The 130,036-nt window shown below is 39.0% G+C and overlaps 5 protein-coding genes and 1 long non-coding RNA gene across 13 annotated transcripts in view; 4 read left to right on the forward strand and 2 right to left on the reverse strand.

The window, feature by feature from the left end:
• Positions 1-13,709, reverse strand: part of LOC121505017 (putative uncharacterized protein DDB_G0282133) — a 16,951-nt gene extending 3,242 nt beyond the window's left edge. Inside the window, exons 1-3 of the mRNA XM_041780136.1 lie at positions 13,676-13,709; positions 7,002-7,625; positions 833-906 (exon numbers count right to left, since the gene is read on the reverse strand). Coding sequence (XP_041636070.1) covers positions 833-906; positions 7,002-7,625; positions 13,676-13,709 — 732 coding nt within the window. The remainder of the gene's footprint in view (positions 1-832; positions 907-7,001; positions 7,626-13,675) is intronic.
• A 14,920-nt stretch (positions 13,710-28,629) lies between these two features.
• LOC121504606 (E3 ubiquitin-protein ligase ZFP91-like) lies at positions 28,630-49,073 on the forward strand. Of its 6 annotated transcripts, none has more exons than XM_041779530.1 (13): positions 28,630-28,699; positions 28,893-29,256; positions 29,537-29,568; positions 30,003-30,134; positions 32,126-32,173; positions 32,629-32,665; positions 32,770-32,856; positions 32,964-33,113; positions 34,264-34,314; positions 34,392-34,470; positions 37,765-37,879; positions 38,066-38,165; positions 43,245-47,203. In XM_041779530.1, the coding sequence occupies exons 2-13, from the start codon at positions 29,003-29,005 to the stop codon at positions 44,023-44,025; spliced, it is 1,866 nt and encodes a 621-aa protein (XP_041635464.1). In that variant the 5' UTR covers positions 28,630-28,699; positions 28,893-29,002; the 3' UTR covers positions 44,026-47,203. The 6 variants fall into 6 exon arrangements, with proteins under 6 accessions (XP_041635464.1, XP_041635469.1, XP_041635467.1 ...); XM_041779535.1 differs by adding an exon at positions 48,976-49,073 and having other exon boundaries at positions 28,640-29,256; positions 43,245-43,603; XM_041779533.1 differs by having other exon boundaries at positions 28,640-29,060; positions 29,152-29,256.
• Positions 49,074-60,220: 11,147 nt separating this feature from the next.
• On the forward strand, positions 60,221-75,180 carry LOC121504881. Its single transcript, XM_041779964.1, has 8 exons — positions 60,221-60,335; positions 63,124-63,233; positions 63,576-63,660; positions 66,024-66,219; positions 66,550-67,616; positions 70,224-71,014; positions 73,311-73,514; positions 73,616-75,180. The coding sequence occupies exons 1-8, from the start codon at positions 60,244-60,246 to the stop codon at positions 73,858-73,860; spliced, it is 2,790 nt and encodes a 929-aa protein (XP_041635898.1). The 5' UTR covers positions 60,221-60,243; the 3' UTR covers positions 73,861-75,180.
• Positions 75,181-80,921: 5,741 nt separating this feature from the next.
• LOC121505027 (butyrophilin-like protein 3) lies at positions 80,922-89,303 on the reverse strand. The gene is made up of 9 exons (XM_041780147.1): positions 89,086-89,303; positions 88,851-88,916; positions 87,102-87,464; positions 86,710-87,006; positions 86,538-86,630; positions 86,193-86,228; positions 85,729-85,752; positions 85,559-85,603; positions 80,922-85,457 (listed from the first exon to the last, which is right to left on the reverse strand). The coding sequence occupies exons 1-9, from the start codon at positions 89,087-89,089 to the stop codon at positions 84,835-84,837; spliced, it is 1,551 nt and encodes a 516-aa protein (XP_041636081.1). The 5' UTR covers positions 89,090-89,303; the 3' UTR covers positions 80,922-84,834.
• A 1,178-nt stretch (positions 89,304-90,481) lies between these two features.
• LOC121504199 lies at positions 90,482-94,269 on the forward strand. 2 transcript variants are annotated; one of them, XR_005991442.1, is made up of 5 exons: positions 90,482-90,613; positions 91,111-92,426; positions 92,791-92,920; positions 92,991-93,091; positions 93,182-94,269. It is a non-coding gene; the product is annotated as an uncharacterized LOC121504199 (long non-coding RNA). The 2 variants fall into 2 exon arrangements; XR_005991443.1 differs by having other exon boundaries at positions 90,485-90,553.
• A 1,090-nt stretch (positions 94,270-95,359) lies between these two features.
• Positions 95,360-121,548, forward strand: ccdc149a (coiled-coil domain containing 149a). 2 transcript variants are annotated; one of them, XM_041780165.1, is made up of 13 exons: positions 95,360-95,507; positions 98,525-98,686; positions 98,874-98,912; positions 101,327-101,434; positions 101,533-101,649; positions 101,753-101,925; positions 106,254-106,326; positions 106,458-106,542; positions 109,569-109,713; positions 109,868-109,944; positions 110,801-110,833; positions 114,663-114,755; positions 120,421-121,548. In XM_041780165.1, the coding sequence occupies exons 1-13, from the start codon at positions 95,385-95,387 to the stop codon at positions 120,924-120,926; spliced, it is 1,734 nt and encodes a 577-aa protein (XP_041636099.1). In that variant the 5' UTR covers positions 95,360-95,384; the 3' UTR covers positions 120,927-121,548. The 2 variants fall into 2 exon arrangements, with proteins under 2 accessions (XP_041636099.1, XP_041636100.1); XM_041780166.1 differs by lacking the exon at positions 110,801-110,833.
• Positions 121,549-130,036: the final 8,488 nt, after the last annotated feature.

Raw genomic sequence — 130,036 nt, forward strand, 5'->3', positions numbered from 1 at the left:
TGTGTATTTGTATGTCAATATAGAAGATTTTCCACTTCACAGGTAGAGTTCATTGTCTTATGAAGCCAAGGAAAGACATTGGATACAGTCTAAAGAAAACACACATGTCATTGACATCACGTACACGTTAATATCTTGCTTTAGAATGATAACTAGCAAAGGTTGGAACCAGACTTATATGTTTTAAACAAGTGGATATTATAGGTGTTTAAAGATTAAAACTGGGGGGGTAGCAGCCTATTGGTTAGTTTGTATGCCCCATGTACAGAAGTACTGGTCATCAAAGCAGGTGGTCCAAGTCCAAATTCAAACTCCTTTTTCATTTGACATTCCCATGCTCTCTACTCAATTTCTGGATCCATCTGCTGTCCTGTCTCTCTAAGGGCATAAAAGCCTCCCAAAAATAGTCTTTAAAATATAAATATTCTTAAAAATTCTAGAAAATGAAGGCAATTTCTAAGTGCAATAAGTTCCAGTTCCTTGTTTGTCCATTTGAGGCTGGCTCCAGAATCCCAAGAAGTCACATAGACACCCATTCATAAATTGCTATTTTAAAAGCAAAAAAATAAACAGGTTTACAGCCTGGTTGAAAGGCCAATTTGGATGTGAGATGTATCCAGTGCAGTGGATATGTGAAACAGCTAATCAGGCATATTCTTCATTTGAAAGTAGGTTTAGATGATCATTGATGAATTCCATTACTTCTGTCTGGTTCACTCCTCTTGTGTCAATGTTGGCATCTGTGAAAATTTAAGAAAAAAATGATCTTTGTCCTACTGAATGACAGCATATCCAGTTATATCAAGCTAATCCTTTACATCATTGTATTTACCTTGCTTGTGTTGTCCTGATCTGGTTGCTCCACGCTGGAAGCGTCAGAAACATCAAATGATGTCTGGACCACAACTGGGTAATCAAAGACAAGAGGCTTCACAACAGCAACTTTTGGGCAATACTGGAAAAAAACAATTTTTTGTCCATGTGTGGGAACAGAAGTTGGATCAGATTTTTGCTGTGTTGTATTGGCCTCTGCAGGATTTGTGGTTGACACATCCATTACTTGTGTTTGCTCAAATGTAGATGTACCATCTGATGGATTGTTGGGGAGAATGGATGATTCCCCACCAGTTTTTCCTTCAAGGGATGTAGTCAGTGTTGACAAGGCTGTTGATGCAGGCCCTGTTGCTCTGTTTTTTTCTTTAGTTGGTGAGACAAATCCTGTCATGTGAGTAGTAACATTTTTTACTTCCTTGACAGAACTTGTACTATTAATTGGAGACACATGAATGGTTCTTGACACACTGGTCATTTGGGATGCTGTTGTTTGATCTCGAATCATTGCTGGTGAGACTGTAGATGGCACTGATCCTTTTTGTGACTCAAGTGTTGGTGAAAATGGCGTCACTGGTGCTGTTGTGGAACTTGAGCCACGGGATCCTCTAGTTTGTGTGGTAAATGATGAGTCATTTCTTGTTTTCAAGCTCTGTTCTGTGATGAGTTGTGGCTTTGAGGCTGTGAGTTGTACCCTTGTTGGAGTTGCTGACATAAGTGTGGGTGAATCTGTCGTAGCAAGCGTTGTGCTTTTTGTTGGAGCTGATGTATGTGTGTTTTCAGTTTGTGAATTCTCCTTTACTGTTGGTTGCACATCTGCTGTACGTTCTGGCTGTGACGTTTCTTCTATTGTGGTAGAATCTGTAGTGGGTTGAATGGATTGTGTTGACATCATAAGTCCTACTGTTGTTTGCACATCTGTAGTTTGTTGCAATACCGAGGTGGACAGGATAGTTTGTGCTGATGTTGGGACTGGTTCTGTTGCTGTTTGGGTAGATGGGGTTGGCAGTGTTGGTCTTATTGTTGTTTGCACATCTGTAGTTTGTAGCAGTTGTGGGACGGATTTGCTAGTTTGAATGGATGTTGGTGCTTCTTCTATTGTGGTTAGTTGAGATTGTGTTGGAACCACTGGTCCTATTGTTGTTGGAGCATCTGTAGTTTTTAGTAAGTCTTGGGCAAACAGAGTAGTTTGTGTTGGTGTTGGGGCCTCTGCTGTCCTAGGTGGAGTTGATTGTGTTGGAACCACTGGTCCTATTGTTGATTTAAGTGGAATATTTTGTGTTGGTGCCATTGCTACTTTCAGTGAGGTTTGCTGTGTTGTTTGTAGCATCATTGGAATAGATAGGGTAGTTTGAGTTGTTGTTGGGGCCTCTTCTGTTGTGGATTTAGTCACTTGTGTTGAAACCATTGGTCTTATTGTTGTTTGCACATCTGTATTTTTTGGTTGTGTTGGGACTGATTGGGTGGTTTGTGTTGATTTTGGGGCATCTTCTTGTGTCGTGGATGGAGTCAATTGTGTTGGAACCACTGGTCCCTATCGTTGTTTGTACATCTGTATTTTGTTGCAATATTGAGATGGATGGGAAGTTATTGTCGATGTTGTAGTTGCTTCTTTTCTAGGTGGAGTATTTGGTGTTGGGGCTATTGGTACTTTCAATGAGGTTTGCTGTGTTTTTTGGATGTGTTGGGACTAATTGGGTGGTTTGTGTTGATTTTGAGGCATGTTCTGTTGTGGGTGTAGTTAATTGTGTTGGAACCACTCGACCTATCATCGTTGTTTGCACATCTTTAGTTTGCAATTGGGCTGTGAAAGATGAAGTTGATTGTGTTGATGTTGGGGCCTCTTGTGTTGTGGATAGAGTCAAATGTGTTGGAACAACTGTTCCTTTTGTTGTTGTTTGCAGATCAGTAGTTTGTAGTTGGGCTGGGAAAGATGAAGTTGGTTGTGTTGATATTGGGGCCTCTTGTGTTGTGGATGGGGTCAATTGTGTTGGAACCACTCGTCCTTTTGTTGTTGTTTGAACTGCTGTATTTTTTGTTTGTGTTGGGACAGGTGGGGTTGTTTGTGTTGATGTCAGGGGCCCGTCTGTTGTAGGTGGAGTAGAGTGTGTCACCACTGGCCCTATCGTTGTTTGTACATCTGTATTTTGTTGCAATATTGAGATGGATGGGGAAGTTATTGTCGATGTTGTAGTTGCTTCTTTTCTAGGTGGAGTATTTTGCATTGGTGCTATTGGTACTTTCAATGAGGTTGCCTGTGTTGTTTGTAGCATCATTGGCATGGATAGGGTAGTTTGAGTTGTTGTTGGGGCCTCTTCTGTCGTGGATGTAGTCAATTGTGTTGGAACCATTGGTCCTATTATTGTTGTTTGCAAATCTGTATTTTTTGGTTGTGTTGGGATTGACTGACTAGTTTGTGTTGATTTTGGGGCATCTTCTGTTGTGGGTGTAGTTGATTGTGTTGGAACCACTCGACCTATCATTGTTGTTTGCACATCTGTAGTTTGTAGTTGGACTGGGAAAGATGAAGTTGGTTGAGTTGATGTTGGGGCCTCTTGTGTTGTGGATGGAGTCAATTGTGTTGGAACCACTGGTCTTTTTGTTGTTTTTTGCACAGTTGTAGTTTTTGTTTGTGTTGGGACAGGTGGGGTTGTTTGTGTTGATATTTGGGGCCCGTCTGTTGTAGGTGGACTAGAGTGTGTCACCACTGGCCCTATCGTTGTTTGCAAATCTGTAGTTTCTTGCAATATTGAGATGGATGGGGAAGTTATTGTCGATGTTGTAGTTGCTTCTTTTATAGGTGGAGTATTTTGTGTTGGTGCCATTGCTACTTTCAGTGAGGTTTGCTGTGTTGTTTGTAGCATCATTGGAATAGATAGGGTAGTTTGAGTTGTTGTTGGGGCCTCTTCTGTTGTGGATTTAGTCACTTGTGTTGAAACCTTTGGTCCTATCATTGTTGTTTGCACATCTGTATTTTTTGGCTGTGTTGGGACTGATTGGGTGTTTTTTGTTGATTTTGGGGCATCTTCTGTTGTGGGTGTAGTTAATTGTGTTGGAACCACTCGACCTACCATCGTTGTTTGCACATCTGTTGTTCGCAATTGGGCTGGGAAAGATGAAGTTGGTTGTGTTGATGTTGGGGTCTCTTGTGTTGTGAATAGAGTCAATTGTGTTGGAACAACTGTTCCTTTTGTTGTTTGCTGATCTGTAGTTTGTAGTTGGGCTGGGAAAGATAGAGTTGGTTGTGTTGTTGTTGGGGCCTCTTGTGTTGTGGATGGGGTCAGTTCTGTTGGAACCACTGGTCCTTTTGTTGTTGGTTGCACAGCTGTATTTTTTGTTTGTGTTGGAACAGGTGGGGTTGTTTGTGTTGATGTTGGGGGCCTGTCTGTTGTAGGTGGACTAGAGTGTGTCACCACTGGCCCTATCGTTGTTTGCACACCTGTTGTTTGTTGCAATATTGAGATGGATGGGGAAGTTATTGTCGATGTTGTAGTTGCTTCTTTTCCAGGTGGAGTATTTTGTGTTGGTGCTATTGGTAATTTCATTGAGGTTGCCCGTGTTGTTTGTAGCATCACTGGCATGGATAGGGTAGTATGAGTTGTTGTTGTGGCCTCTTCTGTCGTGGATGTCGTCAATTGTGTTGGAACCATTGGTCCTATTATTGTTGTTTGCACATCTGTGTTTTTTGGTTGTGTTGGGATTGACTTACTAGTTTGTGTCGATTTTGGGGCATCTTCTGTTGTGGGTGTAGTTGATTGTGTTGGAACCACTCGACCTATCATTGTTGTTTGCACATCTGTAGTTTGTAGTTGTGCTGGGAAAGATGAAGTTGGTTGTGTTGATGTTGGGGCCTCTTGTGTTGTGGATGGAGTCAATTGTGTTGGATCCCCTTGTCCTTTTGTTGTTGTTTGCAGATCAGTAGTTTGTAGTTGGGCTGGGACAGTTGGGGTTGTTTGTGTTGATGTCAGGGGCCCGTCTGTTGTAGGTGGAGTAGAGTGTGTCACCACTGGCCCTATCGTTGTTTGTACACCTGTAGTTTGTTGCAATATTGAGATGGATGGGGAAGTTATTGTCGATATTGTAGTTGCTTCTTTTCTAGGTGGAGTATTTTGTGTTGGTGTCATTGGTACTTTCAGTGAGGTTTGCTGTGTTGTTTGTAGCATCACTGGCATGGATAGGGTAGTTTGAGTTGTGGTTGGGGCCTCTTCTGTCGTGGATGTAGTCACTTGTGTTGAAACCAATGGTCTTATTGTTGTTGTTTGCTCATCTGTATTTTTTGGTTGTGTTGGGACTGATTGGGTGGTTTGTGTTGATTTTGGGGCATCTTCTGTTGTGGGTGTAGTTAATTGTGTTGGAACCACTCGACCTACCATCGTTGTTTGCACATCTGTTGTTCGCAATTGGGCTGGGAAAGATGAAGTTGGTTGTGTTGATGTTGGGGTCTCTTGTGTTGTGAATAGAGTCAATTGTGTTGGAACAACTGTTCCTTTTGTTGTTTGCTGATCTGTAGTTTGTAGTTGGGCTGGGAAAGATAGAGTTGGTTGTGTTGATGTTGGGGCATCTTGTGTTGTGGATGGAGTCAATTGTGTTGGAACCACTGGTCTTTTCGTTGTTGGTTGCACAGCTGTATTTTTTGTTTGTTTTGGAACAGGTGGGGTTGTTTGTGTTGATGTTTGGGGCCCGTCTGTTGTAGGTGGACTAGAGTGTGTCACCACTGGCCCTATCGTTGTTTGAACATCTGTAGTTTGTTGCAATATTGAGATGGATGGGGAAGTTATTGTCGATATTGTAGTTGCTTCTTTTCTAGGTGGAGTATTTTGCGTTGGTGCTATTGGTAATTTCATTGAGGTTGCCCGTGTTGTTTGTAGCATCACTGGCATGGATAGGGTAGTATGAGTTGTTGTTGGGGCCTCTTCTGTCGTGGATGTAGTCAATTGTGTTGGAACCATTGGTCCTATTATTGTTGTTTGCACATCTGTGTTTTTTGGTTGTGTTGGGATTGACTGACTAGTTTGTGTTGATTTTGGGGCATCTTCTGTTGTGGGTGTAGTTAATTGTGTTGGAACCACTCGACCTACCATCGTTGTTTGCACATCTGTAGTTTGTAGTTGGGCTGGGAAAGATGAAGTTGGTTGTGTTGATGTTGGGGCCTCTTGTGTTGTGGATGGAGTCAATTGTGTTGGATCCCCTTGTCCTTTTGTTGTTGTTTGCAGATCAGTAGTTTGTAGTTGGGCTGGGACAGTTGGGGTTGTTTGTGTTGATGTTGGGGGCCCGTCTGTTGTAGGTTGACTAGAGTGTGTCACCACTGGCCCTATCGTTGTTTGCACATCTGTAGTTTGTTGCAATATTGAGATGGATGGGGAAATTATTGTCGATGTTGTAGTTGCTTCTTTTCTAGGTGGAGTATTTTGTGTTGGTGCCATTGGTACTTTCAGTGAGGTTTGCTGTGTTGTTTGTAGTATCATTGGAATAGATAGGGTAGTTTGAGTTGTTGTTGGGGCCTCTTCTGTCGTGGATGTAGTCACTTGTGTTGGAACCAATGATCCAATCGTTCTTGTTTGCAAATCTGTACTTTTTGGTTGTCTTGGGACAGATAGGGTATTTTGTGTCGATTTTGGGGCATCTTCTGTTGTGGGTGTAGTTATTTGTTTTGGAACCACTCGTCCTATCATTGTTGTTTGCACATCTGTAGTTTGTAATTGGGGTTGGAAAGATGAAGTTGGTTGTGTTGATGTTGGAGCCTCTTCTTGTATTGTGGATGGAGTCAATTGTGCTGGATCCCCTGGTCCTTTTGTTGTTGTTTGCAGATCAGTAGTTTGTAGTTGGGCTGGGAAAGACAGAGTAGGTTGTGTTGATGTTGTAGCAACCTCTGTCATATGTGGAGTCAATTGTGTTGAAACCATTGGTCCTATCATTGTAGTTTGCACATCTGTATTTTGAAGCAGTGTATGGACCGATGGGGTCATTTTGTTTGATGTAGGGGCCTCTTGTGTTGTGGATGTAGTCATTTGTGTTGAAACCATTGGTCTTTTTGTTGTTGTTTGCACATCTGTAGTTTGTGGTTGTGTGGGGAGAGTTGGAGTAGGTTGCGTTGATGTTGAGCCCGTCTGTTGTGTTGTGGCTGGTGTCAACTGTGTTGGAACCATTGGTCCTTTAGTTGTAGTTTGCACATCTGTAGTTTGTAGTTTTGCTGAGAAAGATGGAGTAGGTGTCTTTGATGTTGGGGCCTCTTGTGTTGTGGTTGTAGTTAATTGTGTTTGAACCACTCGTGCTATCATTGTAGTTTGCACAGAAGTAGTTTGTAGTACTGTTGGGACAGATGGAGTAGTTTGGGTTGATTTTGGGCCCTCTTGTGTTGTGGATCGAGTCAATTGTGTTGGTACGATTGGTCCTAGTGTTGTAGTTTGCACAGTCGTAGTTTGTAGTGTTGGGACAGATGGGGTTGTTTGGTTTGATGTTGATGCCTCTTCTGTTGTGGGTTGAGTCAACTGTGTTGGGACAGATGGGGTTGTTTGGTTTGATGTTGATGCCTCTTCTGTTGTGGGTTGAGTCAACTGTGTTGGAACCCTTGGTCCTGTTGTTGTATTTTGCATATCTGTAGTTTGTGGTTGTGTTTGGACTGATGTGGTAGGTTTTGTCAATGTAGAGGCCTCTTCTTTTGTGGTTGGAGTCATGTATGTTGGAATCATTGGTCCTATTGTTGTAGTTTTCACATCTGTAGGTTGTAGTTGTGCTGAGAAAGATGGAGTAGGTTGTTTTGATGTTGGCACCTCTTCTGTTGTTCCTTGAGTCAACTGCGTTAGAAAAATTGGTCCTATTGTTGTATTTTTCACATCAGTAGTTTGTAGTTGTGTTTGGACTGATGGGGTAGGTTGTGTTGATGTAGGGGCCTCTTCTGTTGTGTTTAGAGTCATGTGTGGTAAAACATTAGTTGTAGCCATTTGTGCTGATGTTGCTGCTGCCTCTGTTGATAGTGGGAACGATTTTGTTGGTTTTGTTCCAGACACATCTTGTGTTGTGGATTCTGTCGTGGTAGGCTGTGTTGGTTTGGTTCCTGATCCTGTCAGGGAAGGTGTTACGCTGTGAATTTTTGTCAATTCTACACTTTGATTTGTAGATGACTCTGTTGATGATCCTGATTCTGTCATTTGGACTTGTGTAGATATAACTGTAATGTATGATAATGTGTTTTCTGTTGTTTGTGGCAGTGTTGTAGTAGGTGAACTAATTTGTGTTGATGTTATTTGTTTAGTAGTTGTAGACATGGCAAGGTCAAACGTATTGGTCTTCAGTGCTGATTGGGTAAGATCTGTTGCTTCCGACATGGTTCCTTCAGTTTGTCTTGTTGGAAAATACGATGTAGCTACATTGATTTGGGTTGGTGCAACATTTTGGCCGTTCTCTAAGGCAGAACGGACAGTTTGAGGTGGCTTTGTTGATTGGGTTTGACTTGTTGATGCTTTATTCTGAGATGATTTCATTGGTGGTGATGAAGTTGTGGGTTCTGGTGGTTGAATTAGCATGGTTGTGGATGACATGCTGTCTTTTGGCATTGTATTGCTACTTGCCCGCACATTCACTGTTGATAGTGGTGTCTTTCTGCTACTAGTTGCTACAACTGGAGTTGTACCTAATGTAGTGTTTAATGGTGTTTGAATGTGGGTCTTCGTGGACACTGTTGTATTTCCCATTTTGGGTCCAGCAGTTGTGCCCTGTTCAGTTGTTGATAACTGGGATGTGACTAGTTCTGCTGAAGCAGATGCAGTACTTTGTGAGGATTGCATTTCTGTATTTTGTATAGATAGTGTTGATACAATGTGTTGTGGTGTTGCAGTTGATTCTGTTGCTCCAGTCATCCCAGTGTCTGCTATGGTGGACGTTAGTTGTGTTGTGATTGCTGTGGATTGAGTTGATGTCATTGTCGATGCTGCAGATGTTCCCACATTTAGTATTGACATAGGATTTTTGGTTGTTTTTCCTATAATTTGTGAACTTTCTTTTGGTGAAGAGGACATAGTTGATGATAGGGTTGATTGTGGTAGATCTGTTGTGGATTTTGAAAGTGCTGTGGCTTGGGTTTGAAGAGTTGTTGACTCTCTTGTTACTGGCACACTATGTGTTGATGTGCTCTGAAGTGTGGTGGCATCTGCTAGTTTTAATTTGGTCAGTTGTGTTGTTGGAACAGTGGAAAAGGTTGTGGTTTTGCTTGCTGTAGTTTGTGGCGGTGGCGTACTTTCTGAGATTTTTGATGTCACAGTGGGTGTTTTGAATTGTGTTGACTTTATAATAGATGTGTCAAGTCCTGGTGATGTTGAGTGACTTGCTGTCTGCTCTGTTTTGGATGACTGAGTTGCAGCTGAGTCATGTTGAGTTGATGGATATACTGTGAAAGTTGTGGATGGTTCATCTGGTTTGGCTTGTTTCACTGTTGTGGTAGATGTAAGTGATGCTGATTCCCTGCTTTTTGAATAAACCGTGGATCCTGTTGGTGTAGCGCTGTCTGAAGACACGGATGCTTTCCCAATATGTGGTGTTAAGGTTGCTTTTACAGTGGATTTATCTGGTGGTGTGTGTGAATATACTGTAGATCCTGTAATATCTGTTGATGTTTGCAGGGTAGACATTATAAGATCTGTTGGGTTTTTTTCTGCAACAGATGTTAACTTTTGTTCTTTAGCTGGAGCTGTAGTTGCAATACTGCTTGTTTGAGTTGCTTCTGTTGTTTCTGCCTCTACTGTTTCAATGGATTGCATAGTTTTTGACGATGTCACTGATTCTGGTGTCCCCCGCATTGTTGGAATCAACAGTTGTGTTGGCGCTTCTTCTGTTCTGGTTTCTGTCAATGCTGTGGTTGGCATTAATGTTTCTGTGCTAGCTTTCATGGATGCAGATCTAAGACTTGTAGTTGTGGATGCTGTTATTACAGATGTAGAACTATGAGAGGGTGATTGGGTTGGTACTAATGTGGCTGACACCGTAGTTTTTGGAGTTGACTGAGCCACCATGGAGTCTAGAGCCTTGGCTATTTCTATGAGTGCTTTTGTTTGGTTGGTTGTTATGGTTTCAGTAATCGTAGATGAGATCTTTTGAGCTGAGGTTGTGGCTGATGTTTTTAAAAGTGTTGAACTCTTGCTTGTGATTGTTTCTTTTAAGGAAGATTGTTTCTGTTGTGTTGTTGAAATGGACACTTTAGGGGTTTGGGTTGTTGTAGAGTTGGGGTTGAGAGTCCCATTATTTGATTGTGTTGATGTGCTTGACACAGACGATTCAGATTCAGTGATTTGTTCTGATTTGTGTGATGTTTTTGCTGATGATGTTGAAGTATACATTGGGGTTGACTGTACCATGTTTTGAATCTGTGATGTAAGGGATTTTGTCCCTACTTTTGTTGTTCTCTGTGATGTTTCAGAATGTTCAGGGTGTGTCACAGTACTGGTGAATGCTATCTCTACAGACGTAGTTCCAGATATTGTTGATAATATTGTTGATATAGTTGTTTGCAAAGGAGTGTTTTGTTGTAGAGCTGAGAGCCCATCAATTTTCAGTGGAACACTTTTATTTGCTTCTGAAGATACTTCTGAAATTGTTGATGCAGATTGTTTTGTTGTAATGGGTCTTGTGGTTTGTTTCTCAGTGGTTTGAATGTCTTGATTGGCATTATTTTCCACTCTAGGGGAAGGCATATGTTGTGAAGCTGTTGTGCTATTTGTAGCTAAGAAAGACAATGTTTGTTGTTGTGGTAAACTTGTTTCAAGTGTTGCTTTGTGGTTTATCGTGGATGGTGTTTGCACCTTGGCTGTACTTGTTTCCTCTGGGGAAATGGTCGTCTCATTTGCTTTTTCATTTGCTGTACTCTTTAGATTCATCTCAGTTGATGAAGTGAGGTTTAAAGCTGCAGTGTCGGATTCATTTGTGGTAAAACTTGGCTTTTTTGTTGTGTCTTGGGATTCAAATGCAGGTGTGTTTACTGAAAAGGCATCAGCAGTATGTGAGGTAGATGGAATGTTGGACTGTGTGAGTTGATCTGTGATGTCCGAGGCCTTAGGTGTGGTTGGCACAGCAGTTGCATAAATATTTGTGGGTGAGTCATGAACATGGGTGTTTTCAAGGGTTGAAGATGTGGCAGTTTCATCCACCGATGGGGAAATTACATCAATGGGTACTTTCATATCTTCCATGGTGGAATTTGGTGAATCTGAGCTAAATTCTTGCATTGGCAGTCTTTGGCTTGAAGGAGCTGTAGTTGAGGTTGTAAGACTTTGTGTTGAGTCAAAAAAAATTTGTGGTACTGTTGCTATGTCTACTGAAGAAGTCCTTTGCTTTGAAACACTGTGCACCATTGTTGAAGTGCTGGTGCCAAGGAATGAATGTTTATTGCTAACCATGGGAGAAGTGCCATTACCAGATGGTTCTGACGTTGGCTTAATTGTATCCTTGAAAGGTGACAGACTGGTTTGAGCAGAAACGTGAGCACCCATCACAGAAGTACTGTGTGAAAATTTTCCCATAGCAGTGGCTATAATTGGACTCTTCTCTGTTGATGTTGCAGTCATAGGCAATGATGTTTCTCCATTGACCACAGCGTCATTCTGTACTGATGCAGCCATGCTTTCCTGTGTGCTCTTGGAGGTTGATGTTAACACCTCAGCTGAAGTCAACATGTTTGACTCTGTAGGGGTTACTGATGCTGTTGTCCATGTTGTTGACGTATGTTGACTGTTGATTGTCTGACTTGTTGAAATTTCACTGATCTCTTGTACGGTAGTGGTCAATGCATTTCCTGTACTCACTTCAGGAACCATGCTGGAAACTGTGAACCTGAGGTGAGGTAGCCAGATAGCTGCAATAGAAGGAAAGCAAAAGTTTTCATAACTACTTATGCATAACAGGCTTTACATCATGAGAAATGGTATTGCACCATTTTAATTCATTCATTTTACTGATAGAATTTCCTGAAATATTCATTGTCATGGAATGTCATGTAAATATTTACCCCTTTGAAGTGACTGACCTAATTCAACAGCGGTCCAGCCAAATAGGGCTAGCAGTCTCACAATTAGTGAAATGGAGATCACTTGAATGCAATGAATGTGTCCCAAGTAAATGTAGTATATAGAAACCTGTGTCTGGAATGTCCAGGCACTGGTTAATCAGTACCCTTGGCTACCATTACACCATGAAGACAAAAGAACACTCCAAGTAACTCCGAGAAAGGGTTATTGAAAATTATAAGTCAGGGGATGGATACAAAATATTCCCAAGACACTGAACATCCCCCTGAGTTCAGTTAAATCCATCATCAAGAATTGAAGGAATATGGCACATGTGTAAATCTGCCTACATCAGGCCATCCTCATAAACTGAGTGACCACCAAGACACCTATGACTACTCAAGGAGTTACATGCTTCAGCAGCGGAGAAGGGAGAGACTCTGCATACAACAACTACTCCCCGGGTTCTTCACCAGTCAAAGACCTATGGGAGACTGGCAAAGAGAAAGCAACTGTTGAAGAGAACTCATCTTAAAGTTAACGAGAGTTCGCCGAAAGGCCTGTGGGAGACTCCATGGTCAAGTGGAATAAAGTTCGAAATGGTGCTTTGTAGTCATCAGACAAGACTCTATGTTTGGCAGACACCAAACACTGCACATCACCACAAACACACAATTCTTACCACGAAGCACAGTGGTGGCAGCATCATGCTAGGGGGATGCCCTGGCAGCCGGCCTTTGAAGGCTTGTAAAGGTAGAGGGTTAAATTAATGCGGGAAAATAGGAAAATCTTGGTGGAAAATCTTGTACCGTCTGCAAGAGAGTTATGGTGCATCTACTAAATATTGACTTGAAGTGGGTGAATATTTATGCATATACTTTTTACACTTTAATTTCACTAATAAAATGTCAGTTCCAAAATGTGACGAAAGTGTGTCGACATCCTGTTTCGGATCCATTGCTAGAGAATAAAGTATGTTTTCAGCCATTTTTAAAGCAGTCTAGAAAATCAGCTGCAATCTTCATCTCTTAATTAGAGATGTCAGTATCATGGAAATGAGATTATATCATCATATGATCATGATATAAGTATTATATTTAATCCTATAATCATATTCATCATATATTATAATCAGATTCTATGGTGCAACTTTTGCTGCCAGCTTTATTTTGATGCTGTAAAACTATACCATATTTATAGTGGAAGCGGGACAGTACTTACATTCAAAAGTATATTGGGCAGTGGAGGACTTGGCTTCCTCTTGATAATGTGCTATTTTTAAATTTTTCTGTCTTTTTACTTTTTTAAGAGAGGGAAAATTGTGTGTATTCGATTGTAGGTAATTAGTTGTACAAAGAACTTAGTCATTTGAAGAATTTGAGGCTCTTCAGCAGTGGAACAGTCTTCCAGTTCTGCTCTGTCATCCCTGTTTCTGACTCACTCTACTGTCCTATCTCTCCAAAAGATTCAAAAAGCCCAAAAAAAAATCAATGTAAAAGAAAAGAAAACCCTATCCAAATGTATGGAACTGTTTCCAAAAATAGCTCCATAATGTGTTTCTTCTTCAATTTTAATTTATTTAACCTTTATTTAACCAGATGAAAAAACCCATTGAGATAGAGATCTCTTTTTCAATGACTGCAACGTTTTTTGTTTTTTGTTTTTTTCCTGATACAAATAGTCCGAAGCATTCGAGTTTTCAAGGTTAAACTTTATAGAGGCTATTCATACCCTGAGTTATCATTCTTCTGATATTATCTGGTATTTGCAGATGATGTTGGCATATCTGACAACAGTTGGTCAAAGGCACAAAGTTTCATCATAGACCAATGATAATATGCAACATTACTTACCTATCAGCAAGCTCAGGTAAACTTCACAGTCCATAATGGCGCTGGCAAGGGATTGCTATTCACAAACAGGAAGCATATCTGTTGACAAAGCAAGGACAACAAGTAACAAATTCAAGGAATTTTATTGACCTCTTAAACATTTTACCAATTTATCCAGGAAAACTTCATGCTCTGGTCAAGAAAGGCAGCAACACTTTTAGAAATATTACTAAACATTAAAAAATTTAAAAAATGTCCTCTTTGGTGCCCTGTATATGGAAAAAATTTACATATAGGTCGTTTCCACCCAGGGGTTCATTTTAGTTTGACACAGCATGCCAGGCTTTTATTTTTTGCATTTCCATATATCAAACAATGGAAAGGGTTCCAAAAAACCAGCCTATACAGCCCCACTTTTTTGGCATCCCCCCGTAGGGGTACCAGTCTAACCTATCCGTTCCAAAAAGATGGGGCTACACATACACAATAGAGCTTTGCATGGATGTCATTTTCAGCGTGCGACATGACTGCTCAGGCAGACTGCAAAACAAAGCACGGAAGTCTGCTCTTTGTGGAGTGGGAGAAAACGGGAGAAAAATAGACCAATATCTGCTTAAATTAGGGATATTTGGACTGGACAGAGATCCACACTGTTTCCTAGTCCATGGATATTGATGTGTTGCCACCAATCAAGTCTCCTGACGTTTAACTAGACCTGATTTTAAGTACACGAAGCGGAGCCTGGAGGCACACATCAGCCTCGTGATGGATGCGAAACAGAATTAATGTTTAGTTTGGATGACGTGAAGATTTTCAGTTGATTCTGTGTATTGTAGGTGTGAAAAGATCACTCTGTGGTTGTTGAGCATGTTTGTAAAACTTCAGGCAGCAGCCTGTTTTTAAACAAGGTCTACACACCCAAGATGTCCTACTTAGTTTGATTTTAACACCAGTTAAACCTTAAGGTAAATTCTCATGGTACAGCTTGCAACTTATATATTATGTCATATAAACTGTTATGGACTTGATATATCAACATATTAACATACCATTGCAACTCAAAACTTTTCTGTACACGTATTCTGTGCACTGAGGATCTGTACTGACCATGGTTAGCATAGTTAAGATGAAGTTATTTAAAAAACAGTTAATTTCAACTGAAAAAAGCTGTTTCCTGCTTATTCACTTCTGATTTCTGTCCCTCATCCTTTCTACAACTCCACGACTGGAAAAGCGGACATGCTGCATGTGATGTCACACGAATATCCCTGACAGTCCACCTACCAAGTGAGGGTACGGGTGTCTATGGAACCGCAAACTATTTTAGGATTTAACATACCGAACCATACCAAACCATACTCAATCAAAAAGGACCACCTGATGGAAACCCAGCCATAGTATCCTCTTTTGGGGCCTCTTAATGGACACATTTGACAAAATGTCCTCTTTGGTGTCCTATAAATAGACAAATTATGACAAATCTTCTTTTGTGCTCTCTAAATGGACTAGATTTGACAATGTGTTCTTCTGTGCCTTCATAATGCACAAATTTAACAAAGGGTTCCTCCTCTAAATGGGCAAATTTTGACAAAGCGTTTTCACCGGGCCCCTCTTAAAGGACAGAATTTGATAAAGCGTCCTCTTTGGTATTGTCTGAATGGAAAAAATTTGACATCTGCTCTCTGCGGTGCCCTCTTAATGGACAAAATTGACAAAGTGTTTTCTTTGGTTCCCTCTAAATGGACAGAATTTGACAGTGTTCTTTGGTTTCCTTTAAGTGTCAAAATGTGCTAGAGTGTTCTAGTTGGTATATGTCCAATAGTGGAAAAAATGCAATTAAGTGCCTTCAGTTCCTCAGTAATAGTTATTTTTATTACCACTTTGCGCTCTGGTACCCCACCAACACATAAAGCAGGTGGCCTTTTTATAATGTTAGCCCCTCCCCTCTATATTCCACCACTGCAGCAGATCAGTAGTGAACCTCAATGCTCCATGATATATATTATTCTACCATTTACAACATCTGGAAGATGCATGCATTTAAAAACATCCTCAAAGTCGATTAGAGGTATAAAAGGAGCAGCACCAAGTCTTTTTTACGGCAAAATAACAAGTGTGATTTCTGAAATAAAAACTCAGTTGCTATGTAGCCTCTTGAATCCTGAGGTCCCCCTATTGGGGGACTTTTGGAGGCACTGGCAAACACAGTGTGAAATAATGCACTAGTCACGAAAGAAGTGTAGTGATGTTGCACATCAAATTAAACAGCAGAACCTGGGCTACAAGACTATATAAACCTTTTTTACATGCCCCAAACACAACTTAAATAACAACTAAATGAATAACGACATAACAAACTCCATACATCTCCACTGTGTCAACCCATTCGCCATATTTCCGGCTCTACCGCTATGACACTTCATGCAGAACACACGATATACACCTCAAATGAATTTTTTTTTTACATTTTTGCTGTGTGCCATCTTCATTTACTCTTCACCAGTATCACATATGCTCATATTAACACATCTTAATAATTCTCACAAGTGTTCCCTTTACTATGACACTAAAATTATTCAAATAGACCTTGTGGTTGCAGAGATATACCCATTTTATTATGGGTATGCAATTTTAGAGCAGAAACCTAAAAAATAGAAAAATAGGCTCAGGGTTCTTTACAAGTTTCTCATAGAATGAAAGTATTGTGTCTTGAACACTGTCTTTGAGGGCAGTTCATCTGAGCTTACTACATTTGCATACAGTTTGAAAAACGTAGGAGATGATGTGTTGGTGACAAAATTCCTCTACCCGCTGGTATGTGCTCCTCAGCCTGGCAGATGTTATCTATGAATGTAGACATATCTCTTGTTATTTTTACCATTATCTCCGTACTAATCTCTAGGTACAGATTAGAAGATCTAGAATCTGTACTACGGACTGTGTTTGTCAACATGTTGCATGCATCGTATGATTTATGTATCTCTGTGAACAAATATCTACATCAAGTCCAAGACGAGTCCCTAGTACCTAAAACCTAGAGCCAATTAAATTGAATTATCAATTATTTTTAAGCCATTCCAGCTTTCTAGGTGGGCTACACTGATGTGTTTCATTAATGTATGAATTTCTTCAACTTTTTATTCTAAGAGCTGTTACACTCTTCATCGATAATATTAACAGGATTATTTGTGTATTTAGGGTGGAAAAATGAGATAACATGTTTTTAACTGCACTCATACTTTACATCTATCTTATACTAAATATTCCTCCTTTAAAATGACTGGTTTTATTCAGATTTCTCACTGAAAACTAAAATTCCAATTTTTTCCAGGGGACATTTGAACACATCATAAAAAGGTCTTAACTTCGTTCCCCCTGTGATAGTCTAAAGTCTGAGTTGTCATTGAACATATCATATTTTTACCTGTACCTCCTTGTTTAACTCACTAATCAGCGTTATCTCGCTATTAATGCACATTTCAACGTTGGATTGAAATTTTTAACTGACAGGACTCACTACAAGGTTTAAGAGTTTTTATCACTCTGTCCAAGACTGAGGAGGATTACTGTACAGCAGCAACAGCAGCTAATATGACCAGTCTGAGCAGCTGATGGAGATTTTCAGCGATTCAAAGGTAGGCTGCTGCGTTTTAGTTTAATTTCCTGTAAAGATTACTGTGGGAATACAGAGAAGAGCCACAGGTTTAAGCAACCTATCAACCTATCAGTTCCTCTCTCTCTGTCACCAAGGCTAGCCTGCTGCTCCTGCTCTCTCACCTCTTGTTTTTTTCACAGACAGCAGGTTAGACACATGTGAACATGCATGCAGGTGAACGCACACCAGGCTCTGCATTAACACTGATCAGTTATGAGGGGTTTTCTCACACAAAAGCAATAATTATTACTACAGAATGGAATAGTCTTTAGAAAAAAGGTTCAAGTCTTCCTCTTCATTCTCAAGTCCTGACGCAGTTAAAGCTCAAGTCCAAGTCCGAGTCACGAGTCCTCCAAATCGGGACTCGAGTCGGACTCAAGTCCGAGTCCTGGACTCGAGTACTACGACACCGCCTTAGCTACAAATCTAGTTTAGACTGTATATAAAGCTAATAAGTGGTTAGATTGACTCGCTGCCCGAAACGCATCAGAAAGGCTCCATTCTGTGATGTTATTGGTTGACCGCTGACATCAGCCCTGCACATGGGTCTGTATGTGTCTGACTGACTGAGTGAGTGACTGTACTTTGAGAGCCATACATACAGAGATGCGCTATGGGCGGTGTGGCCTCGCTCTGATTGGCCTGTCATGGATGTGACAGAATGTTCCTCCAATCACCTGAGGATTTTCTGAAAAGTCCTGCCCTTCCTGAACATTTTTATGGGAGCTTACCCAGATGAGTGTCATATATATTCACGCAATGGATATGAGTTTATCTGGTGTTTCAGGTTAGCTGTTTTTCTGCTGACAGGGCTATATGTTTTAAACTTTTAGGGTCCTCTCAATTGTCTTTGTGGTCAGATTTTCATATGAGGTGAGGCTTTTACCGCAGTGAGCTTTCAACCAGTATTTGAGCCACAGTAAAGCAGAAAGAGAGTGCATGGTCGGTGGGATAAAAAGCATCTCTGTGTTGTCATGGTGGGTGATGAGAGCTGGCATGGAGGTGAGTGGCTCTAGGATGCTAGAGTTCACTGTTAATCCCATTAAAGGAGTTGTGGGACCGACTTAACGAAACAACAGCGATGAGGGGTTCCAGCTTGACAACCCTGGCTAAGTGCTGACTTCCTGCTGCCTATCAGTCTGCAGGACTGACTTGTAGGGGCCAGTTTTAATGGTCACAGATTTCTTCAATGATTGCTTATCCAAATGTTTACTTTAAATATAAAGCAGATTCATGCCTCAAGTTCAATTTTTTGTTCATAGAGACAAATATATCGCTGTAAGCACAGACAACAATCCTGCTGATACGTGATTGGTCAATACAGCTCAGAATGAAATGAAATATAGATTTGGCATATTGTAACCAAATATGAAGGATTTGGGCATTAAAGTGTTTCAATTAAGGTGTTTATCATCATTATTGTGATAAAATATGTGAAATTAGAATTACAAAGAAGTGTTTAGATGTTCAAAATGTCATTCCTATTTAAAAACAGGCCACTAGGGTTAAGGCTTGTCTGTTTCCTTGTTCAAGATTATCTTACAAAATCTAAATTGGACATTCTTCACATTTCTGTCCGTCTGTCTGTCTCTCCCACGCAGCGTTATTCTTCACATCTAAAGATTTAGCACCGAATACTGAAAAACTGTTCATTGTAAATGAGGCGAGTCTGCTCTGACTCCCATGACCACTAATCCAACCTGTTTGAGCACAAGCCTTCAAAAACATAAAGAATGTTAAGAGTGTGAGGCATAAAATCTTTAGTCACACTCACCTCTGAAAACAACTGGCCTGATGTCTTGTAAGAATCTTCATTTCACTGATAAGCGTTGAGAAAACTTAAAAAGAAGAGCAATTTTGTGTCGTGTGGGGAAACCAGTTCTACCTGCTACAGCAACACCTGTCAGTCCACCTGACAGCAGTGACGAACAATGTGAAGTCAGTCTTTGAACCTCATTGGCTGCTGTGATTATGTTATTGTAAATGAAACTGAATAAGTTTTTTTTGTTTCCTAAAATAGCTCTCTTTTAGACTCTCATTAATAAAAATGCCAGATGCTGTCACTGTTCCTCCAGAAGAAAAGTAAACAAACCAAAAGCCAACAGACTTAAACATTTCCTTTAGTTTGACATATGAGCTTAAGGTAGAGACAAAACCTCACTGTTCAGCAATGATCTGTTCTCACTTTATTTTGATAGACTGTCAATGTGAGTCAGAATATAAAATGTCTTCTAAGCCTAACAAATGCCGGTCTGCGCCCAGAGTTAGTTTTGTTATCTAAAACTCGTCACATTGTAAAGCTAATGTGACGAGTTTTAGGCTGATTTGAAACAAACTGCAATTAATACTGATGGCTATGAACAGGAATACAGAGGCACCGGGGCACAAAATCTTGAAGCCTGTCGACTTACTTATGCAGGGGTTGGACTACACAATTTTCTGTTCAAAGTGAAGGCTAGCGCTAACAAGGCTACATCACCCACATAAGCTATGTAGGTATGACAGATTTGCAAATCTGCCATATTTTATTCATGTAGAATAGCTTTATAATGCTAATGTTAATGCTAAAGTTCTAGCTACAGAGCTGTGTTACCTACGTAGCTACAGTTGCATTAGCTACAGTTGCAAAATCCCACATGGCTAAAGCTAACATAGCTACATTGGGTTACGCAGCAATTAGGGCTGTCTCAAAATTCCTGTTAAATGTTTTTTATTTTAGTTTTTTTTTTTTCTGTAATTTTGGATTTTTCTATTGTCTAAAATTTAAAGGCAAAAGACTTCCTGTTTGGATACCGACCTGCTTTTATTGGTAGTTTGACCAATCCAAGATTATGATATGACCTTAACCTTGGAAAAAGGAACTTGTCATGGATTGAAAAGAATGTAAAGGGGAGAGTTAAGAGGTTGACAAGACAAGGCACTATGTTTGACAGACAGCAAACACTGCACATCACTACAAACACACCATCCCCACTGTGAAGCACGGTGGTGGCAGCATCATACTGTGGGGATGCTTCTTGGCAGCCTGCTTTGGATGGTTTGTAAAGTAAGACGGTAAAATTAACACGGCAAAACCTTGGAAAATCCTGGGATTACAATCTTATTCAGTCTGCAAGAGAACTACAGCTTGGGAGAAGACTTCTTTTCCAGTAAGACAATGAACTGAAGTATTCAGCAAAAGCTACCCAGAAATGGTTTAAAAACAAGGTGAATATTCTGGAGTGGTGGAATCGAAGCCCAGACCTCAGTCCAAAAAGAGTTTGGGGCTGAACTCGAAAAGGGCTGTACGCCTGATCCCCATGCAACCTGACAGAGCTTGAGCAGTTTTGCAAAGAAGAATGGAGTAAAATTTCAGTGTGCATGCCTGACTGAGACCTATCCATACAGACTCAGAGCTGGGATTGCAGCCAAAGGTGCACCTACAAATTACTGGCTTGAAGGGGGTGAGTATTTGTGCAGTCACTTATTTTACATTACATATTTTCATTTAATTGGCATTACTTTGTAGAAATCTTTTTCCACTTTGATATTAAAGAGGGGATCCAGCAAAATTGGGGGGCCCATGTAGGTCAGGAATATCATGGTCTATTCAAAAGCTTAGCTGTGATAACCATATTTTATGTTTTTACCTGAATAGTAACCAATCTCATCAAAGCAACAAATATATTTTTATTTATTTATGCTGTAATATATTTATAAAATATAAGTGGCAAAAATAGGATAATCTAAAAAACCCTGAATAAAACATATTGAGCATATTGTAGATTTCCTTGGACGACTGCTAATAATCCCAGAGGTACAGGGAGGAGTCAGTTCATCCCAGGCTGACCTGCCAGGTAAAGCACACCATCTTTTGACAGTGAACACAAATAGTTATCATACTAACCTGAAATGAACCAGAGTACTCAATAGAAACACAGCTAAAGGCACATTTGTCCGACAATCTGGTTTGATTAGGGGTCATTAAAAACTACTTGTACAGACTAGCAAGTCTGGTGGTGACTGGCAAAGGCAATTACATTTAATTATGCAGTAATTTCTTTCATTCATTCAACCTTTATTTAATCCTGATATATCATGGAGGGCATACCCTCATTCTAAGAGTGAAATAAAACAACAAGAGGGAAGGAGAGGATAAAAGTATAAAGCAAAATAAATTAGTAAATTATGAGCATTAAGAAATAAGCTGACTGCTGTCACATGACAGTAGTTTATAATCGTGTTTTTGAAATCTCCCATGCTAAAAAGCATCTTTAGTTTCAGTGTGCGTTGTAAGGTGTTCCAGCTACGTGCAGCACAGAAGGTGAAGGAGGATTTTCCAATTTTAGTTTTGACTCTTGGCACCCTAAGTGAGTCTGGTAATGACTCTGCCAAGTTTAATATGTATGCTGTGTCAGCAATATAATACTAGACCATGTTATCAGCACAACAATGGGTGTTACAATTAGATCATACAGACAACAGTGTTATTGACATATAATGTTAAAGTATAAGGCCCAACATAGAGTCTTGTGGAACCCCTTTTGATAATGTAAGCAAAGGTGGAAGAAGTACACAAATCAAGTACATTCAAGTAAAGGTACAGTTACTCTGGTTAAAATTTACTCAAGTACAAATAAAAGTACTGATCTATAAATCTTCACAAGTGAAGGTTAAAAGTACTTCATTTGAAGTTGACCTGAAGTTCTAGCCACAGAGGAGTTGTACAGTAAAATATGATCTTTCCTTATTGGCAAAACAACTAGAGAATAGGTCTCCAATTAGGTGGTTCAGGTAGAGCCACACCTATATGAAAAAGTAAAATACACAGCAAAATTGAGTTGACAGTGTTAATTAAACTCCTAAAGATTTAAAGTGAACATTTAAAAAGGGATATGTCAGCATTTTTGATGGTGAATCGTATGAGGTACATAGCTGTAGTTGTGATATTAGCCTCTAGAGATTTCAGTGAGCATTGCTCCTTTTAAAAGGACTCTCTGGTTGTACCAGCTAGGAAGCTAGACTATATAGCAAAACATCCACAACAATGACTTAATTATCTTGCAGGAAACATGGAGGCTAACATCCCTTCAGATTGTCCAAACAGCTACATTGAACTGAGTCTACCCTCTTTAAAAGATCCTCATATCAGAAATGGGAGACAATCTGGTGGAATACTTATTTGGTACAAATGGGAATGTGAAAATTAAATTTCACCAATCAAGAAAGGGAAAATTCATACTTGGCTAAAAATAAACAAAGGGCTTCTTGAAAACTGTAAAGATGTTTATTTATGTGCAATGTATTTACCACCATCAAGCTTCCTGTATTATCAGAGGAATATCTCACTGAAATCCTGAAAGAAACACTTCACTTCCAGTCTCTTGGTTCCGTGTTGCTTTTTGGAGACTTTAATGCCAGAACAGGCAAAGAGAAAGACTTTATTGACATAAATGGTCATTTCCATTTAAATATAACTCCTGTATATTAACCCATCTTTTCTCAGCAAAGGCACAGCTATGATAGTACAGTTAATAAGAGTGGAAAAGAAGTTTTACAAATGTGCAAAGCCTTGGAATTATTCCTTGTTAACCCTCTATTGCATGACTTTTTATTTTTTTGAGAAAAAATATTTCCCCCTATGTTTTGGTAGATCACGGGTCATTATTGAGGTATTAATATAAAAAAAAATGCCCTTGCACCACCCACACTCCAGATTTTGGTCCGTTGCCTCAAGACAACAACATGCAATAAGGGTACCAAAATGCCATGGTTTACAATATATACAAAATAAAACAAACAAGCAGTTCAATCAAAATTACCTTTTATTTTAACAACCTGCACATTACAAAACAACTTTATATTCATATATTCTATAATCAAACATTGATCCATTTTAATTTACTATTCTTTATAGTGATGCACTACTGTATACATAAAACAGTAGTAGTATAATGGTTACATATTACAGTATACTACTACTATGCTAGGAAACAAATATTTATTGCATAACTAATCTTCTACATATGTGATGGCAAAAGCTCCAGGACAAACTGTCTAATCTTAAAAATGGAAAAGCCTGTGGTACTGATGGCATCATATCTGAAATGTTAAAACACAGCAGCAGTAAACTTAAAGCTGCGATGCTTAAATGATTTAATTTAGCGTTTAAAAGTGGTGTCTATCCTGAAATCTGGAACAAAGGTCTGATTACTCAAAAATGGAGATAAACTTAAACCCAATAATTACAGAGGAGTCTGTGTCAATTCTAATCTGGGGAAACTATTTTATAGTATTTTAAATTTTAGAATCCTGTCCTACTTAACTGAACATAACCTACTGAGTAAATTCCAAATCAGCTTTATCCCCAAACACAGAACCACACTAAATTCACTGATCCAAAAACACGTTCACCGAAAACATAAGGGAAAATCTTTGCCTGCTTTGTTGTTTTCAGGAAAGCTTTTGATTCTGTTTGGCACAACGGTCTTCCCTACCAACTCCTCCAAAATGGAATTGGAGGACAGGTTTATGATTTAATCAGATACAAATACTCTGAAAGCAAAGTGCAGTTAAAATTGGACGACATTGAACTGAATTTTTTAAACAGTGTCGTGGTGTCCATCAGGGCTGCAGTCTATCACCAACCCTTTTTAACAGTTACATTGACTATCTGTCCAAACTTCTGGAAAATTCCTCAGCCCAAGGACTTGACCTAGAAGGAAAAGAAATCAAGTGTCTTTTCTATGCTGATGACTTACTACTGCTGTCACAAACAAAACAAGGACTACAAGACTTTTTAAAAGTCCTTCAGAGTTATTGTGTGAAAACTGGAATATCAGTGTGAATCTGGTCAATCATGATATTTCAAAAGAAAGCCAGATCACAAAGTCAAAAGCATAAATTCTGTTTGGGAGACACAGTTCTAAATCACTAATTTTTCTAAGGCTGTGAGCTCATTTGCTGATAAAGCTCGTAGAGCTTATTACAGCATCGGGAAAACTCTTTTCAGGTTAAACCTTCCGGTAAGGATTTGGCTTGAGAAGTACAGACTCAGTTATTATAAACTCGCCATTAAAACAGGACAGCATAGGAAAAACTGGACCTAAAGATCTCAAGAGAGTCTGCAGACAGTATCAGACAGGAGAGCTGGAAACAGACATCCATTTTCTAATAAACTGTCCAAGACATGAAAGAGTTTGAGATTTTTTTTTCCCCTAAATGTAATGATATAATCCCTGGCTTTACTGCCTTCCCCAGTAAATTCAAATCCTACTTGGAGAGGAAATTTCAATGGTAAAACTGTCAGCTTAATGTATGTTACAGCATGTCACACAGCTAAACAGCTTTCTAAGCAAGATGTTATAATTTAACATGTTTACAAGCAATATATATATATTTAATGCTCAATGTATGAATCTGAATCATACAAGATGTAATAACATACATGTACATTCAATTGCTATTATTTTGTTCATATCTGTAATATAGTCCTAATTATTCTAATATTGCTGTTATTGTATCAGTATCATTTTTTTTCTCTGTAATGCTTTGGCCATAACATGACACATTTGTTTATGCCAATAAAGCATGTTAGAGTTTGAGTATTTCCTGCTTTAAACAAGGTCATATAAATACTTAAAGGTTTAATTGCCAAATATAGATTTTGTTTTTTCCTGTCAGTTTCATGCCAGTGGCAAAAGTGTCAACAAAAGTTATAAAAAATATATCCTTATATTTGGTTGGTGCAATGTTAAATGCCCTTTAAAAAAGCAACCAACAAACTGACTTAATATGTAGAACAAGGAGTTTTTTGGTTTTTTTTTGCAAAACATCATACAAAAGGTGAGATTATATTAATTTGGAGTGTTAAGTTGCACTTTTAATTTGTATGTTAGCATACAGACTGATCTGAAAACTAAAGGGTGTCAAGCCTTACACTTCTGATAAACTTTTTGCACATGACAGGCTTGAAAAACATGCATATGCTTAGTGTTGGGGCTCTGCTACTTACTGTATGTTAAGGATCAGGGAGAGCAGGGCAGGCTGTGTCCAGCATGTATGCATGCCAGTGATGGTTTTAATGCTGCACATCAATTTGGTTGCACATACTCACAAAACTGCAAATGCAAAAGTGATTTTCGATGGTCAATGACATCTGCATAAAAAAAAGGTTTCCAGGTTTCTCTTTATCAACTTTTCTCAACAACTGTCTGAACTTGAAAAACCAGAGTAATGTTGACTGGTTGGTATGTAGAGTATGTTCAACGAGTCTTACAAAAATAAATGTGGCTGGAAAAATGATCTGATACACCATTCAGGAATGGGGAACTACCATCAATCTCCCAATAATAAAACTACAACATCTTACCTGTTACCACACCCAGCATGGTTTTACATGGTACAGTTGGTGCATTGTTAAACAGTGTTTATTAGTCATTCCTTTGCTACCTTTCACAGCAGCAGACATGTGTTATGTATGGCAAATTATAAAAGGACTTGATCTCGTTAAGCTTTTTTTCAGCTGTCCAATCACTCAAAACACTTTTGACACTGCAGGTCACAGTTACCGATTAACACACTGACGGCAAGGCTGCTGTGTAAAGTGGCCGTCAGTTGGTCAGTGATGTTACGTGCATATTCACGTGTCCAAATCTATTATTTCAATGAATCATTGTGATGTACAAAGCCTAAATTTTTGTCATGTTGCACAACTTGTCCTAGCAAATGAACAGATTACCGACACTATTAATTACTTTTTACCTGGGCGAAAAATTATGACAGCATCAGGTTGGATGGAGGACTGACACTACTCTGGTCATGCTCTATATGTCCTTACATATTACCAGGAGCATGGGAAAATAACCTAAGGAAAAAATAACAAAGACCTAACCTTTAGGGCGGAGTATGTGGTGAGTAAGCACAGCCTGGAGTACTATCTGGGTGCACTGAAAAAACAGATTTTGACCCTTAGTATTTGTAACTTATAATTATTAAGTTTGTTTCACTGATTTAAATGTGTAATTCAATCCTTCTTATGTTTTTTGACTAATTTCAGAATGTGCTGTCTCCATTTCAAATGAGTTGATTTTAAGTAACACAATTTATTAAGTAACATAATAAAACTGTGTTCAAATAAGTTGGTTTGAAATGTGTTAAAATAACGTAAAAAAGTCGTGTTAACTAAAGTGATTTTAATTATGTAAAAGTAATCTCAAAAATGTGTTCAGGCTAGTTGATTTTAATTGTGTACCAGTAACATAAAAAACTGTGTTCAAATGAGGACCACATACTGCCCTGTCTGAGAATGCACTGAAAAAAATGTTTTGTTGATCCTACTTAATTTTATGAATTTTAGCAGTTGGACGGAATATGTTTATCAAGATCTAGATATAATTTTTTTGTTGACTGAACTTTATGGTTTTAAGTAATCTCAGATGAATAACACAGGTCATTTTAACTTAAAAATTTTGTGTAGTAGGTGCTAAAAATTTTTAAGAAAAGTCAACTTAACCTAGGTTAAACAGACTTGAATAAATGGAGTTTAATTAACTAAATTTTATCAATTTTAGTAGTTGCACAAAATAAATTTGCCAAGATTCCACATGTGTTTTTTTTTAAGTCGACTCAACTTATTATTAAGTAATTACAAATTAATTTAGTTATAGCATGTTTCTACTTCTCACAAGAATGAAAGGAACAACATGTGTCTGAGTTGTTGTTATAGGCATAATATTCTGATTTTGGACAAATGGGAAAAACAGACCTGCACAAGTAAAGCTGACAGCTGACAGCTTACTCACGCAGCTGTGATTAAATAACAGAGGAATACAGAAATATAAAAGAACAATGTAGATGTATACATACAGTATCCAAGCATTTCTTATTCTCATATCTTATAAAAATGTCATCAAGCTACTAAATCTCTCATTTTAACCCCATACATAGAACAGATTATCTGTCAGAAACTTCTCTTTCATAAGCATTAATGCATATAATTTGTCTAAATACCCCCAAAGCTTAACGCAGTAAATTTTAAAGGACTGTAATGATCAAATTAAAGCCTTCATTAAGGGTTATCAGATTTAACTGGAACTGAAATCTTACAAAGGTTTATACCACTATGTAACCTGTTACTGTGATTGTTTTTTTAATTACTCTTATTTCACTGGGTGTGCTCCTTCCTTCTTAAGTCTGCATTACTTCGCCTACTCCTATAGAGGGAGAGGGAACCTAGTTAAAATAATTTTTTTTCACAATTGTTAAGTTCCAGTTTTATTTAATGTTGATGACTATAAACCGTTGATTGTATTGGAGCACTGCATTGGACTCTATGGATCACCCTGTTCTATTAGATTGCCTTTGTGGTGTTCCCCAAGAGTCAGGGTCCACGTTGGTTCTCAGTCATCCAGGTCTTGGCTATTTCAAAGCTTGATCCAAATGGGGCAAATGGACTTGGTTAAAGTTCTTGAAGCCTCAATTTAGGACCTTAACCAAGTCGAGATGCCCCATTTGGATAAAGCTTTGGACATGCTTGTCCCATTGTTGTTCTTTATGCTATTATAAAATTACTGCATGCTACCACACAGAACTACAAAAAAAAATCCATGTTTTGCATTGAGATGTTCCAAAAGGCTAAAGTAAATTTGGACTGCAGTCTTAGTGGTCTTGCCTCCTTTGCAAGAAAGAAAATAAATAAACAAATATAAGAAAGAAAGCGCACAAAGTCAAAGAACTTTTTTCTGGAAATAGACTGTCTAGGATCCTCAAATTTCAATAAACATGTCTATATAATACCAGTTATTTTCCCTGCAGCCTGGCCATGAGAAGTCATCCATGCTTGTAGTGTATCATTTCAGTTAGATTACTGTAGTTGATTGTGCTGTGAAGCAATAATTAAAGGATGTGCCTAACGTGAATTATTGTTCACTTTGATCAAATTGTAAAATGTATGCTCCTCCTTAAGGTAGGGTGTAGCCTCGGCATGGGATTAAAAAGGGTCATAAATATTTCGAATTTGTAAATAAATTTTTAATCTGTAAGAACATTTTCGCACAAAATACCTTAGATCTTAACCTCTGAAGCTCAAGATTGGTGACAAGGTATTTTCATACTTAGCCCCCTGATGAAAAATACCGAGCTGTCTGAAGACGCTTGCAAACACACTTGTAGCATTTAAAGGTTTTAGTATCGGTTCAAGAGGGTAAACACTTCTCTAACTTTGTCTTATAAACTGCTTACATTTTTGTTTTTTTCGTAAATCTATTTTTCACATTTTAACTACATTCCCCAGCCCAGTAAGGTATGGAAACCCGCGAGTCCAAACTTAAGCCATTCGCCTAACCTGCTGCCCTCGCTCTTAAAGGAGACGTATTCCAATCAGTCGATGGTCCCAGTCGAAGAAACAAAAGGTTTGCTGTAGCTTTAAGAAGAATTTAGTGGCTAATATTTGCAAAATATGAAATTTAATATCTTTCGTAATCTTTTTGCGCCTTTAATTATGTAACAATGCTTACATGGTGACTTTAATTTAAAGAGTCAACAGGTCTTTGTGCTACCGGGGCCTTCGATGTTTTGCTAACCTTAATTTTTCTCCGCTTACAGTTAACTTTTAAAAGTATTTTAGGCCCGCAGCAATTAAAAAAAGCCTCAATGAGCTCCTAGCAGGACGAGGTTTCAGTCTCTCCCTCCAGAAAGGGGAAAGTGGGCACTCGATGCAGGCCGCTAAACCATCCCCGGACTCGACTGAGCCGTCCAGCGGGAGAGGAGGAGGTAAAAGGCGGGGTAAAACCACAGCGGCCTCCGCTGACTCTCCGCCTGGCACTGTGCGTGTTTTACGAAACAGAGGAGCTGTGTTTTGCAGGTCTAATAAGTCGGTGAAAGTCCATTGCAAGGAAGAGTCACAGAGTCTGCACCGTGGACGGGGGATACCTGCTGGAGCAACCGGCAAAAATGCACCTGTCCTGAAGTAAGTGTTGTTATCAGAGGCTCTGCTGTGAGAGGATGTCAACATCACTTAAAGCAGGCCTGTTTGATGCCAACAGTCTGAAGTGCATTATATCATTGCGGGTTCTTAAAGCCATATGCAGGTTGCCAGCTTATCGAAACAAAAATAAATTATTTTAACGGCATTTGTTAAAACCTGCTATCCTCAGAGGGGAATAAACTGTTTAATGTTATGTCATAATGTTTATATAATACATATAACGCACCTGGCTGTCATTTACTGTATAATGTCTCCCCCACAGACCCACAAAAAAGCAGTTGCCATCTAAGAAAGGTATCAAGACACAATTTTGTTCGGTAACACTTTACTTTAAGTTTTGTTTATAAGACTGACATTATGCTGTCATAATCATGACATGACACTTTTATTAATATGAATAGGGCTTCATGAATGTTGCCATTAAGTGTCATTCGCTAAATTTACCGCAAATGTCAAGTAATGATGACAGTGCCTTCCGGAAAAAATGACAATTCTGTGGTACAGGTGTCATAATTTAGCGAATGACACTTAATTACACTTAATGGCAACATTCATGAAGCCCTAGTCATGTTAATGATGGGTGTCATGTCATGATTATGACAGTATAATGTCAGTCTTATGAACAGAACTTCAAATAAATTGTTACCTTTTGTTCTCATGACTTTTTAGCATGGTTTTTGTCTACTTTATTTAATCAGTCTCTAAAACATTTACATTATGACTTTCAGCATCCCAAATCATTCCTGAAGCAAAGATGTCCAAGTCCAAAAAGGGCAAAGGGAGACCTTCAAGCAGAGCCAGTTGCACCTCACCTGCAGCAATATGCAAGCTAGAAGCAGAGAAAGAGACTTCAGCATGTGGTAAAAGAAAAGACCAGCCCCATTCTTCTTTCATGTTCTCTGCCATTGTCTAGACATTTTGAAAATAAGACATTAAAGGGATGTTTTGGTATTTTTGAAGGTGGGTTGCATACGATTCTTGGCAATTGTAGTAGTAGTAATAATAATAATAACTTAATTTGTGTTGCACATTTAAACAGAGGTTTACAATGACAAAAAGCAGAATCACAAATTAAAAAAACATCCTGATACAAGTATAAGAGCACAGCAGATAAGACAGAACCTAACAATGCAAGAACCCAGTTCCCGAAACAATGAACCCCAACATCATTATAACCCAGCAGATGCATTATAAAACCAGAGGACATATCAAATTTGAAAGACACTATAAAAACCCAGAAATTTAAAAATCCAGAGTAAAAATAAAGATGCAGAATAAAAACCTAGAATAACCTAGACGAATCCAGGCAACTCAGAAACCCATCAACATAAAAAGAGACCTAAGGACCAGAGATTTAAGAGCTTGTAAAATATTAGGAAAAGACAGAATAGAAAATAAATCAGTATGGATGAAAAGGATACAAACAATTAAAATATGTAGAGATGAATAAATCAGAATACAATTAGAAAGCTGTAAACTGTGTAAAAATGAAATAACAATAATCATCATCAACATGTAAAAACAGATATAAAAGCAAAAAGAGGTTAAAAAAAATGTACAGAAGGAGTAAAAAGCTCTCAAATTTAAAAGGAGCCGTGAAGATAGAGCAGCAATAACAATCAAACTAAGCATAAAATAGAGTGGAGAAGAACAGACATAAAAGCTCTAAGATAATTTTTGGGGAAGAAGAAGAACATTTAAGAGAGAAAATGCACTGATAGAGGGAGGAGATGGTAAAAGACATAGAAATGAGTTTTAAGAAGAGATTTATTTAAAAGACATCACTGATTCTGCATGCCTTACCTCCTTAGGCAGGTCATTCCCAGGACAAGGGGCCCTGATGGGTACCTTAGTTTTGAGTCTTAACTTTTGAATAACCAAGAGGTCCCAGCCTGCAGACCGAAGGCTGTGGCTTGGCTCATATGGAGTTAAAAGTTTAATTAAGTAGCTTGAAGCCAGACCCTTAAGTGCTTAAAAAAAATGAACAACATCTTAAAATCTGTCCTAAAACTAACAGGGGGGCAATGTAGTGAAGCAAAAACTTGGGTGATGTGATGCCGTCTATTAAAACCAGTAAGCAGTGGCATCAGACTCCAGAGATTTCAGTGAGCATTGCCACTCTAAGCATGACACTCATGAGGAAGCTAGGCTGTACAGATGGGTACGTTTATCCACATAATTTAGTGAGTTTTAGGTAAAGATGCGCCAAAAAACAATGTTGGTTCAACTGTACGCTGTATCAAAAATTTTTTAAGCATTTTATTTTTTACCCAGAAAGCCTGTGTTTAGCACTGTTTTGTAATACAAGCTTCAGCCACCAGCTACATGCTCTTCTGCCTCTGCGTATCTGATCAGCTGTTTTGGCTTGGTCAGAGACAGCAACAAACACAACTAAAACTAGTTATTTCACCTCAGTTTTCCACTTCAACACAATGTTTTCATAAAGTAAACGCATCATACGGACAGTAGCTTGTCTAATTATCAGCCATTAGAAGACTAAAGCAACAGCTGTAACCTTTCTTGTATGACACATTTCTAATCATCTTTCATGGTTTGGGTCGGCTTCTCCAATTTGTCTTGAAAAAGTTGAAAAGGTCCATTAAACACCAGTAAGGCAGGGAACTCTGGATGGGGAGTGATGCAGGCTGCAGGTATCTGTGAGCTGCTTTTTTTCTGATCAGAAATGTCCTGGAGAGGTGTTGGAGGAACTAAGTACCACTCCTGACAGCAGTTGCTTTCAGGGTTCATGGGCAAGGGCTCACAGTTTCCACACCTGCTCCACCAGGTAATCTGGGATCTCTCCTGCTGACCAGTTTCCATTAAAGTTTGTCCCCTCTCTTTCTTTCTACAGAGTCTCCATCTGCAGAAGTTGTTCCTCTGTGTACTACAGGTCATATAAGTATGCTCTTGTATCTACAGTTAACGGCATGTCATCAGCACTTGAGTCAAAACGGTCATTTAAGCTTTGTTTTAGCTTAGGTTGTTGCTGTTGTTTCCTTGGACGAAATCCAAACAGCTGACCAGACTTGCTGAGGCAAAAGAGACCCTAGCCTCTAGCCAAATTTTGCATTGAATAAAAGTGCCAAACACAGAGGTGAAAAATAAACAGGCTTCAAAAATGTCTGATATACAGTTAAGCCAACATCGCTTTTGGGCTCACTAGGTGTCGCGCCTAGCTTCCCCAAGCATGTCATGCTTAACGAGACAACACTCACTGAAATCTCTGGAGGCTAATGCCACTAATTGCCAAGTGCTTCATGCAACCCAATTTCAAAAATAACAAAATATCCTTTTAAATTAAACAAAAGCGTACACTTGAACCGAAATGACACTGTCATCATGTTTGCATTTCAGAAGACGAAAAAGGTGCCTTGACAGAAAGCAATAACAAGTGAGTTTTATTTAACTTATGACATGATCAATGCCGATTTATTCGTGTATTCATGAAAAAAGTTGGGTTTGAAAATGTAGATTTTACTGTGATGTCCATGGCAGTTTCTCAGATCCAGATGCCACAGCTGATGAGGATCCTCCATTCAGGGATGACCAAAATGACCTCAACGATAAACCTGAGACAAACATGTAAAATGCTCCTATAACAATCAGAATACGCTGTTCTTGATTTCAAAACCTCAGCATGATAAGTGTTAAAATATTAGCTTTAATGTGCTTTTTGCTCAAATTCTTAGGAAAAAAATAGAACAACATGCAATTTTGCAGACAGAATTCAAGTTGGAGGAATCAGACAAGGAGGCAGAAGATCTTACAGAGGATGAACCAACCAGGACTGATGTGCAGAGTGAAGCTGAAGGGGATGATAAGAAGAAATCACCAAAGAAGTAAGCATGATTTGGGTATCTGGAATGCACAACAGGGCTGAATGATGTTATGAACAATGGGTGGTTTTCATTTTTCACAGGTGCTTGAAGCTAGATGGACACACCTGTTGTTTTTATAGCACAAGGAGCAGAGCAAAATGTTTTCTCATGCTGCATTCCTTTTGCAGTTGTAACTCATATTACAACTATTTTTTCTGACTTCCAACATGGAAGTGGCACATTGAAGGTCTCCCTTAGGAAGTCGTTCTTTCACAGAGCACCCCAACCTTGACAACGCAACGTGGCTGCAAAGAGCATTAAGAGTGGTTAGGGTTAGGCTTTGATTTTGACCCATTTTCAGAATCATGTGCTGTTCATCACTGCATTTTTTAGCATTGTGTTGTTTTAAAGGATCATCGACTAGCAACTGGTTAGTTTTGCTATGCAAGATCGGCATCTATTGTTTTTCCAACCTGTTGTGGTTGTAAAAAAAAAAGGAGAGCAAACAACTGGGAAAACCAGGTTTTCAGATGGATTTGACATCATCGCAGTTATGACCCACGACTTTATGACTATAAAAGGAACGCATGGTCAGTTCCCCATGAGAGAAATTAAGAACACAGATATCAGCTTTCTTTTCTCCAAATTAAACCCCAGCCATCATTCATAGTGAAAATTTTGTTTCCTTAGATTTTACATTCAATCATTTAAACACATTTTAAAGTGTATTAGTACAGACATACCAGAACCTTGATTAGTATATTGTCTGTCTTGTCATGCAAAACATTTGTTCAGTATCACTAATGCCAGAATTACTGTACATGGCTCCGCCTTGGGGCTGAGGCAGTCAAGCTTTTGTGGTTGGTGCCAAAGTTAACGCACAAGCAAACTTTGCAAGATACGTGACGCACACTAATAAAGAACAGCAGTCTTACCTGATGAGTCATTAGACACACATTTTCTGTCATGGTGACAATGATCATCTTAATTATTTGTATCGTTGTGAAACAAGTCATTCAGTTTATAATTAAACAACAACACCAACCTTGTTGTAATCAAGCAGTGCACAAAGAGATGAGTCCTGCTGGTAAATGGCAAATGAGCTTTTGGTAAAAGGATGAAAGTTTATATCAGTTGTGTTTCAAACTTTAGCAATCTGTTTTCATCTTAGGAAGGGAAGACCTCAAAAAGATGGCACAGCTTCCCAGCCACCAAAACGAAGGTAACAGTCATAGATGTGTCCTCCCAAAACATGAAAATCACTACTAGGATGACTAACACTAAAAGTCTCTTTTACAGAAAAAAGCCTCCTGTGCAGTATGTCCGCTGTGACATCGAGGGCTGTGGTACGGTCTTGGCCCACCCACGCTACTTACAGGTATGCCATCATGCTAGAAATATTGCCATAGTAAGGTGCTGCACCAACTGAGAGCGCTCCAGTGAAGGCTAAAGTTAAAACTAGGCATGTGACAGTAATTGTATTTCCCACAGTGCCGAGTTCTTTGGGGTTAAACTGCAGGTTTGCCTGAACTTGAAAGGCTGGTGGCAAGAGAGGATGCAGGAAAACTCGATTGTTTTCTTGAAATATCTCTTCTTTTAATTTAATTGAAAGTCTTCATCAAACAGAAAAGGTTGAAAACCTGAACAAAGAATGACAATTGGCAAGAATTTCACATTACTAAATGGGAAAAAAAATACCACTCAATCTGTGTAATAAGATAAAAATCTGTTCTACTATTTAGCTCTTGGCTGAATCACAATTTTCTCTCTAAATAAATTACAACTACGTCAATAGACCAAGTTAAATCCAAACAAATATAGGTATTTAACTTTGAGTTAATTTTAGATTTTTAAAAAAGAAATATTGCTTAAATTTATTATGTAAGAGACGTGGAATTCAAATTTAAATTTAGGCTGTTACATCAGAAATGCATTGGTACTTTATTCATAATTCATTTTTTTCTAATCACTTGTTCAGTTATTTTAATTAGTATTGGTAATATTTTAAAGCTATTGAAGCAACAAATTCTAAATCAAAGCCTTGAAAAAATAGCATTTATACGCAATTATTTTAGCATTTAATTCTAATATTTCTTTATTTCTCTAGATAGAAGTCTTGTCATTGCATAAATACAACAAAACTGCACATACCCCTCCCAGCAAAAAGACACAAACAGACAAACTCAATCATCATATAAAGTCAAGGTACAGCAAAGTTCATCAGTATAAAGTGCATGAGTAAAGAAAATAACAACATTTAAAAACAGTATTGCTCAGATCTTGAATTGTTCATGGTATGTGTTGATGGTTTAGAAAGTGGATGGCTCTATTGTTAGATCATGTTTTGAATTAACTTTACATTTAGAAGGGGGAAAATGTATCAATAAATCTAAAGGTAACTTTAATAATTAGCTAAATTAGTTTTTAAAAGTATAGATCAGGGGTAGTCAATTAAAATTCAAAGAGGTCCAGTCAGAAACCAAAGGTTATTAAACCAAAGGTCCGGAACATCATAATGTTTAACTTGAGTTAGTGTGATATGTGGATCTGGGTGCGATTTCAGGGACTTGTTGCGCTGATAAAATATGAAAATTTCTCTACAGCTCACCCATTTCTCTAGAGCTGGATATTGTTAAGAACCTCATGATTCAATTCGATTTCGATTCTTTAGGTTGTGATTCGATTCGATATCAATTTAATTTGATATTGATTTAAATGCTTCAATGTCAATTCAGTAAGAAGTAGAAATACACAAATAACCTGCTGACAATTTTTTAATAATTATTTTCATGCCCATGTGAACATATTTGGTAAGTCACCTCACATTTTTGAGCAATAAAACATCTGAAAATAAAAATTTGCACAATAATAACTTATTTGTGCAGATGGAGTACAAAAGTAAAAAACATGACAGTTGGTTATGGTTGGTTGTTGTTTGGTTGAGTGCGGCCTCCATCCATACAACGCGAACCAAACGCAAAGCGACCCCCACTGGCCAGGAGGTGAATCGATTCAGAGGATTTGCTGAATCAATATTGAATTGGGGAGGAAATATTGCGATGCATCAATTAATCGATATTTTTACCCACCCCTACATTTCTCCATCTGTGAATCTCTCCTTTAGGGCCCTATGAGATCTGTTTTATTTTTTTCCAAATTCCATTTTAATATTTTGGAATTCCGTTTTTTTACCTTTTCACTAATTTTATCATAAAAAAGAGTGCCCTGTTTATGTAAATGAATAAAATGTTCACTAATTAAATAGAAAAAACTTAACTTAAAACTTAATAAGACGTTAACATTAAAGTTAAATGGTTAAAAATAAACCTGTTACCAAAACTTTTCTTTATTCTCACAGTCCGTAATACCCCTTTCCCACCAACCGAAAAACCGGTTTAAACAGGCTAACAATCAGCTCTTGACGGCAGTGGGAAAGGCTCTAATAGGCATTCAGACCCTGCAGTGGACACGGGTTTTTATCGGCTCGCCTCCAATCGGCTCCAGTGGGAGCATCACACCCGGGTGAACGCAGGACATGCCTACATCATAATATCACGCCCGTAACTTGGGGCAACGAAAAGACGCCGGCAGCTGAGGGACGAGCATTGTTGTTTTTTGGACTCATCGTGTGAGATTTATGTGTACGAGACGGCACAGCACCGGCAAGACAGCGAGATCAGAGAGCTTCTATTGATCCGTGGAGAAGAGGAGATTCGGCGCCAGGTCACAGGGACTGTGCGAGACACAACTATATACAACAACATAGCTAAAATGTTGAATGAGTGTGGCAACGACTCTCAGGGAGAGTCTGCCATTTGGTGATCCTTGGTATAGATTATTGAATATTGACAGTATTTTAAACATTACATTTAATCTACAATTAAATGTAATTAATTTTAAATAATCAGGCAGAATAATCAACCTAAATTATACACCAACACAAAGTACATTAAGAGAGATCAAATAAGAAGGTCTACATGTAAACTAACAATATACATATAAAAAGAAGAATAAATAAATAAACAACACTAAATGTCTATTTGTTCTGTTTGGCTTGATGCATTACGCTGTTGGGGTCAGGGTTTGGTGCACATTGTCCTGTAGCGAATATGTCTGAATGGAGAAAACAGGCAATCACACGCATGACTGTAGTCTAGGCGGCAATAGTGCTTTCAACTGTTTGCTGACAACTTTTTAAAAAGCAAATGAAGAGGAAAATGTAGGCGCAACGAAATACAAGGAGAAGAAAAGTTAGCTTTAATAGCAAGAGCAGCGGAGTTACAAAACTTGCCAGCTTCTCATCCTGCTCTTTAGCTTCTCTGCGGGTTTTTAAAGCCACTGGATGTGAAAGCAGGGGGTCAAAGATATTACTGATACTAATATATTCTAAAGGCTTTATGCAGATATTTAGAAGTAGAGATCACTGTAGTATACACTCTATCAGTGTAGTATACTGAAGTTTTTAATATGGATGCCAGTATTCATCTGTTTAACTTTGTTTTGACTTATATCTGCCTTGTTTGCAAACATCTGCCATCAGCTAAATCATATATAAACAGATGTGAGTTAACAGTATTTATCTGTGGCATGCAGTCAGTTTTATGCTGGCATTTGATATATCTATGCCTTTGCCAACAGCTTACAAATCTTTCTCTCATTTTTTTTATTCCAGCACCATATAAAGTACCAGCACCTGCTAAAAAAGAAGTACATGTGTGATTTTCCCTCATGCGGACGCTTGTTTCGACTGCAGAAGCAGCTGTTACGCCACGCCAAACATCACACAGGTGAAATAACAAGAGTTTTAATGTTTATGAAGAGTATTTAGATTGGAACCAGGCCAAGGCCATATGTTCAAGGAAAAAAAATAAAGCAACATTTCTGTGCAGCTTTAAATGCCTTTAAGCAGATCAACAAACTTGTTTTTTCTGTGTCTTCATGTGTGGTTTGTTATTTTTTTGTTTTCCTTTCAGATCAGAGGGATTTCATCTGCGAGTTCTGTGCTCGAGCCTTCAAGAGCTCCCATAACCTGACTGTGCACAGGATGATTCACACAGGAGAGAAGCCGATACAGTGAGTAGGATGAAGATTGTGCACTGCCATGCTCCAGAGGGCGCTGTGAATGAGGAAGAAGTTAAAAAAAAAAATATTCAAGCTGCTGATTTTGCTTAGTTGGCAGAGCAGGCATCCCACATGCAAGGCTACAGGCTATGTGCAGATCTGTCTTGAGTTATAGCGTAAAGTCCACACCAGACCCTACATTGAAACCAGTCATAGTGTCATTGTTTGGGTGCACCACGGAGATGTAAGGCTCAGCTTCCAAACTAACCAAAATAATGTGTCAGAGAGGAAGTTTTCACTTAATTTTACCAATCAATCAAAAGCCTTTTTCTAATCCAGTGTTGTTACATTGCTGCTTCTTGTGTCTAATTTTCTCTAAGCAGGCTAATAGCTCAAAATAATATATGCCATTAATCCTTAAACAGCACCGAAAGTGTATGGAAAATGTGACCAAGCATTTTGCTCAGGATGATTACTAAAGCCTACAGTCAAAATCTAGAGCTTTTTTAAAATAACAACTCTGAACTAGAGTGGTAAAAATCGTCAATAGCAGGAGATAATATAACAATGGGCAGCAAAAACTATCCATTCATGGAAAACAACAGAACGCTCTGCTGACACCAAACATCTGATAAAATCCTTTGTCATCCTACAAGCTATCCAACCTTTTAAAGTTATCATACATACTTCTGTAGTTTACAAAATATTTTACACCTTGTACAGGGGGTCTTAGAAGTATTAAAAGATGATAAATTAATGCAGCCAAAATTAAGGCTTTCCTTAATTACTTAATTACCTAGTAATTACATAACTATTACATTACATTACAATTACATTACAATTTTAAAATAAAAACATAGTAATGTTAAAGTAACAAGTATAATTATCTAATGATTATTAAGAATAAGGTAGTAATAACCTAGTAATAACTTGGAATTTTACCAAAAGTATTTACCTGGTAATAATATATTAATAATCAAGCTATTCCTCTTAATATTGTGGCATTAGGTGGTATTTTACTAATCAATTTATTAGAAATAAGATGATAATTTAAAACTGTTGCTTAATAATTCCTAGATAATATCTTTATTTTGGCCCATTAATTAATGTGAGTTGTTCCTGAATAATTTCAAGTATTTTTTAGGTACCATATTTTCAGGACTATAAGTCGCTCCGGAGTATAAGTGGCATCAGTCAAAAAATTAGTCATGAAGAGGAAAAAAACATACATAAGTCACACTGTACTATAAGTCGCATTTATTTAGAAACTGACACACCGTTGTCCGTGCTCTGATAGAGAGGCAGTTGCGTTGCTTGAAGCGGTAACACCAAGAAGGCCCGCCGGCAAAGTCATTTATTTTCCTCTCCTTGGCAACTACCAGGGCGTAACTGCACCGTTTACAAGCCTCTCCCGGCAGCACGTTGTTCAAGCACCCATCTGTGTACTTGTTCTTCCAGTTCTGACCATCTTCCTTACAGCCCGCGAGTAGCTTTCTTTGTTTTCTTCATTGCAATAAGAGTAACCTCTGCTTTTTGCCAGTCCCTCACAAGTTTCTCACTCTCTCTAAACTTTCTTTCTGCTGCTTGATTACCGTTTTCGTTCAATTTTGTCAGTGGTACAAGAGCATGTAGCATATAGCATATAGTTGTCACCGTGGTTGTCAGAAGCCTAGAGCGCCCTCTCGCAGCTGTAGACGGCAATGTTTACTCCTTGTGCATGTCAGTCAGTATGAATTAACATTAAAAAACATGTTAAATTATATATATTTTGATATGTAAGTCGCACCTGACTATAAGTCGCAGGACCAGCCAAACTATGAAAAAAGTGCGACTTGTAGTCCGTAAAATACGGTAATTTCTGAATGCTTTCATTCATCATTTCTTAAAAACTTGCTTCATAATACATTTGTCACTTTTAGGATATTTCTGCATATTCACCCAGTGAGTGAGCCCTTTCTCCTAAATTCCTGCGTAATTTTGATGTATTTAAAAAATCCAACTTTTGTCGAGTTACATTAAAGTCATAATACAAGGCCATTTTGTAGATTACATAGAAATTTCTTGGGAATTATGGAGAAGGCGCTCACTTTAATTTAGTGGGCCAAAATAAAGAAATTACCTAGAAATTTCCTTCCTGATACGATTATGATACCTAGATGTTTGGTATCGGCTGATACCAGCATGAACTTTCTGGACTGACTGTGCAGACTAGCAAATTATTGTAGACTTATATTTGACTCAGAACATGGCTCAACAAATAGAATCCTAAGTACAGCATCTCTGTGACCCTAAAGTAGTTTTCCTGTTGATTATTGAGTTTTACTGCTAAATATTAATATAAGAATACAGGGGGCTCCATCACAGGCTCTCTCTATCTCATGCCATTATGCTCTATTTGGGTAACATGATGTGATTACAGAACAGCCTGTAATTGGCTGACAGACCTTCACAAAGGGTGACCAATATGGCAGTTAGCATTCGAACTAGTGGTAATAGATGATCTTAATTCTATTAAAATGGATTACAAGGCTTTCAATACCAGGTTTACTGGTGTTGATTCAATCTTTAAAGTCCCCAAAGTCACACGAGTTCACTGAAAATGCTGTCGGAAGGGATTCAGGCACCAAGAGCAGCAATGGTAGGGCACAACGACTAGCTTCAACAGGAAAAACAAGTAAGAGGCAATGATTTATGGTTCAAAAGTTATTTAACTTTTGATAAACTATGTCACATCTTGTTGTGTACGACAGCGGCGGTCTGGAAGGCATTTTAACAATCACATTCAGAGAAAAACTGTCACGCAGCCACCATTCTTTGCTACTGCAGTGGGTCCTTTTTTTGCTGCTTCTTCTCTGCTCCAAAAACGGTAGCCCCATAGACTGTTGCCCCATAGACTGTAGCCAGTGCATGCGGTGCTTTCCGGAAGCGAAGAATTGATTTCCAGTTTATAGCACTAACATTTTGCATGGCTAAACAAAGCAAAATATAAAGCTAAACCAAACCGTATCCTGCATTTACCTGCATTTTAAGCAGTATTTGATGTATTTCCGATACTGGTATCGGATTCAGAACAACCCTATTGGGAATTATCACGAAACTTGATAGAAAATGATTGTCTTAATTCTAAAACAATTACCAGATAAAATACCACCTAAATACAGTCACTCTGCTTGGGCACAGAGCCGTTCAGCTGCATCTGATCAGAGGCATTTTTTTGGAGATGCAGAAGTTGGAGATGATTGTATTTCTTGTTAGTGGGTGTGGCTTCAGCTCATTGAACGCCACGCCCACACCATCCTAGAGCAGATTTTACTGCCTCATTTTTCATGATTTTGAAGTTTGATTTTAAAAGCTTAGAGATATTATTCATGACTGAAATTTCGCCTGGTGGTTCATGACACAGTGGCCTGTCATACAACAAACCTAAAATACAGATTTGTTTATCACTGTACAGGGACTTTAAGCCTGCGTTAAAACTATCTAAGCTGGTGCAACACCTTAAATGTTAGTAGAGCGTAAACTCTGCCCAAAGTAAAAACTTGCTTTTAAGCGAGGCTGTGTTTGAACTTCGATATAGCTGGACACTTCAGCTGCAGGTTCAACTCCCAAAATGAGCCATTTGTGCCGCGTTTTGTTTCTCTTCATCTGTTTGATCAATTAAAGCAGCAAAAAGCAGGTCAAGGCGTGTTCACGGGTGTCCAGTTAATCACATGGGAAAAAGTATTTCAGATCACACGTAATTATTCATGTTCTTAAATAATCCAAAGATCCTTTTCTTTATGCCATTCTTAATCAATATTGGTGTTGCTGGCAAGCACAATCTCAGATTTTTGTACATAAAGGATTGTTGCAAAGAACTACAAATGAGAGTTAATCCATCTTTGCACTTACTCTTAGCTATTTAAGCCTTTCCTGTCATCACTCTATTTACCTAAGCTTATTTTCTTCAATCCTTGCTGTTCACAGAAATAAAAGCACAACACATACAGTGTTAAGCAGAGCTAATCCAAGTCTGAATGGTTACAACGATTATAAATGGAACTTATCAACAATCTTCCTTTGTTCCCAGTGATAGATTTCCTTTTTCTCTTTTGTTGCATTACTGTGTTTGCAGTTTATGTGAACCAGTCATTCAGTGCCGTAGGATTGTTGATTATCAGGGCAGTGTACCGAGCACCAGGTGTCCACAGTCTCTGGAGACTTCTGGTAAAACTGGTTTGCCTTCACCCTTCAAAGCCTGATACCTCAAACAATAGCCAGAAAATTCTAGCTTTTGGAAATGTGGAAATGAGATGTTTATTTAACTGAAATCCAGAAAAAGAAATAAGGCCATACAATTTCACATATACATTTTTTGTATCACATTTGATACATTAGGAATTGTTTGAAACTGATAATCCACTGGAGGGCATTTTTATCATTTATATGATTGCATACAAAAGTTTTTTTTAGGAAATTGTTAATCATTTTGATTAGATAGAGGTATCAAAAAAGTGTGTATCAAATACGATAAAATTGGCTTCAAAGGGTTAATTATAGTATACTTACCTAACCAATTATTTATGACAGTGTTTGCAGTTTATGGGAATCAGTCATTCAGTGCCGAAGGATTGTTGTTTATCAGGCCAGCGTACCGAGCACCAGGTGTCGACAGTTTCTGGAGACTTTTGGTGAAACTGGTTTGCCTTAATTATAGTATTACTTGCCTAACCTATGATTTTATGGCTAACAAACTGTTGTCAGGTATGCTCTTTGTTTTTTTCCACTTCTCAGTGGGATGGGAGGCAACCAAGTAAATAAACTCGATAGTTGTTTTAATTTAGTTCTGATTTACAACTTTTGCTACAATTAGACACCTTGTTACCTTGCCTTTACACTAAGCCAGTAATACATTTTGTGCCCCTATTTTGGTAAAATTTTAAATGCAGGTCTAGTTTTAATGGTGTAGGTTTGAATCACCTTTCACTGAATTCAATTTCTGAATCTGTCTTTTTATGAATTGTTGTGAAACAGATGTTTAAGTGACCAAAAAAGCCTGAAATTTGAATCAGTTTGGATTTTCCTTTGTGCTTTGTCTCCCCCTTGTTGCAGGTGTGAGATCTGCGGCTTCACCTGCCGACAGAAGGCCTCCTTAAACTGGCACATGAAGAAGCATGATTCAGAAGCCTCCTACCAGTTCTCTTGCTCTGTTTGCAGCAAGAAGTTTGAGAAAAAGGACTCAGTTATTGCCCACAAAGCCAAGAGTCACCCTCAGGTGCTCATAGCTGAAGCTATGGCAGCCAACGGGGGCTCGGTTATAAGGAACCCCACCCCTGTTCAGGAGACAGCCATGGTGCTAACCCAGCCTGGCACTCCAGAGGAAAGCCAGGAGGTGGAGGATAGGACCCTAACTCCCCTGAAGCAGGTAGCTCCTCCACTCCCTCCACAGACTCAAGTGGATGTTCCTCAGGGTCAGTATCTTCAGCTGCCCACACATCATGTGATCCCACAACCCCCCACCTTACTACACCTCACCACTGCACCTCTAGCTCCCAGCACCCAGCTCATTCAGCTCTCCACACTCCCCGTCAGCACCATCACAGCTATTCCCACCCCAGAACAGCACAGTACCCTCGTCACACTGAGCTCCGTCACGACGCTCGCCTTCCCGGCTCCTCAGCAGGAGGTTCAGTGGGGAAGGGAGGCCGAGCAGGAGGCACAGTTGCCCGGGGAGGGCGAGCTGTGGGACAGGGTGGTGGTGGGTGGCGGGGAAATGATGTGGGAAGGAAACACAGAGAAGAAGCAGGAGGATGAAGGGATTGTTTGGGAAAGAGAAGGAGAGAGACAAATTTTGGTGCAGTGTGCCGAGGATAATCAAGGAGACTTAATTTAAACTGAAAGACTAAAATGTTTTAAAAATAAAGAGAAGACTGAAAGAGGAAATTTGATAAGCTGGCATCTACTAAAGATAAATATTTCCATTTCGTGTGTAACAGGAGTCATAAGCTTTTTATCACACAGACACTCCAGAAATATTTACTGTAAGTGTGGGGTAGAGGATTCAGGAGGCATGATAAAAAAGATGCCATTTAAGATGGTGGACTTGCCAAACCTTAAATTTCAGGAGAATTTAGGGCAGTAATGCATTCTATATTTTAACCAACATAATATTAGATTAAACTAGGACTGAACAAATTTTAAAAAAAGATGTAATTGTGATTATTTTTACTTACTACATATTCATTATAAATTTCCTTCTAAAAGGGACTGACTACTTTTAATGTAATTCTCATGTAGATAAAGAAAACATACAGAAATAAGGAAAGTAGATTTTTTTTAAATTATACTAAGAAAAAGGCACTTGAATGTTTGCATTCTGTGTAAAGCAGTGGTTCTCAACTGGTGGGTCAGGACCCAAAAGTGGGTTGCGAAGCTCTTTTCAGTGGGGATGTGTGTCTGGGGGAAAAATTGTCAATGAAACTCTATAAAACATACATTTTTTGTCCTGTTTCGTTGTTTTGTTACACCTTTTTTACTGTCATAGGCCCAAGCTCTACTATTTTTTAGTAAATACATCTGACTGACCAAAAAAAATCTCCAAAATTTGGGCCACAATTCTCTTTGAGGAGTTGATGGTGAGCCCCGTGACTCAGCCAGTTGAGAACCACTGGTATAAAGCATAACATTTCTGCTGCAAAAAAGTACTACACTGTTGTTATGACACACATTCCAGGTTTACATTACATTTCTGTGATTTTAAAATTGCAGCAGGCCATATTGCGTTTTAATCCAGCCCTAGCCCATGCGCTGAATTCATCTGTTGATGTGCAGACTTCCCCATTAAAATGTACTCCTGTCGCTGCTTCAAAATCTTGTTAAAGTGTTGATGTCGCTCAAAAACATGTTCTACCGTCACATTTATTTCCTGACGTCATTACCAAGAAGCTGCCTTTACACTGGCATGTAAAAACTGATTCAAGGGAATCTCAGCATAACTTTTGAGACAAAGAAAGCAGAGGCAGAAGAGGGGTGAGGCAAGGAGCAGAGGTACAGTCAGTGTTTTGGGGAGATAAAGAGTAGCAACTTACATACAAGTATGCTGAGAATTCAGTCTAAATAATGTGAAGAGCAGAGTGAAATCTAGATCTGTGGCTCCCAACCTGGGGTCTGGGCCCCCCCTGGTGGGCGTGAAAGATTTCAGGGGTTGCGAGACCCTGTTCTGCTCTGATCTTATCAAAATTAGATTTACAGGTATAATTTTTCTAATATAATTTTTCTAATGAATCATGGTTAGAAATATAGTGTACACAGGTGTATTAGAGCCACCCTAAAAGAAAAAAATGAGGATCTGTTAATTTTTTTAAGCAAAAAGTGAAACAGTTTGGAAAACAACCAAACATTTTTGTGTATGTAGGCTTATCATATCTATGTGAACTTTTTCCTGGTGGATCCTGGGGGGGATTCGCTTTTCTTAGATAGAAGTAGGGGGTCTGTGAGGACAAAAGGTTGTGAACAATTGATCTAGATAATGTATAAACTAGCACTGTCAAACGATTACTATTTTTAATTGCGATCAACCTTTAGGCTTTCTGTAGTTAACTATTTATCTCCCTTTTCTTTGCTGCATTTTTAAATTCCACTATTTTGCAGTCAAAACTGTTTTTGTTTGATTTTGTATTTCTGTAACTTCTTAAACTCAGGGTAACTGACTTCCTGTTTGGATAAAGACCTGCTTTTATTTTAAAAGAAAATAAGGATCTTTAGGTAGATAGAAGATTATGGCATGAATTCACTCACAGAAACTTGTTACAGATTGAAAATACTAAACATTAAGAAGGTAAATGTTTGACATCGGGGGTTGCAGACATCTTGTGGCTTCTCCTCTGAGGTTTTAAAGTGAAATGAGACATTAAGGAGCACTGGTGGACTTATTTTACATCACAGTGGCTGTAGTCGTTAAACCAAAGTGGGCTGAGGGTGCATAAAGCATGCGATTAATTGTAATTAAAAAGATTAGTTCACTAAATAGGGGCATTAATTATGATTAATACACTGCTGACAGCCCTAATATAGACATAAATATAAATACATTTTTATATATAATCAGTTACAAACAGGATTTTATAATCTGTAATTACCTAGTAGTCATACATCTGGTATATGGAATTCATTGCAATTAATTAATCACAAAGTCTGTAATTAATTAGATTATTTTGGTAATCGTTTGGCAGCTCTAGTGTAAACTTTAAAGAGGTAGTGAACACTTTAACATTTTTTTCATCTGTACACTGAGGTATCTGACTGAACTATGATAAAACACATCAGTGTTGTTTTTATAGCTGAAATTTGCACCAAACTGATAAAAATCTGGATTTTACGGCTTTTAATTAGCTTAAATGGACATCTACCTTGAAAAATCTCTTCTGAAAAGGTGGGGCTTATGTGACGTAGAAACCGACCATCAGTCGGTTTCTACGTCACAAACTCTATATAAAAGGTAGAGCGTTAACACCTCTAACTGACGTTACCATTCAGAGACCACTCCCATCCTCTCCTGCCTGCACTGTCTCGGCTCTGAGAGCTCCGGCTATGGTAACGCCGCTGCTGGAGCCAATGGACTGAACAGGTAGTGCTCAGAACCACCACGGTCCACCACGACACTATAGCCTGCATCAGGGCGACTCTAGAGGCGAAAACTCCTCCACTTTCAAAGATCGCCATGAGGCAGCAGTGCTGTGGGACTCTGTCTGTCTCTCTCTGACAAGGGGACATCACTGTCACTCCCGCCTCAACTGGAAAGCCCCGTCCTTTTCCCCTCCTTCCTCTCAGAACCAGACTGCTCACTTTCAGTGCATTTTTTGAATTACAGAGGTGGGCAGAGTTAGCTCTGAGCCGGGGGTCCACTTACACTTTAATAGAAAGTTATAGAGTTAACACTCAGCGTCAGGGATTTTTACACTATAGAAACAATAAAGTAGAACCCAAACACTTATTTCAATTCTGGATGAATATTTTGTAACTTATGGGTTTTGCTGTGTTTGTATAAATTAAAGTTCATTTTCTTTTTTTGAGTTGACAAAGACTTGCAGGGTTGTTCATGTACCAAAAGATGTTATGTAATCTGTTTTTGGAAGTTGAATGGATTTAGGGCATTAAGACTGTTCATTTTCCTGTCAGGTGGGAAATTAATTATTCATCATTGTTTTGCTTTTACTGAAGGTTTCATTAGAATAAATTTGAAATGCTCAAACTAGAGGCATTTTAGAATAGCAAAGATGTGATAGATGACAAACTCTGCGGGAGCTGAGAAGTGTCAACTCCTTTATTTTTTGTTCTCAGTGCATTTTGTTTTTATCTTTTATAACTGTTTGTTTTTTTAACTATGCACACAGCAGCAACCTTGAATAATAAAATATACCTCTGTGTACTTCCACTACTACTGAGCGCCTAGAATTATTCATTGTACTATCTCAGTTTATTAGAAAATGTGTCGCATTACTACAATAAACAAAGATCTTAAGATCATTATTTTTTAACTTATTTTTTGCATCATTGCAACAAAAAATGTATAAACAAGGAAAAATAATACAAACCTGTGTTCTTAGTCATTGGGCAATAAAGATGAAGTCAAAGGAGAAACACCTCTCCTCCCTCCTATACGGGTCATTCTTAATTACGGTCCTTTTAGAAAATCCTAACACATTCTGAGAAATATTTTAATACGTTTAACTTCTCCATTGTGTGTAGCAAACTTTATGATAGCAGCTGTGATGAAATTATTTAAATCATCTCATGTTTTTATTGTTTCAGTCTAACAGAGGAAAGCATCATTTACATCACACCACAAAAAATGGTGTTTTTCAAACAAAATTAGGAATATAACCTGTGTTTTTAAACATTTAATGACTTACACACAGATGTACTTTTTATTTTCAGGATTTTAAAGATAATATTTTCCTGTTTTGTAGATGACAAACACCTTTTAGCTGTTTTCCTGAAGACTTTCAATCATTTTTTTCTCCATAGTACAGTCATCAGTTTTCTATTCCCAGACATTAGTTGTAACCACGACTGCCAATTTTCAAAACTACAAATTGTATAAGTATGACAGTGTTATTTTTATGAATTTTATGTACAAACATGTCTTGTGATGGAGTTGACATTTCGTGGTGAAAAAAAAGACTGCACATGTTGGAAATGACGTGACAAACAGCATTGCAGAACAATGTTCATTCATACTATCCCTCATCAATTTTGAAACATTACTTTGTTATTTAAATTTAAAACATTAATGCACATTAAATCAGATGGCAGAAAATAGCTATTTCTGTGCTCTCTATGTGCTGAAAAAGTTGGACTTGCTGTTTGAAGCAAAATAAAGAGAGATTAAGGTAAGAATGGCATTAAAAACAGATTTTTCCATCATAAAATTATGTAATACATTGAAAAGGTAACAAATTGGAATTGTAACATTAACATTAATTAAATATGACTATCTGAAATGAGAGCTGTAAGTTAAGATTTAAGTTAACATACAGTATTTTCAGTGATATAAGCTAAATAAAATGCATTTGGCATTGCCATTCTTATCACACTGTCTTTCCCATCATGATAGACAAAGTAATGGAAATGACTGCTGTGGAAATGACAATTTATCATTTTTTAAAATTTTAAACTCATGCTAATCTGTTTTGGAGTTACCATGAAATATACTAAAAACAGACAGTAAGAAATGTTATTTTTCTCATTATTTTTACAAAAAAATATGAGCTATTTTGAAATGGCAACCAATAAACATACTCTGTTTTACCTCTAATTAACCTTGTTTTTTTTCTTATTTCAGTTCCTTCCATGGAGCTATCTCTGCTCTCCAGGCATGTGCTCCCCTGACACGTGACCATTGCTTTGGTTGCAAGAACACGAACCCTACAAACACTCCCTGGAGTTACATTTTGTGGTGGAAATGACAGTGACCCTGAGGTATAGGTGTTCTTTTTATGAAAAAAGACATAAAGCACTAATATATCTTACAACACATGATACATGCATTTATAGTTCAAATCAAGGTGGAGAAACATCTCAGCAAAGATCCAGAGAAATGAGAGGAACCTGATCTAGTTTCAAGTGTTTGGGCAAAGAGTCTGAATACTCACATCAATGTGATATTTCACTTTTCTATTTTAAATTTATTTGCTAAATTAAACAAACAGTGAAAGAATAAATTAATACATGTGCAAAATATATTCAAGCTACAGTGATGTAAAGTAAGTCCACCACTGCTCCTTAATGTCTCATTTCACTTTAAAAAATTAACAAACAGCTCAGTGAAAAAGTCAAAAGTCAACTGCATCTTTTTAACGATCACTTATTTCATTTCAACCCAAACAAATTCTTTTCGTCTGTGGCTAAGTTCATGTTAAAATCCTCTAGCTACCTCTAAAAGCAGGTCTGCATGCAAACAGGTCAATTCAGGTCAGGTCAAGTCAATTACCCTGAGTTTAAGAAAGTAGAAAATCCAAAATTACACAAAAACAGTATGAAATGCAAAAGTGGAATTTTAAAATTCAGTAAAAAGGGGGCAATTAATCACGATTAATCTACAGTTAGAGGCCACCATATCGGTAGTTTATTCTAGTTACTAACCCTCTTCTCATTGGTTGTAAAGTGTGCTGCAAATAGCTTACACACCATCAAATGTAGGGAAAAGTTTTAATGTAGCTATAAATGTTTTGTCAAAAAGGTATGAAAATGTTGTTATCAAGTTATGAAGCACTCACCCTCTCATCCACATGACATAGAAACAGCAGCAGTAATCACATCAGGATGATGATGATGTTTGTCCTCATAAAAGCTGCCGGCTTTGCGCTCGTTACAGCAAGCGTGAGCTCCTCAGTGATGGGCACGCGATTCTTGGGATGCTTTTCTGAGCATAACACCTACACTGCAAATGATTAATTAAATCAAACTGCTCGTGGCCGTTTTTAATTATTTCTTTCTTTAGTCATAACATACATATAAAAAAGAGACTTGTTTCTTGTTTATTATTTATTTTGTTTTAGAAAAGAAAAAACACTTGTTTTTTATTTATTTGTTTTTTTTTAAGTATCAGTCAAATACCAAGTGAATGAAAGGTGATTATTTTTTTATTTTTATTTTTTGCAAATATTTTTAAACAGATTGAGATGATTAAAGCCAGAAACTATTTTATACTCACTATTTCTTTGGTCAAATTAGAGTTTCACAATGGTAAGCATCCTGTTAGGGTCCCACAGTGACAGGAAAAGCCTCCCATTAAAGAGACTTTTATTATGTGGATTGATGGGTGGGCCACATGTGTGACGTTTTTAGGGAGATACAAAAAGCCCTCTTGTGCGTCCCCCTAAAAACGCCCCTGTGGCTTGCGGAACCAATTAAATCCTCGGCTTTGCGTTCCTGCCAACATGAGCACCGACATGAACATGCCTCACTGTCCCTCTCTGTGAGGATCTTTGGTGGGTTTTTAAACCGAGCAAGTATCCCGAAAGTCTCTGCGTGTCAATAGCGTTTCTCTTTCCGCTGCTAACATTTACGACGTCGGGGGGAGGGGGGACTCATTTCAGTGCTCGGTGTCCATCCAGCTCGCTGCTAACACACCTATTCAAACGGGGCTGGAGTGCAAATGGCAGAGCAGGAGGAGCAGAAGCAGATAACCGAGCTGGACGCGCCGGTGCCTGGCGTGTCTCGGACGGGGAACGCGGTTGCTCTCGCGCGGCTTCTGCACCACGAATGTACCCAGCTGCTCCAGCTTTACGTGAGTTATCAGTTTACACGGTTGTTATGCTGCTTACCTCATGCTCGTCAGGCGGTGGGACCCACTCCCCATTCCCGTTACTTGTGGCTGGCTTCAGTGTCAGCATGTTTTTGTACTGAGGCAGCTAGCAACCTGTCGCGTTTGAATTACATGTTGACTTATGCTGTTCACAAGCTAACATTCATCATTTGTGTGTTTTATTAAGGGATGCTGTGGTGCAGAGTAATCACACTAAAAGACCCCCCACCCCTTCCCTCCTCCATTTTCCCTGGGGGTTCCTAATGGATAAAGTGTATTGGATTTTTCTTCTTTTGCTGTCCTGTCTTTTCTTCCTTGTAGAGCACCTTTTAATTAATCAATAAAATCAGTAGGCTGTCACTTCATTTAAAATCAGTCTTAAACAGAATTAGAAGCACAAGTACAAGTCCAGTAGCACCTTTTATGTGTGCATGTGTCTAACTCTTCTTTCCCTTTTAGAAAGAGAGAGAGACCTTCCTGGCGGACCACACCCCAGATGGCGGGCGCATCGTCACACTGTCCTCTGACTCGCAGGGGGGTAGCACCCAGCAGCAGGTGCAGTTGCTGCACTCGGCTCTGCGGCAATGCTTGGGTTTGCTCCACTGTGTCATCCTGAAGGAAGAGGAGGAATGGGGCGAGCTCGAGGGCGACTACGAGACCTTGAGGAAAAATGTCCGGGCCCGGCTGGAGCACCTGCTCCACACCACCAAAGGTCTGGCTGAGACCGAAAACACAACCCTGGAGGTCACTCCAGACCACCAGTGCACTGAGGTACAGTACTGATAAAAATAGCCTTTACGTCTGCATGGGTCAGCCATGCATGCACATGGTAACACGGGACATTAATGCGTATCATCTATCATCTGGGGAGACCTATTCAAAACCATGGTGCATACTTTCCTGAAATAACAAAAATAAAAGCTTTTTTTTAATAGTGGAGGCACCTTTTCTTGTTTTCTTTTTTATCTCTTTAAATGCTGGTTATTTAAAAATGCTGTAATGAAAATAACCTATGGCAAAATTTGGAGTAAATTTATTTCCCAGTAAGAAAAGACAATCATGAAACCTTGTGATACCACTTAATAAGGAAACACCATTGTCCAATAGTAACGAGACGTTAATCCTGTCAATTAGAACGACTCAGAGATTAATATATGTGGATGACACCCTTTACACCTCAAACAGGATGATGTGATCATTCCTCTACCTTTGACTATCAAGAGATGGGAAGAAATGCCCTTTAAGTAACATACAAACAGGAACCACGGGTTTGTTAAAAATGTCTGTTTTGCTCTGTTGGTAGAGCTAGAGGCTACAGTCCTCAACACAACTGTTGCAGAATTGGATCCCAGTCCTTGCACTTTTAGGTACCTACCTTCCCCCACTCTGTCCAATCAACTAAAGGCAAAAAATCACAAAATAATCTGAAAACACCATTGTAAAGCCACAAATTTAGCTTTGTCTGGTGGTTAGGTCAACTCTAAACTATACAAACGGTACCAGGACTTTGCTTGGACACTTTAGAAAATGCAACCTAAATGGTGCTGTGTTTGCTTTACTGAGGGTGAATAATTTTTAAAACAAGCAGAAACGTTGAAGGTTTGGTAGCCATTGGAAAAGATGTATTTTGCCTACTCCCAGTGTATAAGTTCTTTGTAGATGCAGCGGAGAACTCACCTTGGGGGCAAGTGGTGATTTTTACATAGAGAAACACTACCAAAAAAAGCCATGTAAACAGCTGTTGACGACTATGCTAAGTGCTCAAAGTGCAAAAATATTAACATTCTTAATTCTTAAGCTACTTTTGTGTCCTTAAAGTATTGGAATATTCAGCCAAAACATTAAAAAAAACTAATGGAGGGACGGCAGCAGGCAGGAATGAAAAAAGCCTCCATCTAAAGCCTGGATTAGTGGTGTCACACAACACTCATGTGTGGTCTGTTTCCACAAAGTGGTCCAGTATGGTTCAGCGCAGTTTTGTCATGGTTTTAGATATCAAACTCTGATCATACCCTCCAAGCACTTATTGGGGCAATGATGCCATAGATCCTCAGGTATACACAGTAACAATCAAACACAATCAAAAACAAGCAGCTTAGGTGGATACAATTATGCAGAAAGACACAGGCAATTATCCATTTTATACTTTCAACAGGTTATAATCCAAGCTCAGGAAACTCTTTTTAAAATAATGGCAGAGAGATCAGGTCCAATATAATTCAAATAGAGCTGCCAGACTTTAAACTGATCTTTCTTTGCATGTAAAATGCTTGTGAGATATTGTAAGGAAACCAGTTCTAACACATCTTTACTCCATCCTTTAACAGAAGGGCTCATATCACTAATCCATTGTAACAACATATTTTATATGTTACACAGCATTTTATTAGCGACAGTGCTTTTATTCTGACTTGGAAGTAAATCTGTCTCTTTTAAGAGATCCATATCATTTGGCTCGGTTTGTTTTTTTTTAAATGTGGATTAAATAACAGCAAACAACAGAGGAAAGGAAACTGGCACTCAAGCAGGATCTAGCTACAGTAGCTCACACTAAAGAGTTGTTTTGTAGCACAGGCTTGTTCCTGAAAGGCACGTCATCACTTGGTCACTTATTCCACAAGTTTATTTGGTTGATGGTGCATCACAGTTTCAATTAAAAGCATGTTTGCGATGTAAAAAGGAATTTTCAATGTTAATGTGGCTCAGCTAGACTCATAGCACAGAGCAAGACTCCTTAAGACTCTTGTCTCCCTTCTTCTGGCTAAACACTGTTAGAGGGTCTGCAGTACTGAGTATTTGTGATATTTTATTGCCTCCACACTTGGTAAATCTTTTAAACTGAAAAAACAACACTTTTTTTGTGAAGTACAGGGATCATATTTGATGTATGTACAATTTTTCTGATAATAATTGCAGTGTAGAGATCCACTTAGAGCTCTAAACTAATAATTTTCCTCTGTTCCCATTCATTCCTGATGGCTGTCCCCCACTTCCTGGACCCGACGGACATCCGGAAGTTCCACCCACAATCATATTAACAGTAGAGACCCATGAATAAGGTGGATAGAATAGGAAAAGTTACTCTTACTGATGGCTCTGATATTCATTGGTCCCATGATGCCAGAATGAAAAGACTCCACCCTTGAAAAGGTCTTAATAATGTATGCAATGGTGGCACTTAAAGCTTCAGTGAGGGTGTAACTAAACCATGTATTACAATACCTTTGTGTGAACGTGAGTCATGACAAAAGACTCAAAACATAATGATCACCCTGATATTTAGGACAGCCTCTTTACTGTGGTGAAACTTAATAATAGATCAAACAAGTAGGCTTAAGGAGCTTTTAAGTTCCTGTAATTTCATTGTTAGGTGATCCTACCAGCAATTTCATTGTTTTGGTTCATTCTCAAAGTTTTGCTTATGCCAAAGCTGGCTGCAGCTTTCAATGAATAACCCACTGTGCAGTAATTGCTCAGCACCAAACTGAAGCCAGTGTTTGCAACTAGCTTGGGAAAAAGGGTGAGCATCCAAAGAAATGCATCTCCTTAAGTTGGTGGTGGAGCCCCAAAGCGGAGCCTAAAGGAGTTTGCACATGCATGTGGTTGCTCTGTTTCTGCTCGATGCTTATGCTATAAAAACAACCTGTTTCAACAAAGTGGTGTGTCTTCCTTTAGTGAGGGCAAAATGCAAGAAACACTAATGAAACTTTCTTCTTCCTGTTTTCATCATTTGTATTTTATGCAGGAAACTGACGGTGCCGGGGGGGCTTTCAGCCTTAAAATGTGGACCTATCGAGTGCTGCAGGAGCTAATTCACTGGGCTGACCATGCTGCGCAGACCCTCCATGTCTTTCACACAGAGATGGGAGGAACAGAGGACATCTAAATTCCTTTATATTAATCAAAAGGGAGGGAACTCACCCAACACTAACAGCCAGCTTTCTTTTATGTATAACTGAATATGAAGAAGTGGGCAGTATACTGTGAGTGCACTAGAGGGTAAAGTATGCACTGCTTAACTAAAATCACAACTAAGCTCCTCTTAACAAAAGGTCTGCAGACAGCTTTTCCCAGACGGTGGTATTTCCACTGCAAGTGCTAGAATGACCTCTAGTTTGCCACAGTTGCATTTCCCTTTGACTGAGAAGTGAGTGCAAACTTTAAAGGGTGGTTTGCTTTGTGAAGTGGCACCATTAGACTGTTTGGAAGTGTCTTTTTTTTGTACAAACTGTGTATATTTATTTTATTTAAGTATCTTTTATAACTAATACCTGCTGTTTCTAACACTCCAAACTTGCTAGAATGTAGCCAAAAATACGATACTGATAAACTGTGATTGATGTGCAGCTGAATCTATAGCCATTAGCTTTTTAATAGAACACTTAGTAATAAATATAACATGTTATTATTAACATATATATTCCAATCCACATTCTTATTAAGACCGAATGCTTATATTGTTTTTGGCAGAGTCTGTGATGATTCAAGTGTCATGTTTGCTGCTCTGGTCACTAAGTTCTCTCCTGATGTTATACTTGAATGTGCTGCTACACTGTTCACAAGTTTGAACCCTAACATCCAGCAGTTCTCTGATCTTTTCTGTTCTCTCCTATTTTGGGGAAATGGTCACAGGATGGCTGCATTAGACTGATAGTCTGCACAATGATTATAGTGTCTTTAGCCAAAGTATCAAACACTCTCAACGTGAAGAATTTAGTTGTAGTGTTAAATGCCTGAAGAAACATAGTGAATGAGCTGCGACTATCAGAATTTCTGATACAGTGAATTTTTAATTCCATAGTTTTATTTTATCTTTGTGATGAATAACTGGATGTGCATCTAAGATTAAAACTCAGTCCTGACCTTTTTCTGCTCTTGTTGTGTCTCTGTGCTGGTGATAGCCAGTATCATGTTTTCAGGTAGTCTAGCGTTTTTCTGGGCCTTAGCTGGGAATGCGATTTTTCAAGAAATGCTTTTGGGAATTTTGTTTAAATTTTTCTCAAATGTCCATTCTTACTTGAATTGATACGGTGATTGATATGGTTAAAGGCCAAGCTCATTGGGTCCTATTTCCATAATTTGCTTGTGAACACAATATCCCAAAAATGTTTTGAGGGATTTCTAGATAGGCTCAGCTCTATTTCTTAGTTTTACCCCTTATTTTCAAGTGCCCCTTGTTCCTTGAAACAGAGTTCAGGATCATTTATCTCCCAACGCTTGAACCACATACGGATAGGACCTTTCTGTCTGTACTATGCAGCCATTTTGTTCGTTTTTGTCCATTCCTTGAAGCTTAGGGATACTGATCAAACAGTGCAATGCCGCCGCCAGTCATAGGACAGTGCTGAGCAATGCTGCCAACAGTTCAACCCAGAGTGACAAACACAGTGAAGAAGACCCATTTAAAATCACTTAATCATGTTTTCTGAGGAGATATAAACAAATAATGACTAAGTTATTAGAAAATGTGAACAAATCAATAATGTTAGCACCTGGGCAAGTTAAGAGCACAGCTGAGCAGAGGATGGACTGGTCTTCAGTCTAGTGATGTGTTGACTGCAAACGAACAGGCTCTATGTGCTGGCTCTTTATTGATGGGAGCCAGCACACTGATGAGAGCCTTTCAACCCTCCCCCACTCTGCCAAAAAGAGCACAGAATGAAATGAGGACAGTTCCTCCTCAACGTTCAGCCACAGCCAACACTTTAAAGGCACTTCCTATTGACATGGTTGATGTGTAGGTGAAGGTGCATGTGTTTCTGTGTACCACTTTTAACCAATCAGATGTGATAACAGAAAAGCAGGAGGGGAAGGGGGATGATGTTGCTCAGTGCTCCTCCACTCACAGAGAGAGAGGGGGAGTGAGAGAAAGGAGAAAATGTAGATAAATTCCTTATAAATAAGGATTGGTACTAGGTTGTGTATCACAGTTTTTAATCATACATTGTGTAAAATTAAGTCATTTTTTGAGTTTTATGGTTTTTTTTTATCCATTTAGAGTTTGATTTATTTGGGAAATATTTTGACAAAGCAGTGTTATTATTAATGGTAATCGCAGAAGACTATTCTCACTGTGTTTTGTGTTTAATGTAGAAAGAAATTACAGAGTTAGCATATTAAAAACTTACAGAACTGGTGCTTGATTGATTGTTTACAAAATTAAAAAGGTTTTATATCAAGCATTATGTAAAATTTGTGCTATTCCGAGAATAAAAGGATTTAGTCCAACAATTTAAAGAAAAATACATGCAGTTATATCAATCATAGGTCAAAAAATGCTTAATTTGTCTGGTTTATTGAAAGACAAAGTGGTACCAAATGAAGAGCCGTTTGAGAATCAGCTCATTGCTGAACTCATCCGAATGATCCAGATCTCTGAAAAGAGCCTGAATTCCCATCACTACTTCAGTCTATGGGACGGATGGCGGAGCATCAAAGTAGCTCGGTGAGAGACGACGCCCTCTAGTGGATTATTTCTCAGCGTCCACTCACATGCTGTTGGATAATAGAAACACATCAGTATGATGGTATTGATGGTTGTTAAGTTCAAAATGCATAGACCTATTTTCATTCGTGCGTAGAGCATAAATAAGCCTTTATAAGATGTTGTGGTGAAATATTCCCTTACAATTTTTAAAAATTTTTTTCCCTCTCATTTAAAGGTTCATAATATCATCAATAGTTGTCATGAGCGTAAACAGATGTGACAACAATACTGGACATTTTCACTGAGTGATTTTTGTTTTGTTATTTCTTCTTTGCAACCCCAATTTTTAAAAAGTCGCCATGTTATGTAAAATGTAAATAAAAACAGAATGCAATGATTTGCAATTCTCGTAAATCCACATTTTATTCACATAAACAGCATATCAGGTTTTGAAACAGACATTTTACCATTTCATTAAAAATATACGGCCCATTTTGATTTTATAGCAGCACACATCTCAAAAAAGTATGAACAGGTGAGGTTCATGTTTGCAATTGTGCTCTCCTCTTTTAACAACAGTCTGTTAACATCTGGGAAGTGAAGAGACCAGTTGCTGGAGTTTTGGGAGAGGATGGTTGTCCCATTCTTGTCTGGTGTAGGATTCTAGCTGCTCAACAGTCCTGGGCCTTCTTTGCCAAATTTTTCATTTTATGATGAACCAAATGTTTTCCGCTGGTGAAAGGTCTGGACTGCAGGCAGGCCAGTTCAGCACCTGGACTCTTCTGCTGTGAAGACAAGCTCTTTTGATGGATGCTGTATGTGGTTTAGCATTGTCTTGCTGAAATATACAAGGCCTTTCCTTAAAGATCTATCTGGATGGGAGCTCTAAACTCTCTTTTTACTGTACTTTTCAGCACTGATAGATTATTTTATGTGTAAGTTGCCCATGCCATAGGCACTAATGCAACCCATGCCATCAGGGATGCAGGCTTTTGAACTGTGCACTTCAGTCTGCAGGACACTGTGGTTTCCAAAAAGTTTATATTTTGACTCATCTGACCACAGAACAGTTTTACCTCAGACCACTTTAAATGAGCTTTGGCCCAGAGAAGACAGTGATGTCTCTTGATCATGTTCACAAATGGCTTTTTCTTTGCATGACACAACTTTAACTTGTATTTGTGGATGGCACAGGGAACTGTGTTGACTGGCAGTGATTTCTGGAAGTGTTCCTGAGCCCATGCCGTGAATTCCAGTACAGGATCCTACCTGTTTTTAATGCAGTGCTGCCTGAAAGCCCAAAGTTCACAAACATCCAACATTAACCTTAGGCCTTGTCACTTGCACACAGAGATTTCTTCAAGTTCTCTGAATATTTTGATTATCTGTAGATGGTAGAGATTCAAAGGCTTTGCTATTTTATGTTCAACATTCTTTGAAATCTTTCCACAATTTGCAGATGTAGTGTTTTGCAGATTAATGAATCTTTGCCCATCTTTACTTCTGGGAGAATCTGTCTTTCTAATACGTTTCTTTTATATTTCTTACCTGCTGACAGTTAACCCAATAGTTGCAAAATGCCCCTCCCACTTACTTTTCCAGCCTTTTGTTGCCCCATCCCTACTTTCTTGAGTTGTGTTCCTGGCCATCAACAGCAGAATGAACAATAATTTTTGCAATAAAATGGAAAATGTCTCAGTTTAACATCTGATGTGTTGTTTGTGTTCTACTGTGAATAAAATACGGGTTTATGAGATTTGCAAATCATTGCATTCTGCTTTTATTTACATTTTACATAGCCTGCAAGTTTTTTGTTGTTGTTGTTTATTTATTTATTTTTTTTAAGAATTGGGGTTCTACATTGTTGTTGTAATTTTCAAATCTTGCCATTATTCGCAAGGCAAGGACATTTCTCATAAAACTCAGTTTGGAATGGACTGGAATGGACACCCATCCCCTTGATGTGAACACACAAAATGTAGTGGAAAGCTCGAGTAAGGATGAGGGGTGAATTGGGATTGGGCCAAACGTTGCACAAATATCCACTCTGACTCAAGAATGAGTTGTTTAGATTTTGGAGGTCAAAGGTCACTGGACCTCATGTTCATCCCTTGCTTGTAAAAAGTATGTTTATAATGGTTTGGGAGATTTTCTGTGTCAAGAATAAATTAATTGCATTGCAATAGCTCACTGCCCAGAAATGGTATACCTCACAGAGGCATAAATGCGAGGGGGTAGCTGTAGTTGTTGGTAGAATTTTCTCATTGTATTCTCATTTGAAGGGTGTTAAGAAACTATATTTTAACTATTTTAACTAAAGCAAAGATTTCTTTAATGTACAGAACCTTAAATATGTACATTGTTATCTTTTTTGGAATGAGTTTGCATGTTTCTTTTTGGACCCTCCCATCATTGCTCAGTCTGTTTTATGTTTGAAAAATAATGAAAGCCCTCTCTTGCATTGACACCTGTTAAAAGACTTGTTCTGGCCATACTTAGGTGTTTTGGAAAAATGACATCTCTACAGTTCTCTTCAGTCACAACTCCTTAAATATTCTAGTGGGGATAAACTAGCTGTAGATGAAGTAAACACAACGACATGGGAGGCCCCATTATACATTGCTTTCACAATCAGGAAAATCTTCTCTCTTGTCGAAGTGGTTGAAGAAGTTGTAACACTGGATATCAAAAAAAGGATAACGTTCAAAATATGTAGGACTGTCTTATTCAGTGCATCCAGTCTGAATCCTGGGGTTGTGGGTCTTTCCTCCTCGGAGGTGAGCGCACCCCATTTTACCATAAGAACCCCAAAGGATGTTGTGCACATGCGCGTTGTGCAATCTACCGGAGCGCGAGAGGTAGGGAAGGGAGTCCTAATGGCGGAGACTGTACGGTCGCCTTTTGACTACCGGGAACCACCGACCCTCGACAGCGACGGGGATGGGAGCAAACCGCCGCCTCCACGGGGGTGAGTGAGCATAGCTAGCCCCGGTTCCGTCGTCCCGCGCGGGCTTTTATTAGCCAGAGATTTCTGAATAAAAATGAGGAGCTCGAGACGCACGCGCAGCGGGCGTGCACGTCCATTTAGTTAACGTTAGGAGCCTTTATTCGCGTGCATGATTTCAGCGTTATTTTGCAGAAAACGGAGCAAAAAAACATTATTTATGTTTGGTTTTTGATTGCAGTTGACGTGCCATGTGATGCAGCGTCTTCCTCGATTGGGTTTTCATCGTCTAACGTTAAAATTTGATGTTTTGACGGCAGAGAAGTCTCAGCGTTAGCTGCTGGGAGCTAACAGGCTAGCCATATGTTTAGCATTCATGTTAGCATAAACCCAGCAGGAATAGACAGCCATGGGTTTAGAAGGCTAATTATCTGTTCTTTTGTCGATAACCACCAACGCATTAAAACCCTCGTATTTAATCTAGCGTCCGGAATTTAAACACTGTTCAAATCCAGTGGAGTGTTTTTATTCTGCTCTTAAATATGCTTCAGTGTCTGGCTGTTGCAGATCATGACTTGTGTTTTGTTTGGCTTTGAGTAAACAAAGTTGCTGAGCTTTGACAAAGTGGATCCAACAACCTTTGACTGTCACCAGGATTAACGAATACAGGAAACATGGCATTGATTATCCCCTCCTGTAAATGCATATTTAATTCTGACGTGATTGAATAATGAGGTGGACTATGAAAAATATTTAGATAAAACAGATTTAATCACAGTTTCCTAATTAGTGCAAGTTTTCAGTAACCATTTTCCAATGTCCTGGTCTGAGTTCATCACATGACAGCAAGGAGTCATGACAGGTTTCTCAGGCAAAGCTGCTAAAATGAAATACCAGCAGTAATGAGGTGCTATAATATACTGTTTACTTTGAAAAAGTAACAAATGTTGGTATCTGGTGGTATTCATCAGGATGACAAACTTTGCCATTTAAATGGAAAACATTTTAATGAACTGGAACCTGTGTGCAGCCCTTTTGTTTTTTAAGTTAATTTGAATAAAAATGTAAGTAACGTAGCAAAAGAAAACCTGCACAGTTTATTCTCCAACCCAGGATAAAGATTTTATACTTTCTCTGCATTACAACACTGGCAATGGCATATCTCTTTATTGCCAATACATGCAAATTAGAACTGTTATCCTTGGCTTTTGTTTATTGTAATGGGATAAATCTCTAACATTACTAGTGGTAATTATTACTAGATTATAGGTACAGATAAATTATGAAGGATGCATGATATCGGTATCAGCAGATATGACATTTTCTGCCAGTGATTACATCCTGTATATCAGCAGTATATATGTGCAAAAAGTTTGTGAAATTCTAGGCTTATCCAGCATTACATGGCCTGTTCATCCTCATTTCTTACAGTGTGTTTCAAGGACTGAAGTTTTGGGTCTGAACTACAGTTATACATTGGTATTGATATAAATATCTGTATCAACAGAAGCAAATTTGTGAATATCAGCTCATCAGACATCTGCAAAAATCTAATATTGTGCATCCCTATCAGTAATGTCACTGCATCTGGTTTTCTGATATGTTTAAAAACATTTTTAACACAAATTGAGCTTAAATAAAAAATGCAGATAATTTTGAATAGTGTCATTATTTAGTATTTCCTGCCATAATTCTGATCGTTCAAAGCATCACAGACAAGCAGGCTAGTGGTAGACCTGTTATTGGCCTGGACTATAATTAATGCTTATATTTGGCACTCAGATGACTATCAGTGTTGGCATTTACAGATAATCTGCCTAAATGAATTCATTTAGAGTTGCGCTACTTTCGCTCAACTGCAAGATGTGCCTTCCCCTTTGGTTTTGTTTTCCCTCTAGTCTGAACTAACATCCTGCCCATAACTTCTCTGGCTTACTTGATGTCATACAACTACCAGCCAATCAACACTGAGGCTTGGGTGTCACTGACTACTGTGTTATTCTGGTCTGTTTCTCATTTTGACAGAGCTAGAGCATTTTTTTTTTTTTTTACATTTCATTAATTTTAAAAAATAAGATTTACTTTTGCCGCATTAAGTGCATTTTGTTTGCTATGACAAATGCATATCGTTATCGGACACATGCACTACTAATCATTAGTATCCATATTAAGCAGACAGATGTCCATACAAGAATTTATTGACAGTTTATAATTAGGTTATTATTTATGGAAGTATTTTATTCGCAAAGCAGTTAGGGGTGTATAGGTTTTTAACCTGTGTGCATAAGGTTGGATTTTTAAGAATACATTATGAATTTTCCCCTCCGATTTTGGAAGTATTAAGCGTTCCAAAAATCATGTATTAGTGTGCCTCTAATGAGAACTTGGAAGTTTAGATGTAGTGAATATGAATGTCTCTTTTATATGTGATTTATTCATGATGTTGCCTTCTCTGTATATCCAAATCAGCCTTTCTACTGTTGTGCAGAAATAGAAATTTAGATGTCTGTTTTGATCACTTGTTGAATCCAAGACACTTGAAAGTGATATCAAGATGTTGTCAAAACTCTGTAATTACATCACTGTCGTCTTACAGACTTGTTAAATAAGAATTTGGAAAATTTTAGGGTTTTGTTTTTGTGTGTGTGTGTGAATGAGTCACTCACCTTTAAATGTTACGTGAACAAATTCATAAAAGGTTTTGGCAAATGTAGATCATGCCCTACTTAATCTACTTGCCCTCCAGCTGAATATTTACAAGAGTGAAAGTCTGCAGCGCTGCCTTGTCTAAATGTATCATAATCTTTTACAGCCGGGTGTGTGGGAGGAAAAGGAAAGGGACACCTGTGAAGGTGTGCGACCGAGCGTACGTAACAGAAGATGAGGAGGAGGAGAGCATGTCAGAACACAGCTACAGCCCTGGTATTTATAGATTCACACACAAAAACAATAACACGCACACCCATGTTGCCACCTGCTGCCTGTGTTTTTTATGCACTTTGATTAATATGCAAGAGTTTTATTGCAAAATTAGCAAGGTGAGGTCTTAAGAAGAGATCTGATGTCTAATAAAACAGGTAAGTTTCATTCAAACTTGCACAAGAATCCTGAAAGTTTCCTTTTCCCCTCCATGGTATGTCCACTGACTGGCAGGAAAATTAAATGCTAGAAAAGATAATTGTGAACAAACAAGTCAGGAATTATTCATGATAGATTACAGGAAATTTAGGATGTACTCTATTTAAACTCAGTGTTCTTCTCCAGGGGACAGCCAGTATCCAGAGGGGGCTGAAGACCGCCTCCCCCCACCTGGCAGTCCCTACTACCTGCCTGATCCCACTCAGCTCTGGTAAGGAGGACCATCAACATGATGAATGTGTTTTGTTTTTCTTACACCTGGCACAAACCCAAAGATTTTTAAAATCTTAATCAATTTTTATTTTTTAATGTGAGAGAGCACACATGGCGACATATAATAACAGATTTAACAGAGTCATACACCAACAACCAGAGTCTTCACTCTCTCACTCTCTGCACGGTCAGACTCAACTTTAGAGGGGACAAGCTAAATGTGTGCAACATCAATTGTAGTTGCAGTTTTGGTCCAGCTCTCTCCCTTGCCAATTTGACTGTGGTATGCTCTACAGGACATGTTGTTGCCAGAAATCAACAGGTTGCTCCTCCATTTCTGACATTGATCTTAGTTTATGTTTTATGTTTACTATTTTTGCCATCACTGTGTTTGTTGTGCTTCCTCCCTTGGACAGCTTACTCCCTCTGTTTAACATAATCCAGCTTATTCCTGCTCCGCTGTCTTCTGTGTTCCCCCCACGCAACAGGATTTCTGATAAGCATGTTTAATATTTACCATCTCAAGGTAAAGGAGCTTCAGTTGTCTTCTGAGCACATTGGAGAGGAAAAGATCACTTTGACCTGGGGTTGCAGCTAACGGCATTCGTCATTGTCAATACTTGCTGGTGACTGAAGCGATTAGTCACCTTGTGATGTGGCTTTTTCCCGTAACTACTTGATAATTGTTATTGAGGTTATATGCCATGATGAATCCAAATTCAAGCTATATTTTTGTCCTGGACTTGAGAATAGCCAGTGATAATATAGGTTCGATTATTTTTTTATGTGTTGTCTGGTAATGTCAATAATATCTTTTTATGAATAACTGAAAAATGCAAATAAATACACATAATTTAACCCTTAGGGGAGGTTACACACTTTTCATTCTTCATTTTTTTTTTGATAATTTTGTGTGATGTGTTCATGTATATGGTATGAATTTTGGTAAGACTGTGCATTTTCATCTGATTTTGTTATTTCCTATCTGGGTGTCATTCTGGGCTTTTGATTGGAATTGATCATTTTTACTACTCTCCACTAGATGGAATCATTTCGTCCTTATTTGGCATAAGGAGAAAAAACATGCTAAACATGCAAAAAATGATTATGCATTCCTCCACTTAAACTATTCCTCTCCATATATACAACATACATCTATAAATACTGCATTTTTTACAGTGTCTCTCTTCCTGCCTTTAATGTATTTATACAACTTAATCCCGACTGAAATTGCAAATGCACCCCCCCCCTTCCATTATGTTCCCCCAAATAAATAAATGCACCTTACACATACACCTATATATATATATAGTATACACATATATATATATAGTATACACATATATATATATATATATATACACACACAACACACACCCAAAAACACAGCCTTTCAGCACCCTCAAACTCAAAATATCAATGCTATGAGTTTCTGCCTGTCTCTGTCTAGTTTTGTTTACACTGTACTTTGTTTACACTTACAGTGTTAACACTTGTTTGAACGCAGTATTGTCGCATCTTTCTGCAGGTATTGCAAGTATGTTGTCCTTCACCTGTCCTGTTCTGTCTTGCACCACTTAATAAAAAAAGAAAAAGAATAATAATTATGCATAACAATCAATGTTGCTGCTAATCATTGACATATCCTAGGCTGTAATAATTCAATGTAAAAATTTACTGTGCATGTAGCATACTATATATCTATATATATATCTATATCTATATCTATATATATATATATATATATATATAGATATAGATATATCTATATCTATATATATATATATATATATATATATATATATATATATATACACACATACATAGTGGTATCATGACAAAACAAACTGGCATTCGAAGGGTTAAAATCTTTAAAATCAATCAATATTTGATATCAATAGGTAGGTCAGTTTAAGATAAAAAATTTAGGTCAATGACAGTAGAATAAAATTTTAATATATTTTTTTTTTTATAGCTACTGGATGAAAAGCAATTTTTTGTGCTTAGTAGCTTGAGAGTCAGTATTTGACATTGCACAAAAAATGATAACGCATAAAATAAATGTTGCTGCTAATCACTGAAATAAAAGAAAATGATGGCATCATGACAAAAACTGGCAACCAAAGGGTTAAAACTTTAAAATTAATGAATATTTGATATTAATGATTAGGTCAGTCTTAGTTGAAGAAAATTAGCTCAATGTAAGTAGAACAAAATATGAACCTTTAATATTTTTTTTATAGCTACCACATAAAAAGCACCTTTTTTTGTGCTTGAGTGTCACAAATATTAAAGCAATCTCTCAGGGTTAAATGTTCATAGAGATTCATTAATCTGATTTGTTTTGTGTTTTATTTCCAGCGTGCCAGAGCTTGGGGAGGAAGGGGCAAGTGGAGTTAGGGGACCAGTGCTCTTTCATCCGCCGCCAAACTGCAGGATTCGAGAAGTCCACTGTGGGACACAAGTGCGACTGGTTGTCATCGCAATCAGAGACATCGCCAAAGGGGAGGAGATTACAGTGGACTACAGCCTGACGGATTGGGGCGAGAATGCTATGGTGGGTTGAAAACTTTATAGTAACCTAAATGTAAACCAAAAGGAATACCTTAAGGATGAGTGTGACAGGAGTTTGTTTTTTCTATGTAACAAAATTCTGTTAAAGACTAATGGAGCTGATTCATCAGTTAGCTACAGCTCTGTTTCATCTTCATAAGGCCATTAATACCCAGCTGAAGTCTTCTGTCTACTGCCAGTTAAAATTTTAAACAAATTTTGACAAAAGCAGAAAAAAAAATCATATGTTCAACTTCAATGTGAAAAGACGTGCTTTTAAAGCTACATGATGAGCTAACAAAGCCTGTTTTAATTTGAAAATCTGACTAATCAGGAAGAAGAGGCTGGCCCCCACCCGCTGTCCCTGTCTGTGTCTGATTACCTCACCCCCTCCTGGTCACTATCACCCTCATCCTCCCCTCTCACACACTCTGAGCCCAGCGACTCTGACCGTGAGGAGGATGAAGAGGAGGAAGATGACGATGATGACGACGACGATGAAGAGGAGGAGATTGAGGAACTAAGGGGTCGTATGCTTCGGCGCCGCAAGAAGCGCAAGATGCCCACAGTGGTCAATTCAAAGAAGAAAAATACCCCGACACCGTCAAGGGGACCTGGGCGCCCCTGCTCCTCATTTTCCCGCCCAGCACCTGTTGGACCCCCGTCTAGATCACAGTCCCAGCCCCCGGTCAGCTCCCTGGCGTCCCCAACCACCAACATCAACAACAACATCAGTATAAACATCAGCAGCTCCAGCAATTCAACACTGAGCCGGAGGCAGCACTGCCCGTACTGCGGGCGCCATTACCGCTCCCTTGCACGCCACCTAGAGAAGCATCACGCCAACCAGCCAGAGGTCCGAACTGCTATGGAGCTCGCACACCTGCACAACTCTTCAAACGGCAACTCATCACACCCTCGCCCATCGTCATCCTCCACCTCTGCTACCCACAGTCATTCCTTTGCGGTCCCGCAGCCCTCGGCCTCCAACCCTGCTCCTCCCTCGCTCTTCTCCAGGGAGAGGGAGTCGCCAGCCACACGCTCAAGCACAGGTGGTGTCTCTTTCTCCCTTTCGCTTTCACCGCCTTCGACTCAGCCCACAGCCTCCAAAAAGGCCCCCAGCTTACCAGTGCCCACGGCAAAACGCCCTCCACTGCCCCAGATGGTGTCACGGGTAACGAGTCCATCACCCCCTCCTCAGTCTGCTCCCAAGAGAGGACGGAAGATGAAGAAGGAGAACCAGGAGGAGCAGCAAAAAGTGGAGGTGGAAAGCTTGAGGAGTCAAGAGGAGCTGGCTCCACCCCCGACTCCTGAGCCAGACGTAGATCCAGAGGAAGATCTGGAACTGAGTGGAGAGGGGGAAGAAGATGCACCGGAGGAGAAGAACGGAGAGATTGTAAGGTGTGGCTTCTTTTTCTTGCACAGTCCTTACTCAAAAATACCCCCAAAAAATCAAAAGGTGATAATCCAAGTGTTGAAAAAAATGGTATGGTAAAGTGTAGGAGTGTGACGAGATCTTGCTGGACTATAGTGTCACAAGATTTGCCGTCTAGGTGATAATAAAGCAGTCACTTCAGCTCACACCTGCCCAAATGAGCGTGAGAGGAGAGTGAGAGAAAGCATGCCAGTGCTCTAATGATCCAGACTTACATCGCTCATCTCCTGTGACCTTTTGTCATTTCCTTAACTATGCAAATGTTTGCAATATGACAAAATGATTGTCAAATAATTTTATATGGGATTTTCCCGCATTATGAGAGTGAGATTTGGAGGATTGTAACATTTTGTGCGCAATTCCTTCAGCGAAATTCAAATCCTGAAGCAAGTTGTAAAATAAAAGCACTGCAGAAAAAAATCCCTCAATTAAAGATGCCAGTGTTTATTAGTGTGCAAAGACCCCATAGAGGGCAGCTGTTTAAACTGGAAGAAGATAAAGTCATCTTAGATGTTTTTCCAGAGAATTTTTTTGTATTCTAAGAAAGTTTTTGTATTTTTTTCCTCAAAGAAGGGGATGATAAGATTTTGATATTTGTAGGGCTGACATCCCTAACATGATTGAGTGTGGTAGTTACAAACAAAGCAGTGATGCTAATTGTTTCACAGCAGTTATTGTGAAATTCGGTGTATAAGCCTTTTTCGGTGTTTAACTTTTAATATTCTTCATTGCTGGGATACATAACAACACAGGCCAGACTGGCGGGGATTTGGTGCCACTTTTTAACCGCTTTTCTTGCTCATTAGGTAATAATCGTGCATTTTAAGACAACAGGAAGTGTACTTTTTTGTTGACATCACTGTTAAGTGCTGGTTAGACTAAAAACACTCCTCAGTAAGAACAGCAAGTGACCGGCAAAGGAGGGTAGAGTAGCGCAGTTACTGAGGCAGAGCTCAACTACCGCACTGTAGCTCATAGATTCCCAAACACTACAGTGAAAACAGATGCTACATGAAGAGCAACACAGCTGCACTACATAATGTGAACTTAACAGAATCAAAAACATGTCATAGGAAGAAGGTTTAATTTCTTCCTCCCTTGGAAGATTCCAAAACAATAGACTGTGGCTTTTAGACCAGTGCTACTTAATATCTGAATTTTATGGTACATTCACGAGAACCTAGAAACTCATCACCACAAACGTGCAGGAAGAGCAGGATGTTTTTGGACTGCCGCCTTTCGTCACATTGTGTCTCTGCGCTGCCCTCTGTCTCAGTTTCTATCCCCAGTGGCTATTTATTTCAGCAGTCAGCAAATACTTTATTAAGTTCCTCTAGAATCTTATTACCAGGCCCATGTTTGGGTTAGTGTCTGCTGTGGATAGAAAGGAGAACAATGTTCAGGAGTTACGATCTGGGCTGAAAAAGCTGGTTGTTTCCATCGCTGTCATTTGAAAATGACAGAAACAGAAGAGTTATCCCAGGTTATTTTGTATTTAATTGGCAGCTGTTGTGCTGCGATCGCCATTTCTTATAGTTATAGACAGTTATTTCAGTATTTGTATGAGTATAGGCAGAAGTATGCTGATTTGCTTTGACCTTAGGGTTATTTCAGTACATGTATTCAGTATTTGTTATTTCAGTATTCGTAAATTCATTAAGACTGCCAGCCAGGGTGCAGTGACTACACTGTTGCTGAATATGTTGGTCCAGAAATAATGTGTTTTTTTCCAACAACCACATGGTTGGTTGATGATTGTAATTTGAGTGGACCAGGTTTTACTTTGGCTGACTGCAGTCCTAGTCATTTCATCGTGTGTGATTACTTTGAATCAAATTTTCTACATTTCATCTTATGGTGTCTGCAGTTATCATGCTTATATCAGCTGGTGGATGAGTCAGACATCATTGAGAAACGTTTTTTGTAGAGGAAGTTTTTTCTGATCTGAAAACATCTGATCTGTGACCAAATCCACTATCTAGTCTAAACCAGAAGATTACACAGGCCTCTGTTTGCTTGTGACTGTTTTGATGCAGTCAGATAAAGCTTATGTTAGCTATCATTCACCCTCAAATTAACAGGAATTGTGGGTTTATTTTGGATTCTAAATACCTTTTTTTGGTTGCAAAGGTATGGTGCTGAACACAAAAAGAAGATGGATATAGACACTGAGTTACCTTATTAAAAACTGTTAGTTTATGACTCTTCCTATCTTATCCTATTGTTGAACAATGTTGTTGCATATTTAACTTGTATCATTCAGGTCTAATATCAGCAATCATTTAGCAAGAGTAAGAGGTAGCAGGCGCATGACAAATGAATCCACAGAAACAAATGCAAACAAAGAGCAAGATAAAAACACATAACAGGATCTGTCACAGTAATCGGTTGGAAGAAAGAAGCTTGTTCTAAAAATGTGTGCCTTAAAATACTCTAGTAAAGTTCTGGTTCCTGAATATTTTACTTTAGCACAGTAAAGAAGTAATTCTTGTGTATTTAACTTGATTAACTGATTAATTACGTGTTTTTCTGCTTTTTTTTAATTCCTTTCTGCTCTCTGTTTTGTTTCCCAGGCATCACATCTCTCCACTTCTCTCCTCCCTCTCTTGTTTGGTTCTCTACCTCCGCCGTCAGCAGCACTCCTCCTTCCTGTCTCTAACCCGCTCCCCTCACTCTGCCGAGGCCTGGCGCCTGCTCTGCCACTCCAGCCTCTCCCTGCTCATCCTCTACAACCGCCACCGGGAATGTGAAGTGGCCAAGCTCACCATCCAGGACTACCGTAACCGTGTCACCCCCCAGCCCTGCTCCAGCAACAGCCCCCCCTCTGGTATGGAAGCCCTCCTGTCCCCATTTGAGCGCCAAGTCCTCTACCATCTCCCGCGGGCTGGTGTTTTAGGCAAACGTGGTCGCATACAGCCTCTAATTCTCCCGCCACACTGTGAGTCCTGCCTTGACCTCCTCCTTCAAACCAGCCCCAACGTTGGTGTGGATCCAGAGAGTCCTTATGTCTTTTCCCGGCCCTATCACTCCCCTGCCACACCGCTCCGTGGCACGGACCTTCTCAGAAACCTGGCGCGTAGCAGTGGCGCTAAAAACCCCGGGCCGCTGACAGCAACACGTGTGCGACGGCAGGTAGCAATACTTACTCAGCTGCTCCTACTAGAGGAGGGTGAGGGTCAGGGTGGAGCTACAAAACGGCTGGAGGACTTCCTGGAACGAGAGTACCGTGTTACCCAGAACTGCTCTTCCATCAGTCAGGATCCAGCACTGATGGGTCGTGTGGGCCGGGTTGTTATCTACGGGGAGAGGCAGGGTGTGGTTTTCAGAGGGCTGAGTCTGCAGGCCATCTGCCTTGAGTTGGACGGTAAGGAGTTGAACAACAGAAGGTATTTCAGGCTGGCTGGGTTCAATTCAGTGTGCATTCTCTTCTTCTCATAACCTTTTTAGGTCAATTCCTGCACAGCTGTTTAACGTTACATGAAATGTAAACATACATGCTCATTTGAAAGGATAAACAACAGCTCTAAAGCTTCTGTGAGGAGTTTTGAGCTGGTCATACATCAGGCCTGTTGCATCTGCTGAAGATCCAGTGTATAACCTGCACCTTAATACCAAAAACATATCAACACAAACGTAGAGGAAGCAGGATTTAGTTATTGCCCCTGAAGTTATTCACACTCCTTTCTGCACACTACACGTGTCTGTGGACTTTTCCAAACCAAATTTAAATTGCTGGAAATCAGAAGAATGGTTTAAACCTTTTACCCTTTTGGGAAAAACAGACTGCAGCTTATATACTGGGGCAACTTACAGAGATTTTATAATATATGAACTACAGTAGTGAACCAGATCAACAAAAAAAGAGATAGATTGATTTTATTTTAATGCCTGAAGCCACAGCCGGGGGTTAGGTGTCAGAGGAAGATGAGAGAATACTCCAGAAACATGACAAGGATTTATTTTGCACCTTAGACATGTTCTTTGATGCCACATTCCCTCCACCTATGAACAGGTCTACTTTCTTTGAATATCTCTTCTAGTGCATGTGTAAAAAGTGTGTTATGACAGAAGAAAAACATGTTTTTTCTTCTAAATGTCTTGGTGCACAGTAAATCTTTGGCATGTTTCTGCAGCATTTTCTCTATTTCCTCTGTTCACTAGGGATGGGGATCGTTAATTTTTGTTGATATTGATACCCTTTTGATACTCCTTATTGATCCGAGTTCTTATTGTTTCCACTATCAATACTTTTCTATAGTTTGGTGGAAAAACAAAATGGAGACAAATATTTACACTTGAGTTGTCTTAGCTGAGTAGTGATTGAGATAAAAAGCTGTGATTCAGTTTGTCACATCTATGTAATATCCCTCAAATATAAACAAATTCCTTATATTCACAACTGTATTTATTAAGTTTTCTAGTCCAAAACTAAATTTTCCCATTTTTATGTGACATTTGAACACATCATAACATATAGAATATAGTCGTCTAATTTACTGAGGTTACCTGAATGCATCATATTTTACATTTTTCAGCTTGTTAAGTTTGCTAATTAACTTTAATTCTGCCGATTCCACCGTGGATTTGCAACACTGGATCAATACTTTTGACAAACAGGACTTGCTCAAAGTTTTTCAACACTTTTTAGCATTATCTGAGCAGCTGAAGAAGAAAAATGTTCTGAAGCAGCTTAAGTGAGGGATATGAGAGCTTGTTACTCCCAGCGCAGGCGGATATATTTGCATGCGACTCAGAGGCAGCGTCTTTTTTCCTCAAGCCGACAGATGAAGGTATCACACTCTGGTCAAATGTGATGCACAATATTGATGTGTTTTTAGTTTGTGCTCCCCTTGTAAGAACCGATGTACTTTTTACACCAGTTGTATCTTAAAATGACGTTACGTCACAGAGCCTGTGAGACTTGATAACAGTATTTATAAGCCAAAATGTTATTGATTTTTGGGTATTTCAAAAACACAGAACTGGCTTGGGTTTCGATCCCCATCCCTACTGCTCACTCAGGTCCACTTTGTCAAGAAACACACATGAGTTGCAACTATAAATAACATCTTCCTCCTCTTCCTGTGCTGATAAGGAAAACATAAGATAGAGAAGCAGCAAAAACTCCAGAGCAGAGCAAGCATCAATGGCTACTGAACGACACTGATTAAGCCAGAGGCAGAATGAATGTTTGTTTACAGAAGTAGCATGGTAGCCCCACCTAGTGCTTAAATTATGAAGTACAACACAGCCAAACACAGGCTTCATGCTGAAATGTGGGCCATATCTCATTTTATTTCTAGAATTTGCTGCTGCCAATCAAAATTGGATTATGAGCCATAGTTTGGACACCCCTGGTCTAAACTGTGGTACACTATATGGACAAAAGTATTTGGCCGCCTTACCATTACACCAGCAGATATACTGACATATTGATCACAAGCTACAACTAGCTAACTTTCTGTCACCAGTTGGACTACAAGCACTAAGGAGGTCATTGTTGTTTATAATCATAAAATGGTCCACAGGTTTGTATTGAAATAATAGATGTTAAAGCTGGTCCATTTAGTTTTTTTAACTTTAGTTTTGAATGTGGGATTTCCCTGTAGATTCCAAATTACAAAGAAAACTTAAGTACATGCTATTCTGTTTCTCCTCAGTCATGTCCGGCCACTCTGCAGACTCCTTTTCAGAAGATTCAGAGGCAGAGGAGGAAAAGGAAGAAGTGAAAGAGAAAACTGAAGTTACTGTGAAGAAGAAAGGACCAGGGCGACCGCCACGGAAGAAGCGAGCGCCTGTTCCTCCTCCAGTTAGCCCGGTGATAGCCAACGCTCAAAAGAGGAGAGCTGTTCCTCAAAAATCAGGTGATCCGTCAATATCGCTCAGACCTCCTGACTAAAAGTGGAAATGCTTATAAATTCCACCCTAATGGTTCTTTTTTCCATGAATAAACCTTTTATCACAGGAAAGCGCGGCGTGCTGAAGCGCCCCTGGTCAGAGGCCGAGCGTGTAGCAGTGGAGACTCACCTCAAGAGAAACCTCATGGAGCTGCGTGTCCCAGCGAAGGCGGACTGCGAGCGCTGCCTCGAACTCTGCCCGATGCTGGCGAGCAACCAGCGAGACTGGAGAGCGATCAAGTTTTACGTCCACAACCGCATCCAGCTGCTAAAGAAGCAGGGCAGGAGGGAGAGCGCCGCTGGGAACTGCTAGAGCATAAAACCAGACGTAGCAGAGGACACGTACCATAATGTATAAACCACCAGCAATCATACGGAAGAAGAAAAGTCGGAGTGGAGTCTCTTTTTTTTCAATGAGAGCTGAAATAAGCTAAGAAAACAAGCAGGTTGCTCCTGTTAAAGATCGTTCATATTCAGTGTTGATGCCCAGTGTCTGTTTTCCAGATGTATTTTTAAGCGGTTTGACAAGATGTACCTAAGTGTGAGTATGAATTCATACACAGTGAATGCTTTTTAAATTACTTTATAGCCGTTATCACATGCACAGTATGAGCAGAAGAACTGAGAGGAGCATGACGAGTTAGAAACATAGTGAAGCAGTTTTATTATGAACAGTAGCAGGATAAAAATGCCGTTACCCCCTCCCACTCACTCATGGGGATATTTCCAGCTGCGTTCATACATCGCCACCTAATGCAATAAACATTTTGGTGGATAACATCTAGATAAAGTTGGGGTGTGGCTTAAGTATAAGTATTTCTGATACTATATCAGTGTTATCAGCCTCAGATACAGCCTAAAAATGCAGTATCAGATACTGTGACATACACCAGCCAGTGCACATAGAGCATACTGTAATTTATCATCCTCCCCTAAAAATTAAAATGGTTTTAGGTCTTTATGCAAAAGAAAGAGTTGACAGCAGAAAGCATTTAGAAATACAGGAGAGATATGGGATTTTTGGAGCTAAACAGGTCCAGGAAGTTGCAGTAAATGTTTTAAACCACCAGGACACTAACCAATCGTCTTTGGTTTCCTTCGTTCTCTCCCACTGAAAGCTAACGACCAAACATGAATGTGTAAAGCTTTGGAGGAAGAAACAGACATTTCTTATCCTTACAAGTAGACTCTAAGTCTACAGGGATGAGACTTGGATAGTCTGTTTGATTTAGTCCGACAATGTGCTCCAAAACTGACGAGTGTGTGAAGAAGTATCCTCGGGTCTTGGACCATGATGCACCTGTGAAGCGGTTCTTTCATAACCATTGTACCATGATCATTGTCAGACTATTATGTATCAAGGCACGCTTCTACTTGAATTTATTGCGTATCAGAATTTAAAAAGACAAAAAAATATGACATATGGTCTTATTCACAGTGTAAATATTTCCTAATCTATGAAAGTATACAGTAGTGATGACAAAGTTAGTATTGTGTTATTGTGTACATACTGTAAATACTACCTGTACTTATTAAAGTGTATGACATTTTGCTGTGTTTTTCTTAAAATGGATTGTATATGAAGTTTTACATCGTGGACACAGTGAGACAAAGAAATAAACACAAGATCCCATTTTTGATTCACTTTTTTCAAAGAGCACTAATTTTAAAATTGTTGTAAATGAAGTTAAAAAGATAAATGACACCGGCGCGCCGGTAGTTGAGTGGTTAAGGCGCACGCCATATACACAGGCGACCCAGGTTCAAGTCCAGCCCGTGGCACCATTTCCTGCATGTCTCTCCCCACTCTCCTCCCTGTTTCCAACTCTATCCACTGTCCTATCTAAAAAAGGCCAAAAATAAATCTTTAAAAAAAAAAAAAGATAAATGACACCATAAAGAAGTGGCTCCCAATCTTGATAGCCATTTAATAGGAGATTACTTTTAGGTTCCTCATCTTATGTATTTTTCAACAAGTAAAAACAATAAATCATTTAATATAGAATAAACCAAGGCTGAACAATTATGAAAAATAGATCAAATTGTGATTATTTTGGCTATGATGATTTACATGTCATTCTCGTTTTGATTAAGAAAACATACATTGAAGAGGAGAGCAATATTTTTGTAAACTAATTTAAAAAAAGACTTGAATGTCTGCATAATTTTCCTAAAATCTCTGCTGCAAACAAATGTATTAAACTGTTTTTGTACACATTTCAGGCTAAAGAAAAAAAATGCAACTTCAGCAATTTGTAAATTGTTGCAGGTAATATTTTGATTTAATCTAATTTGATTTGGAATAGGGCTGGGCAATCAGTCAAAAATTTGATAAAATCGCAATATGGCCTGCTGCAATATTTCCTTAACATGAAAAACCATGGTTTAATACAATTTTTTTGCCATGCACAAGTGTCTTTTTTAAGATAAGATTCCTTTATTAGTCCCACAAGGGGAAATTCCAATTTACAGCAGCAAAAAGTATCTTAGACAAAGCTGGCCATTGGCGACAGAAACACAATAGAAATAGAGTACAAATAAGAGTAGTGTACTAATAAATACAAAAATATGGAATATAAGGACATCAACTTACAAATTATAGTATAGTACATAGTATTTACAAACAGTTATGTACAGGTTGGGTATATTACAGATTGGGTGTGGTGGAGATATTAATATGTACACCTATATATACACACACACACACACACACACACATATATATATATATATATATATATATATATATATATATATATATATACAAACATGTACAGATTATACATACAAATTAGTTGTTGCACAATTACTTGGAGCAGTTTCTGTCGTGGAGTCTAACAGCTGCAGGAAGGAAAGACCTGCGGTACCTCTCCTTCACACACTTGGGGTGTAGCATCCTATCACCAATGGAGCTCCTTAGTGCAGTGAGTGTGTGTTGGAGGGGGTGGGAGTTGTTGTCCATCATGGAGGACAGCTTGGCTGTCATCCTCCTCTCCCCCACCTCCTCCGCAGGTTCCAGAGGGCATCCAAGGACAGAGATGGCCTTCTTTATCAGTTTGTCCAGCTTCTTCCTGTCAGCTGCTGTGATGCTGCTCCCCCAGCAGACCACGCCGTAGAAGATAGCCAAGGCCACAACAGAGTCATAGAAGGTCTTCAGGAGTGCCCCGTGCACCCCAAGAGACCTCAGCCTCCTGAGCAGATAGAGTCTGCTCTGACCTTTTTTGTAAAGTGCGATGGTGTTATCAGTCCAGTCCAGTTTATGGTTCAGATGAACACCCAGGTACTTTTAAGATGTCACCATCTCAACGTCCCTTCCCTGGATGTTCACTGGTGATGGGGGGAGTGGGGACGCTGACGAAAGTCCACAACCAGCTCCTTGGTCTTACCAGCATTAATCTGGAGGTGGTTTCGCTGGCACCAGTCCACAAAGTCCTGTATGAGTCCTCTGTACGACCGGTCGTCCCCATCTGTGATGAGGCCAACGATGGCAGAGTCGTCAGAGAACTTCTGCAGGTGGCAGGTGGGTGACAGGTGGGAAAAGTCAGCAGTGTAGAGGGTGAAGAGAAACGGCGCCAGCACCGTTCCCTGGGGGGGCCCCTACACTGCAGAGGACGGTCTCTGACACACAGTCCCAGGTCCTCACATACTGTGGGCGGTTGGTGAGGTAGTCCACAATCCAGCATGTGAGGTGTAGGTCCACTCCAGACAGCTCCAGCTTGTCCCTCAGGATGGTCGGCCTGATGGTGTTGAAAGCACTGCTGAGGTCCAGGAAGAGGACCCGAACAGAGCTCCCAGGCGACTCCAGGTGAGAAAGGGCTCGATGGAGGAGGAAGATGATGGTGTCGTCCATCCGATGCCAGGCTGGTACGCGAACTGCAGCGGGTCCATGGATGAGCTCACCAGGGGGCGCACGTGGTCAAGGACCAGCCGCTCCAGGGCCTTCATGAGGTGGGACGTTAAGGCCACCGGCCTGTAGCAGCTAGGGTCCTTAGGGTGCGGGGTCTTTGGCACGGGTACCACACAGGACGGCACGGCACCCTTCCCAGTTTGAGGCTCAGATTGAACAGATATCCAAGGATCCTGCTCAGCTGGTCAGAGCAGGACCTGAGGAGCCTGGAACTGAGGCTGTCCGGGCCTGCAGCCTTCCTGGTCTTTGTCCTCCTCAGCTGGTTCCTCACCTGGGGAGATGTAAGGGACAGGTTGGAGCAGGGGGGCTGTGTGTCTTGGGGTGTCAATGGGGGGCTGGAAGGAGCACTGGGGCGTGGAGGTGGTGGTGAGTTGAATACTGTAGGGGGAGAGGTGGGGGGGGGGACTTGGGCAGAGTGCTGGAAGATCAGAGGAGGGGGGCTGCTGCAGGGCTGACACAGCTACAGAAATAGGTGTTTAGTTCATCTGCCCACTTTTGATCCCCAGCTGCCTGGGAGTTTGGCTCCTGGTGGCCTGAGAGGGTTTTCAGGCCTCTCCAAACTTCCCTGGTGTTGTTCTCTTGCAGCTGTTTCTCCATCTTCTTCCTGTATCTGTCCTTCCCCTCCCTGATCTTTCTCCTCAGCTACTTCTGAACAGACTTCAGCTCCTCTTTGTGTCCTGACCTAAAGGCCCTCTTCGTCTCCTTTAAAAGAACCTTGATGTCAGGATTAATCCAGGGTTTGTTGTTTTTGAGAAACACCTTACAGTCCTGTTGGGTACGGTGTTCTCCACACAGAAGTTTATGTAGTCTGTGATGCTGTCTGTTAAACTGTCAATGTCCTCCTCATGAGAGTCGCTGAATATTTCCCACACTGTAGTTTCAAAGCAGTCCCTCAGAGCCTCTTCAGCTTCACCAGACCACTTCTTCAAGGTGCGGGACACAGCTGGTCGCCTGTTAACAAGTGGCTTGTATACAGGCAGGAGATAAACCAGATTATGATCAGCTCTTCCCAGAGGAGGGAGGGAGGATGAGTTGTATGCCTCTTTGGTGTTGGCATAGAATAAGTCCAGTGTTTTATTGTCTTTGGTGGCTTATGTGACATACTGGATGAATGTGGGCAGAGTGGAGGACAGAAAGGCATGATTAAAGTCCCAGTAAGAGGGTCTGAGGGTTTTGAGTCTGCAGCCTGTTTAAATGAATAGTTTACAAAAATCCTACTTTTCCTGTTCATGTACACACTTTTTTTTCTAAATCAAAATGAGAATAATTTTAAAAAAAAACTCACCTTCAGTATTGATATCAAATTTGCTATATGAACCAGATTCACAATTAGAAGAAATATATGTATATGTATTTCAAATCCTTTATCCCTAGTTTAATTTATCTAATATTGTGCTGGTTAAACTATAGAATGATTTATTGCTTGTGTTTGTTGAACAATACATAAAATGAGGAACATAAAAATAATTTCAGTATTGGGGGGAAAAACACACAATAAGATAATTTTCACACATTGTTCAGCCTTTATTAGAAATACTGATGGTGTATTAGGACCACCATTGCAGATTAATAAATAGGACTCAATAAAGAGGAGCCACTAATTTTGAGGAAAAAAAGGCAACATTTTTTTTGGAAACAACAATATTTGAGATTGTAAATTCATATATTCTCAAGTAAGCAAACTCAAAATTTCACATTTCAAGTAAGACTACAGGTACACTCGAAATTTCTGAGTTTAAAAAGTCCTAATTTTTGGCATTAGAAACTCAGAAATTGCAAATTTTTCACATCAAAAATTTAGAATAGTTTAAATCAAAAATTCATAAGAAACCAAAATGAAAACAGTGATTATACTTTCAGCTTTATAATATCAAAATGTTCAGGTGCATGAAATACATTTCATAGTGTTGGTCCATGTAAAGTTACATTTAAAGTAAATTTTTAAAAAGGATTTTTCTCTAGAAAACAAATTCAAACTAGATTTTGTTTTACATTTTATTCTTGAAAATCCCTGGATTCTTTACTGTTTCCTTTTTAAGTGTCCTTTATATGGCGTAATGAAAATGGTTATTTATCTTTTGTCAAGAACAAGTGCATGTAGGCCTTTAATGTTGGGGTATTCACAATAAAAACTATTGAAACTGATGTTTAATTTTTCCAAGTTGGTCCTGGGGGGTTAGCTTGCCTTAGATAGGAGTAGGAGGGGTCCATAAGAAAAAAGGTTTGGATCCACTGCTCTATAGTGAACTCAGATTTCTTCATATAAAACATATAAAAACCCTCCTATATAATGTATTAGTGTTTTGTATCCACCTATAACCTGATCTTTAACCAAAGCTAGTCTGACTCTTTCTCTTTAAAGTCAGTTTCTAAAACAAAGGATACATAAAGCTTTGAACTGTTAATGCACTAAGCTTGATGACACACACTTGAAAATAATACCGCCCAGCTGTTTCCAGTTTCTCCACTTACATAGTGCTACTTTGTTAGCTAGAGAGTACACTGTTTTTGACTGTTTATCTTGGAAAAATGAGTGCGAGGAAGAAAATATTTGAAAGCACTATGTATTAAGAGGAGAGAGGACAATTAAAGCTTGGACATATCAGGAAAAAGATATGCTTGAGAAGGAAAAACAAGTTAAGTTTTTGTTCCTGACCCCCATCATACTTGAAGTGAATTCCTGGTGTGAGTTTAAGCGGCTTCTTTAAAAGCAGTGCTCAAACCTTAATCTTAATTAAAACTCTTTACAAGTTTTCATCAAATAAAACTTGACTAACATTGTAGGGGTTAAGAATAAAAAGTCATTTTAAATTGAAAACCAAGATAGACAAATATAACCTGTCAAAATTCAGTGTTTGGAAGAGTAACTGGTTTTACATACCACATTTCAAAATGTCACAGTTGAAAACATAAAATTTTAGCGACAAACTAAAAGGACTATGGAAAGGGGGGAAAATGTAAACATGTGTTATGCACAGTAACTGAATCAAGCTTACAGGTTTATTAGTAGTATTACTATATTGCTAAATGTAAACAAGACATAATAGACATACAAGTATAATGAAACTGTTATACTGTTTTAAAGCGGACTAAAATCACGTATATTTCACCATTAATACCAATTATTTTTCTTTATATTTCCATCAGATGACATAAAAGATTTCCTAAATATTAAATGCCTAAATTACTTTAATCACAAATAAAGCTAACAGAAAAAAAAATCCAATAACCCACATAATTATAATAAAGTATTACAAGTATATTAAACTGAACAAAAATCTCATGTATTTTACTATTCATAACTTGAAAATTTCTATAAATTTGTTAAACTTGTAGGAATATTATGGAGATGCTTGGTGCACTGTGTTGATGTGTGTTGGCTACGGCACACTTCGTAAAAATAAGTAATACCTTAAAAAAGAACTAAGTAAATAAGGCAGCACAGTGAGTCTGTTTAACACCCATCCTTTACTTTTTCATACACCAGACAGTTAAAAAACATCTACATAGTGCAAAATTGACATGGCACAATCTAAGCAAAGAGCAAAAGTAGTAACAAGATATACATTTTGATTGCTATGACTCAAAAAGTAAGTTGCACTTCAGCACAATAATGATACAGGAAGTACATTGTGATTAATATTAAATATGTCAGTTTACACGTAATACATTTTAAATGTTTGGTAGAATAACTTGTTTCATAATTATTTTAAAAAAATTACACTGGATGAAAAAAAGTCTTTCCTATTGAAAAGAAACACAAAAAATGACTGAAAAGAAAGAAACCTGAAAATGTACTGGCCAAAGAAGAATGCAATAAAAGTTACAACAATCATAAATGGATACAAAACAGAAATTTTTAGCTAATGCTGCGTTCGATTGTACTCAGAACTTGGAAAGACCCGGGTTGGAAATTCCCGCTTCCGAGGTAAATGCGTTTCATTGCATAAGCTCGGAAAACATGGCTGGGCGCAGTAAGCTGATGCTTGTTTTGATGTTTTTCGAGGATCAGAAATTGCTGTTGGGGAAATATATTAGCTACTTGAGGGAGAGAGAGAAAGAGAAACGTACGTATGACTTGAACGCACCAGCGAGGGTAATCCTGCGTGCATCATTGAACTTATGATGGCATCAAAGCGAGCTGTGCAGAGACCTGTACTGTAGTTCCACAAGCGCTAAATTAGACGACACATAAAAGTAAAAGTTGAGGAGAAAATGACTGTCATGGTGTGTGACGCCATATTGCTACGTCATTCCAACCGACTCGGGCTGCTTGGATCCTACCCAAATTCCCGAGTCGGAGTCCCGAGTTCAAGGGTCGTTCCATTGCACTTTTCTGATTCAGAGCTCGGATTTATCCGAGTTCCGAGTAAAATCGAACACAGCATAACACTGCTAATTTTTTCTGCTTATTTTCTAAACCTTTGAAGACTTTTCTGCAAAGATTCCCCCTCATTTCTCAACAATAAACAACTAATCTAAAGAAACAAGTATGACAGCCAAAAACTGCTAGCTTGTCCTGCTCAAATGCTAACTAACAACCAAGCTCAGAAATTTCTCATTTTATAAATTCAAAATAAACTTTTGTGCACATTGATGTACTTCTGTACACACATAGATGTAAGGTGTTAAAAATTAAGGTCACTGAGAGGATTTTTCTACATTTTGAATTACGCACATGAGCTGAGTCAAGCTAACAATTTTCCATTTTTCCATCTTACTTAGCTAAAACTGGCTTCCTGCTTTAGCTTCATTGCTAAACAGAACATGCAGTATTAATAGAAGTAATGATAAACAGCTAAATATATACACAAGAGTGTCAAACTATTTGCAAGTTTTACACTGAGCAAGCATCGAATCTGAAGCCTGTTTAAAAAAAAAAAAAATTAACTGATAAATCAGGAATTAACTGTTTTGGAGAAAACTCTAGTTCTGTGTTTTACATGCAAGGCAATGGGATGATTTTCCTCTGTTTTGGGCTTTGTACCGATAAGTTAAGTAATCCTAGCAGTTATTTTTCTCATAGTCAGAGTTCGAAAACTTGCTGTTGGTTTGAGTTAGCCTGCATCACAGAACAGAAGTGAGTGGTATCAGTCATAGTATTACTACTTTTACAAAAAGGTTTCCAAAAGCAGTCAGTTAAAGGAGCTTGAGTCAATCTGATGAGTTAGGTGTTAAGTGTAAAAGCTGTCAGTTGAACAACTGCACCATGACTGCTTGAAAAGGTGGAGCTTGGTCTGATTTTATTCAGACTCTAGTGCAGTTCTTTTGTAATGAGAACATGAGCCAACCTTGATCTGACCTGTTTGAGCCAGAAGATGGTGTTAAAAAAACACAGGCAGACCAAAAGAATCTACAGAAAAAATTTTGCAATTGTTTCCTTGACACATTTTGCCTGGGAACTGCACCTAACCCATCAATTTGATGGAAGAAATAATGCAATCTGAGGTAAATGAATATGCACACTCTCTGCTCGCTGTGCAGAGGAGCACGCTAGCTGTTTCTGGATCTCCTGATAAATGTCATCTTCCCATTTCAAGCAACATTACCTATTTATTTGACTTATTTAAGATTTATTTGTAAGTCAAACATTTGTTTCATATGTATTTGTCCAATGGCAGTATCAAAGTTGCACACCCCTATATTTTGTACATGTATTCATAAACAGGAAGAAACTGTTAGAGAGCATTTCTAATGCACGTCACGCATTTTGCTCCATATGTAAATGTCCTTGTGTGAACAAACACCAAACTGGAGGTACATATGCAACAAACTGGTCCATGATTCAGATTGCCTTTTGGACACATCTGCTGCAGACCTCTACAATGGGGCGACCTTGATTGTGGGGCGGGAAGTGACTCATTAACCCTTGTTAGGGTTTTTCTTTAGTTTGTGGTGTGCTAAATTTAAAAATCTGCTGTTGTGATAAATAGCCACTTACCGTAACCTCTTACCGCAAGTGGGAAAAAAAATGTCATTCTGGTTCTGGCCTAGGTAATGTATGCCACTTCCCACCCCACGATCTAGGTTGCCCCATTGTTAGAGGTCTGTAGCCAGACCTGTTCCTCTTGAAAACCTGGCTGATTTAGGCCTAACTTTTTCATATTCTTTTAAAATAGACCTTATCCCCACTACTGGACGGCCATGGTCCTTTGACATCACACTCAGGATGAGCAGCTCAGATATTGTGTTATAATCCATCTTGTATGTCACTGAAATGCTGGGATTCTGAAAGTGTTTTTTTTTTAATTGCTACCTGATTAAAAGGCCACTAAAATGAATGTGTAAATATTGGCATATCAGATGTCAGCAAAAAAACAATATTGTACATCCCTAATGGTAATGTGCTGGTAATCAACAAGCTAAATGGTTCAAAGATCCAGATATTTAATGGTACAGAAAAGATCCAGATCTGTTCAGTTTTTTTTTAATTAGACTGACAGAATAGGGGGATTTTTAAAATGTTTTAAAATACTGCATACCACACATTAAAGACTCAATCTTGATGGTGTAATGTTAATGTTTTAAACCACTGGGAAAAAACAATCTGGCACGTAAGACACTTGGGGAAGAAGGGGCATTTCGGAAAATAATAACATTTTCAATTATAAAAAAAAAAAACAAAAAACATCCCAGTTTGAGTTAATGATCAGCGCAATTATCAGTCACATTCCTAAATTTGAGCTGACCAACGAGCCAAAATGGCACCAAATGAAAATCTTCTTGCTGAGCCAAATGATCTGGGTCACTAATAAGAGCCAGAATTAACATAATTTATCCAATTTTCAACATTTATATGGCAAAAAAATGAGGTATAGCAGGATAGCATTATGGTATTTTGTCTTTTTGTCACAGGAACATGGCCTCCATGGGAATATGGATAATTCTAGTTCAAGGAGGAAATGATGAACCCTTTTTATTTTCTTATTTTTTTTTACCATCAAGTATAAGCAAAAAATATAAAAACATTAGGTATTGTTATTACAGTCAGTAGGTGTTGGGCAGGAATGAGGCAGCTTGCTCTTGGAGTTGCACATGGGTTGTAGTTTGCTTCTATATTGCCAACAAATTTTCTGGAACCTTCCCCGAATTAGAACTTTGCAATCAGACAAGTGCACTCCAAGATGTGTGCAAACCTATCTAATAATTTGTTAATCAAGTTAAGTAATACAAAGTATGGAATAGGTTATTCTTCCCTGATAGGCTGTTTGAACTCTAAAATTCCCACAGCTAAAGCTAGCTTGTGCGTTAGCAATAATGTCATAGATCGGATCCCTCTGTTTTTAGATCTATGTGATTTTTTTTCAGCTTGAATTTACCAAAAGTTAATTTGAGATTATAGGGCTACATAATGGTACACATGAGACTGAGTGAGAACTTTTAAGTGGTGACTCTTCGCAACTTTTCAATCTGGTGTGAGTTGTTGTCATTGGGAGGTTCTTGGGAACCTGGCTCAACAGGTAATTTGCCAGGACCCTCCCCCTGTAGTATCTCCATGGGTGATTGGTCGCCTTTACCAGGATTGAAAAGTGGAAAAACTTCCCCAGTGAAATTTACTTTTAAAGAACCAATGAGACTCTCATCCTTGGCATTATAAAATGAGAGCTTTCCGTCGTCGTAATTCAAATCAACACCAACTATCTGCGGTCGGGAATATACAGGAAGTAAAATATTTGGTTCAGTGTTAAACTGAAAGACCCCTGCTCTGTCAGAGGAAGATGACAGGAACCAGAAACCGTTAGATGTAGTAGGGGAACTACCTTCAGAGATATCTGTTGCACTTGTTACACCTATCCACCAGGACTTTTTGGGGTCAGTGTTAGGTTGATCCAAAGAAACCTCCCAGTAGTGTCTTCCAGAGGAGAAGCCAGGTGTTCCTTTGATAGCTGTGAGACAGGTAACGTCTGGTCCATCAGGAAAAGCTGCGTCTACTGTGTCTCTCACCTTACGATCATCCTTGATCTTCAGAAATGGATTTGTTACTTTGGCCAGTGCCACATTAACTGTTGAAGAATTACAAACAAAGATCAAGATGAAATCAGATAATGTAAGAATAAAGAACTCCAAGAATAAAAAATGTTGACAGTCATTCTGAAGTGATTACCAAAATGCTTCTTAGCCTCTGATAGATCTGTTGGAAGGATCGGTCCTGTAACAAAGAGTGACAAAGATCATCTCTCTTAAAATGATATGTTCCTTGTCAAATAAACTTTTTTTGTATGAGAATGGGCATTTTACTCTGAGATCATCAATGGTACCAGTATTTCTTCTTACCTTTTGTTAAAAGAGCACAGTTCTCTGTGGAAAAAAAGAAAAACACAAAAACAAAGATATTGTGTTATATATTGTGTTTTTGGCCATCAGACAATGTTTGGCAGACTCCAAACACTGCACATCTCCAAAAACATCACATCCCCACTGGGAAGCATGGTGGTGGAAGCATCATTTGTTGGGGATGCTTCTCGGCAGCCAGCCATGGAAGGCTGTTAAAGGTAGAGGGTAAAATGAATGTGGAAAGATAAAGGAAAATCCCGGAGGAAAATCTTATTCAGTCTGCAAGAGAACTACGGCTTGGGAATAGATTAACTTTATCAAAAAAAAAAAAAAAAAGGAAAAATCAGGGGAGAAACATGTTACTGTTGAATTTTGGAAAATATAGGATTTAAACATAATATAGTTACTTTATATTCTTTTAATACATGTCAATGTCAAGACCCAATGTTGGACTGAATGCTTACCCTCAGGATTGCCACTTTCTGTTTTGGGTTTTATCCCTGGAAAAAAAAAGGAAGTTTTAAAATATTTTTCTCCTGTAAAATCTGCATGAAGGCTATAATCTTAATTTGATTTTTGATTTAAGTTTGCTGCTGGATTTACCAACTTTCAGGAGTATATGAATGAATGTGACATGGATGCCACCTAAAAATGTTCTCTGCCTTGCTCTAAATTAATTATAATCCTTTTTTATTATTATTTTGGACATGTTGTGATAAATCTTATCATCATTATTTATCAATTTAATGCACATCAATTGAATGTGTTGACATGTACAACCTAAGTGTAAATAGAAAAAAAATACTTACATCTCTTTCTGAAGTAAAACAGTAGAGTGGCTATTACCACGGCAACTGAGAGTAATGCAAAAAAAATCCATCCAACATGTGAGCCTTCAGGTTCTAAATAAAAGAAATCTGTTAGTATGTATATGAAAACACAACTCTGGCACATGTATGTAACTCTGTTCAAAGTGCTTACCAGCTTGAGGAGGTTTTTCCAGGTGCACTCTGGCTACCTTTGCCTCTTCGCCTGGTAGGCTGACTGAGCAGTAAACCTTGCTGGAAACCTCGCTGGAGCTGGGGACCAGAATCCAGCTGTGGACAGACTTCAGACCAGAAAAGTCCTCGCTGCTTTTTGTGTTGTTAGAGGACAGATCCTTGTTTGGATCGGACCAGCGCAGACTGGGCTGTGGATACCAGCCTTCAGACTGACAGCTCATATTCAACATGTTATCTTCTATCCACACTGCTGACAGAAGAGGGGAGGTTCCTGTTTCTATAGAGACAGATGGAGGAAGATAGAAAACATTAGAAATAACACTTTATACCTTATTCTTATCATGAGCGTTACACTGATTTTATTGTACTCACGAGTCACAACAAGATTGACACTGTCACTGTCATAACCCTGGTTGCTGCTGACATAACATGTGTATTGTCCCTCATCATCAAGGGTCACATCAGTTAGCTTCAGGCTCACATCCCCCACCTTCAGCCCTCCAGACACTGCATCTTTTAGGCCAAATGAAACCCTTCCACTGTATGAAGCATCCTGAGATGCATTCTGAAAGCTTTTGCCCTGGTAAAGCAGGACTGGTGAGTCAAAGTTGTCTGAACGGTACCAACGAACTTCCAAAGCCTCTGCACTTTGTTTAGGGCTGAGCCAGCATGGTAGTGTGGTGGTGTGGCCCCTGGCCACCGAGATGGGAGATCCGACAAAAACTTGGAGGCTAGCTGAAACAAGGACAGAAACAGAAATATGTGATCACACCTTAGACTGTTTTGTAATTGCTCTGGTTTTAAATAATCAACAAATACCAATGTTAATACAAATAGAAGAACATTTTCATAGAATGCCACAGTTATCTGTTTATCCTATTATGCACCAACAAGTTTTTCCCTTCATGATATCAGTTCTGAGACTTAGTGATGGCTGATAATGAGAACTGCTCAGATACCACTGATAGAATAAAATGAAACCATTTCAATTTACATTTCATTGAATGCAGCAAAGAGACAAGATAAATAGTGTTCAAACTGATTAATTTTGATGTTTCTTTAGTAAATATACAAACAATCTGAATTTGATGGCTGCAACATGTTCCAAAAAAGTTGGGACAAGGACAGTGAATAACCTGGACAATTGTGGATTACTTAAACACCAGGACCTTTCCATGGGCTGGTAGATTAATTGGTAACAGGTTATAGTACCATGATTTGCAGAAAAAGAGAAATCCTAAGAAGCTCAGCCTTTTGCAGGAGGAAAAGGACCATCCAGACTGTTATCAGTGCAAAGTTAAAAAGCCAGCATCTGTGATGTAATGGGTGTGTATTAGTACCCAAAATATGGATAACTTGCACATCTTTTAAGGCATTATTAATACAGAGAGGTACATACAGGCTTTGTGTGGCATATGCTTCCATTCATGTCTTTTTTAGGGGCATCCCTGCTTATTTTAGCAAGACAATGCCAAGTAGTAGTCACAAGAGCATGGCTGCACAGTAAAGCAGGGTGAGTACTAGCCACTGGCCAGCGATTTCAACACTTCAACAAGTAGCATCTTTAGTAATCCTTAGACACTTACAGAGTGTTGTTGCAAGAGAAAGTGATGTAGCTCAGTGGTCAACATGCTCCTGTCCCAACTTTTTTGGAAACCATTGCAGATATAAAATTCAGAATGGCATTTATTAGTTTGACCATAAACTATCTTGTCTTTGTGCTGTATTCAATTGAATATAGGTTGAAAAGAATTTGCAGATTACTGTATTGTGTTTTTATTCACACATTAAACGCCTTGACTTTTCTGGAATTGGAGTTTGTTTTGTTTAATTTTGAATTAAAAAAAAACGTGTATTTCACTGAAAGTGGCATTTTACTGGTCTTGGTAGTCTTTGCTGTCTCTTTTAAAGAAACACGATACTGGTAGCCTATTAATACCAAAGCAGTTGTTTGTAATACATGATAAATCGTCAGTGTTTCAGGGCTTAATGTAGTTCAATGGAAAAAAGAAATAAAACAAGATAAAAAACAGAGGATGGTCAGAGGGTAAAAATAGGCTGTAGGAAATGACGTATTATGAAGACAGATGTGAGGATATTGACTAAGAAAAACAGCTTTACCTGGTGCTGCTTCTAACAGTGACACGGACAGGGCAGCTATCAGGAGCACGTGCCACCTAAGGATACCTGTAAAATGTGAGGCAATAGAAATGATGTCCAAAGGCAATTTATGCAGGAGGCACACAGAACTGCTGTCTATTCTTCTAGTTCAAGCAACATTACTCTAACAACGGAACAAAAGTATAAGAGTCATTTTCGCGGATATCAAATCGTACCAAATAAAACATCGGCCTACCCATCGTGATGTTTCAAGGCGTGATATCCTTCTTCCAACTACGGATTCGGTCCTTTCAGAGATAACTGCGATTGCTAGCCAAAACTAAACGTATAGTAATATAGTAGTATAGTATACGTATAGTATATTTTTATGTTTAGAGAATAGCGATTGCGTAATTTCTTTTAGAAGCACGATTTAAACCTCTTACGAAACGATATCGCCCCCCTCAAATTTACTTTCGCTTTCACTTTTGAAGGACAGCGTTTATAGGAGCGGAAGTGAGAAAGTGAGAGGACGGAACACAAGACTTTTGCAAGAATTTTGTGGTTAACTTCAATTGGGATTTATTCAGTGCTCTTCCGTTTATGAATTGTGCAAGAGTTTTGTGGTTAACCAATTGTCATTATTGCAAAAAAACACGAAGAATCAGTGGTCATCGTGGTTAAACCAACGGACAAATAAATGTGGACGAATTATTCTCTGCAAGTTTTCTCTCCGCTCAGCAGCAGTTTTGTCCCTTTTTAACCACCGTTTATTTTGTGTAGGCATAAACAGACACATTTCATTATTTTTAAGCAGACTGCACTCAGTTTTAAGAAGAAGAAACGTCAAATGAAGCGAACGAGCCTCTTCAGAGCACACATAGCTTGAAGCAGAAAGTAAACAACACAGTTAACGCCTATTGATGCAGCATACTGTGAAAGTTAATACTGTTCTTTATGATGCAGTTTGCGGAAATGCCCACTAAGTGTCACTAAGCTCCAGCAGAAATAAGTGGGCAGTTTGGGAGGGGCAGAGAGGAAATAAGTTCACGACAATACAAGGGGATATCATCATGTAAACATAATACTTAGAGTAAAGGGAATGAAAGGGAAATTATAATTGTTTATAATTTCTGTGAGCCGTAATAAGGTAGAATAATTGTTGCAGAAATAAATTTGATTAAATACAGTGTATACTATTTTAGCCATCATGAATTAGTTTCATGAACTAAAATAATATTAACTAAAATGTAAGTGCAGCAATAAGGGTTACATAAGCCTTAACACTTTATTTGCATAGTATAATAACAAATACTACCTGATTTTGGGTGTGTGCATTTCTCACTGTGTGTTTTCTTGTACGTTTTATTGTATATTTTGTATATTGGATGTACAATTTTTTCACATTTTGAGGTTTGTGTTGGAGGACTGGATTAAAGAGACTGGGGCTCCAATCCAGTGTGAAATAAAGTATAAGTTTCAATATTACACACACACTTTTGCTGAATAATACACTAGTTGTTTGGTCTACACAAGACAAACTAGAATGAAAACTCGTCTGCGTTACCGACCTGAGCCTGTCTCTTTAAGCAGGTGGCTGATGGGTAATGTATGCTAAAACAAATTTGGTATGCTAGTTGATACTCCGGCGCACACTGTGGAACAGCTAAACCCAGCCAAGCAGCGGTCCTGTGGTACAGTCAGGGATGACGAAACTGATACAAGTAACATGCAACCTTTTACCTTCAAGTTAATACCGTCTATAGGCAGCCTGAGAGTCAAAGGTGAGGGAAAATGGTTCTAGCTGATTTAAAAGTAAGACCGCATTTGGGCCCAGCCATTTGTATAAGACCCGAAAATGGAGTTGTTTTGTTATAAATATGTACTTTAACCTAACACAGACAGCACACAACCGTCGCATCCATAGACATAATATTATGTCTATGGTCGGATCGATATCGATGTTTAAAATATACCTGACAGTCACACCCGAAACTTGTAAATACCATAGCTCTCAAGGTTATGAACAAGAGTGGGCCATAGGGAAAAAAGCATTAAGTGTTGTATTTATATTACAAGTTGGGACAGATAGAAATTTCAGCTGTGAGAATTTCACTTTGACTTGTTACTTTCTTCATTTTATGAATGTGTACTGTTTGCACCTCCTGAAAACAACAACACCCAAATACCTGTATGTGTGTCTGAAGAATATAGTTTCTCAATGTTTGCTCTTCTTCCACCATTTGTTGTGAAACTGATTTTTCCCTGATTTCTTTTGCAGTTGCTCTGAAGAAAACATGGATATCTTCACACAACCAAAATTTCAGGCCACCATAGGAGAAACACATCCTGTAATACAGTGTGTAATTGACAACAACATGATAAAGCTGAAAAAATTACTCAAAGACAACAGCATTGATCAAACGTACCCATGCGCCCAGTGTAATGATTTAATAACACCACTGATTGCTTCTGTTGTTTTCCACAATAGGGACATTTGCATGTTCCTTTTGCAGAATGGTGCAAACCCAGATGTTACTTCCAGCAGTGGCTTCACACCTTCACATTACATCTCATTATACAATGCATCGCTGCTATTTGTGGAGAAACTGCTTGAAGCAAAAGCTGATCCAAATGGAGTGATGAAACTTCAGCCGCTCATCCCACTGCATACTGCTCTTATCAATGACAGGGAAGATGTCACGAAAGCACTTATTTCTGCTGGTGCTATTGTACAACTGTTGCCCAGTAGTTTACTTGAACACACCACTCTTAATGAAAAACTTTATCAGATATTTCAGAACTGTGCATTGAAAGGGGATGATCTACGCTCCAAGCTCTGTTATTTCCTGTATGTGGACCTTGCTGTGCAAAAGAATCAACCTGAAGATGTGTTCAAAACGTTTGGCAGGGACATGCTGCTGGAGCATCCTCAGATCCATCTGACCATCATTGAAATACTTTTTAATGTTTTGGGGCCAGATAAAGAAAAGTATAAAAAGGATGTATAAAATGGCTTAAAGACACTGACAGTGTAGATGCCTACATCTCAAGTGTCATCAGTCGCTTTCCAAACATTTTGAAGGAACATGCAGGTTAGGTGATTTGTAGTTTGTATTCAGTTTTATGTACCATTGAAGAGATAAAAAATAAGCAGGCATGTGATCTGATCCCAGAACTACTGGAACAGCTTGGCACAGAAGAGAGTCCTGTTATGCATTTTCTGAATACACTGTACCTGATAACACAGAAAACAAAAAGCAAAACCAGCTGGGATGCAGTCTTAACACTCCACAGACATAAGAGTCTTCACATACGGCATATTTGGAAACTTGCTCTCGTTTGAAAACGCAGTGAACTTCATAACATCAGCAGGGATAACTTCAGTGCCTGACATCATCCTGACATCTGCAGAGATGATAATGCTCAGAGATCTCAAAGATGTGATCAGAAACCTGAGTAACCAACTGAGCAAACCTAACACAAAGTCTGAAGACTTTCCTGGATCAGAGAGAGAGGATCTGTTCGAGTGAAGTCAAGATGGACTGTGACAGAAATCCATGGAGTTCCCCTTTTGAAAAATCTTACACACTGAGGGTAAAGTGTTTCCAGTCATATCCTTTCTCTCTCTCTCTCCCTCTAACTCTCCCTATCCCATTATCAATAAGGACTTTGATCAATAAGGAGTACTGATAAGAGTGTCAGTATCAATGAAAATGAATGATCTCTTCATCAACTAATAATTGGCACCATAAATAAAATGTTTTATTGATAGAATTTCATGTCAATCCCTTCAGTTGTCACATCTCTTACAGTAACTTAAGTTTACGTTGTGCATCTGTATGGCAACTAACAACAGTGACAAAGCTGTGGTATTTAATAATGCAGGCCTTGGTTGGTTGTTTTAATAAAACATATTTCATAAAAAATGCGCTATATATTCACTGTTTATTTCATCCAGGAGAGAGGACTATTTGACTCAGATTGGAGACATGGAGGAAGTGAAAAAATATGGCAGTGCTGATCCAGAGCTGATTTCTTCAATGGAGAAATGTGCAGGAAATAGATCCTTCAATGGATGGAAAACTCAGGTGACTGAGACATAGAGATTTTTCAATTCAGATTACTAGCTGTTACTATAGCTCGTGTTTTGTGTTCTAGTTTTCCGAGGAGTTGCTCCTGAAGGGGGGCCGCAAGAAGAAACCTTACACTGAAAACATCCTGGGACTGCTGCGCTTCAGTCGAAACCTCTTTGTGCACTAGTGAGTTAAAATGACCTGAAGATGGGCTTTCCTGCTGATTTCTTGATATTGTTTTATCACCTCTACTTTCATTTCAACACTGATCTGCAGGTCACCACACATTTCAGTAAGGATGCATCATTTTCTGCTGGTGTCTAATGAAGTAAGTATTAATGAATCTGTCGTTCCCTATTCAGACTTATAACCATTCAAATAAACAAGGGGAAAATCTGTCATTTTAAAATTCAGCCAAACCAGTAATCATACTGATGAACATTGTTTATTATTGTCATACAGTCCTTAACTGTTGCTGAAATATGCTAAAAGTTGTTACTGCAGTATTTCTTTGTTTTAAGTTATATCAACAACAGGGAAAAACATGGAAATCAGCCAACTGCTGTAATCTAACACATATATAATATTTGCTTTGTACTGGTGTTAATCATTGATATGCACCACCATGATTTCTCCATGAGAATTTTTGAAGCAGAAGAGTTTGCAAGAGATGCCAGAGCAGCTACGCCACCCACAACCTCTGATGAACATGCCAGTCACCCAGTTCAGGAATCTCAGCAAATATTCACCAAGCCAACTGAAGAGTGACCTCAGGCTCACATCACTCATGGAGTGATTCAGAGGAGTCCTGACTCTGTTGGATGGTTTCAACTCAGCTGACCTATTCCACACTGTATGATTGCTTTTTAAGTGTATTATTATGAGGTGCCTTATTTTGGTGAATGTGGATGACTTAACAGTCATTTGACAAGTCACAGGTCAAATATGTGTGAGTGCTCTATTGGCTGTTATGAAAGTGTGTCATTCTGACAGGTTGCTTTATTCACATTTAATGTAGTTTTTCTTTTAAACAAACTCTGGGCTTTGGAGGGTTGACGGTTATGACATGAGTCTTAATTTTGTTTATATTTATCACATGGAAACACACAAGCAATGTTTGTAAAAAGAGAGTGGCATTATTTTAATCTATGAAAAAGCTCAGTGTGATATTTTTCTAACTTTGCATCCTAATTGTTTTAAAAGGATGAAAACATGTAAATCCAGCCAAAGAAGTGATGATTAAAAAGTGAAAAAAAAAATAATTTTGTAGTTTAATAAACTGCTGTTTTAATCGCTTGTATTTTGTCATATTTTCTGCATATTTGTCAAATAAATTTAGAACAATTGAAAACTGTTCAACTCTATTCTTTGGTTTGCTGTCAGTTTTACTATAAATAAGACTTTTCTATGGGAATGTTAGGCTGTCCATGACATGTAATGAGTTGTTCACATTCATATGATTCTTGCACCAGTGCCTTTTTTCACTTTTACATGTTTATGTTTTGTACACACATGCTTTTTAATTGATATTTGTACCAAGTTGTATGATGACCCTGATGGAGGCTGTAAACAGGGGTAGAAAGTAACTCAATAAGGCTACACTGCTTAAATGACTAATTTTTAAGTGTAATGTTTTATGTTGTGATTGCATTAAGGAAAGATTATATTTTACTATACAACTCCCTTGAGCATTGTAAGTGACTTCATTCAGTACTTGGAATAAACTTAAACTACTTTTTACTTTTGTGTGAGAAGACTTATTAATGATACTTTACATCTTGTTTATCAAATTATAAAGAAAGTAACTGCACTACAATAGTCTTGTATTCTTCTACCTCTGGTCATGAAAAAAAGCAGCATTTGTCCAACAATAAATATGGTACAAGGAGTTGCTAAAGTTTTGTGTACTACATTTCATTACACAAAGAACAGTTTTCAATTACTTAAAACATAATTTTATAATAAACATACTTTTAAAGCAACTGTATGGGAGTGTTTGAAACAAAATATGTCACCTGGCATCCAGGCCACTGAAAAACATTTGAGGCACAATTTTCTTTTACTTGCGAGAAAAAAAGTCGGAATTTTACCATCAGAAGTCCGAGTTTAGTGTCAGAAATCTGTCTTTGCCTAAGTTGTCCCAGGTTGAAGTTTATATTTTCTTGACGGTGTTGCCCCCTAGAGGTGTCGTACGTCAATAAATCTACACTAAGATACTTTTATTTTGAAGGTAATTATAATTTCGTCATTTCTAAATCTTAATATAGGTCCACTGGTATTTTTTATGCAACTAGAAACTGGGTTCAGTGTTATAATTTAAATATTATCGGTTTAGAAAATAAATATAGGTAAAAAATCTCACTTTCTGGGACGAAAAATTATATGTCAAGCGTTGTACCGGAAGTCGTTTCTTTTTACACTCGTTGCGCCCGACTTGACGACGGAGGCAAAAAAGTGACGTTGCTGGATAAACAAACGGATGAGAAGCGGCTCGGACACAGGCGGAGAAGCAACCTGCTCCTTGGCTTTTCTTTTTATAGTATTTCTTATAATGCAGTCTTCCAAGAGGAGCGAGAGTGACTGGCAGGGGCTTGTTAGCGAGGTGAGTGAAAGCGACGAAGACCAGGAACAGCTGTTGCAGACACGGACTCGTTTTCACACAGTCTCCGGCGTCCATATGGGAAAAGCGTCAGTTTCTATAAGAATGTCTGCCAGGAGATGTTTCATATCTCCCGGAAAATTTCGCTTTTCGACTTCGTTAGAAAGGAGATAAAGATTCGTTGACGATGTAAGCTAGCCTGCAGGCCGACAGCATCCGAGCCCTTTGGGTTTGAAATGCAGGGACACTCCTCCTGCCTCTCTCTCTAACACGCAAGGTGCTTCATATGACCGATAAACCCACCTGTGGGCTACCTGCTATCACTGATTAAACACTTTATCAGTCAGATGTTCATATTTGTGTGGGTGAATTACGCAAACTAGGGCCGGACAATATGGACCAATGGCATATCTTGGTCGTTTTAGCTGAAGCAATACACCATGTAAATGTCAATTATTTTTGTGAAGAAATTAAAAATGGTTGTCACAATAGCAGTTTGTTAATCTTTGATTCTAGGAGAATTCAGACGGCACCGACACCTATTTTATTATGTCAATGCAACAAAACGGAAGTTCTAGCTACCCAATTTTGAGCAATTTTACTTTATAAATTATTAAAACAAGAAGACTCATTCCATCAAATTGGCTAAATACGTGTGGATGTGAAGAAAAGTAGAAACATTTCCATAAGATGTGTTTGATTTATACTTAGGGCTGTCACAAGATAAAAATTTTGAATCCTGATCAATCTCTGGATTTCTGTAGTTAATTGCAATTAATCACACCCTTTTTATCTCATTCAAAATTTTCAATATTTTGTATTAAGACTGTTTAAGGATCAATTATGGATCTTTCTACCATCTTAAACTAACTGTAACTGACTTACAGTTAGTTGACTTAGATCCAGACCTGCTTTTATATGTAGATTTAAGACTGAATCATGGAAAAAGGAACTTGTTATGGATTGAAAAGGAAATAAGTAAACAGTAAGAAAGGGTCATTGCACCTTCTATTTTTTTTCTCAATTTCTGTATGTCATTTTATAATTTAATCTAATTTGGATTAATTGCTCAGACTTAAATTCCACATACTCGGTGTCTGCTTGTTATGTTCACATCACAGTTTTGCTTCGATTAGTAGCTTCCCCCCCTCACCCACTGGATTTGTTCCTAAAGCAGAGCACAACCCTGAGCATCTTGAGCATCTCATGTGGGATTGCAAGGTCACAGGATCACCAGTTCAGCGTGAGAGTAGCATGCAAACATTACATTAGGAGTGAAAGGCCTAACTTATGTTTTCTAGAAAGGATGTATGGTGTCATAAAATGTGTGGTTGTATGCAGGCCTGCCCACAGAGTTGGCTGGTCCCCTGACAGATCCAGTGAGCCCTCCCTAGTTGTGATTTATTGATGATATCAATGTATGTGTGTTGGATCAGTAGCATTAGTGCCAGCATCATGGCTAAAAGTTACTTCATTTTAAAGATGAAAAGTGTGTCAAGCTATAATTGGGTTCTGATGTTCAAATTATTTATTTTTGTCACTTTTTTAACCTATATTCATCACTGTTTCCACCAATTTTGCCACATTCATTTCCTCATCAAACCAAGCTTGTGCTTCTCGAGGCATTTTTTTTTTGCTATTTTTTAACCTCTTTTCACTACTTTAACCACCCATTTTTCCACTTTTAACCCATTTTTGCTACTGTTTCACTTCTTTTCACTACTTTAGCCACCATTTTTTCTACTTGTAATGCATCTTTGCCACTTTTTAACTGCTTTTCACCATTTTTACTGCCCATTGCTGTTTGATCCCATTTTTTGCCTGTTTAAATCTGTTCTTTCCACATCATCCTGTTTTTGCTACTCTTTAACCACAATCCACTACTCATTTCTTTTGATTTTGCCACTTTAAAACCATTTTTTTTTGTCTTAAGTTAATACACTTCTTTCTACTATATTCTCTGGTATCCTGAGTATGTCAGGACATCATGGTTTAGCTATGAAGTCTGATATTCTGAACAGATGGCACTTGGTTTTGAGTCTGAGTCTGATATTACTTTGCAAAGGTAATCCTGTTTTAAGAAAATGGGTTTACATTTTGAAAATGCTTTATTGTGCTACTTTGATAACCCTTGTTTTGATAAGAGTAGTTATTATTCAGGAAAGATATAAAACATGGCTATCACAGATTGAGATTAATTTACAATGAACTGTGATTTTCCTGACCTCCATGGGCCCCCAATTGGCCGGGCCCCAGAGAGCTTTCCCCTTTAGTCCCCCTTGTGGGCGGCCTTAGTTTTAGGACTTGTGGCTTATGCTGCAAGATGGGATGTCATGTTGATATGGTGACAAGATTTACTGACAGCAGTCCATCCTACGCATATGGGGTATGTGGAATTTGAATTTATAGGTTGCCAGTGGGTTGTGTTGTTTTTTAAAGTAAAAAAATCAAAATACAGTGTAATATAAGATATCTTAGTAATGTAAATGTTAGATAAGATTAGAGAAGGTGCTTTTAATAGAGGTTGTTCATTAGTGCACAAACAAAGTCAATGTCCTGATTAAGCCCTCCAGTTAACAAAGCCTGGATCTGCTGCTGGCAGTACATTTTCATTGATGAGCTTGAAACCACTATAAGAGCTTTGCCAAACACAACTACTGAACATTCAGCTCCATGGTAGTGGTTGCCATTTAATTTGGTTATAAGCTAGTCTGACAGCTATCAAACTTTACTCTGCTCCCTCTCCTGTCTCTTATCTAAACTTTAAACACTTGGCTCCTGTGTGTTTTTCTACCTGTAGGACCTGGGCGGTGTAGTTTGCACAGCTGAGTCATATGAGCATCTCATCCAAGACGAGCAATTATTAATCCCAAGCTATGTGCACATTAATTTCATGGCTACTTTCTGATCCAGAAACACTGTGGAGAGTTTGATGGTCTGCATTGAAATGTTTTCACTATCTCGAGTCTTACTAAACCAAGTTCCATCTGCTCTGTCCTTGTGTTGGATGTTTCATATAGTTCCTGATTTGCAAGCGCAAGCTGGAGAGCAAGAAAGAGGCCCTCCTCATTCTGTCCAAGGAGCTGGACACCTGTCAGCAGGAAAGAGACCAGTACAAGCTGATGGCCAACCAGCTGAGGGAGCGCCACCAGGGACTCAAGAAAAAGTACAGAGAACTTATTGTGAGTGGTTCAGGCCTTCCAGATCTTCTTTATTTTTTCATGTGCACAGCATTAAAAGATTTTTAGTGCATCCTGGTGCTTATGAAAGTCAATTAAGTATATATTTTTAGCATTGTGCAAAATGCAATATTAGCTACTTTTACTCAGGGGAAAAAACATCCAAATAATTGTTTAACTCTTTTCTAAGGATGGAGACACATCTTTACCTCCAGAAAAACGCAATCAGGTAAGCTGTTATTTATTCCTGCCTCTAATGGTGGAAGAGAATTTATACCATCATTGTTAAAATTTGTACATTTATGTCTATGTCAAATTAAACTTCTCCCATTCTTTGTGTATTATTTTTGGAATGCTAGACATAAATGCACAAATACAGCCAGTTCCAAAAAAGTTGGGACGCTGTGTAAAACGAAAATAAAACCAGGCCTTAAATCAGTTTAACGCGGCACAAAGACAAGATATTTATTTCTGATATTTCCAAAATGTGTGTATGTATCTATTCATTTATTTGGGGAGTGGGAGGGGGCTCAGTCCTTCACAATCATCAATGACAAGCTCCCCCACTTTGACTAAAACTAAGGATCTTTTCTAAGTGGCAAGGACAACAAGAGAATAGATCTCCAACCAGGATGTTCAGGTAAAGTCACAGCTGTACAATAAGGGAAAATACACAGCACATATAGAGTCAAATTTAAGACTTTAAAGGTGTCTATATTGATCCACATTGCAGTCAGAAGTGTTAACGGTTATACAGTATGACGAAGCTGCAGTAACTCCTGAAAATCTGTGGCAAGGTGGGTCTCCTCGAGCAATAACAAAGCAGAGAGTTGTAGAAAGCACTGCATACTGATGAAGAATATGCACTATGCATCCTGAAAGAGCACCCGGAGTCACAGGCGGGAACTTTAACTCAGTGGATAACTTCAGTCATGGTGCAACAATAACAGTCCATGACTAAAAGAACCCCAGCAGGGATCTTTGTACAACAAGTAACATCTAAACACAAATAAAAACACATTTAAACACTCTCCCCAAGGGCATGATGGGAAATTTCGACTACACAACCCCCAGATATAAAATGGCAGTGGGCAGAGCTTAGATCAATTAACTCTAAAGAGTTGAACCAGCACTAGTGGATCAACAATGAAGTAAAAGAACTAATTTCAAAGTGTACTCAAAAAAGAACAACAAAACACTCAGTTACAGTAATTTGAGTAAAGGTAATTAGTAATTTTCTATCCCTGGTGCTTATGGCATGGGTAATCTCTGAGGGATACAGTGCTGTAAAAAGTATTTGTCCCCTTTCTGATTCCTGATTTTTTTTGTTGCATATTTACCACACTTAAATGTTTCAGATCATCCAACCAATTTTTATATTTCACAAAGACAACCCAAGTAAATAGAAAATGCAGTGTTTGAATGATTATTTAAATTTTTTAAGGGGGGGGGGGGTCCAAACCTATCTCACCCTGTATAAAAAAATGATTGCCCTCTGAACCTAATAATTTCCCCTTGTTGGACTAGTAAAGGAATATCGTATCTTGTCTTAATAACTGGTTGTGCCATCCTTAGGATGTAGGCTATATCAAGCAAGAATGGGTCAGAATTCCACTTTCAGTTTTTCAGCAATTTGTGTTTTCAGTCCTGAGATGCTTACAAAGTGTCGTAAAAATAAAGTATGGTGTAAGAAAGTGGTAAACATGCACCTGTCGTAACTTTTTGGGAATGTGTGTGTATTCCTGTAAAAACAAGGAGGTTTCTCAGTTTAAAATTTAATTTTCTCATCTTTGTTGTATTTCATTAAATGTAGTATTCTGTTTTTAGAAAACATCCTAACCTTTTTGGATCCAGAAATGTCTGAATAGATCCTCAAATGTGTAAAGCAATCTGCAATATGATGAGAAAGTGCTTTAAAAGGCTCTTGCGCTTCCAGGTATAAGTTGAAATTACTATGTTGTCCACTTGAGCATCTAAACACGTATTATATAACACATAAAGACAGAACTTTTGTATAATCAAGACAAAATAAAAGCCTTTAAGGTGTCTAATTTACACCATAGGGAGTCTTTGCTGTGCTTTTTTGAATGATATCTTAAAAGGTAAAAGACTTCAACTGCTGGATGCTCCATTATGACACACTGTAAGAGAATGGGGACGAATTCTCTCACATCTATCCTGCCATCCATTATCTTAACGACATATTCTGTTCAATGTCGTGGAGGGCTGGATCTGATCCCAGCTGTTACTGGACTAGAGGTGTAGTACGCCATGGACGGGTCATCAGACATCACACAGACAGTTTTGCAACAGCAGTGTCTCAAACCTTTGTCAAAATGGCATTTAGGGAAGGATGACCTCCCATCAAACACAGGAACATAGTAGACAAATAGCATCTTAATACTGAACAAACACAGAAACACACGCTCGCGTTGTGACACCAAGTCAGACAACTTTTCACAGCCAGAAAATCCCCAGAATATTCAAAATCATTTTCTTTGAACAATTTCATCTATTTTTGACAGTCAGAAAGTAAAAGTTAGTGTATTTTCTTATGGATTCTTGCTTTTTAAAATCTGTTTATTGCGGTTGTTTTTGTATACCTTTGTGCTGCGCCTCTTCACTCCTCTTCTCCGCCTTCAGGTGAACCTGGCTCAGCTGCTCAGAGACTCGAGGGATCGGGCGAAAAAGCTCTCAGAGGAGGTGAAGGAGCTGACACAGAGGCTGACAGAGGCCCAGGGGGATAACAAGGTGACGTTTCTGGTTCAAAAACATGCACCAGCCCGGTTCATGGGCTGATTTTTTTTTAGGAAACTGGTGATTTAATAATGTGTTTTTCTGTTCCTCAGCTCCTTAGAATGACCATTACTCGACAGAGGCTGGGGGATGAGGAGGTGGGAGCACGCCATTTCCCCGCCCATGAGCGTGAGGATCTCGTCCGCCAGCTTGAGAGAGCAGGGCTACAGGTTAATAATTGTCTACCCTTTGTTCACCAAAAGACAAAGCTTGAAAATACCTCTGTCATTTTAATCTGCATGTTAATATTCTTTGTCTGGCTGCATTTTCTAGATGGAGGAGATGGAGCACAATATGAAGGCTCTGACAGATGAGCTGCAAGACGTGAAGGCGGAGCGTAACGTGTTCAGAGAGAAAGCGTACAGAGTCAACGTTGAGCTCAACCACATCTTGGGAAACCACGAGGCACGCATCATCGACATAGACGCTCTCTGTATGGAGAACAGGTGAGTGGGACGGAGAAGAAGATGTAGAACTCGTGTGATTTCTACCAGTTGCACATAACTGTTTTGTTGGTCATCTGTAAGGTAGGGAAACGTATTTCAGCTCGATTAACGCCATCAGCTCACTGAAGCCTTCTTCTAAAACACATAATGTAAGTGTCTCTCCTGTCACCAGATTTGTTAGAGCAGGCCGATCTTCTCCACTCTGGTATCATCACAAAGTGTTCTTACCTGTGCTAACCTGCTAGTGTTTATTTACCTTTCGAGTTGTATGTCCTTTAAGAGTTCCTGTAGCTGTCATCAGGCCTGTTGACAGATTTGGCTGGACTCCTGACAAACCCAGAAAATGGGCCCTCCCCAGTTACGATTTAATTATGATGTCAATGCAAGTGTGCTGGATCAGTAGCATTGGTGCTAGCAGGCTGGCTAACAGTCACTTCACTTTAGAGCTGAAAACTGTCTCAAACTATTATTGGCTACAGATGTTGCAATCATTTATTTCTGCCACTTTCTGAACACTATTTTGGCCCATTTATGCCACTATTGTTTTCAATTTTTTAATCACCTTCAACCCATTTTTGCTCCATTTAATCCCATTTTACCTCATTCTCCACCCACTTCTGTCACTTTAAAGCCAGCTTTGCTTCTTTTGAACTCTTCCATCACCTTTTCTGCCTCTTTCTGCTACTTTTACCCCATTTTTACCATTTGAGATAGATTTGTGCAACTTTTTAATCCCATTTTGCCCCCTTTTCTGCCCATTTTTGCCACTTTTAATCCATTTTCACTGCACTTTAATCCCATTTTACTTAATTCCCCCTATTTGTTCAACTCTAAACCCTTTCTGCTTCTTTTTCTGCTTATTTTTGCCACTTTTTACCCAATTTCAGCACTTTCCACCTGTTGATGCCTCTTTGACCTGTTTTTGCTGTTATACACCTCTTTTCAACCCTTTTTTCTAGCCAATTTTAACCACATTCCACATTTTTTTATGCATTTTTTGCCACTCATAACCCCTTTACACTGTTGTTTACCTTGTTTTGCCTCTGTTAACCATTTCTGGCACATTTAATCATTCTTTGCTGCTTTTAACCCATTTTCATTCTGATTTTAGAAAAAAGGGTTTTATTTTTGATAAGGCTATATACAGCGGCATAGATTTAAAAAAATATATTGGTTTTATTAGAGTGGTTATTGTTCTGGAAAAACATATATGGTTATCACAGGGTAACTTTACATGGACCATGGTTTAGCTGACCTTCGTATGCCCTCTGGTTTGGCTGGGCCCCAGAAAGCTCTCTCCTTTATCCCCCCTTATGGGCGACCTTGGCTGTCATGAAAGAGTTGTTGCTGCAAACTGGCTCACTGTGCTAATAAAGCCAGAGCCAAGGCTGGAGAGGGTTTACGTCTGTGTCTGTGTAATCGTTTTCACACTTTTGATGATTTCTTATCGAGTATACTCAGTTAGATGAACTTTGATAGTTTGAGTACACATGTAATGCTAAATCAATCAGAATATTGCAGCTTAAAACTTCGTGTACACAAGTAATGAAACATACCTCGAGTAATGGTGGTCACATCAAGTACTCAAGTACTCATACCCACACTTGCTGACAGTACACATCATTAATTTGATAATTTAGCTGAGAAAGACTGTTAGTTTTTAGGATCTCTACTCCAGCTATGCCACATGACCCTGATGTTTTCCTATTCTTTTTTAATAGTGGTCAGCAAACAGCTTTCAGATGCACCACAGCCGCTGTGTGGTTGTAGTACAGCATTGCAAACTGGCACCAGTAAAACTAATGGAAAAATATATTTTAAAGATTAAAAAGTGCACAAAAACTATTTGAATATTTAAAAAACAAGTACCATCCCTGCATTAAGTATCAAGCTTATTTGATTTGTAGCTTAAATGTCCTCACAGGGGCTTTAAGAGAAAAGAGATTTTTTTCTTTTTCCCTCTTTCAGCTTTTTTCTCTTTGCACTTATGTTTGTAAAAGAAGTTTGTAATTTGGCAAATACAGTGACATCTGGTGGTATGTAAACCTTATAGCAGCCCCTCTAATGAAGACCTGAAACACCCCAACACCTCACAGATCAGTAGTTTTATGCTAAAATGTGATACAGAGAAGTCCAACAGTTTGTGCAGTTGTTAGCAGGGCTCTTTGTATAACTTTGTGTGGATCATCAAACATTCACACTTATAAAATACACAATATTTACACTTTGCATTATGTTGCAGTTAAAGAAACTTCTGGTGGTACAAATTCCTAATATGTAATATATTTTGCAGGTGTACACAGGGTTTTTGTGGCTCCTTAAAAAACAAGTCTTATTTTTTTTCTTTTGTTAGTTAACAGAAGAGGACACAATTATTAGCCCCCCTATTTTTAAAAGTATTTCCCAAGGAATTTTTAACACAACTTTCCCAAACATACTAGTTTTATTTTAGATGCTTACATTATTTTACTTTGCACACAGAAACAAAGTTATTTCACAACAAAAACATAGCACGAACCACTGTTGTGCAATTATGTGCTTGAACTTTGCAATGCCCAAAGCTTGTAAAATCAGGTTAAAACTGGAGGTTGTCTTCCATTTTACACACATTACAAAAACATCAGTAAGGCTTTGAGCTGTCACTGGAGAAAGCATCATGGCAAAAACAAAAGAATTCAGTTTAGACTTGGAAAAAAAGAACTGCGGATGCTCACTAAGTAAGAGAAGGAAATACAAAGCTATCACAGCGCTTCCAATTGTCATGAAATGAAATGAGAATTGTTATCAAATAATTCAGAGAGCTACACAGTACAGAACAAGCCAAACAAAAGAAGAAAGAGTAAGATTTCAAAGACGCTGGAAAGAAAACTAGTGAGAGATATGTCTAAAGACTCAAGAACAACTGCCGTTACACTTGTGAATGACCTTGGTAATCACTGAGCCCTGCACAGGAATGGACTGAGAGGCTGCAAACCAAGAAAAACTCCACTTCTGCAGAAGAGACACCTGTGTGCTAAGGACAACCTGGAGAAAGACTATACAGACTGGAAACATGTCCTTTGGTCATTTGAGACCAAACCAGAGGTCTTTGGCCATAGAGGCTTTGCTTATGTTTGGAGAAAGAAGAAGCACGAAAGTGGGAGTATTGTGCTGTGAGGATGCTTCAGTGCATCTGGAACTAGGAATCTTGTAAAGGTGACAGAAGAAGGAGTTGTGAAGATTTTTAAAGAAAACCTCAAGCAGTCAGCAGCAAAACTGGGTCTTGGTGGTGGCTTTGTCTTCCAACATGAAAAAGACTCAAAACATCCACCGCTCTTTGTGAAGAACTACCTCCAGAAGACGAAAGTGATTGTTACTGACTGGTCCGCACAAAGGGCTGCACGGCGGCGCAGCACTGTTGCCTCACAGCAAAAAGGTCCCTTGTTTGCTTTCCTTTACAGGGAATATGTCAGCCCTTCAATTGACTGTCGACCAGTCCAGGGTGTACCCTGCCCAATGACAGCTGGGATAGGCTCCAGCCCACCGCAACCCCCAATGGGATAAGCAGTATAGAAAATGAATGGATGGTCTGCACAAAGCCCTGACTTTCACCCCATTAAAAGTCTGTGGGGTGAACTGAAGTTCAGGAACATGCCAGAAGACCATCAAATCTGGAGGAGCTTGAGAGATTTACCAAAGAAGAATGGGCTGGGATTCCTCAGGAGACACGTCTGAGACTTGTTGAAAAAAAGCAAAAAAGAGACACAAATGACCCCAGTAGTTTTGTGAAATAATTTAGTTTCTCTGGAAAATTAAATTAATGTAAGCATCCAAAACAAAACAGGGATGTTTGGAAAAACGGTGAAAAATTCCTTGCTCTGTTTAACAGCACTTGGGTAGCACATTAAAATAAAAGTTCCACCCAAGTAACAGCTGTTGTTTTTTTTTTTTTAATCCAAACAGAAAACAAAGCGTTGTTTACTAAAGAAGCAGAGGTAAGAATGCATTATAGAGCAGTTTCCTTGAGAAAGTCTCTGAGCTGGCTTTCATACACAGGAAGCACGAAAAAAAAAACAGAACTGCCGTCTCAATATGCGGGCATCCTTGGACATCAGTGAGTCATTTTGTACATGCACTCCTGCATATTCCTCTATATGCACCATATGCTGGTTCACAGTGCTGTTTCAAAGTGATATTTCTGCCTTTGTGTTGTTTTGTCTTCACTATCGATGTTGCAAAGATGTAGTAGGGGTATGAAGTGATCCCCCACACACACACACACACACACACACACACACACACACACACTTTCAATGAGCTGATAGTGGTTCTGATCATTTTTCCTGCAGGTATCTGCATGACCGCTACAACCAGCTACAAGAGGAGGTGAACCTGCTGAAATCAAACATCATGAAGTACAAGGTAAACAGTCTTCTGTTCAAACATTGGAGGAATTTGTATTCTTATGCATGCACACTAAGAATACATAAGGTAACTTTAATTTAAATCGCACATCAAACATTGCTTTTATTTTTTTTTTTGCCTCCCCACAGACAGCTCTTGAAAGGAGAAAAAACTCCAGCACATATGGGAAATCAAACAGCAGCCCTCTCACTGGAGTCCTCTCCGCCAAACAAGGTGAAAACACAAACTGTTCATCTCACTCCTACATCAACAGAAACTAAAGCAAAGCAGCTGTTCATGTTAAAGTCTTCTAAAGCACTATTCCTCTCCTCGTTTCTGATCATAAAAAACTTTCCCTGTTTCTTTTCTTTGTTTCTGTCTGTTGCATTATTTAATAACTCATTTTTTCTCTGTTGATCCTTCAAGCCATCGCCCTGGACACCAGCTGTGTTACTAATTGTATTCTGAGTGGTAGAGAGCACCACTGGCAGGGAAATGAGCCTGCCATGATGACTGACAGTCGCTGGCAGAAGCAGCACAGTGGGCTACGGAGTTAAAGTTAGGAGAGTGTCACCTGGTAGACAGCTGTTTCTAATACTCCATCTCTGCCTGGCTCTTATCCTGCTGTTTTCCTCCCTTCTTTATGTCCCCCTGCTGTTGCTTTTATCTATTTTTAAGGTTATCTTAAAAGTTTTCTCGCTGGATTATTAGGAAATTGAGGGTTAGTACCACAACCTCAGCTGTATCAGTGGTACATGTTTTCAATGTCCCAGGGCCAACAGGTGGTGGATTTCCAAAGTATTATGGATTTTAAATGTACTGATAATAGTTTGGTTTAGTATTTAGTATCAAATTAGCTTTGATCAGAGAGGATCATTATGGAGCTGGCATGCATAACACCTAATGGAAAGAAAGAGAGACAGAGAGCCTGTGATGTGGCCCTCTGTGTCATTTTTTTATTCTAATGTTTAGTGGTGAAACTCACAAGAATGAGCAGGAAAAACAACTTTAGTGTCACAGAGAGGCTATAAATGACCAATATATTTATTTAGCCATGTTCTGAGTTTACCATAGGGCTAAAATAATATGCCAGTTTTCAACAGCACAGTTTACACCAGTGTTGGGTCCGTACTCCGTATCGGCTGATCCCCAACACTCTGGTATCGGTATTGGGAAGGAAGAAATGGTATTAGAACATCTCCAATAAATGTCCTTGTTGCTTTTTTGTATGAGTTGAAGCATTTTGTAATAGGACAGAATGAAATGCCTATAGAGGTGTGCATTCTGCTTGCCTACAAGTGCTTGGTCAGACCTCTTCCTTATATAATATGGTTTTTAAACACCTGTCAGTAATCCTGTTTACCCCTGGAAAACTTTGGGAATCAAAACTAAATATTGCACAACCCTAGTCTGACTTGCTGTCTGTAGCATTAAGGTGTGTGTACTTTGATTTATTTCATTATCAAGGTGTATTCCTCTATGATACTTCAGATGTCAGTGCAACAACCCAGATTTGAGGGTGCTAAATTTGACATAAATAGTAATCTAAAGTCTCACAGTATGTACATGGGAGTAAGGGAGAGAGAAAATAGAAACCCTAACAGGACTTTCTTCATTATCCCCATTGTTGCTCTATAAAATACTCAGGTCAATCGATTAATTTCTCAAATCCACTGCAGTCTGCAGACTCAAACTGACAACTGTGACACATGACAGATTCCTGCAGACTGAACGTGCACTCTGAGATCTGTGCAATGTAGCCTAATCTTGCCTGCAGCTTCTTTCTGCTGGCTTTCTTTTTACTTTTGATTAAAAAACTTTGCCACCACTGCATCAGTGTAATGCTGTAATTGCAGTAAAGAAATTGCAAATTAACTGAGTACTGTCTTTGGAAAACGCATTCTGCATGAGACTTTGATGAGAGCCAGGAGTTGATTTATTTGAGATTCAGATGATTGCAGGATTAGATTTGAAGTAAGATTAACCAGTTTTTGATTTACAGGATAGCTTTCAGATTGACAAAACAAAACCAGAAGGGAGATAAGTGATCCACAGGTGGGCGCCAGAATTGCCAAAGACCAAAAATTCCTCACTGGAGCTTTAACCTACTGAAACAAGGGTTCCAGTCCAGAAAATAACCGTTTTTATGTGCTTGGAACACACATTTATGATTATAAAAATTCAGTGACGATTAGGTGTCCAATTATGGGGTTTTAAACTTTCTTATTGCATCAGATCACTGATTCAAATAAAACAAACTCTCTGTCATACATAATTATAATAATTCCACTGTGGATTAAAGGGAAACACAAGAGAGTTGTACTCTAATAAAAAATATCAATCTTCAGTTAAAAGACTTTATAACCCAATGATAACCTTTAACAAATCAACCGTGCAGACTGGTGAGGCAGCAAGAGCCAGGACAACTCTAGGAATGTCAAGTGGGAACCAACGTTTAGCAATATTTCCTCCTATTAGCCTACAACAGCCACTCCCCTCCGTGCTAGCTTTCACCACCCTCCACACTCACATGCAGAGCTTCTTTATCTTACCAAGGCTATTCAACCACATGGCATTTACAGCCTAAACAGCATTGCAAGTTTTAACAGAGCCAGGCTCCACGCATGCAAGCTCCAGGTAGTAACAATGCTGATGCTACTGGCTCTACCATATGGGCTCTAATGGCCCACACAATACAAAGCTGTTCCTGGTGCCAACATTACACATGAAACAGAATAGCTAAAAGACCAACAGAGGACTGAAAGACTGAGAAAAGTCTGATGAGAGGGAGCTTAGAAAGAGGACAGGAACCTAGAGCTAGGGTACGTACCCATAATTCTCAGCAGCTGTTTAAATTTAGTTTAATCTGCACATTTAAATTCAGACTATTCAACTCGTCTTAAATTAAGAAGATTTGACTTGAGTTGGACTTCCAATAACATACAGTTTAAGCTTTTAAATCCCAATCTTTTCCATTTACCTGCATTCTCTTTGGTGGCATTTTCTTTCAGATAGAAGCAGTGCTGGCAGCATTAATGCAAAGTACTCACACTCTTTTCAACATTGCAGCCAGTAGGGGGAGCTCTTAATGTTTTAGATTCACTTTTGTTGTGTTGCTGTCATATTTCTTGTCTTTATGGCTTGTACCCACAAATCCTCAATATACTTCTTTATAGTCAGTCCCTTTCCATCCTTCTTTTCTTGTTTATTCCTTCCTCTATTTTTTAAGCTCCTCCTATTTTTTTCTCTCTCCTTTCCAGTCCAGGAGATGCTTCTGGAAGAGCAGGGCTGCAGTCTGCCAGCCACCCCTCAGTCCATCGCTGACCTCAAGTCTCTGGCTACAGCTCTGCTGGAGACCATCCATGAGAAGAACCTGGTCATCCAGCACCAGAGGCACACCAACAGGTCACTCTCCTGCATTTTAGACAAATACCTCTTCACTCAACCTGACGCACTTTAAATGTTTGCCAACATGTTCTGAGGATCCTCCTTCGCCCTCAAAGCAAACACTATCACGCACAGGTTCCAAGTAACCTGACACGTTGTACTTGGCCCACAGGATCCTGGGAAACAGAGTTGCAGATTTGGAAAGGAAGCTGAAGACCTTGGAGGTTTCAGGGCTGTGGAGTCTTCCAGGTGGGCTTCTTCTATTTTTTAACCAAATTAGAAGTTTCACAGACAAAAGCATACAGTCACCAAATCCCCAAATAGCCCCTCAATATCTATTATTACCAAATAATCCACTTAATACAATTTTGCTACTTCAATTCTTTCAAGACCTTATAAAACCATATGATATCTGCTGTTTTAGTATGAAAAAGAATTGGAGTTTAATAAAAGTACAGATCTTCACTGATTCTTTCACCAGGCTGCTACATAAACAGAGAAAGATGCAGGGGTACTAAAAAAGTTGCTGATGTATTTGTGTTATTTAGATACTATGACATAGTTTGCATGCAATTTTTAGTAATGAAAAGCAAAAATAAGCCACTATTGGTGCTTTGACCTTAATTTTTGTTTCTATGGTATGGAAGCAGCAATTTTGTTTGATTTAACTTTTATCGTGTAAAAGTAAGAATTATGTTGTAAAGACAACTGAATATATTCTAAATAATAAAGTCAGATTTTTTATCTGTAGTTAGAAGGTGAATCAAACCACTTAACAGTCTCATGGTGAATATAGCTGCTCTGAAAATACTGTGTAGATATTTCTGCACCACACCATTAGCAAACATGGCCGTGTGACTAAGGATGTGTTTGTGTGTTTTAAGTCTTTAAAAAGCGTGCCAGTTTAGCTATAATTAGCTAAAGAATTTTAAGGCAGAAATGTTTCTCCATACAATATCCCTTTCTTATTTTGCTGTCAAATTTCTTGTTATTATCATTCATTTATTGCTTCAGATCTTGAACTGATTGCTCTCTTTTCATCTAAATTTAAAGCGATTTTTCTTCATAACTGTGTGCTTTTTCTCTCTTTCTGGCTGCGTCTTAGGCTTGACCTACCGCATATCCGTGGGAATTGGGAGTATGTATTCCTTCTGCCCCACTTAGCCCATCCATGCCCTCCTCCATGTCATGCCAGGGCAAATCTGGGCAGACACCCAGAAAACTTGTCACCTCATGCCCACCGTTTACCATGTGTCAGCCTCATTGACCACCCCGCTCATGTGTCTGTTCATGAAACCAGTGATTCTTTTTTGGTCGAGTGGATATGTCTCTATGTTTACATTCAGTCTGGGCAGTTTTTCAGAACAAGAGGGACTTTTTTATTCTGTATACTGAGGTAGAATACTGTTTTGTTATTGCCTTTATCCCTGTTCTAAGTGTTAAAAATCAGAATCAGCATTTTTGGCCAAGTATACTTACACAACAAGGAATTTGACTTTGGTCAGCTTTGCTCTCAGTGTACAGAAATTAAACACTAAATACAAAAAAATGTGTGCATAAGGTAGGTAAGATCATTTAAAATCATTGATTAGTGCAATGTGCATATGAGATAAAGCATTTTACCACAGAGAGCCTTCTTACAGCATTTGAGTTACAGTGAAAATTTCACTTCCTTGCAGCATTTGAGTACAGTATATAGATTTATTTGGAATGATTTATATCAGTATTATTGTTCTAGCACCTATATCAGTGCTATATCCATCCATAGCACCTCTTTTCAAATTTAATCCTCAAATCATCTGAAATAGATAAAATATTTATCTATGATCTATTTATATTATATTCTGATCATTTTTTTGACAGGAAAGACACTGGAAATTCTCCTTGATGTCAAAGGATACAGTCTAGAAAACATAGTTCTCTGCTTTCCCCACTAGAGGGGGATGTTGTGCCATGTATTATCCCCACAGCGAGGTGGCGGGGCTGCGCCTGAATGGAGGTGCCCTGTCATGAGACCGTCATTCTCACCGCTATAAAAGTGACAAGCATCCATTACTGAAAATGATTGCCCACATTACAAACACATTTAGGGGAATGTGCCGTTATTAGGGAATTTGTAGGCGAGGGGGGCCCAGAGTGCCTGACGACCGCGCTGTCCACCACAGTTAGGGAGACAGAAATATAGAGAGAGATGTGAGCATCTGCGGCCTTGATGTGATGTGAAGTTGGGCTGATGGATATTAAAGCTAAACAGGATAGCTTAGAGGGCCTTGGCTGCCTACCTTAGGCCCCAAGAACACTTGAGGGGGACTACGTCGTCTCCGGATGAGGGAGAGCCAAAAACAATAACAATGTCGTGGATGCAGTGAGTCAGATAAAGTTGTGATTGATAGATCCCCACCAGTCCACCCTTCTGAATGAGTGCAAGCAGGAATGTAACACAGCAATTGAAAGCCTGTCAGTGTGCATCAGCTATTGAAAAGACAGAGATGGATGCAGAGTGCAGCCATATAGCTCTGTTTTGGTCTAGTTACAGACTTTTCCAGTGAAGAAGAAAGGCATTACCTTGTCACTCCTGAGCTAGCCTGCACCCAGTGTAAAGTTCAGCCATGTGATTGTTTGACAGACATGTCTCTTTTATGCTTTTACAGAGTTTATGATCTGGTATTTTGAAGTATTTTATGATTAAGAAGAGAAATGCTTTTATATATGAAGTAAAAGTGGGAATAGTAGGCAAACTTGTGTCAATATATATTTAATATAATGTTAATATAATTTATATATAAATTAATTGAGGAAATATGTGATAAGTGTCACAATATGCAGTACCATACACAGTGTGATAATTGGTACAATTCAGGGTATATGGTCCATGATAAGGACAATATCACAATAGAAGTAACTGATATTTTGGGGGTTGAATTTCAAGATCACCTCATCATACATTATGTGGTATAATAACTGATACAGTACATAACACACAGTCCATGATGAGGATAATAATACAATACAGCAATTCTGGGATAATTGCTATATTGGTGGTTTGAATTGGACAATAACTCATGATAGTATATGTGATATAACATGCAATGCAACACAACATATATGGCCCGTGACAACAAATTGAAATACAAATATATAATGATATACAATCCCCAATTTCAAACACATTGGGACGTTTTGTAAAATGTGAATGAAAACAGAATACAGTGCACTGCAAATCCTCTTCAACCTATATTCAACCAAACAGAGCACAACGATAAGATATTTAATGTCCGAACTTGTTAATTTTATTGGTACCTTGGAAATGTGCACACAATCTGAATTTGATGCCTGCAACACACTCCAAAAAAGTTGAGACAGATACATGATTACCTTTTGTTACCTTTTTCTAACAACACAGTGAGCATCAGGGGACTGAGGACTCTAATTTTTAAAGTGTTAAAGTGGAATTCTTGCTCATTGCTGTCTTCAGTTCACTGTTTTCATTGCCTTTATATTGTCCTCAAACATACCACGAATTTTTTCAAAGGGGAATAAAAAATTTCTATATCTACGGTACAGCTGGGTCTTTCCCACAGCCTCATATTATGATACGTATACCCCTGCTCTTCCACAAGCCTATGTGGAAAGCATAGAGCAAAAACAGCACACTTTCCTGCTTTCCCTGTGTCTACAGAGAAAGCCTGAGGCGGGGAGAGAAGCAGTAATAAACCCAGAGCAGAGCCGGCATTAATGACAACAGAGTGACATTGATAAAGTCAGAAAAGCATAGAGGAGGAGCTGGGGTGGAGGAGGGTTGCAAAAAGCAGAGGGAGCAGCGATGCATAGCCAAGCTAGAGCAGTTTCAATATGGCTGCATGAGTTTGATTAGCCAATAGCGTGCTTAGAGCAAATCAGCTGGCCGTCAGGTGATGAAGGCTTGCGTGAGATCAGCTGATCTCATAGTATGGCAGCGCTCGACTCGGTGGCCTGCCTTATCTAATGCTATGGGCTTGATTTCTTGTAGGGAAAATGGGGAGAATTTTTCCAAGATTGCTGGATGAGTTAGCAGCCATAATATGAGGCGCTAAACATAATCAATTAGAAAGGATTTGTCTTCATCCTGATGGTCTTTTTTGCATTTTTTTGGAAGCCTTAAAGGTTGAGTAAAACCAACCCTTTGATTGTTTTCAGGTTCAGGTCAAATACTAATTTCGGCTTGTTGAAATGCTCATTATAGTGCTAATGTTTAGCAATTATATAGATCAGATTGGCATGTTTGTTTACAGTGTGGCCATGCTAACATTTGCTAATTAGCTATAAACATGAGGTACAGCTGAGACTGATGCTAATGTCATTAGTTTGAATTGCATTCAACGATAAACCAAAGTAAGAGAGGAATTAAAATTTTGACATTTCACTGAAAATTTCAAATGCCACCTCTTTAAGTTGTAAAAAAGGAAGTTTCCAGCAACTTTTTTTTTTCTTGACACACATCCCCTCTGCACCCACGTCAGTGTCATCACTGAGAATCCATAACAATATGGACCGCATTCATAACAATATGGTCCCCCGTTCACCATTCATGATTCTCACGCATCGTGTCACCCAGCCATCCATTTTCCCATTCTTCTGTTTGTTTTTGTGCCTCACACTTGAATGGTCAGAAACAGGCCTATTCACTGGCTCTCTGTGAAAGCAAAGGCTCATGTGAACACTCAGAGGGTCCGCGCGTGTCTGAGTGAATACAGTCCTGTGTGAGTAGCATATGGTGTCAGCCTAAGAGGCGTGCAGCCATCACTAATGAAGACAGATGACAGGGAAGTGAGGCCACTTCCTGCAATGCATACGTGCGTGTTTGTGCTTGTGAAAGTCTCCACATCATGCATGTGCTTGGATGAGCTCCATCCAGTCCTAACATGGCTTTCTGGAACTTTTAAAACCATTTGCTTTGTGCTTTTGTTTTGTTCTTTCTGGTCTCACAGGGACGCGGGAAAACATCACACTGAACGACAACCTTCAACCGGAGCTTCATCCAACTCATGTCACGTCTCAGCCCACAGTGCAGCCACCCAAAGGTGAGTGTGTAATTGTGTGTAACTGGCTTCTAAGAGCACCACAGCTAACGGCATAAACACTGTAATTAGCTGCTGCGTGCTAAACTCTCCTTGCTATCTACCATGTTTAACCCGAGTCCTTTCCCTTCCCGCCTCCACTCCTCTCTGCCTCTCATTGGTGCAAGCTGCCCAAATGCCATGGCATTTTAGAAATGTGAGGCAAATTCTCGCCCGCTGACATTCAGAAACTTCTGCCGTGTTCTCTTTGAAAGGAGAAGGGGGAGGGGGCATAAATATGGATGCCAGCTCAAGTAATGTTGCCCTCTTTCTGCGTCTTTCTGCATGTGTGTCTGTTGGGTGGAGGAGAGGTAGCCGGGACTCCATGTGCAGTCTTTAACCTTTTCGCCTGCACTCCCACAAATATGGGTCAGTAATCCCCAAAGTGAGAGCACATTTTGGTGAAGAAGCAGAACTAAGCTGTCGCCGTCGCCCGAGATGCGGGGCGTCACACTCGTCTTGCGTCCCCTTGTCTGGGGCACTGCTGCTATATTTAGCCTGTTGCCATGGAAGCACTTCAGTCACATTAGTAATTGAAATAACTTTGTGCATTGACACAGTGGTTCAACTTCAAAAGAGGAGTTTTACTTGTGTTTGCTTTCAAATGGTCTCCTGTCATACTAAACTTTTCTTACATCATAATGACAATCCTGACTACAAAAGCAGAAACCTACTGGATTCACATTACAGCCTTGGCCTATCAGCACATGTAGTTCACACTGTTTGATTTTTTCAGGGCCTGAGCACTGACCTCAGAGGAAGAATTTAATGTATCTGTAGGCGTTCAAATGATTGCTAATCTGAGGGCTTTAACATGCTCAAAGACTCAACAAACTTTGCAGATACAGTGCTTAAAAATGTATTAGACCACCACCCAAAGTAAGGTTTATGCCAAAGCTGCCCTAAATTAACAGCATTTGTAATTACCAAAATTATTTTTTATGTTTCTGCAATGGTTAATACACCAATATGTAAAAGCTCTTTAACCCAAATGATATTTTTAATGCTAAACTATAATTATTATCGTTATCCATGAATTTTCAAGTTTACTGATTTACAAAAAACCTGAAAAAATAGTAAAGCACATTATTATTTCTTGATGAATATGTCAAATTATAGTTATTTACTTGGATTCCTGAACAGAAAAATGAGTTTTAGTGGTTGAATGTTATGCGTGATTAATTTCTGACTTCTCAGAGAAGCCCAGTGAGCCGGCTCAAATTTGGGTATAAAAGGTGAATTCAGTTTGAAATTCCTCATTCCTGTTCGAAATGGTAAAACATGGATAGCTCACGGAAAATGAAAGAGTCCGCATTAAAGCACTTCATAATGCTGGATGGTCTCTGAGACAAATAGGGAAAGACATAAAGTGTTCTCACAGTGTGGTCAAGGATGCTTTGGAGTCAGTTGCCAAGACTGGTACTTACAAAATGCGCCAAGGAAGAGGCAGGAAACCAAAGTTAACTGAAGCAGATGTCAGACACCTCAAGATTTGAAGTACCAGAGACAGAAGGAAGACCACTGTGGATCTTCAGGCAGAGATGAATGCTTCTAGATCAGAGTCTGTGGAAAAGTACATAAAAACAATGTCAGCAAGAATGCAAGCTGTTATCAAGGCCAAAGGAGGCCATACAAAATATGAAGTTTTTAGGTTATTATGTGTGAAAAAGGACTATTTAGTTGTTTAAGTTTGTTATTTGTCAAATAAATAACAATAACATTTTTAGTTTTAAACAGGTTTTTGAAAGATTTCTAAAATATTTATGTTTTCTTGTTTTTATGACAGGTGGTCTAATAAATTTGTTAAGCACTGTATATCAGTCCTGGTGACAAATTATGTATGTGTGTCAAAACAATGGCCCCACAGGGGCCCAGCATGTCCTCTTTTGGGGCCTCTCGAAAAAGTTTGGGTTAAATGCATGAAAATAAGTACACATGTATTATGTCAGACAAACAAAAAATTAATTTACTGTCTTTTAAAAATATCTACAAGAAGTGAGCTGATGAAGGGTAAATGCCAAATTTGGTGTTTTTTTGGACATTTTGCAGGTTTCACATTTTAATGAACTCTACCAAGGGGTTTTTATCAGATTGACCCCAGAATTTCTTTGATTCAAGACAACATGAAGGTCAACAGTTGTGCAAACTGTGAGTTTTCACCTTAGGGTTTGAACTATGATTTTTTTCTTCCAAAGTCTAGTCAAACAAACAGCCCCTTTGGACCATTCAACCTAGGCTTCTAATTTTTAGTCTGCATATGGGGATCACCTTCAAAAAGCCGCTTGGTCCCCTTCCAAAATCCCAACAGAAGGTCCACCAGCGTAACCTCAGTTTCAAAATAAGGCATTTTTGATTGTGCTAAATGACTTTAACCTCTCAGCATCACACTGCACATGCCCACATGCAAATATCTCATCAAAATGTGCCCCTGCTAGCAAAACCAAGATACACAAATGACAGTCCTGGGAGGATCTACTTTTCTCTCTCTTCTGTACTGCAACACACTGCACAATTTACCAACACCCAGAGGTGGTGTCACATAGTTGCCACACACCCCAGCATGCACCGGGGTGTGATTTGAACAGAAGTCTTTATCACTGTTTTTTTTTTCTTTTAAGACACAATATGTAGTAGTTTTGCTCTGAAATGTCTAGTTATTTTAAAAAAAGTGACCATTCCTATGTTAGGGAGGCTGAGTCAGGCAGAGATGAGAGAGGAGCAGGGCAGTACACAGTCTGTTTGTTGTTTTACATTCAGGGCTTCATTCAAAATGTTTAGGGCTCATGATGCCCCCCACCCCCTTTTCTGATATTTAAGGGGATATATGTATGTGTGGCTTATAAACAGCTCTCTTGATGACTGAAACCACACCTGCACACACACCTAGCTATTTAGCATCTGCTGCCTCCTACTGGCAGTACTGTTGGGGATATTTCACTGTTTTTTTTTTTTTAAGGGCCTATTATCTATAAGCTGCTTCCTTTTTTGAAGATAATTTTTAGAACTTGTTGCCTTTTTTTGAAAGAATAGCTAAAGAAAGACAGAGGTGAGGGTAGAAAAACAGCACTAGGGTAAGGAATCGACCTTGTGACTAGTGCATTGAGTAACCTGGCCTCTGTATTTGGTCACCTGTTCTGTCAACAGAGCCAATCTAGTGCCCCATTCTGCTCACTTTTTCACTTTCTCTGAGGCATTAAACGTAACCATTTAGAGATGACCGGTCTTCATCCTGATGCTCTCTTTGCGGCATATTTGAGTTTTGATTACCTTAATGTTTTATAAATACCATTCAAGTAAGAAATTAGTTTGGGACAATCCCAGAATATATGGAAATCATTTGCCTTGGCTGAGCCACAGTGTCTCCAACACTTCCTATTTCTATCCTTATATTTGTCTTGGTATGGTGTCTTGAAGTACCTGATAGGATTTTTCTGGCAGTGTTCTCTCAAATCCCTGTTTCCTCAAGATCTTGTCTCTTTTTTTCCTTGTTATTTTGGAAAAACAAGTTAGTTTAAAGCTAGGATTTTTATTTGATATTCAGGTGTAGCCTTTTGGCAAAATTTCCCTCTACAAAAGGCGTTGGCAGCTTGCATGAAAAAATTTCATTCACTTCATTTTCATATGATAACAGAGTGGTTTCAGTTGTTTTCTCAAGATCTTGATTTCTCATTTTTATTTCTCTCGTTACCTCCATAAAACAAAGCTGGATTTCGCTTTTTATCCAATTAACTTGTCAGATTATCTCTGGATAGCAAAGCTTGTTTTTATGTAATAAAATGATTTTCTGTCAGTTTAGAGAACGAAGTAATATGCTGGTCCCAGAGAGGACAGACCACGACAAATCATCCTGCCTTTGCCTGCAATAATGAGTAGACTTAAGACAAATGCTGTTAGTTGGTGGTTTTGTAACTGGATAATCTGGAATCTCAAATAATAGAGATTGGTTCAGTCAACACTGATTACATGACTTCCAAAGGGACCTCTTTTATAAGTCTTTTGCAGTATTTTTATAAGAAGATAGAAGAATATGTAAGTGCATTTAAGAGCACAAGAATACATTAAAGTTTGAACCTGGGGTGTTTTCCTAATAAAAAGGGAAAAGTCTTTATATGCAGGTGTTATATCAGAATAAACCTCCTTTAATAAAGGATACGTGTTTGAGGAGGTTATAGGCTTTCCATTTTTCCCATTACTCTTGAAATTTGTCCCCTTGAAACCGTAGTGAAGAGGTAGTGTTCCAGTATATAAATATCACAGATCCCGTAGTACCAATCTTCAGTAGGTTCTTTGCAAATGATGTCAAACAGCAGTGAAGAACTCCTGATGGGGGGTAAGAGGTGCTACCAAAAAGACCATGTTTATGAATAAGCCAAGTGTTCCAAGTGGGTAAATAAAAACATCCTTAATTCTTAAGCTTTTGTATTCCAAAAGAAGTGAAATGTTCAAGCAAAAAGCAGGCAGAAATTTGAAATACCTCAGTCTAAAGCCTGGGAGAGCAGTAATACCTTATGTATGGTCTGTCTCCACATAGAGGTCCCTTTCGGTTCAGCACAGTTTTGCTGTGGCTAAGCACATTAAACTCTGATCTTGCCCGTGTTTTCTCAGCTGATGTCAGTCCAGCCTTGCTCTTTGTCATAGGAAATCCATCACCTTTAAGAGATCCAGATCATTAGGCTTACCTCAGAGGAGCAGGTTGTTTGGCTCCAAAACAGCTCTTCATTTGGTAGTTTGGCTTTTTAAATGTGGATTAAATAACAACAAAAGATGGAGTAAGGAAAATTGGCACTCAAACATGAGCTGCAGGATCAGATTAGAAGTAGACTACTCAGAAGCTGGACCAGGAACCACTGAGGTATACAGGATGAGATGAGCAGAAGACCTATGAGGATCTTGACTAAATGCTGATGAACTGAATGGAGGTGGCTGGGGTGGAGGAGGGCTGCAGCATCCACACTGAAATGATTGAAGGAGAAAGGATGACAGATTTATAATATGACAGATGCATGATGATTGGTCAAATGAGGTTGTGGCAGAATCTGATTAGTTAGGAGAGTGGACGCCTGTAATCAGCTGATCACTAGAGCAGGAAGAGAGAAAGAATGGAAGACGGGAGAGATATAAATGAGTGGTGAATAATGAATGGGTAGAAACAGTCTTCCTTGAAATTTCTCAGAGCTCTGTTTGATCATTCTTACACCAGAAACTATTGATTTTAGGACAGGCCCAAAACAGATGATAAAGACTGGCTTCCTGGGTGCTGCCTGAATGATTAGGTTTCTAAACAGGTGTGATAAAATAATTAATAAAACTCTTCCAGCTGCATTATCTCTATGAAATTGTTATTTGGGTGAGAAGATAATGTCCCAAAAATTTGTGTTAAGAATATACTGTAACTACTGAAAGAACATACATGTAGCTGATTTATCACCAGCTTAAGTTAATTTTTTTAGCTTTTAGAAGTTGAAGCAGAAAGTTTTCTAGATATTGTTGTTGTTGTTAAACAGTGTTATACTCATGAAGTCCTTCAGAGGTACAGAAAAGGGCAGAAGGATTTGTTTTCTGATGGTATGATGGCTTCAGATCAAGTGAATAATTAAAATGACCAGTTGTCTCATCCTCCCTCTCCCAGTTGTGTCAGACGACAGAAGTTCCCATGAATCATTGTGGGGATGCCACACCGCTGGCAGCGACCTTGGCACAGATGGCGTCAGCGGGGAAGACTCACCTGCTCTCCTCAACAGCCTGGCGCCCCTTGTGGGCGTGGAGACGAATGGGATCGACAGCAGGGTCGGAGAAATCGTGACCCTGACTGACGACGGAGACACCTCGGAGCTGGAGGACGGGCGGAGTCCAGTGGAGGAGGCGGGGCATGAGGTGGAGGGAGTCGAAGATGAAGAACTGGGCTCTACAGTGGAGGAAGGAGAGGAGGCAGCTTTGGCCTTGGGCATCCCGAACACGCAATCAGACCTTCCATGGCTTCAAATTAAGAAAGGCTCAGTTGATCATACAGAGGTGGGTCGACAGCAGTACGGGGACAATAATGCATCTGAAACATCTTTATCAGCACCAGAGAGCCTGACCACAGAGGTGTCAAGTAAAGGGGAGTGGGACGTTCACTGTCAAGCTGCATTGTGACACCTGTTATCGTGACCACTTTGCATGATCTCCCATCACTGAAAGACACTCTAATCCTTCTCCAGGTCGTTTATTTGTTTGATAATTGCGTACATCATCCTTGTTGCATTCTCTAGATAGCTGCAGCTGCTTGGTCAGTAACACAGAAAAAACACCATTTCAGCCACTTGTAACAGAACCAGGGGTCCTTTTTTGTTGTACCCAGACAGGCTTTTTTCTGCAACAGCCAACCAATCTTAAAATCAATTGAGTTGCAAACTTCCCACCCTGAAGGTAAAATTTAGCTTGTAAAATGGCAACTTCAGTTTCCTCTCCCTTGTGGTAAGATAATCCCAACTGTTTGCTCTCTTCTTCCTGAGGGACACCAATAAACTCAGTGTTGCATTTTGATATAACTCCCAAAGGAGGTTCAATTCAGTTTACCAAAACTTGTAGTGAATGTGTTGCACAAGCTTGTGTATTATATTGATCTCTCTTTATCTGTATGGGTATAGTTATTACTCAGATCCTCTTCTTCTTTTTTTGGAACCCCATTCAGAAAATGTTTGAATGAGATTAAATGTGCCTTACATGTGGAAGTATAAACTGATATTTATGAATATAAAACATACCTGCAATATGATCTGTTGTCAAGGAAGTTTTTTCCTATCCATACACAAAAATCATTTTTCAGAAGCGGCTTAACACTGTGTCCTAAGCTGAGCTGAATTACACCCCCCCCCCCCCCCTTTACACAAGATGCACAATAAATCAAACACAGACATGGACATTATTGACATACCACTTTCTCTAAAAAACAGGCTAACAAGCTCTGAAAAGTGATGAAAATGAAAAAAAAACCCTAATAATATTTCTGTAAAACACTCCTGATCCCTTGTCATCTTCCTCTTTTCTTTTTCTTTCTTTTCCTTGTCAATGCCAAGTAATGCACCAATGCATCGGCCGAAACCAATGGTCATCCCATTAACATTCATCAGCTGGCTGTCCACGATGGCGTTTGCAGCGTGCAGCATCTTGGATCTTGATATATTGGGTTGCTTTAACATTCTCTCCTTGCCTATTCATGCCTGCAGGTGGTGCAGGTTCAGTTGGGGATTAAGCCAAAAAGGCTGCAGCTGGCTTGCGGCATATGCCCTGCGCAACTTTGACTGCACAGTAGTAAATTTTCAAACTTTCTCACACTTCTCGGTCCCTTTAAACAGCTGACAAGAGTAGTCAGCATGCGGAATTCATTGGCTGCTGGCCTTATTCCCTTGGTAAGTGCCCCAAAATGTCTTTCATGCAAGGATGAATCCAATGATCTTGGTGTTAAAACAACAACAAAGACTTCTTTTTAGACTACTTCCTTATGAGAGGCCAAATAGAGTCTGATCCACTTTTCTCCATTGCTACCTTATTAGATCACAATACAAGCAATGCCATTTTGAGAAGGATGTTAAGGCGCATGGGCGCAACTGATTGGCATGCTATACCACCTTTGCGACTGGGCTGATTTTCATATCTTGGATGAGAAGAGGAACAGAGTAAGCTGCAGCAAAGCAGAGATGCTAATCTTTGTAGAGAGAAACGTAACCAAGAAGTAGACTTTAGGGTGAAGCTTGGTTGGAACACCAAAACTGTTCAAAGAATTAGACTTTAAGGTAGGGCTGGGTGTTAAACTAGCATCTTCTCTGGCCTAGATAGGAAGTTAACGCTCACAAATATCAAACAAGTATCAACTGTTATTGAAAAAACATGGGTATCAGGGCCAGGAGGGTGGGTCAAATAGGACTACTGCTTCGTGCTGCATGGCCCGCAGGCTTCCAGGACACTTCAGTAGGAATCGGTGTAATCCAGCTGACTTTGTCATGTACCCTTTTGTTAGGACACGCTGTACTACAGAAATTTAATTGGAGGTTGAAGTAGGGCAAGACAAGTTTCTTTATCTTTCATATGGAATGCTATCTTTAGGCAATTCATAACAAAGTATTTGTAAAATCATGAGCATTAAGACATTACATTGGGTGAAATTTAACACATGAAAATAAAACTTATACTAACATTAAACAAAAATTATATTAAAATATCTCCAAATGGGGCCATTGCTAGATGTGCCTGCTTTCAAGTCATCTAAAGCTGTCTTTAAAGCATTTATCATGAATAGATCCTTACCTTTCAGGTCTTTTGTAATTAGTCCCTCATAAAAGGAGCAGAAAATGCTAACACCTTTGGTAAGAATACATCCTAGGATGATGGCATGTTCCTGACTTCTTCTGTCTTATAAAAGTGAACATGGTGCAAAGGAAGCATGCTGAACTTTATTAATATTTGTATTAGTAAGAAACCACACAAGCTGCATCAACTCATCAAAACTTCAACAAGTGAGACTGACTTTGTGAACTCGGTGTAATATTTGTTTGAGCTTTCACACACAAATGGGATTTGTTTGATAGTAATGTTCTGAAGCGGAAAATGAGCTTGTATCCGCAGAAAATCACTTTGGATAATTTCTAAGCGCTCAAAAAGTTGGTCTCATTAATTCTCAATACAGCAGCCTCAGTCTTTTGATTGATTTACAGATTAGAGCAGCTTAACTTGATTCTCTTGGCAGAAAATTGTTCTAGCTTAAGAAAAATCTTCACTGAGTTGTCTTAATTCATATAAATGCTCAAATACTAATTTTAGAAGAATTAACATAACATTGTGCTTTCATGCTGGAGTCGTTATGTGTTTGGGTGGTCGGTCTGTCTGCCTGGGCCATTCTTGTGAATGCAAAATCTCCTGTATACCTGTGGGGATATTCCTCAAACTGAAGAAATGACCATTCTGACACAAGGATGAACTGGAGGTTAATGGTCAAGGTAAGCAGACCTCATTTCAATGAATTTTTGCAGTTTAAAAACCTAAACCCTCAAACAAATACCTCACAGAGTTCTTTCTGTGGTTATAAAGCTAGAATACAGACATCAGAAGTCTCCCATTACTATTAAACTGATGCATTAATACACCCGTTTTGTCTTGCAGCCAAAGTCCAGAGCCAACTGCGTATTGAGAATCAGTGTTGAGGCCTCCTCCTCCTACAGCACGCAGGTGACAGCTGGGCTCTCCAGGCAAACACAGCGTCAAAGCCAGCATCCATGAACTGCTTATTCTGCAGAAGGCCACTTGCTATTTTTAATTTCTGACAAAAAATTGAGGCAAGAGAAGAGAAGGATTTGTGATGGGGAGCTAGTGTTAGCACCCAGTGTTGGCCCTGTGCCAGGCAGCTGATTTGGCGCTCTGCAGCAAGGCCCCCACCCTCCCAGCCTATGTCTAACCCCTTCCCCTAGCATAAAAATTAAAGACTTTTGCCACCTTTGATTAGTTCAGACTCCATCTGGTTAATAAGACATTTTACCATTTCATATAAAAATATTAGCTCATTTTTAAATTGATGGCAGCAACATATCTCAAAAAAGTAGGGATGGGACAACAAAAGGCAAAAAAAAAAAAAGGCTAGAGGAGCATTTTGCACCTAATTAGGTCAACTGGCAACAGACCAGTGACATGACTGGGTACAAAAAGAGGATTTTAGAGAGGCAGAGTCCCTGTAAAGATGGGCAGAGGTTCACCAATCTCCATCAAGCTGCATCGAAAAATCCCCCCCAAAGTAAAATTGTGAAGACCCCATCTTCTTGTGTAAAATGGGTTAAGAAAAAAATGGAAAACTGTTCTGTGGTCAAATGAATTAAAAGTTGAAATTGTTTTGGAAACCACAACCACCAAGTCCTTTGGACTAAAGAGGAGGGGGGTCATCCAGCTTGTTATCAGCACACAGTTCAAAAGCCTGCATCTCTGCTGGTATGGGGTAGCGTAAGTGTCTATGGCGTGGGCAGCTTACACATCTGGAAAGGCGCTATCAACGCTAGAGAGGTTTTAGAGCAGCACATAGTCCCATCAATGCAACATCTCAGCAAGACGATGCATTTGGCCCTGTCCCTACTTTTTTGAGATGCATTGCTGCCATCAAATTCAAAATGAGCTTATATTTTTCATGAAATTTTAAAATGTCTCACTTTAAACATCTGATATGTTGTTAATGTCCTACTGTGAAGGTTGCTTTATTTTCTTTAATAACAGACATAACTCATTCATAATATTGAAACATGAATTTAAAGAAGAGGAGGAGGAAAAAGCATCAGGTGCTAAGAGATAACTCCCATGTACCTCACATAATCGACAAACAAGTCAAAGCGTTCACATGTGCTAAAGATTCATCTGAGACCCCTGTCAGGATTTCATTGCCCGGTATTTGGTCTTGTCGGACAGCTAAGAGATTCAGCCTGCTTCTGACACCCCAGAGAGCCAAAGAGGATTGCTGAGAGCTGATGTAGCCAATCATCACCACTACAGATAAAATGAGGCTACGGTAGCTGCAACTAGCCCCTGCCAAAACTAATCTCAGCCCCTTATCTGTGACAGCGACATCTCCCACTAGAGGGCAAGTAAAAAAATATGCTTCTATTGGCTGTGTTCTGCTTAAATCACTCAGATGTGTGCTTACCTTTCTGCTTTGAAAGAGAGATCAAGGAAGGAATCATTTGTATGAGCGTGCATGCCTTTTATAGCTTTGTACTTTGCTGATACTCTTTCATGTTTGAGATGTTGAGATAGTTTGTACCATATCATATATACTACTAATCTTATCACTTGCTTTGTTCTGATCCTTAGTCCCTCCTCTTATCCTACCCTGGAGCTTCGATAGTGGTAAAGACCAGCCAGGTCACAGCAATGCTCACTGGCTCTAATAAGTGTGACCAGTGAGGGTTTGACACTCCATCATCTCCAGGCCCTCTCCAAGGTTTGAAGGATGGGGGCGGACAGGGGCATGTGGAGCCAGCAGTTTTTAGGCCGACCACTCAGCAGGGTTAATTACTATACCAACCAGACGCCCCTTCCAGTGATGGTCAGTGCCCTTATGATACGTGCTTCATTCACACACCTCGCTTTTTTACACTTACCTGAGTTTTATCATGTGGTGCCTCTGAGAAGCGAGAGGGACCCTGCAGGTTTGCTCCGCGGGGGCTCATTTTGAAAAGTGTAACTTTCTGCTCTGCTGCTGACAAGACTGTTATTATCTGAGATAATGGAGGAAAGAAAAAAGCAGCCAAAATATGTCAGTCATCTATTTCAAGCTTGTTTCATGTCGAGGTAGTAATTGTCATGTATCATGGATGCGATGAGGGTTGCTACTTTATTGGCTTGGTTTGCACTTTCTTATTCAGTCAAACATAAATGTGTGGAAACATAGTGCTTTATTTTGGTAATTTTATTGGTTAAACCCGCAAAAGGGGCTTTAAACAAAACAGGACCTATTAGTTTTTTTAATTTATTTGTTGGGACTCTTGAAATTGAATATGAAAATGAAACAGTCCTATTCATAGTGAAGCATATGGTCACTCTATGTGTCACATTTCTCATGCTAAATGTGGAACTACTGTTGGTTAGCTTAGCATTATTCCTGGACGAAAGAGTAGGGGGCTAGCACTGCAAAGAGAACATCAGATATTATTAGGAAACCCTGTGGAAGTTTGAAACTGATTTGTCTAAAGTGAAATATAATATTAGTGGAAACAGACAGAGCCAGGGTAGCTGTTTCTACATTTATGCTAAGCTAATCCAATTAGCTAAGCTAAGCTAATGTCTACAGCCTTCTATTTACATTTAACTGCAGTGGGGTACAGCTTTTCTTCCCAAGGTCTTGAAAAAAAAGATAGCCGTCTCTCCAAGTGAAATCTTTTTGTATTACTGTAACACTTTAAGTTTTGGTTTGTCTGTTATTAGTAATCCTGTGAAACTAGCGTTAGCCCGTGTTTAAAGATGGTGTTTTTTCTCCACACGCAGTACCAGCTATCCTGCTGCTGCCAACTGTTCTTTGTCCCCTGTGACCTTCCACAGTAGTTTCCTAAAGGCAAAATTGAATCTGACTGCAATAGCAACAACAACAACATGGCTCCCAAGGCCCTGCTGGGTAGCAAGGCACGCAAAGTCTCACGATGTTGGGAGGTGCAGGAGCTTGTGGATAGCCGATAAGCGGAAAGGCCACGCCGGAGGTCAGCACGTAGCCTCGGCGCACAGTCAGATCTCTATTAAGATAGGAGATGGTGGGCCAGTGCGATAAGAGGCTAGTGATGTGATATCACTGGTGGGACCACCGGATGCTTCTGTCCCAAACCAGCAGGGGAATCAGGTATGGGAGCAAGTCATTGTGGATGCTGGTGTAATGAGATAGTAGTCAATAATCTTGATTTGAATGTTAAAGTAATTGAGTCATTCAAGAAATCAGACAGTAATGGAACATTTGAGTTAAGAGGTTTAAGATGGGACAGCTGTAGAGTGACAGAAAATACAGGGCAATGAGTTTGACCAAATGGCCAAGGGTTGGTGTTGAGCCCACAGGGAATTATTGCAAACACTGATAGCTGCAAAGATTTGAATCTTTAAGAGCACAAATCTGATGTTTGATACTACAGTGTAGTTATCAAAGTTTACTCTATTTCAACATTGTATGAGGGGAATATTTCTCAAAAGGAATCCATTTGTTATAAATAACACATCAAAAAAGTTGGGACAGTGTGCATGTGAATAAAAACAGAATACAGTGATTCGCCAACCCTTTTCCTTTAACCTAAATAAAATAGAATACAGCACGAACTGATAAACTTTGTAGCTGTTTGGAAATATGCATACAATCTGAATTTGATGCCTCCAACATATTCCAAAAAAGTTGGGACAGGGACAAGAAAAGGCTTGGAAAGTTGCGGAATTCTCAAAAAAATAACACCTGTAACATTCCACAGGTAAGTGGTCTGTTGGTCAGAGGTGATAGTACCATGATTGGGTAAAAAGGAGCATTCCTGAAAGACTCAGTTATTCATAATCAATAACAACATTTGGCCCTCCACTCTGTGAAAGGCTGCATGTTTCAAAGGTCAAACAATTTATGAACAACATGCAGTTGCAGGGACATAAGATTTTTCACCCTCTATAGTTCATAATATCATCTAAATGTTGCTACTTCATTCCCTCAGGCAGCGCTGCATGAAAAACAGGCATCATTTTGTGGTGGGTATATCAACATGGGGTCAGGAAAACCTGCGAAAGCATGTCAGATTCCATTGTATCTACCATTGAGAGGCCAAAGCCATAGATCAACATCATCCAGAGTCACAGCTGATTTCTCTGGGAACAAGCTTGTTGAGATGGACTTACCTAAAGTGGAAAAGTGTGCTCTGGTCTGATGAGTCAACATTTCAGATTGTCTTTTGGGCTAAACAGGAAAAGGACCATTCAGAATGATATCAGTGATCTCAGGGATTGTTTCAGCAAGACAATGCCAAGCCAAAATGAGCACAAGTTACAACAGCCTGGCTTCACAGTAAAAGAGTACAAAACTAGACTGGCCTACATACAGTCCTGACTTGCCCCTCATTTAACAGAAGCTGGGCATTATGAAGCACTAAATACAACAATGAAAAACATGCACTGTTGTGCAACCTAACATGTACAATAATGGATAAAAATTCCACTTTCAGTACTTGAACAAATAATACATTCAGCACTCGGACACTAACAAAGTGTACACAGCTTTCCACATTATTATGCAAATAAAATTTTTCTCTTATTTTCCTAAATATTCATGCAAATGACAGTCAGAATAGTTTTCAAGTCCTCAGCTGTTAGAGAATAATTCTAATGTTTTTAAACAAACTTCTTAATGATAACATTTTTTTTTTAAAATAAAAACCTCAAAATGCACTGTTCCACATTATTAAGCAGGCCACAGGTTTCAGCAATATAGGAAAGAAAAAGGATCTCCCTGCTGCTGAAAAAGTGTCAAATAGAGTAATGCCTTGGACAAGGAATAAAAACATTAGATATTTCAAGAAAAATTAATCATGATCAACATACTATGAAGAAATTTGTGGCTGATTCAAAGCACAGACGGATTCATGCAGATAAAGGCATAATGAGGAAGGTTTCTGACAGACAAATTCATCAGATTAAGAGAGCAGGTGGTAAAATACCATTACAAAGCAGCAAACAGGTATTTGAAGCTGCTGGTGCCTCTGGAGTCCCACCAACCTCAAGGTGTAGGATCCTCCAGAGGCTTGCAGTCGTGTATAAACCTACTTTTCAGCCACCCCTAACCAGTGCTCACAAGCACAAACGGTTGCAGTGGGCCCAGAAATACATGAAGACTCATTTTCAAACATTTTCTTGTTGACTGATGAGTGCCGTGCAACCCTGGATGGTCCAGATGGAGGAGTAGTGGTCGGCTGGTGGATGGCCACCATGTCCCAATAAGGCTGTGACGTCAGCAAGGATGTGGCAGAGTCATGTTTGGGCTGGATTCATGAGGAGAGAGCTGGTTGGCCCCAAGGGTCCTTGAAGGTGTGAAAATGACCTCGGCAAATACAGTTTCTGACTGACCACTTTCTTCCATGGTACAAAAAGAAGAGCAGTGCCTTCTGTAGCAAAATTTTCTTCATGCATGACAATGCACCATCTCATGCTGCAAAGAATCCCTCTGTGTCATTGGCTTCTATGGGCATAAAAGAAGAGAAACTCATGGTGTGGCCCCCATCCTCTCCTGACCTCAACCCTGTTGAGAACCTTTGGAGCATCCTCAAGCTAAAGATCTATGAGGGTGAGAGGCAGTTCACATCAAAACCGCAGCTCTGGGAGGATATTCTGACATCCTGCAAAGAAATTCAAGTAGAAACTCTCCAAAAACTCACAAGTTCAATGGATGCAAGAATAGTGAAGGTGATATCAAAGAAGGACTCCTATGTTAACATGGAACTTGCCTGTTAAGATGTTTTTGATTGAAATAGCTTTTTATTTCAATAAATACGATCTCCCCATGCTGCAAATTCAACAAATGACCGTTTTCAGTTCTTTACAACCTATAAAATCTTTTAAAACTCTGTTGTGCATTATCATGTGGAACAGTGCATTTTGAGGTTTTTATTTTAAAAAAATAATGGTTATTATGAAGTTTGTTCAAAAACATTTGAATTATGCTCTAATGGCTGATGACTTGGAAAAATATTCTGACTGTCATTTGCATTAATATTTAGGAAAATAAG

This window comes from Cheilinus undulatus, linkage group 22 (genome assembly GCF_018320785.1).
Source record: "Cheilinus undulatus linkage group 22, ASM1832078v1, whole genome shotgun sequence".
In the NCBI taxonomy this organism is placed as follows: domain Eukaryota; kingdom Metazoa; phylum Chordata; class Actinopteri; order Labriformes; family Labridae; genus Cheilinus; species Cheilinus undulatus.

What these genes read in the sequence shown, in the direction of transcription:
- LOC121504606 (XM_041779530.1), top strand. Translation starts at nt 29,003, where the DNA reads ATGCAGGCCGCTAAACCATCCCCGGACTCGACTGAGCCGTCCAGCGGG. An exon ending in GCAGTTGCCATCTAAGAAAG is followed by an intron (nt 29,569 to 30,002) that starts GTATCAAGACAC and finishes TATGACTTTCAG; the next exon opens with CATCCCAAATCATTCCTGAA. An exon ending in TCCCAGCCACCAAAACGAAG is followed by an intron (nt 34,315 to 34,391) that starts GTAACAGTCATA and finishes TCTCTTTTACAG; the next exon opens with AAAAAAGCCTCCTGTGCAGT.
- LOC121504881 (XM_041779964.1), top strand. Translation starts at nt 60,244, where the DNA reads ATGGCGGAGACTGTACGGTCGCCTTTTGACTACCGGGAACCACCGACC. An exon ending in CCTGATCCCACTCAGCTCTG is followed by an intron (nt 63,661 to 66,023) that starts GTAAGGAGGACC and finishes TTTTATTTCCAG; the next exon opens with CGTGCCAGAGCTTGGGGAGG. An exon ending in AGCTGTTCCTCAAAAATCAG is followed by an intron (nt 73,515 to 73,615) that starts GTGATCCGTCAA and finishes CTTTTATCACAG; the next exon opens with GAAAGCGCGGCGTGCTGAAG.
- LOC121505027 (XM_041780147.1), bottom strand. An exon ending in ACTGTTAGAAGCAGCACCAG is followed by an intron (nt 87,465 to 88,850) that starts GTAAAGCTGTTT and finishes TCCTTGTTTCAG; the next exon opens with CTAGCCTCCAAGTTTTTGTC. An exon ending in GTTTTACTTCAGAAAGAGAT is followed by an intron (nt 86,229 to 86,537) that starts GTAAGTATTTTT and finishes TTTTTTTTCCAG; the next exon opens with GGATAAAACCCAAAACAGAA.
- ccdc149a (XM_041780165.1), top strand. Translation starts at nt 95,385, where the DNA reads ATGAGAAGCGGCTCGGACACAGGCGGAGAAGCAACCTGCTCCTTGGCT. An exon ending in AGTCCTCTCCGCCAAACAAG is followed by an intron (nt 106,543 to 109,568) that starts GTGAAAACACAA and finishes TCTCCTTTCCAG; the next exon opens with TCCAGGAGATGCTTCTGGAA. An exon ending in CACAGTGCAGCCACCCAAAG is followed by an intron (nt 114,756 to 120,420) that starts GTGAGTGTGTAA and finishes TCCCTCTCCCAG; the next exon opens with TTGTGTCAGACGACAGAAGT.